At 40.4% G+C, this 144,179-nt stretch overlaps 3 protein-coding genes and 3 long non-coding RNA genes across 11 annotated transcripts in view; 2 read left to right on the top strand and 4 right to left on the bottom strand.

The window, feature by feature from the left end:
- LOC132657220 (uncharacterized) overlaps window positions 1-12,753 on the bottom strand; it is a 15,706-nt gene extending 2,953 nt beyond the window's left edge. The window contains exon 1 of the long non-coding RNA XR_009595069.1: window positions 12,574-12,753. This is a non-coding gene — a long non-coding RNA (uncharacterized LOC132657220). The remainder of the gene's footprint in view (window positions 1-12,573) is intronic.
- A 21,224-nt stretch (window positions 12,754-33,977) lies between these two features.
- On the bottom strand, window positions 33,978-47,543 carry LOC132657219 (uncharacterized). The gene is made up of 2 exons (XR_009595068.1): window positions 36,469-47,543; window positions 33,978-35,149 (listed from the first exon to the last, which is right to left on the bottom strand). It is a non-coding gene; the product is annotated as an uncharacterized LOC132657219 (long non-coding RNA).
- A 545-nt stretch (window positions 47,544-48,088) lies between these two features.
- On the bottom strand, window positions 48,089-82,881 carry LY96 (lymphocyte antigen 96). Its single transcript, XM_004011745.5, has 5 exons — window positions 82,687-82,881; window positions 64,726-64,815; window positions 59,813-59,941; window positions 49,131-49,183; window positions 48,089-48,210 (listed from the first exon to the last, which is right to left on the bottom strand). Exons 1-5 carry the CDS (start codon window positions 82,796-82,798, stop codon window positions 48,112-48,114), a joined length of 483 nt encoding a protein of 160 aa, XP_004011794.3. The 5' UTR covers window positions 82,799-82,881; the 3' UTR covers window positions 48,089-48,111.
- Window positions 51,924-64,863, top strand: LOC121820338 (uncharacterized). 2 transcript variants are annotated; one of them, XR_006060836.1, is made up of 3 exons: window positions 51,924-52,044; window positions 53,006-53,128; window positions 64,339-64,863. It is a non-coding gene; the product is annotated as an uncharacterized LOC121820338 (long non-coding RNA). The 2 variants fall into 2 exon arrangements; XR_006060835.1 differs by lacking the exon at window positions 64,339-64,863 and adding an exon at window positions 58,208-58,490.
- A 6,425-nt stretch (window positions 82,882-89,306) lies between the features above and the next one.
- On the bottom strand, window positions 89,307-97,441 carry TMEM70 (transmembrane protein 70). Its single transcript, XM_015097828.4, has 3 exons — window positions 97,112-97,441; window positions 95,441-95,546; window positions 89,307-90,172 (listed from the first exon to the last, which is right to left on the bottom strand). Exons 1-3 carry the CDS (start codon window positions 97,310-97,312, stop codon window positions 89,715-89,717), a joined length of 765 nt encoding a protein of 254 aa, XP_014953314.2. The 5' UTR covers window positions 97,313-97,441; the 3' UTR covers window positions 89,307-89,714.
- A 5,556-nt stretch (window positions 97,442-102,997) lies between these two features.
- Window positions 102,998-126,156, top strand: ELOC (elongin C). 5 transcript variants are annotated; one of them, XM_004011744.5, is made up of 4 exons: window positions 102,998-103,052; window positions 113,322-113,375; window positions 115,393-115,536; window positions 121,824-126,156. In XM_004011744.5, exons 2-4 carry the CDS (start codon window positions 113,372-113,374, stop codon window positions 122,012-122,014), a joined length of 339 nt encoding a protein of 112 aa, XP_004011793.1. In that variant the 5' UTR covers window positions 102,998-103,052; window positions 113,322-113,371; the 3' UTR covers window positions 122,015-126,156. The 5 variants fall into 5 exon arrangements, with proteins under 5 accessions (XP_004011793.1, XP_004011792.1, XP_042110277.1 ...); XM_004011743.5 differs by having other exon boundaries at window positions 103,009-103,226; XM_042254343.2 differs by having other exon boundaries at window positions 103,009-103,243.
- The last annotated feature ends 18,023 nt before the right edge of the window (window positions 126,157-144,179 follow it).

Below are 144,179 nucleotides of genomic sequence, written 5' to 3'. Positions count from 1 at the left end.
GAAATGGATGTATTTTACATAAATTATTTCTCAATAAAGTTGGTTTAAAAATGCTAACAAACTGAATTCACCATTGCCAAAAAAAGAAAAATTCATTCAAAACAAAACAAGATTCTCAAGACCAAGCTAGTTGTCATATGTGAGTAAAAATTAGCTTAATGTTAGTTGAACAATTAATGTCATTTACCATATTAACAAATTAAAGGAGAAAATGTATGATTATCTAGAGAGAGAGATCACAATAAAATTCAGCAGTCATTCACAGATTTTTTTGGCCATACCGCGTGGCTTGCAGGACCTTGGGTCCCCAGTCAGGGATCAAAATCAGGTCCTGGTGGTGAGAATGCCAAGTCCTGACCACTGGACACCAGGGAATTCCAAACAATCATTCTTAATCTTTTTTAAGTTTGGTGATCTAGGACCAAAAGGGAGCATCTTTATCCTGATAAAGCAGATCCACAAAATGCCAACAGGAAGTTTTTAGTTAGTATTAGCCATAAGATTTTATTTTGGGGGGCTCCAAAATCACTGCAGATGGTGACTGCAGCCATGAAATTAAAAGACGCTTACTCCTTGGAAGAAAAGTTATGACCAACCTAGATAGCATATTCAAAAGCAGAGACATTACTTTGCCGACTAAGGTCCGTCTAGTCAAGGCTATGGTTTTTCCTGTGGTCATGTATGGATGTGAGAGTTGGACTGTGAAGAAGGCTGAGTGCCGAAGAATTGATGCTTTTGAACTGTGGTGTTGGAGAAGATTCCTGAGGGTCCCTTGGACTGCAAGGAGATCCAACCAGTCCATTCTGAAGATCAGCCCTGGGATTTCTTTGGAAGGAATGATGCTAAAGCTGAAGCTCCAGTATTTTGGCCACCTTATGCAAAGAGTTGACTCATTGGAAAAGACTCTGATGCTGGGAGGGATTGGGGGCAGGAGAAGAAGGGGACAACCGAGGATGAGATGGCTGGATGGCATCACGGACTCGATGGACGTGAGTCTGAGTGAACTCTGGGAGTTGGTGATGGACAGGGAGGCCTGGCGTGCTGCGATTCATGGGGTCACAAAGAGTCGGACACGACTGAGCGACTGAAATGAACTGAACTGAACTGAACTGAACTGATACATGTGGGGGCTACCATTTTATAGTTAATGTAATTTACTCTATAATTCAATAAGCATTGTTGGACCTACCAAATTCCAGATCCAGAGTGCAAGGAAAAATAATTTGTAGATCCTGACTTCAGGTATAGAAAGAAATCTGGTGATGGAGTCTTAAGCAGTCATTTAAGAAACATCCTCATTTGGAGTGAGATTTAAACATATTCACTTGATTTATATTTTTAAATTAAAGTGTAACTGACTTACAATGTTATATACAATATATTATATATATTCAATTGTTCAACATAGTGATTTGATAGTTTTTACACAACAAAATGACAGCATGAGAAGTCACATTACCATGTCACCACAAAAGTTATCACATTACTGACTATGCTATACATTACATCCCTGAGACTTATTAAACATGTTCTTTTTTAAAATACATCCAGAAATTTTATTTGATCCTCCCAGAGAAACATGCACAAAAATGAATTAACACATCCACACAAAACTTATTCATTTTCAATGCAAAGCAACGTGTGATTAATATCAAATGGTGATGACCAATATTTATTTTGTGCAAGGCAGTAGAATGAATCTGAGCTACAACAATGAACCAGAGTTGGGAGGTTTCACTTAATGAAATCATGTCATGCTTCAGGGATTCAGTTTGTCATACAGGAGAGGTAAAATTGTCTCCTTAATTATATTTTATTCTCTACATTTTGTGTTTATCACTCAAGCTTTGTATTATTGAATAGGTTTTCCACAATGCACAGTCTCATGAAAAATTCAGTAGTTCATTAAAAGCAGAGACTTTTCACAGCAAAATTTCTGATTTAGGATATAAAATATATTATTTATAGAGATGCATAATTGTTTTCTCAGAAGAATATTGAGAAGAGGGAAACAGAATCAGTTGATTTTGTCACAAAATGGGGAGAGACTGGCTAAACATGCACCAGCCTCTCATTCCAGAACGTGACCTAAAATGAGTTTAAGGAAATTGTCAGCTGCGGTCAGTTGTGAACAATCACATTGTTAATCACTCAGCGTCTCTCTCCTTTGAGTCTCTGTTTAAAAAAGAATATCTCTGGGCCCCAAGCATTTTGCATTTATCTTTCCTTTTGGCTTCTGCTCTGCAACACTAGGCTGAAATTGCTCCCTATAAGATCACCAGTGGGGGCTTCCCTGGTGGCTCAGACTGTAAAGAACCTGCCTGCAATGCAGAAGACCCGAGTTCAATCCCTGGATTGGGAAGACGCGCTGGAGAAGGGAATAGCTACCCACTCCAGTATTCTTGCCTGGAGAATCCCATGGACAGAGCCTGGAGGGCTACAGTCCATGGGGTCACAAAGAGTCAGACACAACTGAGCAACTAACAGACACACACAAGCTCACCAGCAGCACCCTAGCTAGCCAGTGGTCTCTTTTCAGCCTAACCTCTGGCTGAGTTCATAGCTGGCTCCCCTTTTGTTACCCCTTTCCTCACTTAGAGATACCTTCCCAGGTCTCCCTCCGGTTCTTCAAATATTCAGCTCAGGCTCTTCTCTCCCAGAGGGAATCTCAGGGACCCTGTGGCTTCAGCGACATGGGACAATGATGGTTCCCACCCCTAATCCCCAACTTTCTCGTGCTTCTGTTCCAGGAAATGCCACCTCAGTACGCCCAAAACAGAAAGCACTCTCTCTCACCAAACACCTTCTTTCGCCTGTGCCTCCCATGGTTAACATGGCAGCTCACCCGAGTGCCAAGGCTTGGGCTCAGAATCCACGGCGACATTTCCATCTCCCTTACCTCTTTCGCCTCTGCCTCCCATGGTTAACATGGCAGCTCACCCGAGTGCCAAGGCTTGGGCTCAGAATCCACAGCGACATTTCTATCTCCCTTACCACCACCAGATCCAAGGGCTCTCAAGTTCTTCCAGGTGGGCTCCTGAGCGCCAACTAAGTCTGGGTGCTCCTCTTCTTCCACTGTTTCTTTTTCTTTTTATTCACTTACTTCTTTGGCTGTACCAGGTCTTGGTTGTGGCACACAGTATCTGTTGTGGCACACAACCCAGGCTCCAAATTGTTCGGGCTCAGTAGTTGCAGCATTGGCCTTGGTTGCACCACAGCCTGTGGGATGTTAGTTCCCTGACCAGGGATTGAACCCACATCCCCTGCAATGCAAAGCAGATTCTTAACCCCTGGACCACCAGGGAAGTCCCTCACTGTTTCCATTAAGCCTCCATCCTCTTACCCAGACTGCTTGCCTAGACTGCAGCTGCTGGTCAGCCTGCCCCCAGCTTCTTGGCTTCAACCCCTTCTGCCTCCAGAGAGACCTTTTAACACAACAATCTGACTACCTTCTTGGCACAATGGGCAGCACATCAGTCTCATAATGCAATCATCTCTTCTTGTTACTTCACTGCTTTGCTTGAATCTCTCAATGCTTCTCTACTGACAACAGGTTAAAGTACAAATTCCATAGTAAAAAATACGAGGCTTAAAAAACCTGGATTCCCCCTCTTTTTCAGCTTCTCTTCATGCTTTTGTCCTCCACTCATCACCCCCACATGAAATACAAATGTGCATCTGCCTCTGCCACCCCAGTATGCCAGGCCACACTGAACTCTGTGATACGCCCCAGAGTCAGCTTTCTCCTTCACACCTCAAGCACACTTCCCTAACATCCAGGGTCGCTAGATTTAGCAAATAAAAACCTGGGCTACCCAGATAGATTTGAATTGTCCTATATGTCTAAGTATTTCACATAAACTATGTTAACAATTTCACCTTTGTACTCACCAATAAAATTCAGGGCTGGCATTCAATGGCAAGAGAATCCCTCTATCACCAGAACACAGAATGTGGCCTCTTGCTTTCAATATCACAGAAACGCACGTCACAGAAATGCATAAGTATACACTCAGCTGTGAAGATTATTTTAGTAGCTACTGTTATTCAGTGTTTTATCAGTGGTTCCTGTGGCCTTGTTTATCATCTCAATTTTCCTATAAGATAGGTAATATTGTCTACCTCATACCAGTCAAAATGGCCATCATTAAAAAGTCTACAAATAACAAACACTAGAGAGTGTGTGAAGAAAAGGGAATCCTCCTACACCATTGGTGGGAAAGTAAGTTGGTGCAGCCACTATGGAAAACAGAATAGAAGTTCTACAGAAAACAGAATTACCATAAAAGCCAGCAATCCCATTCCCAAGCATAAACCTGGACAAAACTATAATGTAAAAATATACATGCACCCCTATATTCACAGCAGCCCTACTCACAATAGCCAACACATGGAAATGACCTAAATATCCATCGGCAGATAAATGAATAAAAAAGATGTGGTACGTATATACAATGGAATTCTACTCAGCAATAAAAAAAGAATGAAATAATGCCATTTGCAGCAACATGGATACAACTAGAGATTATCATACTAAGTGAAGTAAGTCAGAAAGAGAAAGACAAATGCCATGTGATACTGCTTATATGTGGAATCTAAAGTGTAGCACGAATGAACTTATCTACAAAGCACAAGCAGACTCACAGACATAGAGAACAGATTTGTGGTTGCCAAAGGGGAGAGAGTGAGGAAGAAGGATGGAATGAGAGTTTGGGGTTGGTAGAGGCAAACTGTTACATTTAGATGGATAAACAGCAAGGTCCTACTGTATAGCATAGGAAACTATATCCAATCTCCTGGGATAGACCACAATGGAAAAGAATATGAGAAAAGAATGTATATATGTGTATAACTGAGTCACTTTGCTGAACAGAAATTAGCACAACATTGTAAATCCGCTATACTTCAATTTAAAAATAGAGAAAAAAGATAAATAATGTTACTAAAATTCATTTTATAGACAAGGAAGCTAAGGCATAGACAAGTTACAGAACTTGGCCAAGGTTGTATAGTAAGTGAGGAGCACCAGAATTTAAACCCAAATAGTCTCCCAGCAGATTCCATGTGATTAATCTTTCTACTTTGACAGCTACTTCTGTCTGCATGGTGGAGGTGGTTTTTGTCTGTATGGTGGTGATTTAGTCATTCAGCTGTGTCCAGCTCTTCCAACTCCATGGACTGTAGCCCACCAGGTTCCTCTGTCCATGGGATTTCCCAGGCAAGAATGCTGGAATGGGTTGCCATTTCCTTCTCCATCTGTTGGTATGGTACTTTGCAATTCTCTTTTTTCTTGTCCTTGTGTGATATCTTAGGAAAAGATATAATATGACCAAGACTCATGTACCACTGTATATAAGAAACACAACACTTAAATAAAGCTGAAACTCCCCAACTGCATTCCCTTCCTCTAGTAAATATCATGTTTAGTTGGTCCTGGTCCTCACAATTTGTGTATATGTTGTTTACGAAATGTAATATTATTTTCTATTTTTAACATATGGTCATGTGGTATGTATTCATCAGCAATTTGCATTTTTCTCTCCTATTGTATTTTTGGGACTTAGCTGTGTTGACATACATAGTCTTATTCATTAATTTTCACTGCTGCATAATTTTTCATTAAATGACTACATCACACCTTATTAATTCTCTTGTTAATAGATATTGTTGCCAATTCTGGGTTGGTTTTTTTTTCTTGCTTTGGCTTTTATTTTATTTTGTTTGTATGGTTGTTTGGTTTATTCTCATTGCTTTGGGTTTTATTGACTAGCAACAGAAGCTATTATAACCTTCTTGCACATAGCTGCTCAGGAAAGAATTTCTCTTTAGTGAGTACTTAATAAAGGAATTTCTCTAAAGAGTGAGTTAAGTTCAGTTCAGTCGCTCAGTCATGTCCGACTCTTTGTGACCCCATGAATCACAGCACGCCAGGCCTCCCTGACCATCACGAACTCCTGGAGTTCACTCAAACTCATGTTCATAGGGTTGGTGATGCTATCCAGCCATCTCATCCTCTGTGTCCCCTTCTCTTCCTGCCCCCAGTCCCTCCCAGCATCAGGGTCTTTTCCAATGAGTCAACTCTTTGCATGAGGTAGCCAAATATTGGAGTTTCAGCTTCAGCATCAGTCCCTCCAATGAACACCCAGGACTGAACTCCTTTAGGATGGACTGCTGGATCTCCTTGCAGTCCAAGGAACTCTCAAGAGTCTTCTCCAACACTATAGTTCAAAAGCATCAATTCTTCGGCACTCAGCTTGCTTCACAGTCCAACTCTCACTTCCATACATGACCACTGGAAAAACCATAGCCTTGACTAGACAGAATTTGTTGGCAAAGTAATGTCTCTGCTTTTGAATATGCTATCTAGGTTGGTCATAACTTTCCTTTCAAGGAGCAAGTGTCTTTTAATTTCATCTCTGCAATCACCATCTACAGTGATTTTTGGAGCCCCCCAAAATAAAGTCTGACACTGTTTACACTGTTTCCCCATCTACTTCCCATGAAGTGATGGGACCGGATGCCATGATCTTTGTTTTCTGAATGTTGAGCTTTAGGCCAACCTTTTCACTCTCCTCTTTCACTTTCATCAAGAGGCTCCTTAGTTCCTCTTCACTTTCTGCCATAAGGGTGGTGTCATCTGCATATCTGAGGTTATTGATATTTCTCCCGGCAATCTTGATTCCAGCTTGTGCTTCTTCCAGTCCAGCGTTTCTCATGATGTGCTCTGCACAGAAGTTAAATAAGCAGGGTGACAATATACAGCCTTGATGTACTCCTTTTCCTATTTGGAACCAGTCTGTTGTTCCATGTCCAGTTCTAACTGTTGCTTCCTGATCTGCATATAGGTCTCTCAAGAGGCAGGTCAGGTGGTCTGGTATTCCCATCTCTTTCATAATTTTCCACAGTTGATTGTGATCCACACAGTCAAAGGCTTTGGCATAGTCAATAAAGCAGACATAGATGTTTTCCTGGAACTCTCTTGCTTTTTTGATGATCCAGCAGATGTTGGCAATTTAATCTCTGGTTCCTCTGCCTTTTCTAAAACCAGCTTGAACACCTGGAATTTCATGGTTCACATACTGCTAAAGCCTGACTTGCAGAATTTTGAGCATTACTTTACTAGCATGTGAGATGAGTGCAATTGTGCGGTAGTCTGAGCATTCTTTGGCATTGCCTTTCTTTGGGATTGGAATGAAAACTGACCTTTTCCAGGCCTGTGGCCACTGCTGAGTTTTCCAAATTTGCTGGCATATTGAGTGCAGCACTTTGACAGCATCATCTTTCAGGATTTGAAATAGCTCAACTGGAATTCCATCACCTCCACTAGCTTTGTTCATAGTGAGGCTTCCTAAGGTCCACTTGACTTTACATTCTAAGATGTCTGGCTCTAGGTGAGTGATCACACCATCATGATTATCTGGGTCGTGAAGATCTTTTTTGTACAGTTCTTCTGTGTATTCTTGCCACCTCTTCTTAATATCTTCTGCTTATGTTAGGCCCATACCATTTCTGTTCTTTATCGAGCTGATCTTTGCATGAAATGTTCCCTTGGTATCTCTAATTTTCTTGAAGAGATCTCTAGTCTTTCCCATTCTGTTGTTTTCCTCTATTTCTTTGCAATGATCACTGAGGAAGGCTTTCTTATCTCCTCTTGCTATTGTCTGGAACTCTGCATTCAGATGCTTATATCTTTCCCTTTCTTCTTTGCTTTTCTCTTTTCTTCTTTTCACAGCTATCTGTAAAGCCTCCTCAGACAGCCATTTTGCTTTTTTCTATTTCTTTTCCATGGGGATGGTCTTGATCTCTGTCTCCTGTACAATGTCACGAACCTCAGTCCATAGTTCATCAGGCACTCTATCTATCAGATCTAGTCCCTCAAATCTATTTCTCATTTCCACTGTATAATTATAAGGGATTTTATTTAGGTCATACCTGAATAGTCTAATGGTTTTCCCTACTTTCTTCAGTTTAAGTCTGAATTTGGCAATAAGGAGTTCATGATCTGAGCCACAGTCAGCTCCTGGTCTTCTCCATCTTTGGCTGCAAAGAATATAATCAATCTGATTTTGGTGTTGACCATGTGTTGCTAACATGGTGGTTAGCATCTTCCAAATCAGGTAACCCAAGAGGTAACAGAGAAATCATGATGCCTTTTATGACCTTTTCATAGAAATAACACCCAAGCCTCCCTTCATTCCCATCTTATTCTTTTTGTTTGAAATGCATTATCAAACTCAACTCACACTCAAGGAAATTAGCTCTACTTTTTGGAGGAAATATGGACAGAATCTGGAGGCAGATTTTAAACCACCATGTATACTGTCTATATTCCTAAGATTTTGTCTATTTACTTTGTCTTGAGTGATTCTTTTTCTTAATTAGAAAATTTCCTAGTTTTATTGAGATATAATTGACATACAGCGCTTTTTAAGGTGTACAGCATAATGATCTGACTTACGTACATCATGAAATGATTGTTATGATAAGTTAAGTAAACATCCATTATCTCACATACATACAATTTTTTTTCCCCTTGTGATGAGAACTCTTAAAATCTACTCTCTTAGCAGCTTTCTTAAACATACAGCAGTGTTAATTCTATGTCATGTTGTACATTACATCCCTGGTACCTATTTGCATTATACCTGGATGTTTGTACCGTTTGACTGCCTTCATGCATCTCCCCTTTCCCTCTGGTAACCACAAATCTTATCAATTTTTATATGACTTTGTTTATATTTAATTTTGAAGTATAATTTACCTACAACACTATGTCTATTTTGTGTGATTCTTTATATACTTCAGATATACCGTTCTTTGTTGAATAAATGCACTGCACGAATTTTCTCCCAGATCTGTGGCAAGCATGACTGGAATTGCAATGAATTTACAGATTACTTTGAGGGAAAGTAATGTTATAATATTGAGTCTTTCTATTCATGAATATTGTGTATCTATTTCATGCTCATGCTCAGTAGCTAAGTGGTGTCCAACTCTTTGCAGTCCCATGGACTATAGCCCTCCAGGCCCCTCTGTCCCTGGGATTTCCCAGGCAAGAATACTGGAGTGGGTTGCCATTTCCTTCTCCAGAGGATCTTCCAACTCAAAGATTGGACCCTCATCTCCTACATTGGCAGATGAGTTCTTTAACACTGAACCAGGGAAGCGTTGATTGTTTATTTAGCTATACAATGCATCATGTAATTTTTACGATTTTCTTCACTAAAGGCCCTATCCATCTTTTGTAAAATTTATTCCTACTTATTCTTAAAATTTATATTTCTAATTATTTTTGGCTATAGTATAATAATATAATAGATTTTAAAACATTGAGCTAATATCTAGTGATTTTTGTTGAACTCTTTTATTAAATTTTGGGCTTCCCTGGTAGCTCAGCCAGTAAAGAATCCACCTGCAATACAGGAGACCCTGGTTCGATTCCTGAGTTGGGAAGATTCCCTGGAGAAGGGATAGGCTACACACTCCAGTATTCTTGGGCTTCCCTGGTGGCTCAGTGGGTAAAGAATCTGCCTGCAATGTCGGAGACTGGGGTTCAATCCCTGGGTTGGGAAGATCCCCTGGAGAAGGGACTGGCTACCCACTCCAGTATTCTTTCCTGGACTTTCATGGACTATACAGTCCATGGGGTGGCAAAGGGCAGGATATGACCGAGCTAGCCATTTTTGTTGAACTCTCTTATTAAACTTTCTATTTTCTCTATAGTCAGCTAGATTGACTGTAAATAGTGGCATTTTAGTTCCTTCCTCTCTGTTCCCTGTGGCTTTTCTTTCTCTTGTTTCCCTCTGTTAGCTAGGACTTCCAATATAATAATGCACATACTCAGAGGTGATGGAATTCCAGCTGAGTTATTTCAAATCCTGAAAGATGATGCTGTCAAAGTGCTGCACTCAATATGCCAGCAAATTTGGAAAACTCAGCAGTGGCCACAGGCCTGGAAAAGGTCAGTTTTCATTCCAATCCCAAAGAAAGGCAATGCCAAAGAATGCTCAGACTACCGCACAATTGCACTCATCTCACATGCTAGTAAAGTAATGCTCAAAATTCTGCAAGTCAGGCTTTAGCAGTATGTGAACCATGAAATTCCAGGTGTTCAAGCTGGTTTTAGAAAAGGCAGAGGAACCAGAGATTAAATTGCCAACATCTGCTGGATCATCAAAAAAGCAAGAGAGTTCCAGGAAAACATCTATGTCTGCTTTATTGACTATGCCAAAGCCTTTGACTGTGTGGATCACAATCAACTGTGGAAAATTATGAAAGAGATGGGAATACCAGACCACCTGACCTGCCTCTTGAGAGACCTATATGCAGATCAGGAAGCAACAGTTAGAACTGGACATGGAACAACAGACTGGTTCCAAATAGGAAAAGGAGTACATCAAGGCTGTATATTGTCACCCTGCTTATTTAACTTCTGTGCAGAGCACATCATGAGAAACGCTGGACTGGAAGAAGCACAAGCTGGAATCAAGATTTCCAGGAGAAATATCAATAACCTCAGATATGCAGATGACACCACCCTTATGGCAGAAAGGTTAAAGAGCCTCTTGATGAAAGTGAAAGAGGAGAGTGAAAAAGTTGGCCTAAAGCTCAACATTCAGAAAACAAAGATCATGGCATCTGGTCCCATCACTTCACTGGAAATAGATGGGGAAACAGTGTAAACAGTGTCAGACTTTATTTTGGGGGGGCTCCAAAAATCACTGCAGATGGTGACTGCAGCGATGAAATTAAAAGACGCTTACTCCTTGGAAGAAAAGTTATGACCAACCTAGACAGCATATTCAAAAGCAGAGATATTACTTTGCCAACAAAGGTCCATCTAGTCAAGGCTATGGTTTTTCCAGTAGTCATGTATGGATGTGAGAGTTGGACTGTGAAGAAAGCTGAGCACTGAAGAATTAATGCTTTTGATCTGTGGTGTTGGAGAAGATTCTTGAGAGTCCCTTGGACTGCAAGGAGATCCAACCAGTCCATTCTTAAAGAGATCAGCCCTGGGATTTCTTTCGAAGGAATGATGCTCAAGCTGAAACGCCTGTACTTTGGCCACCTGATGCAAAGAGTTGACTCATTGGAAAAGACTCTGATGCTCGGAGGTATTGGGGGCAGGAGGAGAAAGGGACGACAGAGGATGAGATGGCTGGCTGGCATCACCAACTCAATGGACATGAGTCTGAGTGAACTCTCGGTGTTGGTGATGGACAAGGAGGCCTGGAGTGCTGCAATTCATGGGATCGCAAAGAGTTGGTCACGACTGAGTGACTGAACTGAACTGAGCTGAACCACTATGTCATGAGGACACTCAAGCAGCCCTAGGGAATGGTCCATGTGGCAAGGAAGTGAGGCATCCATCCAATAGCCATATGAGTGACCCATCTTGAAAGCAGATTCTGCAGCCCCAGTCAAATTTTCAGATGACCACACTCCCAGTTGACATCTTGACTGCAACTTTATGAGAGATCTTGACACAGAACAACATAGCTAAGCTACGCCCAGAATTCTGACACTCAGAAATTATGAGTTAATGTATTTTTGCTCTCTTAATCTGCAGTATCTACTAGTAATGAGTTGTGTAGTAATAGATAACTAGTACATGAAGTTATATAGTAACAGCATAGTGACTACCAACCCAAATACCGAGTGAAACTGTCTAGATTCGAATTCTGGCTTCACTGCTAATTATGTGACTGTGAGAAGTGACTAGCTATTTAACTACCTCAGTTTACTCATCTATCAAGTGGAAATAATGCCAGCATGCCACACAGGACCACTGTGAGGATTAAGTGAGTTGATGCAATAAAGCAACTGGAAGCATATCTGGCACACAGGAAGCATTCAAGAAGTGTTGCTGCTGCTGCATTGCTTCAGTCGTGTCCGACTCTGTGCGACCCCAGAGTTTGCAGCCCACCAGGCTCTGCCGTCCCTGGGATTCTCCAGGCAAGAACACTGGAGTGGGTTGCCATTTTCTTCTCCAATGCATGAAAGTGAAAGTGAAAGTGAAGTTGCTGAGTCGTGTCTGACTCTTAGCGACCCCATGGACTGCAGCCTACCAGGTTCCTCCATCCATGGGATTCTCCAGGCAAGAGTACTGGAGTGGGGTGCCATTGCCAAGAAGTGTTAGCTGCTGGTATCAATTTATAAAACAGTAAATCTGAATGTAAATTGGATAACCAACCTCATTAGGAAAACAAAGTAAAATCACCATGAGACTTCCTTGTTCTGCATAGAGTTAGCAAAAAGCATAAACTCAGCCTGAGTGATGGTAATTGGGCATCTTCACCATAGGATAATTTACCAAGAAGTCTTTCTCTGGTGTGAACATATTTTTTGTGAGCATGTTATACTTCAATTCAAAATTTTAAATTTATAAATAACACAATACACACACAAAGCCAATACTCTCCCTCACTCTACCCTTACCCCCAGAAATGCTCTGTTAATATTGGCGAATATTGGCAAAGACATGGAACACAAGAACTCTCGCATCTTGCTGGTGGAAGTAGAGAGCAATTTGGCAATACTAGCAAAGCTGAAAATTTACAAGTAAGGTTTTACCTCAGTGATAGGATGCAGGCTTTCACTATCCATTTTTCTGTATCTTCTTTAAACTTTCATTCCTGTCAAGATGTCAAAGTGAGGGAGAAGGAAAATATTCAACCCAGCCATAAAATTCTGTGACCTGGACCCATTTATATTCTTAAAAAGCCTAACATAACAGAGAGGAATGGCTATTCTGCTGGCAGCCTCCAGGACAGCATGTAAAACATGCCTGGCATGCTGAACACTTTGTTATGGGCCTCTGAAAAGGAGAATTCCTAGATAAAACAGTAATCAGGGATTTTTTTAAAAGCAGAAGGACTCAAAACCTGAAAACAAATTAAGAATGAGTTGTATTAGGGGCAGGAAAGAGAGTAGAAAAAGAGGTTGTCTTACAAGTAATCCAGTATATAAATTTTTTTTAACTGTGGTGAAACATATATAAAATTAACCTTTCTAACAGTTTCTTAAGTGTACAGTTCAATGCCACTAATTATGTTCATAATGTTGTGCAACCATCACTACTATTTCCAAAACTATCTGTCACCCAAACAGAAACTCTTACACATTAACCATTAAATAATAACTTTTCCTCACTTCTCTCACAGCCTCTAGAAACCTCTGTTCTACACTCTGTATCTATGAATTTAATTACTCTAGGTACCTCACATAAGTGGAATCATGAATTATTTGTCCTTTTGTGTCCAGCTTATTTCACTTAGCATATGATTTTTAAGGTTCACCCATGTGTTCAAAGGCACAGCTCAGAATTCCTCTTTATGGTTGAATAATATTTCATCTGTGAAGTGAAGTTGCTCAGTCGTGTGTGACTCTTTGCAATCCAATGGACTGTAACTTACCAGGCTCCTCCTTCCATGTGATTTTCTAGGCAAGAGTACTGGAGTTGCTTACCATTTCCTTCTTCAGGGGATCTTCCCGACCTGGGGATCAAACATGGGTCTCCCAAGTTGTAGGCAGACGCTTTACCCTCTGAGCCACCAGGGAAGCCCAGCAGGCCATATTTTGTTTATTCTAGTGAGAACCTACTGTATAACACAGGGAGCTCAGCTCAATGCTCATCTATCAATGGACACTTGGGTTGTTTACACCTTTGGGCTATCATGAATAATGGTGAGATAAACATTGGTGGACAAGTATCTGTTTGAGTCACCTGAAGTAAAATTGGTCATGAGTTCCACCTAGGGGTGGATGTTGAAAACAGAGGTGAGCCTATGAGGTGCTCAGGGGTCAAGGACAGACTCAACTTTATTCATTCAGTTGGTCAGTCTTGCAACAACTATTTATCAAACACCACAATGCAAGAAAGTGAGGTTCAAAAGTGGGGGAAATCAAACACTGTTCCCTCCTCTCAAAGACCTTGTTCTCTAGGTACTAAACAAGAAAAGATGATTTAAGAGTGAAAAGTAGAATAATTAGAGATGCTAAGCATCTTTTCATGTGACTCTTAGCCACCTGTATGCCTTCTTTGGAGAAAGGTCTATTTAGGCCTTCTGCCAATTTTTTTATTGGGTTGTTTCCTATTTTAATATTGACACAGGGAGCTCAGCTCAGTGCTCTGTGAAGACCTAGATGGGTGGGGTGGGGTGGGAGGGAGGTTCGAGTCTTTACGACCCTATGGACTGTAGCCCACCAGGCTCCTCTGTCCATGGGATTTTCCAGGCAAGAATATTGGAGTTGGTTGCCATTTCCTTCTCCCAGAGATTTTCCTGACCCAGGGATTGAACCCACATCACTGATGTCTCCTGCATTGGCAGATGGCTTCTTCACTACTAGTGCCACCTGGGAAGTGCCAAGAGGGAAGGAATATATATATACATATAGCTGATTCATTGTACAGCAGAAACTAACGCAACATTGTAAAACAATTATACTCCAATTAAAAAAAAAAAAGGAGTGAAAAGTTTGTTGTGATATAACAACCGAATTGAGGGTCAGGATGTCCGGGGGTAGTAAATTTTAAGCCAAGACCTGAAGGCTGAGAAAATTCCCAAGAGAGCAGGTGAAAGTGAAAGTTGTGTCCGACTCTTTGCAATCCCATGGACTGTGGCCATGCTCCTCTGTCCATGGAATTCTCCAGGCAAGAATACTAGAGCGAGTTGGCATGCCCTCCTCCAGGGGATCTTCCTGACCCAGGCATCTGTATGTCTCCTGCATTGGCAGGCGGGTTCTTTACCACTAGTGCCACCTGAAAATCAAAGAGAGGTAACATAATGTTTCAGACAACAGGACAATAGGAATAGGAATTATTGACATAGTACAGCAGGAATACCTTGTGTGAACCAGAAGGTAGAGAGATCATGGTTCTTCAGAAGAATGTTCAAAGGCTCACCATGACTAAACACTGAGAACAAAGAGTAGTGGTGGCAAAGATTCCAGAAAAGTAGATGCAGATCAAAATTTGGGGCTTAGGTGAATGGAAAAGCACTGAAGGACTTGAAGGTAGAAGGGTGAGAATCTGATCTGTAAAGCAGAGATGACTGTGAAGGCTGAGCTCCAGAGGAAGACGTGGCTGCATATCTGGCTTGGGCAAGCAGGTCACAATGATCTCCTTCCCCGTTGTCAGGATTGGCCTGGCTGTGGATGGGTGACCAAGTTCTGGCCAGAGAGACACAAGGCAAAGTCTCATAGGGGAGCTTCTGAGAAAGATTTCCTTCCACTGGGGGGAAACAAACACATGTTCCTGTCAAAATTCATCACCTCAAACTCATCATGAAGAACATTGGAAAAGCCCAAATCAAGAGACATGGGAACAACTGACATATATCCAGGGGTCATCTGGAAACAAGTATGAAGAGGAAAGCTAGCGTGCTAAGGAATAGAAAGATGGAAATCTTCCAGGTTCCTAACAACTGTGTTTTGCTACTGAATTAACCAATCCTAGGATCTAACTTCAATCAGAATTTATGCGATCTAATGTTTAAGCTAGTCCCAAACTTTTCTATTTCATAGTACATATTAAAAAGTGATGTTCATATGACACACTTGCATAAGCAGATGAGGATGCTCTTGGCTAGAGGTAACTGTCTCCAGTGTCTCCAGGCCACCCCAGGCTGTCACCTGGTTGCCCCAAGGACTAATTGGGTCAGTATTTCAGAGCATCTGGAACACACCTGCTGTGCACTATTGTGCTAGGCACACTGGTTGCAAATACTGTCTTAAGTCACTATTAGCTAGTCTTTTTATTCCTTGCAGCTCAAAGCATGCCTCTATCTGGCTGACAAATACTAAGCATTATCCTCTTAGCAACCCAACTGAAAAACTTGAGAGGCATCCTGCACTCATTCCTGTCCTTCACTCTCACTTCCCTTATATTTTTTGTCCGGGTGCCTCCTTGAAATCTCCACCTTCTGCTCCTCACTTCATACCTGCTGCTATGGCCTTCATCTAGGTTACCACAAGACTCAATTGTCCCCTCTCTAATCTCAATGCCCTTTCATCCATTCTAACATGGCCAATGATCGCTCTAAAATATAGATTACAACTCTCCTTTAAACCATTGCTTAGGTCCCACCAGTCTCAGTCTTATGTTCATTTGTGATGAGGACCACAGACAATTTGTTAAGAGGGAGAATACTAAAGTATGGTGATGATTTGCTATTAAACATAACTTAGAATGTATTCCAATTTGTCCCAATTATGATATTTATTTTACTTTCTAACATGCTCTCCTGAGTTACTAGAAAGAACACTGAGAATTTCTGCAGCAACTGTTTACCCTCCCAACACCCACACTGGAAGAAGGGGTGGAAGTTAGATGAAGAGAATGATTTTAACCTTGAAAAAGAGGAATACTTTCTGTGGGCTATGAGTGAGAGAGAAACAGTATGGATAAATACCCAAAGATTTGAAGAAAGAATCAAAAATATCTAAACTTAGGAAGGCTTAATCTTTTCAGAAAAAAAAAACAGGTCCTTGTTGGGTCAAGAGAAGAAATACTGGATATCTTGTTTGACCTCCAATCTTCTCTACCTGCTCTGAGCCTGGGAGGCTGAACTGTGTGGACTCAGTCAACAACACTCTTGTCTCCACATAGTGATGGGGTCAGCCAATGACAGACCTTGACAGGAGATGAAGGGATGGAGTAGATTGAAGGTGGTTATGGTTCCCCCAGCTCCCTCCCTGCCTGGTACCATGTGTTGGCTATGTGCCTGTACCCAAGACCACATATGTTGCCAGGCTGCCTCTCCATGTAATGACCCTCCCAGTGTTCCGGGAACCATTCCCCGTAGTTGTATCTTCAGGATTAAGGTGGCAATAGCTCTTACTACCTCTGAGATACTGCACTCTCCCCTATTGGTTTCCTTAAATCTTGCACACGGCTTTATGAAAATCCTCTTGTTAAACTTTCAGAGTTTGTTTGAGAGTATTATCTGTTTCTTGCTGGGTCCACCAGTGATTTTGAGTCACATAATGGGGTTTGGGTCAGGCTGGAGGGGAGTGGAAAGTTTTGAAATGGTCATAATAAAGAATCTTATAGGAATCTGCTAAGCAAGCCTGTGAATGCTTGACACACAAGCCTCCTATCTTTGGGGAAGGAAAATAGTTAAGAAACCAGTGGTTTACTGGCTGATATAATCAATTACCAATAAAAATTAAGTTTTATAATTATTAATCAGTATTATTAGTCACATAGTATTATATATGAATGACCACCAAATGAGCAATAGATTTCACTGTACGCCTACTGAAGTTAGCTGTGTTGACACACTTTTCTCTGATTTTGTTTCCTCATCCATAAGTAGATAATCTCTAAGGTTCCTTTTAGATTTCAGAATTCTGTGATGGTATGATGACAGCATTGAACCTGGGAATAGATGAAAACAAGGGAGAGAGATGAGAAAGAAGCGGAGGTGGCAGGAGGAACCAAGAGCATATTCCTTGTGTGTATCCATGAAACTGCTGACAGCCAGCCCCAACGCTGAATAGTTTCTTTTCTCTAAATGTTGATAGCACGTGACCTGTATCACAAAATCTCGTGCTCCATCATGTGACTTTATGCCAGTCTCTTATCTCTAAACAGTATAGACATCAGTTTACCCTTGCCTCTGTGCCTCCCCAGGCTTCCCTGAGATCTCATCTGGTAAAGAATATGCCTGTATCACAGGAGACCCTGGTTCGATTCCTGGGTCAGGAAGATCCACTGGAGAAGGGGTATGCTACCCACTCCAGTATTCCTGGGCTTCCTTGGTGGTTCAGATGGTAAAGAATCTGCCTGAAATGTGGGAGACCTGGGTTTGATCCCTGGATTGGGAAGATCCCCTAGAGAAGGGGACAGCTACCCACTCCAGTATTCTAGCCTGGAGAATCCCCATGGACAGAGGAGCCTGGCAGGCTACAGTCCATGGGCTCCCAAAGAGTTGGACATGACTGACCAACTTTCACTTTCACTTTTCACTATGCCTCCCCGCTCAGCCACAAGCTCATCAAAAGTAGAGACGACATAATATAATTCTGTATCCAATGCTCCCAAAACCCAATATATTTTTGCAGATATTCAATATATGTTTAATGAGCTGAAATGATGAATACACACTGACTGATTTCCATGTATTTCTGCCAAGAACCTTTCCCACACACTTCCATCTTCATTTGATTTTTGTTTTCATTGTAATGTTTTTATAGGAGAAAAAAGTAGATGGCATTTGGGGGCTTAAATGATTTTCTCCCAATTTGTAAATATTTATATTTACAAAACTAGTACATTAGCTAGGATAAGCTAAGAAGTGGTTACAGGTGTGTGTGTACATGTGCTCAGTCATGTCCAACTTTTTCTGACCCCATGAACAGTAGCCTGCTGGGCTCCTCTGTCCATGGGATTCTCCAGACAAGAATACTGGACTGGGTTGCCATTTCCTCCTCCAGGGGATCTTCCTGACCAAGGGATCGAACCCATATTTCCTGCATTTTTACCACTGCACCACCTGGAAAGCCCAGGAGGTAGTTACAAGTAAACTCAAAATTCCAGTGGCTTAACACAAAGGAGCCCATAGCTCAAGTAACACACATTTATTCCCTCACAGTTCTATAAATTAGGAGACCAGTGGGCTCAGCGACTTCCCTTCTCTGGGTCTCTCAAGGCCAAAATCAATTTGTCAACCAGCCTGAGCTCTCACCTGCAAGCTCTGGGGGAAATTCACTACCAGGTTTATTCAGAACCCCACTTCCTTACTAGCTATCAGCCAGCATCACCTTTTAGATCCTGGGGGCCTCTCTCCAGTTCTTAAGCATGGATCCCTTCCTCTCAGGGTCAGCAATAGTGCAGAAATCCTGCTCAGGTTTGGGGTCCCAGTGATTCCCTGTTGTGCTGCTACTATTCTACCTCCTATTCTGCCTCTAGCCAGAGGAAGTCCTCTGCTTTAGGGGCTTCTGTGATTAGATTGGACCACACTGGACAAACCAGGATAATTTTTCCTATTTTAAGATCTGTCACCATCACTTCATGAGAAATAGATGAGGAAACAGTGTCAGATTTTATTTGGGGGGGCTCCAAAATCACTGCAGATGGTGATTGTAGCCATGAAATTAAAAGATGCTTACTCCTTGGAAGGAAATTTATGACCAACCTAGATAGCATATTCAAAAGCAGAGACATTACTTTGCCAACAAAGGTCCATCTAGTCAAGGCTATGGTTTTTCTAGTGGTCATGTGGGGAAGTGAGAGATAGACTGTGAAGAAAGCTGAGTGCCGAAGAACTGATGCTTTTGAACTGTGGTGTTGGAGAAGACTCTTGAGAGTCCCTTGGACTGCAAGGAGATCCAACCAGTCCATTCTGAAGGAGATGAGCCCTGGGATTTCTTTGGAAGGAATGATGCTAAAGCTGAATCTCCAGTACTTTGGCCACCTCATGCGAAGAGGTGACTCACCGGAAAAGACTTTGATGCTGGGAGGGATTGGGGGCAGGAGGAGAAGGGGACGACCGAGGATGAGATGCCTGGATGGCATCACTGACTCGATGGACACGACTCTGAGTGAACTCCGGGAGTTGGTGATGGACAGGGAGGCCTGGCGTGCTGCGATTCATGGGGTCGCAAATAGTTGGACACGACTGAGCGACTGAACTGAACTGAACTGAACTGAATTGAAATGAAATATGGCAAGCACTCTTTTGTGAAGTGCCTGTTCATAGAATGTGGATTTTACCCAAAGTTTCCTAAAGAAATAAAGGTGTGAGCTATGTTTTACAACATAAAGGTAATTGACAAGGAGATGAAAAAACAAATGTATGTTAAACCAATATTTGCTGGGCCAGGCAGGGATAGTGGGACTCAGAGAGGAATTTTAACAGACCTTGCTAGGTTCCTCCCTGTAGATACACCTAGTTCATATATATATTAATAGTTATCTACAGTGATGGCTCCCCTTTTTGGAACAAGTCCTCTATCCACATTCTCTAGGCAGTTGGAAGGTCAAAGTTTCTTCTTGAGTCCATTGAGTCTTGATTTTTCTCAGCTTGAAATAATCTACATATCAATACAACTTTTGGGGGCAGCAAATTTTGCTCCCCTACAGTAAATTGATAGCATATTAAAAAACAGAGACATGACATCACTTTGCTGACAAAGGTTTGTATAGCTAAAGCTATGGTTTTTCCAGTAGTCATGTATGGATGTGAGAGTTGGATCATATAGAAGGCTGAGCGCCAAAGAATTGATACTTCCAAATTGTGGTGCTGGAGAAGACTCTTGAGAGTCCCTTGGACAGCAAGGAGATCAAATCAATCAATTCTAAAGGAAATCAACCCTGAACATTCATTGGAAGGACTGAGGACTGATGCTGAAGCTCCAATATTTTGGCCACCTGATGTGAAGAGCCAACTCACTGGAAAAGACCTTGATGCTGGGAAAGATTGAGGGCAGGAGAAGCGAGTTACAGAGGACTCGATGGTTAGATAACATCACTGACACAATGGACATGAATTTGCGCAAACTCTGGGCGATAGTGGAGGACAGAGGAACCTGGTGCACTGCAGGGGTCTCAAAAAGTCAGACATGACTTAGGACTGAACAAAAACAACAGTAAATTGTAATTGTCCTTGTGTGCTTTTATTGACAATAATCATACCACTAGCTGTTATTTTACATGCTACAGGCCCTCTTCAGGATCTGAATTTGCAACGCTTCATGCTGATGCAATTGATGCCAGAGAAGGAAGTCTCACATGAATCACCCATCACTCCCAGGTGCCTCACTTTCTAGGTGCGTTCCTAGAACCACGTGGAGCTCTTGCTACCACTCTTTCCAATCGTGGTTGAACTTAATGCTTCAAGTCTGTCCCAGAAAGAATGCCTGGTTTCCAGGTCCCACTGCCTAGAAACAGCATTTTCCACTTCTTGTCTTTTTAGCTCTTCTTCCTTCCAATACCTGAGGAGTAGTTTTCCATCAGACTAGGAAATGAAGGGTCAGAAATAGATCAGCCTAGTCAGGGCAAGCTGGGCTAAACTGGAAGAAGCTAGTTACAGCTTTCCAGGTACATCTCTCTGCTTATGAGGGGCTGCAGCCAGTGCTTTAGCAATGTTGTGATGGAGGCAGATATGTCACAAGTCTCTTTTCTTAGCCCCTTTTATCTGCTACCTCCACTACCCCCTGCCCTGGTGTACCCCACACACACATTCAGACGCACATGTTCCTGTGATAATCCTCTTATTGGCCAAAATTGCCCATCTACCAAAATTTCCTCCCCGTCTCTGAAATGATCTTCTCTCCCCAACCATATTACCAAGTATTTTTATTTTCTTTTCCCTTTTCTGCATATTCAGCCTCTCTAAACATCCACATGAGTAAACTTTACTCAGTCAGTAGTTGAACTTCAAAACTCAGTTATTTGAATGGAGAAGTGAGCAAAATTGAACCCTGCTAAAGATTTTGACATTATGAAAGAGAAGCTTCCTAAACTACATGACTAGTGGGAAATACAGGCTCACTGGGTCATCTACAGTCAGGCACGTTTCTGAAAAGCCACTGAAGTTTATTAAGAGGTCACTCTCTGTGGTGCCCAACTTACAGCGGGAGCAAACTGCTGAGTTCCTGCGTGCTGATGTTGTACTAGGTATCTGCACATAGAAGCCTGGCTCCTACTTTTTGTCTGAAAGCATGCTGTTCTCATCAGCAGTAATGTCAATATCAGACCTGCTCCTGAACACTAAGCAAAGAGAAGCCTGTCACTTCCCTTGCATGAAATTATTGCTTCCTCTCTTGGCCTTCAGAATTATAATTAAATCTTATACAGGAAAATGTGTCTTCCGCACATCAGCCACATTTGTACTCATGTTTAGAACAATCTCTCTTCTTCTCTCTGTTACCCATAATATCTTATAAGTCTTGTATGTGTGTGTGATTTTTGTGGCCGTGCCACATGGCTTGTGGGATCTTAGTTCCCCGGCCACAGATTGAACTCTGACCATGGCTTGAACTCAGGCCCTGACAGTGAAAGTGCCGAGTCCTAACTGCTGGACCTCAGGGGATTTCCCAGGTCTTGTGTATTTTTAAAAGGACATTGCTAATAGAATTAATGGTGGTGGTGATGTTTTGGTGATGGTAATGGTGCTGATTTCATTAGTAATTAATTAATTAGTAATGAAATTCATATTTCATTAGTAATAAAATGGCAACAATATTTTTTAAATGTTAAAATAAGGACTTCCCTGGCAGTCCAGTGGTGAAGACTCCATGCTTCCAATGCAGGGAGCGCCAGTTGGAACCCTTATCAGGAAACTAAGATCCCACATGCTGAGCAGCCCAGCCAAAAAAAAAGTTAAAATAATAGTAATAAAATCTAAATCCCACCACTCTTGATTATTTCCATTTTTTTCATATGGCTTCATTCACTGTGTCCATATTAAATATAGCATTTTATATTGTTAATACTTTTATTATTTCTTAATAGATGAAAAGTAAAACATCTGTATCTATTATTGGGTGGTGTGGGGATAGGTGATTATGGATGAGTTGGCTGTCATTCACACCATGTCTCAGACTTATTCAGTGATCAGTACAACATTTATTTTTACTGACTGCTGAAACACATGGATATTCCTTCAAATAGCAATTTAAAATACCATCCCCAATGTGTGTGTTTCTTCCACACAATCAGAAACTAATTTAATTCTCAGAGGACACAGACAAAGTAGCCCACAAATTTAATTCAGTTCTAACACTATCTGCCTGGAGACAGCATCAGATTCCACAGGTTAGTAGCCAAGTCCAACCAGACTGCACCCACTTCATAGGCCACTTGTAAATCTAGCTTGTTACCTGTGCTTCTGATCAATGGCTGTAAATCAGAAGTTCCCACAACCTCCTCCTCAGTTTGGATTAACTTGCTAGAGTACCCCACAAAGCTCAGGAAGCCAGTCTATCTACTAGATTACAAAGGATATTAATGTATATGAATGAACAGCCAGATGAAGAGATTACATAGGGTGAGGTCACCAATCCAGGAGCTTCTGCCCCTACAGAGTTTGGAACCTGAAATGTAGGTGAGTTCTGGTTCAAAAACCTAAAAGCTCTCTGGAGCCCTTCCTTTGGCATTTTTATATGGTTTCATTACTTCAGTTCACTTCAGTTCAGTTCAGTTGCTCAGTCGTGTCCAACTCTTTGCGACCCCATGAATCGTAGCACACCAGGCCTCCCTGTCCATCACCAACCCCCAGAGTTCACTCAAACTCACATCCATCGAGTTGGTGATGCCATCCAGCCATCTCATCCTCGGTCGTCCCCTTCTCCTCCTGCCCCCAATACCTCCCAGCATCAGAGTCTTTTCCAATGAGTCAACTCTTCGCATGAGGTGGCCAAAGTATTGGAGTTTCAGCTTTAGCATCAGTCCTTCCAATGAACACCCAGGACTGATCTCCTTTAGAACATGATTAAGTCACTGGCCACTGGACCTTGGCCAACCTCCAGCCCCCTTCTCCCCTACTTTCCAAAAGGCACTTCATTAACATAAGCTCAGGTGTGGTTGAAAGGGGCTTTTTATGAGTATCAAGACACCTTAATTGCTCTTGTGTTGTTCATGTCTGACTGCAACCTCATGAACTGTGGCACACCAGGCTTCTCTCTCCTTCACTATCTCCCAGAATTTGCTCACATTCAAGTCCATTGAGTCAGTGATGCTATCTAACCATCTGATCCTCTGTCACCCTCTCCTCTTGCCTTCAATTTTTCCCAGCATCATGGTCTTTCCCAGTGAGTTGGCTGTTTGCATGAGGTGAGCAAAGTATTGGAGCTTCAGTTTCGGCATCAGTCCTTTTAATGAATATTCAAGGTTGATTTCCTTTAGGATTGATTGGTTTGATCTCCTTGCAGTCCAAGGGACTCTCAAGAGTCTTTTCCAACACCACAGTTCAAAGGCATCAATTCTTCAGTGCTCAGCCTTCTTTATGGTTCAGCTCTCACATCCCTACATGACTAGTGGGAAAAAAACCATAGCTTTGACTAGATGGACCTTTGTCAGAAAAGTGATGTCTCTGATTTTTTAGTGCACTGTCTAGGTTTGTCATAGCTTTCCTTCCAAGGAGCAAGTGTCTTTTAATTTCATGGCTGAAGTCACCATCTGCAGTGATTTATTTCTTTTAATTGCTCTTTATACTTGGAAATGCCAAGGGTTTTAGGAGCTCTGTGCCAGAAATGAGAAGAAGACCAAATATATTCATAGATTTCTTATTATAAATCATAACATCACACCAACTTTCCAGATTCTAAATGGGAAATGTAACCTTTAACTCTTTGCTACTCAACTCTTGTGGAAAGCTCAGATTTGAGAAATAGCATTCAGATAGAATTGCATGAAAGCATTACATTTTACTCCTCATCAAGCGAGTGCCTGAATCTGCTGCCTAACTTTGACTAAAATCTACTGTGTTAAACTTATAGTGCACTTCAAAGGATATTGTTAGAATTTGTCATTTCAAATCTCAAAACAGGAAGTGTAAATGGAAATACATAAAAATGCATGTAATCTCAAAAATCAGAGAAATTTCAACAGTGAGATGAATACTTTTACTTACTAGATTAGCAAAAAAAAAAATTTTTTTTAAGTAGAGAATGAATTAAGGAAATTACAAGTGTTTTGGTCTGGCTGGAGTGTCAGATATGACACTGGAAATAGCAAGAGGGAGTCAGAAACCCAATTTCTTCATTCATGCAGGCATTCAACAAATATTTATTAAGACCTTACTATATATCGAACACAGGGATAGAAGAACAATAGTGAACAAAAATAGATATGGTCCATGCTCTTCTAGAGATTATGATCTGGTGGGATAGACGTCAATCAAATTAAACGTAACATTGAAGTCAGGGTTGGCTGTTATGCCATGGGGACCACTAGGTGTCCCCATATCCATTCACTCCATCTGTAGGAACAGATCTCCAGGTTCATCACCAAAGCATATGGCAGCCAAAATAAAGGCTACTTTCCCCAGCCATCCTTACACCTAGGTGTGGCCACATGACCAATTCTGATCAGTGAGAGATAAGGAAAAGTACCAAGGGCAACTCCTGAGTCATGCGCTTAAAAAGAGTGATTGTACCCTCCCGGCTTTCACCTCCCTTCCAGTAGCTGGAATGTGAGATGGTGGTGCATCATCTTAGAGCAGGCTGGTAGCTAACATTCTAGAGACATCGGCACAAGGACCTAGAAAGACCCTGGGATCCCAAGAACATGGAGCATCTAGGCAAGTCCTGGGCCACATAGGCACATGCTGTATTGTAAGCAAAAATAAACTTCTATCATGTTAAAGTCTTCAGAATCTCTGTTTCAGCAGCAGATCTTGATCCGAACAAATATGTGTTCTAGAAAGAAGAGACTTCCCTGGTGGTCCAGTGGTTAGGACTCTGTGCCTCCACTGCAGCGTGCATGAGTTTAATCCCTGTTTGGGGAACAAAGATCCCATGTGCCAGTACAGTTCGGCCAATAAAAAAGAAACTAAAAAATAAATAAAAGAGAGTTCTCTGAGGAGACATAGCCAGGACCTCTGCAGGGTCTGAGAAGATGAGTTTATCTGAAGAGTTGAACTGAGAGCTTAGGTTGATGGATGGGTGGATTTAACCAGCTGGGGTGGGGTGGTAAGAGTGACCTGGGCAAGGCTTGTTTAAGACACTGAAAGAAGACCACTGTAGCTGCAGAGCCTTGAGAAAAAAAAATGGGTAAGAATGATGGCAATAGCTGATACTGGGTTTTATAGGGCTTGAAAGCTATATCAGAGATATTGATCTTTAGCCTAAGAACAGCTGGAAGTCATTAAAATGTTCTAAGCAGGAGAATAAGATGATCAGATTTGGGTTTCAAGCACATTACTCTAGTTGGGATTTGTTAGTCTTGGTGTTTGGGTAATATGTTAACGGTTGAGGGAATTCCCTGGTGGTCCAATGGTTAGGACTCAGTACTTTTGCTGCCGTTGCCCAAGTTCAGTCTCTGGTTGGGGAACTAAGATCCTTACAAGTAGTTTGGCACAGCCAAAAATGGGGAAAAAAAAATTGCAATAGTTGAGAGGGAAATTATGGTGCCTTTGCCTAGTGCCCTGTGAGCCCAGGGCACACATATAAGACTGTTTATGGCAATGTTGTCTGTAGTATCCAACATGAACAAGTTACAGTTGCTGGCAGCAACGAAGTGAAGGGGTCTCAGAAGCATCCTGCTGATCCAAGAACAGACAGAGGTAAAAGAACACATACAAGGGAGCTCGTGGTGTGTTCTGTGATGGCCTAGAGGGGTGGAATGGGAGGGTGGGAGGGAGGCTTTAGAGGGAGGGCTTATACGTATATATATGTGACTGATTCACAATGTTGTACAGTAGAAACTAACACAACATTGTAAAGCAACTATATTATTCCAATAAAAAATAATAAAAATGAAAAAGAACACACACTGTATAATTTCAATCATATGGTTCAAAAATAAGCAAAATTAGTCTACATCAAATCTAAGGTGCCACTGATGGTAGTACACACCATTACTTTATACTTTTGTATTTATATTTTATATTTCTTCTCCTAGGAAAGAAAAAAAAAAGTGCTGCCAATTAAACCTTGCCAGGGCATCATTATAAGCACATCTCCACTTCAGATATTCTCAAATACTGGATTCAATAGTGTGAGGTATATGGTCTAGTGATTCATACATAGGTGGCAAAGCTAAAAAGAAAAGCAAAAACATTATCACAGAAATCAGGATAGTGGTTCCTTCTTGGAGAGAGGGTGGGGTTTGTAACCAGGGAAGGGCACATGGAAGTGTGGAGGGTGCTAGAGAGCAACAGCACTGAATTTCTTAACCTAGAGAGTAATTTATGAGCATTCCTTAAACTGTGTACAAATTTTATACGTTTTCCTGCATGTGTGCTGTATTTCACAAGCAAGAAGGAGGGAAGGGAGGGAGAAAGAAAAAAGAGCTAGAAAAGTGGGTAAGACAGATGGAGAATTAGAACTACATTGAAAGATGCAGTAAGTAGGAAGGGCATAAGAACAAAAAACCTGAGGCTGCAGAGCAACGGGCAGGTACGAGGGGTCAAGTCTAGAGGCAGAAGGACCAGTTAAGCAGAGAGAGAGATTTAAGCTTGGTCTAAGTAGCAGCATGAGAATAGAAGAAAGGGAGCAAATGGGACAGATGCCTGAGATTTAAAATGGACTTGACTCTGACTCAATCAATATATTGGTTGACTGAATCATCTTGATTATCAGAGCCATCCTCACAGCCATCATTTGTGGGAGATTACTGCATCTCAAACAAGGGCCCTTTACATGCACTGCTTTGTTAGTCGTCACCACCACCTAAGCTGGTCAATATTATTATCAGCTGTATTTCAGAGTTGAAAATGGAGGCATTTGTCACACAGTTAGTGGCTGAGTCAGGATGCACAGCCAGGCCTGACCAGTACTCCCAAAGTTTATTTACCAGTTCTCTGTCATTGGACTCAGGTAGCAGAAAGCTTTCCTCTTATGTCTTGTGCACAAAGATTGTGTTACCCAGCACGATGCTTTACTCGGCTTTCAAAACGAGGCCAGCAATTTGATCCACTGAGATCGTCCATCCTTCAGTCACAGCACTGAGTCTCTCTACTATTTCTAGCGGAGAAAGGCTCCTGGTCAGCTCTGTGCTCACGCATAAGCTATGGGGCCAGAAGCACTTGTGAGGGCAGACTGTTTGACTTGCCTCTTCGGCTGTGTGGAGAAGTCAAATGGTAAAATACAACTAACACATCTAGACTTATTTAAGTCATGATATATAAGCAATAGTGAGTATTTTTAAATGCATGGTCAAAGTCAAAACTTCAATGAGATACCACCTCACACCAGTCAGAATGGCCATCATTAAAATGTCTACAAATAACAAATGCTGGAGGCAGGGAGGAGAAAAAAGGCCTCCTACACTGTTGGTGAGAATGTAAGTTGGTACAGCCACAGTAGAAATCAGTATAGAGGTTCCTCGGAAAACTAAAAACAGAGCTACCATATGATCCAGCAGTCCCACTCCTGAGCATATATCCAGGCAAAACTATAATTCAAAAACATACATGTACCCCTCTCTATGTTCAGAGCAGCACTATTCACAACGGCCAAGACATGGGAACAACCTAAATGTTTATTGGCAGGTAAATGGATAAAGAAGCTGTGTTACATATATACAATGGAATACTACTCAGCTATAGAAAGAACAAAAAATGCCATTTGCATCAACATGGACGGACTAGAGATTATCATACTAAGCAAAGTAAGTCAGAAAGAGAAAGACAAATACCATATGATATGACTTACAGGTGGAATCTAAAATACAACACAAATCAACGTATCTACAAAACAAACATAGATTTATATAGAGAGAGAACAAACTTGCCAGAGGGGTGGGGAGATGGGAGGGAAGCATTGGCAGTTTGGGATTAGCAGCAGCAAACTATTATATACAGGATGGATAAACAGTAAGATCCTACTATATAGCACAGGGAACTATATTCAATATCCCGTGATGAACCATAATGGAAAAGAATATGAAAAAATATATACATATGTATAACTGAATCACTTTGCTATATAGAAGAAACTGGCACAACATAGTAAATCAACTATACTTCAATATAAAAACTTAAAACATAAAAAATAAAAATAGAATGCATGGTCATAGTCAGTGGATACTCATTAAAATTAAAAAAAAAATAGTGCTTATCTCAAAAAAAAGAAGCCAAATGATGTTGTTTGAACCCTCCGATTCTGTGCTGTCATTCCAGGGGGCTCCTTAAGGACGGAAACTGGGGGAGGAAACTGGTTCTTCCATTAAATTAGAACAAAAATCTTTTCACATAGAAAATCCCCAGAGGATGAATGGGTCAGGAAACATGCTTACCAACCCCAAAAGTCCATGAATTTCTAATACACAACAAACACACAAACAGCCATGTAGGAAAGGAGACAGAGGATTGCTGAAAGAAAAAGTTAAGGGTTCTGAAGGCAAATTTGTAACTTGCTCTTCACGATTTAGCAAAGCCTTCTTTAATAACAGGCTTCCCTGATGGTTCAGGTGATAAAAGAATCTGCTAGCAATGCAGGAGACCTGGGTTCCATATCTGGGCTGGGAAGATCCCCTGGAGAAGGGAATGGCTACCCACTCCAATATTCTTGCCTGGAGAATGCCATGAACAGGGGAAAGAGTCTGACACAGCCTGACTTTCTTAGTAAGGGTTTCCTGGTCTTGTACCAAAAATACATTCAGGAGAGCTTCCTGTCTACTGTTGGTATGGAAGTGGTTTTTCTCACATGTTCATGGAAGATACAAATAGAAAACACTTCCTTGGCTGCCACATCTTCACAGGCTTGTTGGTTCAGAAATTAGGATAAAAAAGTGATGCAGGTTGATGTGGTTAATTCATGACTGTTAAATGGAGTCTGTGCATCCTTTTTCTTTAAATCACACTGCCTTACTGACTAGGGAATTGTGCCCCTAATACATGGCAGAAGTTCCGGTAGATGTTCTGGCAAGGTGTGTCATCCAAATTCAGTAACCATGAAATGACCCATTCTATTAATAGGATTTTGTCAGACGTTGGCTGGGAAGGTGATCCCTGTCTTTGTCAACACTGACATTCAAGTTCCTATCATGGGGTTGTTTTGGACATCTTCCGCTCACCTCTCCCTTCTCCACCCTCCTCTGTGTCCTGGGAGCTGACCTGTAAGGAGCTTGCTTCCTCGCCTTTTGGTTCCTCTGTGTTCAGCCATCAGGGAGTCCCACTGGGATCTGAGGGAGGTAGCAGGGTGCAGCCTCTCCGTGTGGGGTTACTTCTGGCTAGTCTCGCTGCAGAAAGGATGTAGGGGAATCTCAGCTTCCATCAGACAGAACTCTCCCCCTCATTTCCTGTCCCTGGTCCCCTACCCTTGACCTAGAGCTGTAACAGAGCCCATCTTCTTCTAGCCCTTGAGTCCTGCACTAATCTCCATGGTCTCCCCACACCTGGGCCTCTGTAAACTGTTTCTTTACTAAATTACTCTAATTCAAATGTGTCAAGTTTTTCACTAGGACCCTAGCATATGAGCTAAAGGCTTTTAAAGCTTCTCATTAATTTATTCACACTTGGATAACATGTTCTGAATAATAGACCTAGAAATGCAAGTGTCTGTTTAATTTCGAGTCACTGTGCTACAAATAGAAAGGAACATTCTCTTTATCCTTGTCATCGGCATTTTTTGTAGCCTTTGTGTTTTTATTTGTTTTCATTTTCACCTGTTGTTCCCCGAGGGATTTTTATTTTTAGGTAGTGTTAGTGCATCAAGCCACTCTTTCCCATTTGATCTTCGCTTGATTCACTTTTTATCCTCTCTAATTTCTGAACTGACAAGACCTGTGAAGGCATGGCAGCCAGGGAAGTGTTTTCTATTTTTATTCTCCATGCACAGCACCTGGCACTGAATGGAACTCAGGACAGATATTTTGAATGAATGGAGAATCATGTCTATTCCTGATAGCAGTTATTAGGGAACAAAGATCACCAGACAGTACTCTTTTTAAAAAGATGAAGAGGTGTGTCTGGGTAGAGGGCAACAAGCATATAAGAGCTTGTTCAGGGACAATCCAAAGCTGAGACACTCATAGACTTATGCAACTCTGCCTTGGCAGGCAGATTCTTTACTGCTGAGCTACCAGGGAAACCCCATTGCCTTGTAATTCCCCTTTAAAAATGCAAAGATGACCACTTTTTCCCCCTCTTTGCAAATTACGCCATTTAAGCAGTCATGAATTAACCACATTAACTTACTTTTAACAAAAAAGAAGAAATGGCTTCTGTCTCCTGTATTTCAGCTGTCTTGCACTCAGTGGATTGTCAGCTTGAAAAATTTCTCTTACATTCTTAACATTCTGCTATTCTCTATGAATAAAACTTTACTTTAAAACAGAAAGTGAGGGTTTGGGTTCATCTCTAATTTTGATCCATATTCCATAAACTCTCTATGCATAAGAACATTTAATACTCAAGTTAAAATTAGAAACGATACAGTTCTTCAAGAGGGTAAATCATGTTTTAGGTTTTCCTGTGCATCAAGCATACTCTACATATGCTTAGGAACTTGCTTCTTTTTAAACTTTCGGTTGCCCTGGGTCTTCCTTGCTGCACCTGGATTTCCTCTAGCTGTGGTGAGTGGGGGCTACTCTTTGTTACAGGCTTCTCATTGCAGTAGCTTCTCTTGTTGTGGAGCACTGGCCCTAGGGGCCTGGGCTTTAGCAATTGCAGCACACAAGCTCAGTAGTTGTGGCATACGAGCTCAGTTGCAACTTGCTTTTTACACTTAATATATCCTGCGAATCCCTTCCTTTCAGTTCATAGAAATCCCTCTCATAGAATTCCATCATGTGTATATACCAACGTTTATTCAACCAGTCTTCTATGTTTGGTTACTGAGATTGTTTCCAATATTTTCCAATTACAAAAAATGCTGCAACGAATCATCTTGTGCATTTATTCTTGTATTATTGGAGACATGTTTATATTGAATTTCCAGAAGTAGATGGCTGGGTGTGTTTCTCCTGTGCTCCGTTGCTAAGTCATAGCTGACTCTTTTCAACCCCATGGACTGTAGCCTGCCAGGTTCCTCTGTCTTTGGGATTTCCCAGGTAAGAATACTAGAGTGGGTTGCCATTTTCTCCTCCAGAGGATCTTCCTGACCCAGGGATCGAACCTACATCTCTTGCATCGGCAGGTTGATTCTTTACCACTGAGCCACGAGGGAAGCCCATGCTGGGTTTGTTAGTTATTGACAAATTTCCTTTTGTAAGCCTGGTATCATTTGCCTTCCCAGCAGCAATGTTTCCTCCTAGCCTCACTAACAGAATATATCATCAAGCTTTTGAATCTTTGCCAACCTAAAAAAGGGAGAAATAGTATCTCAATACAGTTTTATTGTAGGAACGGAGACCCCTCCCAGGCCCGAAACTGGGCTCTTGTCTAAGACTAGGAAATGAACTGTCCGAGAAGACACATGTGCTGACAAAGCAAGGGATTTTATTGGGAAAGGGCACCGGGGCAGAGAGCAGTAGGGTAAGGGAAACCAGAACTGCTCTGCCACATGGCTCGCAGTCTTGGGTTTTATGGTGATGGATTAGTTTCCAGGTTGTCTTTAGCCATTCATTCAGACTCAGAGGTCTTCCTGGTGGTGCATGCCTTGATCAGCCAAGATGGATGTCAGCAAGAAGGATTCTGGGAGGTGGTTGGACATGTGCTGTCTCCTTTTGACCCTTCCTGAACTCTCCCGGTTGGTAGTGGCTTATTAGTTCTGTGTTCCTTACCAGGATCTCCTGCCTTAAAACAACTCATGCAAGTGGTTACTATAGTGCCTGGACAGGGTGGGTGGTTTCAATCAGTGTGCCTACCCTAACAACAGTTCTCCTGGGTTCCCTTAACCTACTGCTCTCTGCCCTGGCGCCCTTTCCCAATAAAATCTCTTGCTTTGTCAGCACATGTGTCTCTGTGGACAATTCATTTCTGAATGTTGGATAAGAGCCCAGTTTCGGGCCCTGGAAGGAGTCCCCCTTTCTGCAACAGTTTTAACTTCAGTTTTCCTTACAAGTGAGCATGAACATTGTTATATATCTTTATAGGCTTTTTAACATATGTAATTCATGAATTGATTCAAAAAACTTGAAGCACCCTTTTATGTGGATCACAACAAACTGTGAAACATTCTTAAAGAGATGGAAATGCCAGACCACCTTACCTGCCTCCTGAGAAATCTGTATTTAGGTCAAGAAACAACAGTTAGGACTGGACATGGAACAATGGACTGGTTCTAAATTGGGAAAGGAGTACATCAAGGTTGTATATTGTCACCCTGCTTATTTAACTTATATGCAGAGCACATCATGTGAAATCCTGGACTGCATGAAGCACAAGCTGGAATCTAGATTGCCGGGAGAAATATCAATAACCTCAGATATGCAGATGACACCACCCTTACGGCAGAAAGCAAAGAGGAACTAAAGAGCCTCTTGATGAAGGTGAAAGAGGAGAGTGAAAAAGCTGGCTTAAAACTCAACATTCAAAAAACGAAGATCATGGTATCTGGTCCCATCACCTCATAGCAAATAGATGGGGAAACAGTGACAGACTTTCTTTTCTTAGGCTCCAAAATCACTTCAGATGGTGACTGCAGCCATGAAAGTAAAAGACACTCGTTCCTTGGAAGAAAAGTTATGACCAACCTAGACAACATATTCAAAAGCAGAGACATTACTTTGCCAACAAAGGTCTATTTAGTCAAAGCTATGGTTTTTCCAGTAGTCAAGTATGGATGTGAGAGTTGAACCATAAAGAAAGCTGAGCACCAAAGAATTATGTTTTTGAACTGTGGTTTTGGAGAAGACCCTTGAGAGTCCCTTGGACTGCAAGGAGATCCAACCAGTCAATCCTAAAGGAAATCAGTCCTGAATATTCATTGAAAGGACTGATGCTAAAGCTGAAGCTCCACCTGATGCAAAGGACTGACTCATTGGAAAAGACCCTGATGTTGGGAAAGGTTTTGAGGCAGGAGGAGAAGGGGATGACAGAGGATGAGAAGGTTGGATGGAATCACCAACTCAATGGACATGAGTTTGAACAAGCTCCAGGAGTTGGTGATGGACAGGGAAGTCTGGTGTGCTGCAGTCCATGGGGTCGCAAAGAGTTGGACACAGCTGAGCAACTGAACTGAACCATCACCCACAATCTGGACCCATTTTCTTTTGCCCAACAATGATTACTGTGATCAATTTGATGTATATCCTTCCTGTTTATCTAATGTCTCTCTATATAAATATACATCCCTGGGACTTTCCTGGTGGTCCAGTGAATAAGATTTCACCTTCCAATGCAGGGGATGTGGGTTCAGTCCCTGGTTGGAGAAATAATATTCCATATGCCTTGCAACCAAAAAACCAAAACATAAAACAGAAGTGATATTGCAACAAATTTAATAAAAACTTAAACAAATAAATATATGTCCCTGTAAAAAGCATACTGTATACTTGGTAGGTTTTTTCTTTTACTTTTTTTAATGTATCATACTGTATATGTCTGTCTGCAGCTTAAACATCTTTTACAAAGAAGTAGAATACTAACACTGTTTCCAATGTTTTAAATTACAGTGTACTAAATAAATACTAGTTTTACTATTTTTGCATTTGCATATATATTTATAAGCCACAAAATTTTTAATGTTTTGGTTAAAAATTTTTATTGTGGTATAAGACACAAAACATAAAACTTATCATCTTAAACACTTTTAAGTGTACAGTTGGGTATATTCACATTGTTGCGAAACAGTTCTTCAGAACTTTTTCATCTTACACAACTGAAAATATACACATTAAACAATTCTCTTTTTCCCTTTGCCAAATTACTGGTAACCACCAATTCCCTGGATTTTACTTTAGATACATCATATAAATGGAATCATATAGCATTTGTCTTTTTGTGATGGGTTTATTTCACATAGCATGTCTCAAGGTTCATTCACGTTATAGCACCTGGCAGGATTTCCTTCCTTTTTAAAGTTGAATCACATTTCTTTGTATGTACATACCACATTTTGCTTCTCCATTCATCCATTGAACATTTGCGTTGCTTTCACCTCTTGACTATTATGAATAATGTTGCTCTGAATATAGGTGTGCAAATATTCTCTTTGAGACTCTGCTTTCATTTCTTTTGGATACATACCCAGAAGCAGGATTGCTGGATTATATGATAGTTCTATATTTAATTTTTTAGGAACGTCTTTACTTTTTTCCATAGTAGTTGTTACCATTTTATAATTCCACGAAAAATGCAATAGGATTCCAGTTTCTTCACACTCACAAATAATTTCACAAATAACACATTTTTTTTGGTAGTAGCCATCCTAGTGGGTGTGAGGTGTTATCTCATTGTGGTTTTGACTTACATTCTCTGATGTAATGATGTTGACCATCTTTTCATATGCTTGTGGCTATTTGTATGTCATCTTTAGGGAAATATTCAAATCCGCTGCCCATTTTTAAATCAGATTGATGGAGTTTTCGTTGCTGAATTGTAGGAGGGAGTACTTTATATGGGTTTCCCAGGTAGCTCAGTGGTAAAGAATCCACCTGCAATGCAGGAGATGCATTTTCAGTGCATGGGTCGGGAAGATTCCCTGGAGAAGGAAATGGCAATCCACTCTAGTATTCTTCCTGGAGAATTCCATGGACTGAGGAGCCTAGTGGGCTACAGTCCATGGGGTTGCAGAGTCAGATACAACTGAGTGACTAACAACAACAGCAACAACAGTACTTTACATATTCTGAATATTAACCCCTTGTCAGAAATATTATTTGCAAATAGTCCCTCCCATTCATAGGATACCTTTTCAGCCTATTGACTGTGTCTTTTGGTGCACAAAGGTTTTTAAGATTATCCCATTTTTCTGTTATTTCTTTTGTTGCTTATGTGTTTGGCATCTTATCCAAAAAATCATTGCCAAGTCCAAAGTAATGAAGTTTTGCTTCTATGTTTTCTTCTGGGAGTTTATAGTTCTAGATTTTGCATATAGTTCTTTAATCCATTTTTAATTTTTGTCTATGGTATAAGGTATGGATCTAGTTTCATTCTTTCACATGTGGACATCCTGTCCTTTCCTCTTTAAGTAGTTTTGGCATCCTCATTGAAGGTCATTTGACTGTATAGACAAAGATTTATTTCTGGGCTTTTTATTCTGTTCTACTGGTTGATTTATCCATCTTTATGCCAGTACCACACTGTTTTTATTACTCTAGCTTTTAAATCATTTAGAAATAAGGAAGTGTGGAGTCCTCCAGTTTTGTTCTATTTCAAAATTATTTTGGCTACTCAGGAACTGTTAATATACCATATAATTTCAGGATAAATTTTGCAGCTTAACTTAATTCATTAATATTTCTTGGAGATTTATCCATATTAGTACATCTATATCTACATCAATCTCATTCTTTTAAAATGCTGTATAATCTATATAAACAGTGCCATGATTTACTGCAAGCATTATCCATAATGATTGTAATATTGTTTCTAATTTTCACTGCTTTTGACTGGGAGTGCCTAAGTGTTCCTTAAATTTAAAATAAGTCAGTGGGCTTAGGTGCTTCTTAATGGAACAGTCTTTTTAATGTCATTTTTATCTGAATGTAAGCATCAATACATACTTTTAAATTTTTATTTAATTGGAGGATAATTGCTTTATAATATTGTGTTGGTTTCTGCCATATATCGACATGAATCGGCCATAGGTGTATGTATGTCCCCTTCTTCTTTAGCCTCTCTTCTACCTCCCACCCCATCCCACCCCTCTAAATTATCACAGAGCTCCCTGTGATGTAGTAGATACATACAACTGGCCTCCTGTTTACATTTCATGGGGCACAAAGAAATGGGCTTCACCCTGGATACTTACAACTGTTATCGTTTCTTGAGACAAGAGATAGGTGGGCTCTAGTTAAGGCATTTACAATCAGCCTCCTGTTTGCCCTCTGAAATGGAAGTAACAACAAAAACCAGGTAAATAGCCAGTGTTTGTCTCTTGTAAACACCTTAATGTAATAGTCATGGCAAGGACAAAGAGAGGCAAAATGCTGTTTGAGTAAAGGATTAAGAGATCTCCTCCCCTTTTGGGACAAGGGAGACACTACACATGCGCAGAAAGGCTCCTTGTGGGTCAAAAAGTCAAGGGATAACACCAGGACATAATGAGCCTTGCTCTTCCCAGAAGCCTTTACTTTGAGATCCATCCTGGCTGAAAGGTGCATGTACAACCAGGGGAGGGTCCCAGGGTAGGTCAGATGTGGAAAAAGAAACCAGATAATTGGCCTGAAGGAAGCCAAAGACCCAGAAGAACTGACCTCGCATGAATGACTTAGCCGCTTCTTCACTATACTCCTCCTCACTCGGGGAGATGCCCACACTCTTTCTCTCTGGGTGTGCATCTCTGCCTTGCTTTTATCTTAGCTAAACAAACCATTTCTTTGTATGCTTTTCCACTTGTTGTTGTGCTACATCTCTAATAATAAACTTTGCACCTGCATTTACAGTTTCTACTTCTGTGATAAATGCACTCTTCACTGGGGGCAGAGATCCAGGGAAAAATAACTTCTAGCCTCTAGCCCTTGCTGGTCTGGTGGTTAGGATATCTGGTTCTCATCCAGGCTGCCCAGGTCCAATTTCTGAGCTGAGAATTAAGAACTTGTTTTATTCTGTTACTCACTGCTGCCTCGCTGACATCACCTGCATCATACAGTAAATTTCCACTGGCTATCTAAATTTACATATGGTAACAATACATACTTATTATAGAAAACTATGTGCAGAAAAATACAAAACAAAAAAATCTAAAATATTCATAAACCTACCAAAATGATAGGCAACACAACACAGATTTGCGAGATTTACAATACAGAGATTAAGTCCTGGATCTTCCATTTACTGTGCAACCCTAGGCAAGTTACTTAACTTCACTAAACACAGTTTACTCACCTATAAAATGAAGACAATCTACCTCTTGGGATTCTATGAGAATTAAATGAGATTATAATTTGTATAGGGTTTACCACTATGGTCTGCTGCTCCTGCTATATACATCTATGCTATGTCCTATACTATTGAATCTCTAGGGAAATGGGTAACTAGATTATGATACATCCAAACAATAGAAACTTATGCAACCATTAAAAATAATGAGGTAGCTCTCTATATACACTGACTTGGAAATATTACCAGATTCAAATTGAAAAACATATGTAAGTAATCTCATATTTTAAAATGTGCATGTTTATATAGTGAAAGTTGCTCAGTCATGTCCGACTCTTTGTGACCCCATGGACTGATTACACAGTCCATGGAATTCTATAAGTCAGAATACTGGAGTGCGTAGCCTTTCCCTTCTCTAGGGGATCTGGGGATCCCAACCCAAAGATTGAACCCAGATATCCTGCATTGCAGGCGGATTCTTTACCAGCTGAGCCACAAGGGAAGCCTGAATGTTTGTATACATATATATATATATATATATATATATATATATATATGTATATAAGCCTGAATATTCATTGGAAGTACTGATGCTGAAGTTGAAGCTCCAAAATTTTGGCCACCTGAGGCAAAGAGCTGACTCACTGGAAAAGACCCTGATGCTGAGAAAGATTGAGGGCAGGAGGAGACAAGGATGACAGAGGATGAGATGGTTAGATAGCATCACTGATGCAATGGACATGAATTTGAGCAAACTCCATGAGAAAACTGAAGGACAGGGAATCCCGGCATGCTGCAGTCCATAGGGTCACAAAGAGTAGGACATGACTTAGCAACTGAACAACAATATAAAAATAGTTTGCATACAGTAATATACATATAAAACTAAAGTCTAAAATGTTACCCACTAAACTGTAAAAATAGTTTTGGGGAAGCGGTGAAGAGAAAGAAACAAAAAGAGAAATTTCACTTGCTTTTTGCATTTATGAACTGTGAAACTATTACAATGATACACAATATTTTGCAATAAAGAGGCTTACATTTTTTTTTGTTTTTTTTTACTCTAAAGAGAAATTCTAACTGTAAAAAGAATTACTATCTTTCAATTATAGAATCATTTCACAGAACATTCCACCTGTTGTTTTTTGAAATTTGACAATTCCTTATGAAGAACAATTTAAATTAAATATAGCAAATAGGTCATCTAAAACCTTCTAACTAGGCTCATCTTAAAGTAATATCAGGAGAGGTTTATATTAATGCAGCTCTGCAGGAGGACTTGTGAGACTGACCTGAATCTTCTGACCTACCTCAAGAGATCAACCTTGCGTAAGGTAACCACCATCTAAGCCTCTCCTGGCTTTTGTTAACCTGGGCCTTCTGGCTTATTTGAAATGAGGCAAAGTAATCCATGTAAATCTCCTAACCTCAGGTGCTCAGGGCCATACAAATTAACCATTATGATCATGGTCTTTTCTTAATCCTAAAGGAAATCAACAGTGAGGGAAAGGTTACTTCCACAAACTGTGAGACTTTCCATTGAGAAATGAAATATTTCCTGCCATATCAGTAAATAAGAATGTCAGAGTCATCAGCGATTTCAGCCCTCCAATATGAGCCCAAGAGCACTCAGGAAGGAGAAAAATATCTGCAGTCTAACAGCCATCAGATTGCAGCCACCCCCAACAGTGAACCCAAGGGAGTTCCAAAGGGAGCACAGGATACTAGCCCCAGGATAGCTGAAATGTGTATGAAAGAAATGATTTTGGTAAGCCCAGAAGCTTGCCTCTTGCCATACTTAGAAAAGCACTATATTTTTTAAACTGGGATATATGAAATGAAATGAAAGCGAAGTCGCTCAATCGTGTCCAACTCTTTGCGACCTCATGGACTGTGGCTTAGCAGGCTTGCCTGTCCATGGGATTTTCCAGGCAAGAATACTGGAGTGGGTTGCCATTTCCTTCTTCAGGGGATCTTCCCGACCCAGGGATCGAACCCTGATCTCCCGCATTGCAGGCAGATTCTTTACCATCTGAGCCACCAGGGAATCCCTGGAATATACGGTTTTCTTTAATTAACAATAATCTTTCAATGTTCAGACTACTTGCCCTTTGTTGCAAAACTTCCATATAACCTGGCTCCTCCCCTCACTTCCTCTGAGCATTTCACTCAGGGTTACTTGAGATGCTTTTAGGATTTTAATTCCCCCACACTTAAAGTCCTAAAAATTCCCACCAAATAAAACATATCTCTCAAATTTTAGGTTGTGATTATTTTTTAAGACAACACCATAAAAGTTACAATGCTGTCATAAATTAATCAAAATAAAAGAATTGTCATCTTCAGTATTTCCTTGAATTATGTTTGTAGATCAAGAAGTTTCTAAAAACAATTACATTTATGCACTGGAGAAGAGATGAAAATTAAGAAGAACCAAGAGCATCTTTTAAAATAACATCAGAAAGCTAGCACAATGTAATAGCTTCAGGTTACTTTATAACTTTACAAATGAAATTTACTCTTTCACAGGCAACGTGGAAATCCCCAGGAACAATTCTTATAAAACTCAATTGAGGAATTCATTGGAAAATGAAACCAATCAGTTGAAGGGGGCAAGGGAGAAGATTAGTAGGAGAAATACGAGCTCATAAAACAGTTCAAGGGCAGGGAAAAGTTCAGCCTCATAAACTTTTATTAATCATGGGACATATGGGACAAATTGAAATCTGAGACCAACTAAGCCAGCTTGTTGTTGTTTAGCAGCTAAGTTATGTCCGACTCTTTTGTGACCCCGTGGACTGTAGCCTACGAGGCTCCTCTGTCCATGAGATTTCCCAGGCAAGAATATTTGAGTAGGTTGCCATTTCATTATCACATGGATCTTCCCAACCCAGGGATCAAACCTGCCTCTCCTGCATTGGCAGGTGGATTCCTTACCACTAAGCCACCTGGGAAGCCCAGCTAAGCCAATTAGGATAGTATAAAACACAATGAAGAAATTCAAAGAACAATTATACTGAAAATCCTAAATGACTCCAAGAGAAAGAATAAAAAGTCAATATCTAAGCAATGTTCTTACAAGTCATTTACTTTTTATGAGCAATGAAATAGCAAAAAAAGTGATGTCTGATGACCTTACAAAATTGTCTTTTAAATGACATTGCTACTGGAAAGGTGCTATCTGGTTCACAGATATAGTGAATAGCTGTTTAGACCATTCAGACCATCCAGTGCCAGCTGGATGGTTCCTGGGTCATCAGGGTGCTACATCGGTCCTAGATGAGAGAGAAATAAGCTTCTATCTGACTAAAGTCACTGTTACATAGGGTCTTTGCCCCAGGAGCCAAACTTGGATCCCAACTAATATTGATGAAGTCTGATTTACTGAAGAAATTGAAGGGTTATTTCACCTGTAAAACAAAGAATTGTGCTCCCAGAACATGGTGTTCTTACCAAGACATTACAATCCAATTAGCTGGACATTTCTCTCCAAAGTTATCATCCATGCTGCAAGAGAGGTTTGTAAATGAGCTGTAAAATCAAGGTGACTCCCCAGCATCCATAACTTAAACTGAAAGACAGCTAATGATTTTATATATATATATATATATATATATATATATATATATATATGTTTAAAATAAATATGCAATGGACTAGTAAGGGATTTTATATATATTATCCCTTATCAGTCCATTAAAATTAGCTCCTCTCTTAGACTGTCCTATTTATGTTTGGGGCACTGTGATTCTCCCTCATCACACAAGCTTGACAACTCAGTGGTCTTTGAATTCTTCTCCTTATGCCCTTATAATAAGCAGTTTCTGCATATGTTAAGACTGTGTTTGGGTTTGGCTACATGTAAGTGAAAGTGAAAGTCATTCAGTTGTGTCCGCTTTGTGACCCCATGGACTATTCCATGGCCATGGAATTCTCCAGGCCAGAATACTGGAGTGAAGTAGCCATTCCCTTCTCCAGGGGATCTTCCCAACCCAGGTTTCCTGCATTGCAGGCAGATTCTTCACCAGCTGAGCCACCAGGGAAGCCTGGCTACATTTAAGAGGAACCCAACTAAGGTCTTCAAAACCAGAAGACAGGAGTGGGCAGTCTAGAGCTGCTATGACATCCAACTCCATAACAGTATCAGAAACTCAGGCTCCTAGTTGTCAGCTGCACAGTTATTAGCATGTGACTTTCATAGAGCTTGAAAGATGCTGCTTCCTATCTGACACCTTCTGTGTCTGTCTTAGCCTAGGAGAGAATGAAGCAAGATAGAATTGCTCCTGCGTTATTAGGTTCTATAAGCCCAGAGCATAGAACAATAACCAAAACAAAATTCCTGCCCTCAGTGAGTATATTTTAGTGGCAGAATCAGATAAACTAGTAAATAAACTAGTAAATACATTAGATAAACTAGTGAATAAATATTATATGCTGTGTAATCTAGAGAAGGTAGCAGAAAGTGAGTTCAATATTATATAGACTGATCAGGGAAAGCATCTCTGAAGAAGTTAAATTTGAGCAGAAAATTGAATGAAAAAATGAATAAATTATGTGACTATTTGGTAGACATTCCATGCTCAAGGGAGGATGATTGAAAAGATCTGAGATTTAAATGTGTTAAACATTTTGGAGGAAAAGAAAAGAAATCATGTGGCCAGAATTAAATGAAAGATGCCGAAAGAAGTAGGCCATGAAGTTGGAAGGGTGGACTTGGAGACAAGATGATGTCAGGTCTTATGGGCCATATGGAAGGGTTTCATTCGAAGGATGACTAGATGGTCCATTGGAGGGTTTGGGGAATGAGAGACAAGAGTAGAATAGTAGATGTCAATTAAGAGGGTGATTGCAATGGCCCAGGAGAGAAGATGTGATGGATGTGGTGAGACAAACATGGAGGTCATGAAGGAGCAGGGCTCCTGCTCAGGGATGGGGGTCAGGAGTATGACAGCCCAGCAGTGCAGTGCTTTCTCCTGCCTCACCTCCAACAATTCTCTTTTTTACCTTTTACCTCCCAGCTGCACCTGAAAAGAAGATGAGAAGCCTAAACCTGGAGCCAGACTGTCAGGACCCAACCCCAGTTCTGCCACTTACTAGGTATACAACCTTGCATAAGTTACACTAATTTCTGTGCTGCTTCTCTATCTTTCCGATTTGTAAAATGGGGATAATACTAATAACTATCTCTTAGATTGCTGTGAGGATTAATGCTTTTTTACTTGCAAAATGTCTATGAAAGTGGCCACCATCTGGCATGATAAGCATCAGGAACTATTAGCTGGTCATATCATTAAACATTCTCAACATCTTGAATATGCTGAATCTTCCTCACTTCTAAACCCTGTCACTTCTCTTTCCTATGCCTGGAATATAGCACTTTAATTTCAAACAACTTCCAACTCTCAGCCTCCAAGTCACTGCCTCCAGGAGACCTTTTCCTATCCCCTCGACTAGATTCAGTTCTCCTCTTGTTTCTTGCCCTATCACCCTATACTTCCCCTCCAGCAATGACCCCCGCATCATATTTTACAATAGTCACTTGTTCTGTTGTAAGATTTTCCTACTAGATCAAAAACTGTGACGAGAAGAACCATTCTTATTTGTTTTGTTTCCATGTGTATCTTTAAAGCCAAGCACAGTGCCTGGAAAATAGGAGGCATTAACTAAATACTGAAGAAGTCGATTCACCTAGCAACCTTCTAATATTAGCAAAAGTCCCCAAAGCAGAGAATGTAGTAACCACACACCGGAGCCACATTGTGACTTTCTTGGATCCTAGTGCTTTTGTTTTCACGGGCCCCCATTCTGCATAAAAAATACATGTATTAAAAAGTATATTTTAAAACTGCCTTGGCATAAAGATGAATATAACCGGGACTAGATTCATTATTATATATTCATTGTTATTATACCCATTTTTAAAATTCTTATTTTAAGGGAAATTAAAATTTTAAAACATTTTTGAAGGCCTAGGCATTGTGCCCGCTATGCATAATAGGTAAGTTGCCACACAGTGTCACCAATGGAAGGATTAAAGCCATGAGAAAAACGAAAACAAACTGTAGATACAGAGAACAGAGTAGTGGTTACCAGAAGGGGAGAGGAGGGGAGGGTGAAATGGTAAAGGGGGTTATCCATATTCACACAGATGGAAACTAAATCTTTGGTTAAGAGCAGACTGTAGGGTATACAGAAGCAGACATATAATGTTGAACACATGAAATATATAATGTTATAAGTCAATGACCACCTCAGTTTTTAAAAATTAATTCTAAAAATAAAATTTAAAAAATAAAACAATGGAGAAAGCCAGAAGGGAACAAAGGGAGGGATAAAATCTGAAATTAGGCTGACTTCCAGGATGAGTCAGACCCTGTAGCTGTAAATCAACTAGAATGGTTTCAGCTGCAAGTAATAGAGTTCTGATTCCAACTCACTAAACCAACAGCAGGACTATTCAAAGGTAGGCTGGGTCTGGCTTAGTTAATCCAACGACTCAAGTGTCTGCAGAGTTTCAGGTCCTTTCTAATTCTCTATTCTTCTGTCCAAAGTATTGGCTTCATCCAAAGTCAGGTTCCCCTTATGGTCATCAGATGATTGTCAGCACAAATGGAGGCAACATCCCCCTGGTTTATATCCACTGAGACAGATGAGGAATTTTAGTTCTTCCCTGTAGTCTGACTGAGCCAACTTTAGTCAAGTGCCCAAATGGACCAATAATTCCCTGGAGATCACCCCACACTAGCTGATCTAGCAAATCAGGATCCATGGAGCCAGGACTACAGCATACACCAGGCAGCATCGGGGAGTGGGGAATATCTGATAACCCATTTCGCAGCTCTGGAATCCTCTCAAGAGTTGAAGAGTCACAGAAAGAGCTATCACACATGAAGTACATAAAAAATATTTACATCAAGGATGCAAAGAATTTACCTCAAGTATTAAAAAGGTCAAGGAATCTTTCTGGCAAGGAAGGATCTTAAAGGGGAAGATTTGTGGAAGTGGTTTTAGAGGAAGCTGTGCTCTGACCCTCATCCCCAAGCCCCTCCCCTTAAGGGATGAAATAGAGGTAGGTAAAGACCTGCCCTCCTACCTCAAACCTTGGTGACTGGGGATTACACAGGGCACCAGAGAGCATAATCAGTTCAGTTCAGTCCCTCAGTCATGTCCAACTCTTTGCGACCCCATGGACTGCAGCACACCAGGCTTCCCTGTCCATCACCAACTCCCAGAGCTTACTCAAACTCATGTCCAACAAGTCGGATATGAGTCCGATCAACCAATGCCATCCAACTATCTCATCCTCTGTCATCCCCTTCTCCTCCTGCCTTCAATCTTTCCCAGCATCAGGGTCTTTTCCAATGAGTCACTTCTTTGCATCAGGCAGCCCAAGTATTGCAGCTTCAGCTTCAGCTCAGCATCAGTCCTTCCAGTGAATATTCAGGACTGATTTCCTTTAGGATGGACTCATTGGATTTCCTTGCAGTCCAAGGGAGTCTCAAGAGTCTTCTCCAACACCACAGTTCAAAAGCATCAATTCTTCAGGGCTCAGCTTTCTTCATAGTCCAACTCTCACATCCATACATGACCACTGGAAAAACCATAACTTTGACTAGATGGACCTTTGTCAGCAAAGTAATGTCTCTGCTTTTTAATATGCTGTCTAGGTTGGTCATAGCTTTTCTTCCAAGGAGCAAGCGTCTTTTAGCTTCATGGCTGCAGTTACCATCTGCAGTGATTTTGGAGCCTAAACAATGTCTGTCACTGTTTCCATTGTTTTCCCATCTATTTGCCATGAGGTGATAGGACCAGATGCCATGATCTTAGTTTTTTGAATGTTGAGTTTTAACAGTATGAAAAGGCAAAAAAAAAAAAAAGAAGAAGAAGAAGAAGGAGAGAAAGAGCTTGATAATGACCCCCAGATTTAAATGGCACAAGATTGGAATCAATGTTTGGGGACTCTCTATTGGTGACATTATCAAATCACAGACCCCCACTCTGCAAAATCCAAAAGTCAGCACTCAGTCTTCATCTTATTTAACAGATGAGCAGATCAAAATCATTGAATGAGCTTCTTCACTTGACTTCCAACAGGCTAGCATTCCAGGTTTTCTCTTACTTCCATGACCACTCCCTCTCTTCTGCTGACTTCTGCTACACCTCACCCCCAACCCCGATGAGGGAGAACCCCAAGGCTCGATCCTTGGACCTCTTATTTTCTCTGTCAACCCTTCTCTCTACATGTTGGCAACTTCCAAATGTCCATCTCCATCTCCAACTCTCTCCTGAACTTCAAATTCATTTATCCACTGCCTTCCCAAAGTCTCCACTTGGATTAATAGACATCTCAACATGTCCAAAACAAAGTTCTTGATTTTTCTCCCCTAAAACATGCTCCTCCCTGGCTTCCCCATCTCAAGTAATGGCAACTCTATCCTATTTGGAATCATCCCTGACTCCTCTCTTTGTTTCATACTCTACCATCCAACTCATCAGCAGAAGTATTTTTGGAGTTGACTCAACTTTCAGAATATATCCAGCTTAGATCATTTATCATCACTTCCTCCATCACCTTTCACACAGATTACTCAAAATCCTCTCAACTTCCTCCTCCTTCCTACTTAGATGGTCACAAAAAGCTTCCTGTTTTTTCCCACATCTAAGTAGACAGCTGCCTTTTCAAAATGTGAACCAATGTCATTCTCTCTCAAAGAAACCTCCAGGAACTTTCCATCTCATTCAGAGCAACAGTCAAAGTCCTAAAAATGGCCCATCAAACTCCACAGCACATGCCTACCACCCCCAACACACACACCTCTCTGACGGTATCTCCCCACACGCCCTTCATTTGTTCCTCAAGGAAGAACACACTCCAACCCTGGGCCCTTGAAATCAGCTGTTCTCTCAACTACAAAGACTTTACTTCTAGAAAGCCACATGGGCTGCTCCCTCATCTCCTTCAAATATCATCTTCTTGGTGGGGCCTTTCCTGACCACCCTATCTGAAAGTAAAACCATATCACCTCCCCACGTCCATCTCTACCCTCTTCCCTGCTTTATTGTTGTTCACGGTGCTTAGCACACCATGTTTGCTTCTAAAGTAACTTAGTTGCCAGTCTCTTCCCACAAAAATATAAACTCAATAAGAACTGGAATATTTCTTACCTGGGTTGTTAAATGCTGTACCCCCAGCATCCAGCCTGACATATAGCAGGTGCTCAATAAATTTTTGTTAAATGACTGCATGAATACTGTTCTGTAGATAATGTATTATTTGAATATTTTATAAGAAGAAAATGTTTGTTTAACCATTCAACAAACATGGATTCAGAGCAAATTCAAGCTTAAGTACTATGCTAGGTGCTAGTCAAGAGTGGTAAGCAAAACTGAGCTGACTGCCCTGCCTGTGATAACAAAAGGAGTGTTAAGAACTGGAAGGAAGTAACCTAGGTCAACAAAAGCGTATCACAAAGTAAGCCGGCCCCTGCCTGGATGAGATAAAGGTGGGTGGAGGAAAGGGATCTGGGGGACCAAGACAGCCACAGGAGACTGAAAGCCTGGCTCCATGTGACACAGTTTCTGTGCAGTTTTACTCAGGACTGCCCCTGCCCAGTATCAAAAGTGTAATAGGTGTGCTGCACGCTACCTGATGAGAATTCCCTGAGAAAGTAGCATTTGAGCCAATGAAGATCCACCTCTATTACTGATAAGGGGTAAGGGTCAGGTAGAGTAGATGCATGTAACTGAAGCAGAGGGAACTGTGTGGGTGAAGGCTCTGGAGCAGGAGGGAGTATGGCACACTCTGGAACACAGAGAGCAAGGGAAGGGTGGTGGGAAAAGGGGCTGAGGAGGGAAAAGGTGGGTAGGGACTAGCAGACCCTCCAAAAGATTCCAACTTTATCCCAAATGGGATCAAAAACCTTAGGAGGAGCTTGTTTTTGTTTTCTTCCAGGTGCATGATGAGCTGTATTTTGAAAGTATTATTGAAAGTGCCTCTGTGAAGGATAACTTACCTGAGATACCTGACCAGGTGTAGGGTGGTTAGTCAGGAGGCAGCAGAGGAGTCCAGGCAACCAATGCTGGCAACTTGTTCCAAAGCAGATGCAGAAAATTGAGAGAAGAGGAGCAACTGGAGAGATTACTTTTATTACCTGTGTGCTACAGGCTGAAGTGTGAATTCTCATAATTCACATGCTGAAGCCCTAACCCCAGTACCTCTGAAGGTGACTAGATTTGGAGACAGTTAAGGTAAAATGATGTCACTCGGATAGGCCTTAAGCCAGTGGCTGGTGTCCTTATAAGAGATTAGGGTTACATGCCCAGAGGGAAGATGACGTGAGGACATAGGGAGACAAAGGCCATCTACAAGCCAAGGAGAGAGGCCTCAAAAGGAACCCAATCGGCTGACAATTGGATCTCAGATTTCTAGCCTCCAGAACAAAATAAATCTTGTTTAGGCCACCTGGTCTGTGGTATTTGCTATGGCAGACCTAGCAAACAAATACACAGTGCGAAAAATATTTTAAGTGAAGAATAAAACTTTTGAAAAATAAAAGCAAATACTTGATTTATTCTAATTGAAATCAGGGTAATGTATGATAGTAAAGTTCAAGCAAAAGAGCTTTTCTTCAGTGTTCCCCTCGATGGCTTCTGTAATACAGTTGTATTGTCCCTAAAATGAAATACAAGTAATATAAAATGTTAGATGCTTCTATCTTGTAAGACTTTTATAAGAATTTTGTCTTACTAGCAGAAAGCTACTTAATACTTCCTCAGTTTTCTAGACTAGCCTACAAAATTTTCAAACATTAGAAATATTGATAATTTGAAACAAAATATGTATTATTAATGTTTATTTTAAAATAGTTAACCAAAAGTGAAATGTACAAAGTTTCATTGCACTTGTAATGCAAATATCTAAAATTGCCCATCATTATTACTCATGGAGGCAGTTACTGAGCTACACACAATGGTCACAATAATGCTTGCACCCAAAGATTTTCATCATATTAACAATGAGCATTTGCATTACTTTTAGCAACATATGTCGGAATTTAAAAAGACTTTTCTTGGACTTCCCTTGTGGCACAGTGGTAAAGAATCCACCTGCCAGTGCCAGAGACATGGGTTTGATCCTTGGTCCAGGAAGATCCCACATGCCATGGAACAATTAAACCCGTGTGCCACAGCTCCCAAGCCCACAGGTGTCAACTACTGAAACCTGCTTTAGGGCCCATATTCCACAACAAGAGAAGCCACCAAAATGAGAAGCCTACACACTATGACTAGACAGTAGCCCCCGCTCATTGCAACTAGAGAAAAGCCTGCACAGCAACAAAGACCCAGCATAGCCAAAATTAAATAAAATTAATTTTTTTAAAAAGGGTTTCCTTTGGTGTAAGTTTTCTATTTTTCCATATTCTACAGAAAGAATAAATAGCAAAATATACAAAATCAAAAAAAGTTAAAAAAAATCTTGAACATCTTAATCTTGAATCAATATTTTTAGAAGTTGTGGATTGCTTTTTTCAAATTCTTAACACATCTGTTACAACAAAAGATTAAAGAAGTACAAAACAACTTGAACAATACCTTAGAAAATCGTATTCCCTTGAAGGAGAATTGTATTGTTGTGTTCACAGTCTCTGCAACCAAAATGCAAAAAGTTATTGGCCAATATTAGGTAATTTTGTTTTTTTGTAGTATGACATGCATGCAGGAGATGTAAGAGACACAGGTTCAATCCTTGGGTCAGGAAGATCCCCTGGAGGAGAGCATGGCAACCCACTCCAATATTCTTGCCTGGAGAATCCCATGGACAGAACAGCCTGGTGGGCTGCAGTCCATAAGGTTGCAAAGAGTCGGACATGACTGAAGCTACTTAGCACACACACACAGTATGATATATACCTTTTATAATTTTACTACTGGCAAAAGTAATCCAAGCAAAATTGTAGAGAAGTAACGAATCTTATCCCCTGTCTATGATTCCCCTGTGGCTTCCTCTGCCACCCTGAGCCCCTCTCAGTATCAGCCTGTATCTCATTCCCTAGTGGACACAAACTTGTAAGGCCCACTGGTCTCAATAATGAATGAATGAATGATGAACAAGCTAGCGCTAATATGCTTCATCCCACGTTACATGTGTGCATGTTTATTGTTGCTGCTTCTCAGCAGGAAATGATAAAGAAAAATCTTCCTAAAGGTGGAGGAGAGTTTTGGGAGACAGCCAGGATATCAAAGCTCCTTTCAACCCCACCGCTGAGAAGCCTAGGAGAGCAGTCACTGTTGAAATGCATAGCCATGGGCCTGGCCCCACAGAAGCTGTAGGAAACAGAAATTCGGGGAAAACCACTGATCCAGTCAGAAACAACAAAGGAGTGAACTTAAAGAGCAGGGATAGAGAGAAAAATGCTTTGAATCTCTAACAAAAGCAATAGTGACCAAAAATCTTTAAAAATTTTTTTATTTATTTGTTTTTATCTTTGGCTGTGCTGGGTCTTCATTCCTGCACAGGCTTTTCTCAAGTTGCAGTAAAGCGGGGGCTACTCTCCAGCTGTGGTGCATGGGCTTCTCATTTCAGTGGTTTCTCTTATTGTAGAGCATGGGCCCTAGAGCATGCAGGCTTCGGTAATTCACACACAGGCTTAGCAGCTGTGGCACATGGGTTCTAGAACATAGGCTCAATAGTTGTGGGGCACAGGTTTAGTTGCGCTGAAGCATGTGGGATCTTCTGGGACCAACAACTGAACCTGTGTCTCCTGCATTGGCAGGCAGATTCTTTACCACTGAGCCATCAGGAAAGCCCCAAAAATCCTTTTTAAAGTAATAAAAATAGCCAAATGCAAACTATAATGATTACTGTTCTCTGAGTTGGCTAAAGACAATCCTTAATAGCAAATGATTGAATAATGTCTGCATCTATATCTTCTTTTTCCCAAATAAGGATTTATTTATTTGCTTCTGGGAGTATTCTTATTAGGGGTGCTCATACATTGAGAAAATTGGCTCTTGAATTCAGTAAAGTGACCATATCTTAATGATCTCAGGATCTTTCATTTAAGATTAATCAAATTCAAATTTAATCGTTCAACAAATATTTATTGAAAGCCTACTCTGCACCAGGGACTGGGGAGACAAGGTTAGTACAATACCATCCTTCCCCTCAAAGAGTTAAAGTCTCCTGGAACACAGACATGCAAATAAACCAGTACAAATTCACTGTGCAATGAGAAGATGCAGTAAGGATGAAGGCAGGATAGTTTTTGACTAAGAGTGATACTTCTGGGGCCTGACCTGCTTGAATTTTAATCCCAGCTCCTCTACTTATTCGGTATATGACCTTGGGCAAGTCACTTAACTTGTCTGTGCCTCAGCGAAATGACAATGGATAATAATGTCTATTTCATAAGATTACTGAGGGTGTCGAGTGAAAAAAATGCACAACCTATAGTTGAGAACTATATTTTATACGGTAGACATACTGAGGACTTAAGCCCAGAACACAGCCTCTCAGATAGCTCAGAGGGACTGCTCCAAAGAGATAAGGGAGGAGCCAGAATACATAGGGATTCTTGCAAAAAAAAAAAAAGCTGAGGTAGTTGGAACATCAAAAGATTCCTATTAAAGAAAATCTACATGTTCCTATTAAAGAACATCTCAGGTTCATGAATTTAGCACTTTTCTATGTATGGGAAGATGCTCATCGAATCTTTCCTCTGATATGTACCTCAGATATGCCCTAGATCTGAGGGCCAGTATCATGGGCCAGTATCTTGTTCTCTCCATCCTCAATCCCCTCACAGTCTACTTTAGAGGGAAGGGGTGGGAGCAGCTGCAGTGGCTGATGGCTTAATGGCCACAATATCCTCTGTTTACTGATATGGCAGGTGACATTCTTTGTAGACGAAGAGCTATAGAAGTTAATACATGTAAGTGCTCAGAACAATGTCTCATTAAATATTATTAACATTCAAATGTTATTATAATATTAAATGTTACTCCTTTCTACAACCCCCATCTTGTGAATAATAATGATGATGTTATTAATATTATCAATGATGTTATTAATATTCTCATTAGTGTTAATGTTATTATGACAACTGAACTGACATAAAAGATGGGAAGGTAAGTAGGGGGTATATTCCAGGTGGTTGGAAATAGAGGAGCAAAGGCAGGAAGGTGAAAATCAATATTCTGATAGTTTACAAGTATGCCTGAAAGGGGCTCAGTGTCATTAAAGCAAAGAAGCAGCAAGAGTGCGAAGAAGTAAAATTGAAGAAGTTAGCACGAATTGACTCAGACTCCACGGGAAGAGAATGGTGGTGATGGGGAAGCAACCAAGGGTGTGAATTAGTCAGATTTTGTTCAGAGAGTTGAGCCACATGACTGTGCAGTAGCTGGATTTAAGGGGACGCTGAAAGTCAGCGAGACCAGTCAGAGCCCAGGAGGCAGTGATAATGGTGAAGAGACAGGAGGTAAAGACCCCTCATGACCTCCACCCCAGGTAACCTCCTTCATCACGCTCTACCTAGTTATCCTGCTGCTTTCCTTGAGAGCACGTACTATAAAATGAACCTTATTTCATTTTCATCTTTATCTTCTTTCATGACTTAGTGACCATCTTATTTCCTCCACTGCTCTACAAACTCCATGAGGACAGGGGCTGTGCTTTGGTCACTTCTGAATTTCCAGCTCTTGGTACTACCTGGTCCCTGCATACCTGGCTCCAAGACCAGTTACATAATTTGCAAGGCTAAGCACAATCTGAAAATAGGGACCCAGGGACTTCCCTGATGGTCTAGGGGCTAAGACTCCACTCCCAGTGTAAAGGGCCCAGGTTTGATTTGATCCCTGGTCAGGCAACTAGATTCTACAGGCTACAACAGACCCAGCACAGCCAAATAACCAACTAAACATATTTTAAAAAAAGAAGGAAAATGGGAGGGGGCACTTATTTAGAAAGCTGAGGAAACATCCATTAAAGATACTAAAATATGAAGTTTTTCCCCTTTCACAGTCTGTCTTTCTCCCTCTAAATTTGCCACAATAGTTTTTTAATCTTTTTTTCTTTCAGTTTTACTGAGATGTAATTGACACAGCACAGAAGTTTATGGTGTAGAGCGTAACAACTTAACTTACACACGGCGCTAAATAATTACCACAGTAATTCATCACCTCGTAAAACCAAAAATAGTCTTTTTTCCCTTGTGATAAGAGCTTTCAGGATCTACTCTCTTAGCAACTTACAAAGAAACCACACAGCAGTGCTAACTACAGTTACTGCCATAGTTTTAATTTGCTATTTAATCTACTCAAAATAAAACAAAATTTTAAATTATTAGCATGAATTTTACCATTCCTCATTATATTGTATAATGTCAGTTGTAAACACAAATATCAGAGCATTTAACTCCAAGGCAGAATCACTGAAGTTTCACAATTTGTATTTCATGGGTCATCCCCAGGAAGTGCCTGAAGCTGTTCAGAAGAAACTGTTACAAGCCAGACTCAGCAAATTCAGAAGGAGGTTGAGAAGGTCCCCCAGGCATAGAAGAATCTGAGGCAATGTTCTCTGCACCAGTCACAAGGTAAGTGTAGAAGTTCGCAGGCACCCAGGGGCTGCTCCATAATGATGGGAGATGGCGTGAGAATAGGGGAAACCTGTGCAAACTGTGGGCCTGACAACTAGTTGACAGGATCCCCCTGCTGCTGCCAGATGCCTCATTCTCCAGGGGAGGGCTGCTGCTGCTGCTAAGTCGGTTCAGTCGTGTCCGACCCTGTGTGACCCCATAGACGGCAACCCACCAGGCTCCCCCGTCCCTGGGATTCTCCAGGCAAGAACACTGGAGTGGATTGCCATTTCCTTCTCCAGTGCATGAAAGTGAAAAGTGAAAGTGAAGTCTCTCAGTCGTATCTGACTCTTTGCGACCCCATGGACTGCAGCCTACCAGGCTCCTCTGTCCATGGGATTTTCCAGGCAAGAGTACTGGAGTGGGATGCCATTGCCTTCTCCTCCAGAGGAGGGCAGGGAAGCCAAATCAGGCATCTTTCTCTACCACAAGCCTGCAGACCCACACATGACCCTCAAAGGCTTTGCAACCTCCATAAAATACCTCCATAAGTTACCTGCTGTAGGGGAGACTGTCTGGTCCTCATCTAGTCACCCACTAAACAGTGCCATGGTGCGGCCAGTCCAGGTGGGATGGTCACTGCATACCTCACCCCAGACACTGCAGGACACCGTGCCTGACCCTGACCCTCCCAGCTCCAGGCCTCCACCAGGGGTAGAGGGTAACAGGTGCCACCAGATGGGACAAGATGGGGGATGCCAAGAAGGGACCAGGGTGCTAACAGGGCAGTGAACAGCAGGAAACCAAGAACCTGTCCGGGGTAGGTGGGCACATATACCACTGTCCCATCACACTTTGTATACAAAACACACACTCAAAGATAAAATGGCTAAGAATCTCAAGACTGCGATCCCAGAATAGTAAAGCCTTAATGTGAAGGCCTCCTGAGTATACGGCCCTGCTTGTGAAGTGAACACTGCCAACTTTGTAAGAGAGAGTGATGGATGGGACTACAGTTTGAGGAAGAAATCAAGAGTAGCTCCCAAGGGACTTTTCTGATGGTTAAGACCCCGTGCTTCCACTGCAGGGGGCATGGGTTTGATCCCTGGTCAGGGAACTAAGAATCTGCATGCTGTATGGTGCAGCCAAAAAAAAAGTAACTCCCAAATTTCTACTTGGGAAATTTGCCTGAATGTCTACCAGGTCAGGTGAGAAGAAGGAGCTCTAACCTCTTCTGTGGGGCAGCCCTCTTTTTCAACTGTTTTTCTTTCCAAGAAAGACATATCTCCCATTCTCCTCTTATAGGGAGGTAATGTGAAGCCTCTTGAAGAAGCCAAGACAGAAACAAGGCAGAGTCAGAGAAAAGGAAGACAGAACCTCAGCTTAGACTCTTCTCTGCTCTTGCCAAAAGGTATCCACCTAGCTCACTGGTGGTCCAGTCCCGGTTTCCCTGCAACTATGCAGCACATAGGACCCAAGCCTCAGATGGTGTTATGGGTTGCAAAGTGTCCCCTCAACAGATATTCAAATCTAAACCCCCAGTACCTTGAACACAGGCTTATTTGGAAATAGGATTTTTGCAGATGGTCAAGTTAAGATGAGGTAATTAAGGTGGGTCCTAATTGAATATGACTGTGTCCTTATACGGAGAAGGCAATGGCAGCCCACTCCATTACTCTTGCCTGGAAAATCCCATGGACAGAGGAGCCTGGTAGGCTGCAGTCCATGGGGTCGCAAAGAGTCAGATACAACTGAGAGACTTCACTTTCACTTTTCACTTTCATGCATTGGAGAAGGAAATGGCCACCCACTCCAGTGTCCTTGCCTGGAGAATCCCAGGAACAGGGGAGCCTGGTGGGCTGCCATCTCTGGGGTCGCACAGAGTTGGACACGACTGAAGTGACTTAGCAGCAGCAGCAGCAGTGTCCTTATAAAAAGGGGTAATTTGGACATGCAGACCAACATGTATAGAGGGAAGACCACACAAGGAGATACAGGGGAAAGATGGTCATCTACAAGGCAAGAATCTCCTCAGGCCCTCTGAGCTAGGAGGGAGGCCTGGAGCAGATACTTCCTAACCAAGAGGCTTCAGGGGAAGCACAATCCTGCCAACACCTCGGTCTCTGACTTCTAGCTTCCAGAGCTGTTAGACCATAATCTGTTGTTCTAAGCCATCCAATTCTTGGTACTTTGTTACAGAAACCCTAGTGAAATCCTGAAAACAGGGCTAACAGACATTAAATTTAAAATGCCTTTGAAATATCCATTTATTTATTCAAAAATGTGTTTTTTAAAGAAATGAAGGCGTGTGTGTGTATTTATGTGTAAGAAGTGGAAAGATTATGTGTAATTTTTATCTCCAGTTCAGTTCAGATCAGTTGTTCAATCGTGTCCGACTCTTTGCAACCCCGTGAACCGCAGCACACCAAGCCTCCCTGGCCATCACCAACTCGTGGAGTCCACACAAACCCACGTCCATTGAGTCAGTGATGCCATCCAACCATCTCATCCTCTGTCATCCCCTTCTCTCCTGCCCTCAATCTTTCCCAGCATCAGGGTCTTTTCAAATGAGTCAGCTCTTTGCATCAGGTGGCCAAAGTATTGGAGTTTCAGCTTTAACATCAGTCCTTCCAGTGAACACCCAGGACTGATCTCCTTTAGGATGGACTGGTTGGAACTCCTCTCATCCAAGGGACTAGCAAGAGCCTTCTCCAGCACCACAGTTCAAAACCATCAATTCTTCGGCTCTCAGCTTTCTTCACAGTCCAGCTCTCACATCCATACGTGACCACTGGAAAAATCATAGCCTTGACTAGACGGACCTTTGTTGGCAAAGTAATGTCTCTGCTTTTTAATATGCTGTCTAGGCTGGTCATAACTTTCCTTCCAAGGAGTAAGCATCTTTTAATTTCATGGCTGCAATCACTGTCTGCAGTGATTTTGGAGCCCAGAAAAATAAAGTCAGCCACTGTTTCCACTGTTTCCCCATCTATTTCCCATGAAGTGATGGGACTGGATGCCATGATCTTAGTTTTCTGAATGTTGAGCTTTAAGCCAACCTTTTCACTCTCCTCTTTCACTTTCATCAAGAGGCTTTTTAGTTCCTCTTCACTTTCTGCCGTAAGGGTGGTATCATCTGCATATCTGAGGTTATTGATATTTCTCCCGGCAATCTTGATTCCAGCCTGTGCTTCCTCCAGCCCAGTGTTTTCTTGATGTACTCTGCATATAAGTTAAATAAGCAGGGTGACAATATACAGCCTTGACGTACTCCTTTTCCTATTTGGAACCAGTCTGTCATTCCATGTCCAGTTCTGACTGTTGCTTCCTGACCTGCATACAGATTTCTCAAGAAGCAGATCAGGTGGCCTGGTATTCCCATCTCTTTAAGAATTTTCCACAGTTTATTCACTTGCCCATATTCTCTAAGTATCACATCCTAAAAATGTATGACCTTTGTAACAACAACAAGTCATTGAGTATGTTCCTTACTCATTTGATTTGTGAAATTTCGAAGGTCTGTTGATAGCATCAATGCTTCTTAAATCAGAATGTCCTGATCTCTAGGCTCATGTACTTAGCTGCCAAGTGAGTTTCTTTATCTGAATGTTCCCAAATTACCTTGAGCCCAACATGCCAAACCAGAACCCACTATCTCTCTCTTTAAAAATCTGTCCCTTCCTTTTAACACACATCATTTCCAATCATGGCATGTCTATCCATCCAATCAACACCCTGGAGCCATTCTTGGTTTATTTGATGTTTACCTGCCACATCAAATCAGTCAGCAGTCCCACCATTCCTGTCTCCCAAAATACTCTCTTTTGTCTCCTTCTCTTTACTCCCAGGGCCTCCCTCATGGTCCCTGACACAGCCTCCCAGCTGCATTTCCTTCCATCCAAGTTTCTTACCTCAACCAAAACCCACCTCCTTCTGAGACAGGCTGGGACCTGGGAACCTTTGCTATAGTATCTACACCTGGACAAATGTCTCCTCTAGCAACAAAACAGAAAGAAACTATAAGGGACTAAAAATAATTGCAAGCATGCGCAGTTGGGGCAAATTATGCACAATAGGATACAAAAAGGCCAAAAAACCCAACTGCCATTTCTGAAGAGCCAGGAGCAAAAACAGGATGTTGGGAGCAAAAACAGGGTATTGCACTTTTGTCCCCTGCACTCAACACCACCAAAGGAGTAGGCAAACTACCTAAGTAACTCCTCTGTCCTATCCCGGTGTGTTAGGTGCTCAGTCATGTCTATCTCTTTGCTACCCAATGGACTGTAGCGCCCCCCGCCCCCCAGGCTCCTCTTGTCCAGGAATTCTCCAAGCAAGAATACTGGAGTGGGTAACCGTTTCTTTCTCCAGGGTATCTTCCTACTCTCAGTTCATATAAGGAACCAGCTGGCCCCTCCTCAGAGAGTGAGCAAAGGAATTTGTTACTTATTTTCACTTCCCCTGGCTGCAGCAAGGGCCCCAGTGAAGATTTGCTGAATTTCCTGCCTAGCCTCTTATCGTGGGTAACAGTTCCACAGGGACACTAGTTATCTGCAAAAATGGAAATCTTGTTGGGTCACCCCTACCCACTAACAACAAGATTCAGACTGGTATTTAACCCATGAGTTACACTACCCTGGCCCCTTTTCTAGGCTCATCTCCAATTTCCCACAAATACATTCTGCTCGAGCTACAAAAAAGCTACTCTCCAGGGACTTCCCTGGTGGTCCAATGGCTAAGACTCCAATTCAGGGGCCCTGGGTTTGATCCCTGGTCAGGGAAGTTGATTCCACATGCCACAACTAAGACCCAGTGCAGCCAAATAATTAAATAAAAAACTTTTTTGAAAAAGCTACTCTCCAAATAAACTATATTCTTTCCTGGCTAGACAAGTTTGCGTATGCTATTTCTTCTCAGGGAATGTCCTTTTTCCTTACTCTCTAGGGTTCTTAGATTTAAGACTCTAATAAAATAGTCTCTGAAGCCTCATGAGTTCTCCTGTCACAGTAAGTTGATAACTATGCAATTAAAAGAGCATCTAATCTATTAGCATTTATGACATTTCATTGTAACATTTGTTACCATGACTATCTTTCCCAGAACAAGGTAACCCGAAGAAAGAGAACCTACGGATGGACTTTGAATCACCACAACTGAAATCATGATTTGCTCAGACTAAGTTCAGCAGATGTTTGTGGAAGGAAGGGAGGGCAAGTGGGAAGAAGCAGGCAGTCTGGGTTGAGTCTGATACATCTTCAATCATAAAAAAGTGAGACTTTGAAAATTCATATAAATGTTAACATAATCCCACAGAGATTAAGTAATTGTAAAACTGTTGTATGAGAGAAAAGGACACTTTTTAAACAGTAATCTGCCAAGAGAATATCTTTCGCTTTTTTGTTGTCATTGTTGCTTTTTTGGTGTTTTTTGCGGGGTGGGTAGGGGGTGGGTTTTGGCCATGTCATGCAGCTTGTGGAACCTTGGTTCCTTGACCAGGGATCAAATGCATGCTACCTGCAGTAGAAGTGCAGAGCGCTGACCACACAACCACCAGAGAATTCCCAGGGATTTCTTTCAGAGAGAAAGAAAGTATGGTCCAGTGGAAGAGCAGTTCTTAGAGGCTACTCCATTACCAGATCTCCAAAAGACCAAGGACACATTGCTGAACCACTGCAGACATTGGTTTCCTCCCTTATAAAAATGACAGGACTATAAAGTCAGGAACAAAAATACACACTTAATCACCATAATTCTTGAATTCTCACACTGAGCACGCTACTAAAATTTTTTTAAAACACAGATTCCTAATTTTATCCTTAAAGCCACATAAAATTGGTTTCCTTGTCCCCATTTCTCAGAGGAGGGAAGTGAGGTTGAGAGAAGTCAAATAACACCCAAGGCCACATTGCTGGTCAGCGGAAAAGCTGGGACACTGGCTCAGGTCTTTATACTCTGAACCCAGACTCATAACAATGCCAGTTTCACAATCTGTATGTGGGGTGGGGGTGGCAGACAAGTTAGAGATGAGGAGAGATGGTTAAGCTATCTTAAAGCTTCATTTGTGTAGCAAGAGATTGATTCACTTAAAAACATTTTGTTTGCGGAAGGGGGCATGCTGCTGTGTTGTGGGATCTTAGTTCCCTAACCTGGGGTAGACTTTTCTAATTGTTTATGCTTTCCAACTTTTAGTAATGTGAAAATATAATATATAGAATTTTTTAACTATTTAAAATACTACCTTAAAAATTATTATGGAAAAATTCATAGGTTTGCAATAAGTGATCTTTAAGGTCCTAAACTCTGAAATTTTATGATCCTGTGAATAACTCCAGGTGAAAAAGAGGGAGAAAAGACATTGAAGGAATCAATGTAACTGCATAGAAAAAGCTACCGTGTTTTTATGAAAAATAATGAATGCAATGTTTAGAAAACAAGAGCCATAACAAAGGGTAAACATACAATGTTAGGCCAAACAAGGTAAAAATTTCAATATCTCTTCAAACATACCCAAATAAGTGTCATCTTAATAATAATCCAATAACATAATTGTAAAATGTTGTTTAAGCTGTTAAAAGAAAAACATCGGGTGGAAATGAAGAATTATTATTAGAAAAGGAACTTCACTTTTTTAAAGTTTTTAATTTTCACAGCACTCTCATAAGGCATTATATTCTATTCTGACAGTAATGTGAATTGAATGCTTACCTCCCTTCAGAGCTCTGCAAAAGGAAAAATCATCATCATATCCTCGGCAAATAACTTCTTTGCGCAATGGGAAATTCATGTGCTTAGTAGATAGATAGATATTGAAGTATAAGCTCCTTATATCTCTTCCTTAAAGAGAAAAAAATTCATTAGCCCTTCAAATAAGGTATTTTTTAATAAATGTTTAATAACCAACATTGACTGTATACTTAAAATATGCCTTGTGCATTTCCTACATTATTTCACTTAATCATCATAACTACTTGTAATATAGATATCATTATCCTGTTTTGTAGATGAGAAAACTGTAGTTCTGAGAGGCCCACTAGTCGATTGTAATCAAATAGAATGTTCCACAGTGAGAATTATCTGTGCTATGCCAAACAATAGAAGAATCTATACTTTTGAGAAAACGATCAAACTGAAAATACAAAATTTCCAATTGTTGTCACAGTTCCACTAGGAGATTCAAAAGAAAGGGAAGGGAGAGGAAATAACAATAATCATAATCAATTCATGCCCACATTTTAGTAGTTTTGATGAACGATTTCTTGGAGGATAAAATTGAACCCTTTGATTACAACTTAAATAGATCAACTTTTTATTATTTCCTTAAGAATCTCCTTATTAACAATGAACATGGAAAATTCCAGGAAGAAATGCATTTGGCTCATCTCTTCTAAGTTATTCAGTTGGCCCAACTGGACAAGATGTACAATCTCTTTTATAATGAAAACAAGTATCGTAACCACTCCTTTGCGGAAAATATTTTCCTAATAAGGTCACCATGACTCATTGCAGTCGTAGTTAAAAAAAAAAAAAAATTCTATCTTTACCTTGAACTTGACTATGCTTAACACAACTGTCACCTCCTTTCTCAAAACACTGTTCTTCCTTTGGTGTTGGTGCTGCCATTGACTCATTTTTCTTAGGGTTCTAACTTCAGTGCTTCTGAATTTCACACTGCACACTCTCCCCAGCTTCAAATACCACAAAGGGTAATAACTTCTAAATCATTGTGTTTGGTTTCAACTTTTCTTTTGAGCACCTGTCCTCTGTCTTCATTCAGTATCTCTACTCAAATGTCACTTATTACCACCCCCAATAGATCTCAAATTGATTTCCTCATCTTCATTACCAAATCAGCACTAGAATTCTTAATCCTGGTAAATTCTCCTGGCCTCCCTGGCAAATTCTACTGGCCTCCTTTCATCCCCATTAATTAATTAATTATTGCTCAGTCGTGTCCGACTCTTTGCGACCCCATGGACTGTAGCCTATCAGGCTCCTCCGTCCACGGGATTTTCCAGGCAAGAGTGCTGGAGTGGATTGCCATTTCCTTCTCCAGGGGATCTTCCCAACCCAGGACCACTATCTTAATGCAGGTCCTCATTACTCTGAGCCTACAGTACCAGCAAACTTCCTTGTTTGTCTCCATTTCTCTACTTTCAGGGTTAAATGTAGAGAAGGAGAACATCATACAGTCTGTTTCAAATAGTGGCCCTCATGGTCCACTCAATGCACTTGGACCTGAACCTCTCTCAAAGCAGGAATGTGTATAGAAGTTGAATGTGTATGGAAGTTTTCATGGGGGATGTCTTGAGAAAGAGGCACATGGTAGCATGGCATCCAATGATGATGCAGAACAAAGAACCTTCTTCCATTTCTGTGTGGAACACACTGATTCTAGGCTTCAGTCGTTCCAAAAAAGAAAGTGTTACTTTGACATCTCAATACTTTACATCTTGAGAAGCGTCTTGCCCTTAGACATCACTGTGGTCATGTTAGAGTTCACTGTGGTCACTGTGAACAATGGTTGAAGTGAAGTATCACTTGCGTGCCTCAGCAGGTCAGGGATATCAATATGGATATTGGAGTGGGAGACTGGGACATGGTGGCTCTTGGGGTTTCGGTAAAGAGGACTGTTTTTGAGCTCACCTATGACAACTTTGGGAACTTCTGGAAATAACTTTGAGGAAGGTGTATGATCCAGCTGTATTTGTCAATTAGTTAATAGTGGCACACAATTCTATTAGCAAGGCTATAAAGTCTTAAAATAAATGATTTCCATTCCTAACCTATTTTTGGTTCAAGATTACGGTTATAGCTCTTACTGAATTTAAGCAGAGATAGGGCCACAAAAATATGGTTGATTTCTATTAATATGGCCCACAATTTCACACAGATGTTCTAGTATATTCTAGGGAAACCCGGGTCATAAAAGGAAAGCATTATAAAAAATATGACCAAATAATACTTTAATTACTGAATTAATATAATGTCACATAAATGTCATATCTACTAAATGATTAAAGTATTTGTGGTGGCCTTGGAGGTGTACTGCTCAAAACTCCCTTCCAAAGAATCTATGAGGAGGAGGGCAGCAGGCAGAGAGCCTCCAGCTACCGCACTTTCATTCAGAGACCAGATGCTCACAGTCTGCTCCTGTAACGACGGTAACACTAGAACCAGTCCACTCCTGCCTGTCATGGGACACGTGTGACACACAGAAGGCTCCCCACTTACCTTGCTGAGGGTGTCTCAGGGATTCATTTTAACCTGATGATCATCTTACCAAATTCTCCTTTCTTCTCTCTCATTTCAAAACTATGAGGCCAATCCAATACCTCAATCTGAATCTTCTCCTTGCCTGCTCTGGCTTCCTCTTTCCTTTACTGTTCATAAGAATTTCCCTCCCCAACCCCGACACCCTGCAAAAAATCCCTTGTATGTCTAATTCTTTCTTGGTATCTGAGTTTCAGAGAACCCTAAGTAAAACTGTGTTGTATTATTATTACTTGGATCTGGAAGGTCTGTTTCCTGTGTCTAAGGGCAATGGGCTTACTTGAAAATGAGGTCATTCATTATGTAAATAATCACTTCTGCAAACACACACAAATACCACAAAGGCCAGAAAACAAAACCTGAGAAAAAGAGGAAGAAATTGTAGGGCTTTCATTGGGCAAAAATGTAGATTATGTTAGGGGATTAAGGCATACATGCTACTATGTGTAAAATAAGCAACAAGGATATACCATACAGCACAGGGAAATATAGCTATTACTTTGTAATAACTTTAAATGAATTATAATCTATAAAAGTACTGAAACACTATGTTGTACACCTGAAATTACTATAATATTGTAAATCAACTACACTTCAGTAAAAAAATAAGTTTAGATTATTGCTTTCACCCTTGGCTAAGAAAGTAGAGCAAACGGTTCATTATTCTTTCCTCTGTGCTACCACTAAGCCTTACTGCTATCATTTCATTTATGGTAATATATTATCTACAGCTCTGTCTCTCCTATTGCACTGAGAGATTCTTGAAGGTCAAGAGAATGTCTTATTTATCAATGAATTTACAGTACATACCATAATATTTGAAATAAACAACACAATTACTCAGTATTTTTAAATGAATAATGCAGAAACAAAGTGTCAGGATACAGGTTAAATGATTAGATGCAGGAAAATTAAAACATAAGTTTATTGTCTATCATTTCTGGATTCTCAACTACCCTTTTTCCTATAAGCTGGAGAACTAAACTCAGGAATAAATGTTTCTTAAGCTTATTTACATAAAAGCACTTTTTTAAAGTATAAACTCCAAATATAAGCTAGGATGTAAATGATAATGGTGATGATGAAAAACAATAATGACAATGACGATGATTACAACTGAAGTTTCCTGGGATCTTTACAGGCCACAACTGACTGGTAGGAAAGGATGGAAGTTAGTTTGGGGGGATTTTTTGGCTATGCTGTGTCTTCACTGCTGCACGTGGTCTTCCTCTAGTTGTGGCAAGCAGGGGCTTCTCATTGCAGTGGCTTCTCTTGTGGCAGAGTATGGGCCCTAGAGGCATACGGGTTCACAAGCTCTAGAGCACAGAGTCAGTAGTTGTGGTGCACAGACTTAGTTTCACAGTGGCTTGTGGGATCTTGCCTGACCAACCAGAGATCGCACCCGTATCTCCTGCATTGGCAGGCAGATTCTTAACCTCTGGACCACCAAAGAAGTCCCAGGAAGAAAGTTTTGTGTATTTTCATGGAGCCTTAGATCCAGCCCAATGCTATCACCATCATCCAATTAACTTTTACTAAGATGATAGCAAATAAAATCATAAAGAGGAAAAAGAAGAAATACCACAAAACGAAGCAAAAAGCATTGCTCCTTTTCATATCATCATCACCATATTTTTTTTTTTTAAGTTCACGTTTAGGGAAAAAAGTCCTGGATTGCTCATATACAAATCTTTGACTCATGAAAACCCAACTTTACTTATCAGCTGAATAGCTAATAACTGACAAAGGATATAGGTAGTAGATGGTTAGAAGTTTCAAATTGTTTCCATTTTTACCATGCCATTATATATAATCCCTCCGCATGAGTGTGAGCAAGCCTAGTGACTTGATTCTAAAAAATAGAAAATAGCAAAGATAATGGGGTGGCACTTTCATCATTGGGCTGTATAAGACTGTGACTTCTATCTTGTTAGCTAACTGTCCCCCTTGTTAATTTCAAGGACACAAGAAGCTATGTTGCAAAGGCCCAGAGAGCAAGGAACTGAAAGCTGGCCAACAGCCAGACAGAAACTGAACACTGTCAACAGCCACCTGAGCTTAGAAGTGGGTTCTTTCCTAGTTGAGCCTTCAGAAGAAACCCTGGCCAACATCGTGACTGCAGCCTTGGGGGAGACCTTCTAAAGCTGACACAGCTAAGCCATGGCCAGACTACCGACACACAAAGACTGTGAGATAAAGAATATGTATTGTTTTAAGCCATTACGATTATGATAATTTGTTACATAGCAATAGAAAACTAATACACATACATTTAGAACTTCATCATTTATCACTGATATTTATGGAGCCCTTTTAATTGATCTACAAGAACAAAATTTTGGACTTACTTGGAATGTAGTAGAGATAGAGTATTCCACGGCTTCCCTTCAATGTTATACAGGGCTCAGAACGTATTGAAATAGGAAATTTCAAGTTATCTAAATGAAATAAAGAAAATGTCAATAAAATTAAAATAATTTAAGTTATTTATAATAAGTATTCTGAATATCAGTGTCCCCCCAAAAAACTACCTTTTCCATTAAAATTTCATAATGAGCAAAATTGAGAGTAGTTAAAAATATCATCCTCCCCAGAAGAGTGAAGTCAGCCAGGTGGCAGATAAAGTCTTCCTTCCCCCTACAAACACACCAATACAGCAACAATTTATAGACAATTTCCCTTTGTGAGAAATCGGAAACCAACCAACAGTTTCCTACATCCCAGAGAATATAAAACCAGACTCACCAAGTCAGTAGTGAGGTTCAAGACATCTCTCACCAGAGACACTGCTCCTGGCTTAGCATAATGAGGAAGAGATACCCTACCCCTCAACTTCACTCAGAAGGGAATAGATGGTTTATGCATTTAGAGCCCCAAATTTTCCAAGGAGATCCCCAGAGGGCTAAATAAAGAAAGTCTGAATAGTCTTAGAACTAGGAAGGAGACTGAATCAGCAACTGCAAATTTCCCAAAGAAAAGTCCAGGGCCAGATGTCTCCACAGGAGAATTCTACCAAACATTTAGGTCAGAATTAACACCAATTCTCAAACTGTCCCCCTAAAAATGAAGGAGAGGGCACACTTCCAAACTCATTTTATAAGGCTAGCATTGTAAAGCCAGACAAAGACACCACAAGAAAAGAAAATTATAAACCAATATCCCTGATGAATTTACATGCAAAAATCCTCACAAAATACTAGCAAATTGAATTCAATAGCGCATTAAGAGGATCACACACCATGACTAAAAGGCATTTTTACCTGGGATGCAAAGGATAGTCCAACATACAAAAATCAATTAAACGATATGCCACATTAATAGATTGAAGAATAAAAACCACATGACCATCTCAACAGACAACAAAATTCAACACCTTTTCATGATAAAAACTCCCAACAAACTTTAATTAGAGGAAATGGCCTCAACATAATGAAGGCTATATATGGAAAGTTCATAGCTAATATCATACCCAACAATGAAAAATCGAAAGTTTTTCCTCTAAGATCAGGAACAAGACAGGGATACTCACTCTCAACAGTACTGCAAATCCTAGCCAGATGAATTACATAAGAAAAATAAAAGGCATCCACACCAGAAAGGAAAAAGTAAAATTTTCTGTTTACAGATGGCAAATTTTATATATAGAAAACCCTAAAGACTCCATTAAAAATTGTCAGAACTAATAAAAAAATTCAGTAAAGTTACAGGATACAATATCAAAATACAAAATATCAGTTGCATTTCTATACACTAATAATGAACTATACAAAAAGGAAATTAGGAAAACAATCCCATTTACACTATCACCAAGATTATAAAATATCCAGGATTAAACTTACTTAAGGTAAAAGACTTGTGTGTTGAAAACTACAAAACATTGATGAAAGAAATTAAACAAGGCACAAACAAATTTAAAAAAATCTTATGTTCATTGAGCTTCCCTTGTGGCTCACCTGGTAAAGAATCTGCCTGCAATGCAGGAGACCTGGGTTCAATCCCTGGGTTGGGAAGATCCTCTGGAGAAGGGAATGACTACCCACTCCAGGATTTTGACCTGGAGAATTCCATGGCAGAGGAGCTGACAGGCTACAGTCCATGGGGTGGCAAAGAGTCAGGCATGACTGAGCAACTTTCACTTCACTTCCTTGTTTAGAAGAAGTAATGCTATTAGAATGTCCATTTTATGCAAAGCAATCTACAGAATCAATACATTTCTATCAAAATCTCAATGACATTTTTTTACAGAAATAGAAAAAACAACTCTAAAATTCATATGTATGGCACCATAAGGATGTTAAATTTGAGGAACAAATCTGGAAGCATCACATTTTCTGATTTCAAACTATATAGCAAAGCTATAGTAATCAAAATAGTACGATAGTGTAAAAAATATGGCCATATAGACCAGTGGAACTTATCAGAGAACCCAGAAATAAATCCACATGTATTCTGCAAACAAATCTTTGACAAGGATGCTAAAAATGCACAATATTTAAAGGAAAGTCTCTTCAACAAATGGTGCTGGGAAAACATGCAAAAGAATGAAACTGGACCTTTACCTTATACCACAAACAAGAGCCAGTTCAAAGGAGATTAAAGACTTAAACATAAGATTCAAAACTATAAAAACCCTAGAAGAAAACGGGAAAAACTTCATGACATTGGATTTTACAATGATTTAATGGATATGACACCAAAACAAAGGCTGCAAAAATATAAATAAACAAGTGGGACTATATCAAACCAAAAATCTTCTGTACAGAAAAGGAAACAATCAACAGAGTAAAAAGGCACCCTATGTAGTGGGAGAAAATACTTGCAAACCATATATCTGATAAAGTGTGGATCTCCAAAATATACAAGGAATTCCAAAAATTCAATTGTATTGAAACTAACATCTGATTTTAAAATGAGCTAAGGACTTGAATATACATTTCTTCAAAGAAAATATGCAAATGACCAATATGTATATGAAAAAATGCTTGTCACTAAGCATCAGGAAAATGCAAAACATGAAACCAGAAAGAGATGTCACCTCGCACCTCTTTTCTTGTTTTGGTAGTAGTCAGATTGGCTACTATCAATAAAAGAAAAGAAAGATGACAAGAGTTGAAAAGGATGTGGAGAAACTGGAATGTCTGCACATTGCTTGTAGGAATGCAAAATGATACAACTGCTATAAAAAATAGTATGGAGATTCCTCAGAAAAAATTAAAAATATTACTACCATGTGATCCAGGAAACCTACTTCTGAGTCAGTTCAGCTCTGTTCAGTCACTCAGTCGTGTCTGACTCTTTGCGACCCCATGAATCGCAGCACGCCATACCTCCCTGTCCATCACCAACTCCCGGAGTTTACCCAAACTCATGTCCATCGAGTCGGTGATGCCATCCAGCCATCTCATCCTCTGTTGTCCCCATCTCCTCCTGCTCCCAATTCCTCCCAGCATCAGAGTCTTTTCCAATGAGTACTTAACCAAAATAACTGAAATCAGGATCTTGAAGAGACATTAGCATTTCTACATTCATTGTAGCACTATTCACAATATCCAAGGTATGGTAACAACCTAAATGTCCATTGACAGATGTATGCATAAAGAAAATGTGGTATATACATACAATGGGATACTATTTAATCTTTTTATTTTTTATTTATTTATTTGGTTTTTTTTATTTTTTTATTTTTTAAATTTTAAAATCTTTAATTCTTACATGCGTTCCCAAACATGAACCCCCCTCCCACCTCCCTCCCCACAATATCTCTCTGGGTCATCCCCATGCACCAGCCCCAAGCATGCTGCACCCTGTGTCAGACATAGACTGGTGATTCAATTCTTACATGATAGTATACATGTTAGAATGCCATTCTCCCAAATCATCCCACCCTCTCCCTCTCCCTCTGAGTCCAAAAGTCCATTATATACATCTGTGTCTTTTTTCCTGTCTTGCATACAGGGTCGTCATTGCCATCTTCCTAAATTCCATATATATGTGTTAGTATACTGTATTGGTGTTTTTCTTTCTGGCTTACTTCACTCTGTATAATTGGCTCCAGTTTCATCCATCTCATCAGAACTGATTCAAATGAATTCTTTTTAATGGCTGAGTAATACTCCATTGTGTATACGTACCACAGCTTTCTTATCCATTCATCTGCTGATGGACATCTAGGTTGTTTCCATGTCCTGGCTATTATAAACAGTGCTGCGATGAACATTGGGGTACATGTGTCTCTTTCAATTCTGGTTTCCTCGGTGTGTATGCCCAGCAGTGGGATTGCTGGGTCATAAGGTAGTTCTATTTGCAATTTTTTAAGGAATCTCCACACTGTTCTCCATAGTGGCTGTACTAGTTTGCATTCCCACCAACAGTGTAGGAGGGTTCCCTTTTCTCCACACCCTCTCCAGCATTTATTGCTTGCAGATTTTTGGATCGCAGCCATTCTGACTGGTGTGAAGTGGTACCTCATTGTGGTTTTGATTTGCATTTCTCTGATAATGAGTGATGTTGAGCATCTTTTCATGTGTTTGTTAGCCATCCGTATGTCTTCTTTGGAGAAATGTCTATTTAGTTATTTGGCCCATTTTTTGATTGGGTCGTTTATTTTTCTGGAATTGAGCTGCATATGTTGCTTGTATATTTTTGAGATTAGTTGTTTGTCAGTTGCTTCATTTGCTATTATTTTCTCCCATTCAGAAGGCTGTCTTTTCACGTTGCTTATATTTTCCTTTGTTGTGCAGAAGCTTTTAATTTTAGTTAGATCCCATTTGTTTATTTTTGCTTTTATTTCCAGAATTCTGGGAGGTGGATCATAGAGGATCCTGCTGTGATTTATGTCAGAGAGTGCTTTGCCTATGTTCTCCTCTAGGAGTTTTATAGTTTCTGATCTTACATTTAGATCTTTAATCCATTTTGAGTTTATTTTTGTGTGGGGTGTTAGAAAGTGATCTAGTTTCATTCTTTTACAAGTGGTTGACCAGTTTTCCCAGCACCACTTGTTAAAGAGATTGTCTTTACTCCATTGTATATTCTTGCCTCCTTTGTCAAAGATAAGGTGTCCATATGTGTGTGGATTTATCTCTGGGCTTTCTATTTTGTTCCATTGATCTATATGTCTGTCTTTGTGCCAGTACCATACTGTCTTGATGACTGTGGCTTTGTAGTAGAGCCTGAAGTCAGGCAAGTTGATTCCTCCAGTTCCATTCTTCTTTCTCAAGATTGCTTTGGCTATTTGAGGTTTTTTGTATTTCCATACAAATTGTGAAATTATTTGTTCTAGTTCTGTGAAGAATGTGGCTGGTAGCTTGATAGGGATTGCGTTGAATTTGTAAATTGCTTTGGGTAGTATACTCATTTTCACTATATTGATTCTTCTGATCCATGAACATGGTATATTTCTCCATCTATTAGTGTCCTCTTTGATTTCTTTCATCAGTGTTTTATAGTTTTCTATATATAGGTCTTTAGTTTCTTTAGGTAGATATATTCCTAAGTATTTTATTCTTTTCGTTGCAATGGTGAATGGAATTGTTTCCTTAATTTCTTTTTCTACTTTCTCATTATTCGTGTATAGGAATGCAAGGGATTTCTGTGTGTTGATTTATATCCTGCAACTTTACTATAGTCATTGATGATCTCTAGTAATTTTCTGGTGGAGTCTTTAGGGTTTTCCATGTAGAGGATCATGTCATCTGCAAACAGTGAGAGTTTTACTTCTTCTTTTCCAATTTGGATTCCTTTTATTTCTTTTTCTGCTCTGATTGCTGTGGCCAAAACTTCCAGAACTATGTTGAATAGTAGCGGTGAAAGTGGACACCCTTGTCTTGTTCCTGACTTTAGGGGAAATGCTTTCAATTTTTCACCATTGAGGATAATGTTTGCTGTGGGTTTGTCATATATAGCTTTTATTATGTTGAGGTATGTTCCTTAAAAAAAGGAAATTTTGCAATATGCTACAATATGAATGAACCTCAAGGACATTATGCAAAAGGAAATAAGCCAGTCACATAAGGACAAATACTGCATAATTCCACGTATCTAAAACAGTAAAATTCATAGAATCAGAGAGTGGCTAGTAGTTGCCAGCGTCTGAGGGGAAGGAGAAATGGGGAGTAACTAATCACAGGCATAGAGTTTCAGTCAAGCAAGTGACTAAGCTCTAGAGATCTGCTATACAACTTCATGCCCACAGTCAACAATAATGTACACTCAAAAATTTAAGAGGGTAGATCCCAGGTAAAGTGTTCTTACCACAGTAAAATAAAATTTAAAATTCTGTACAAATACAAAAAAAAAATTCCCTATAATGTAAATAGATTAGTGTTTTAGTGCCCTTATAGTGAAAGTGAAATCACTCAGTCGTGTCCGACTCTTTGGGACCCCATGGACTGTAGCCTACCAGGCTCCTCCCTCCACGGGATTCTCCAGGCAAGAGTACTGGAGTGGGTTGCCATTTCCTTCTCCAGGGGATCTTCCTGACCCAGGGTCAACGCTTTAACCTCTGAGCCACCTGGGAAGCCCTTATATTGTTAAGATGTAGTTTGAAGGTAGTGAACTACATTAAATTGTGTGGAAATGGGTGAACTCCTCAAAATATATTTTCATAAAATTACTTGTTCCATTTTCACACTTTTTAACCTGTTCTTTTCTACATTGCTCTTCTTTTCTCTACTCTCCTTTTTGTATGTTCCACTGGTTAAAAATAGAAAATACACATCAAGTAGAGTTCTAGTAAATGTTAAGTGATTGAATACATGAATGAGTGAATGAGTTAATAAACAAATCTTCCTAAATAAGAAATTTCAAGAAGAGCTTATAAAAGCACCGAGGAGGAGGAGAAAGAGACTAAACCAGTTTTATTTAATTTGCCCCTAAATGCAACCCTTAAAAATTAATGTTAACATCTCTCATTCAATGAATTGACTTTCCCTGCAATAAAATTCTCACAGAATGAGCTATATTAACAGTCATTTCACCAAATCATGGATGTTGACAAATACTTGATGAAAGATGCTCATTCCTGGGACAATTATGACCAAAGAAAAACACCCCAAATCTGCAACAACATAGATGAAATTTGAGGGCATTATGCTAAATTAGACAAAGAAAGACAAACACTATATGACTTCACTTTTATGTGGAATCTGAAAAACAAACAAACACAGAAAACACACTAAAACAAACTCAGAAAACAGACTGGTGGTTGCCAGAAGCAGGGGGTGGAAGGTGGGAGAAATGAGTGGAAGGGGTCAAAAGGTACAAACTTCAGTAATAAAATAAGTAAGTAATGGGGATATAATGTACAGCATGGTGGCTATAGTTAATAATACTATTTTGCATATTTAAAGGTTACTAAGAAAATAGATCTTTTGGGAGTTTGTGGGAGGAACATGCTTGTGGCTTTCAGATTCTTGGTGCCCCAACCAGGGGATGAACCTGGGTCACCACAATGAAAGTGCTGAGTCCTGAACACTGGACTGCCATGGAATTTCAAAAAAAAGGTAGATCTTAAAAGTTTTCAGCATAAGAAAAAAGATTTGGTAACCTATGTGAGGTGTGCGTGCTAAGTCACTTCGGTCATGCCCAACTCTTTGCGATCCTATGAACTGTAGCCCACTGGCTCCTCTGTCCAGGGGATTCTCCAGACAAGAATACTGGAGTGGGTTGCCATGCCCTCCTCCAGGGGATCTTCCCAACCCATGTGTCTCTTATGTCTCCTGAATTGGCAGATGGGTTCTTTACCACTAGCACCAACTGGGAAGGCCAACTATGTGAAGTGACGGATGCTAACTAAATTTATCATGGTGCTCATGTCACAGTATATACAGATATCAAATCACATTGTATACGTGAAACTGTTATAATGTTATATATCAATTATATCTCAAGTTTTTAAAAAATGCTCAGAGGTGAGTGAATAAATATTAATTCTCAGTCACTAAGTCATGTCCGATTCTTTTGTGACCCCATGGACTGTAGTCTACCAGGCTCTTCTGTCCATGGGATTTCCCAGGCAAGAATACTGGATGGATTACCATTTCCTTCTCCAGGGGATCTTGCCAATCCAGGGATCAAACCCACATCTCCTGCTTTGGCAGCCGGGTTCTTTACTGTTGAGCTACCAGAGAAACCCAACTGAATAAATACTGTCCATATATTTATTGAATTAATGTAAAGTCATTAAACCTCTGGTGACTCAAATGGTAAAAAATCCACCTGCAATACAGAAGACCCGGGTTTGATCCCTGGGTTGGGAAGATCCCCTGGAGAAGGAAATGGCCACCCCCTCCAGTATTCTTGACTGGAGAATTCCATGGACAGAAGAGCCTGGTGGACTACAGTCCATGGGGTCACAAAGAGTCAGACAAGACTAAGTGACTAACACTTTCACTTTTCACTTTCAAAGTCATTTAAATAAATTTTTAGGATATTTAATGATATAGATGTTTGTGGCATACTATCAGGTTTTAAAGCTGCTGGTTACCCAACAATATACCCAATATGATTCCATTTTTACTGTTTTTAACATGTTATTATACACCTAAAAGAATATTTACCAAAATAATAAATTGTTCATAGTGGTTAACTCTTAACTGATTGACTTATGTGCCTTATTGTCTTCTTTTCCACCTAGATTTTTGAAGGTTTGCATAATTAGTATACTTATTCACTTTCTTACCATTGAAAAGGTTGACATGGTATTGAAACATGGGCACTTTCACATGCATTGCCAAGCACAGTGCAATGTGTCTCTTCTTTCTCAGTGATAAGCTTGTAGAAAACCATCAGAGCAAGTCAATCAAGACCCTGGAGTAAAGCTGGGAACAAGTTAAAAGCAGTGAATCACCAGGACCAATTGTCATAAGGGCAATTCTCCACTTTCAGTTAAGGTTCCTAATGTCTGAAGCTGGTCTGATCATGATGAAACCATCAAGTCAATCCAATCAGACAAATGGTCAGAATACCTCTATAGGTGCTCAATATTGAGCCAGCACCACAACAAGGCAGGGTGGAGTATAGAAGTGTAAGCTTAATCTTTACATCAGGAAGCCTAAGATTTTTCTAGAACGACAAGACCACCATACATTTTTAAAAAATTAGATGTAAGACTCAAAAAAAAAAAAAATCACATAACAGTATATAATAAGTGATTCATTTATTTGCAAAGGTTTGGGAACTAATGTAAAATAGTTTCATTACTTTAAAGTCACCATGTTTATGGTAGAATTCTACATTTGGTTTAATAAATATAGAAAGTAATGACCAGGTCCAGCATAGAATAAGAGCCTCCAGGTTCCCCTGCAAATGTATCAGCATTGCTATTCCATTGTAGCACTTTTCCCCTGAGCTCTGCCTTAGAACCCTTCTTAACATTCCAGGCAACTGCAGTTAGCACAGGAAATAAAATCAGTGCCACGCTGAGTGTCGGCAGTAAGTACTACTGGAGATCACGAGAGAAAGCATTGGTTGGAGTTGAACTATCACAGCACTTCATTTTACTCCTTTAGCAGGATTTCCATTACATAAATATGCAGTTCCTTCTGACAGGCATGACCTTGTCCTCATCAGTCTGTAAACTCCTTCACATACCTTCAGTATATACTCAAATATCAACAATTCTGTTAAACCTTCCTTGACTCCTCCACATCTTCCCAGCCCAACAGCCACAAACACATTGTCATTCACAGTACTTGATCATCCTTGAATGGTCATTCAAAATGTTTACTACAGTTATTTGCTCACACATCATTCTTCTTTGTAAAAAGAGTGCAAGCCTTGAGGGAAGGCTCTATTCATTTTGCCTCTGGCACATAGCTTACTGTAAATAATAAATGTGTGCTTATTCACTTCTTAGCACCAAATATTGCTCTAGGCACTACAGAAACAATGAACAATTGATAAATGCACATTCTAGTAAAGAAATCTAACAGGGCCCTGAGAGAGACTGAGCAGGGACAGAGAAGTCGGGGGAGTGGCAGTGGGGAGAGATACCTCAACTACAGTATCCTTTAAGTGAGTGACAGGAAGCAACCAACTCTGTGGACGTTGTGATCAGGAATGCAGATTCAGTGGTGGCAATGACTTTGATATGTTCAAACCACAAAAATAAACATATATGCATATATATACAAATAATGTTTCATGAGATACATATAATAGGCAAATTCACAGAGACAGAAAGTAGAGTAGAGGTTATCAGGGACTAAGCGGAGGAAGAAACGGGGAGTTACTTTTTAATGGGTACAGAGTTTCTGTTTAGAATGATGAAAATTCTGAAAATTGGTGATAGTTGCAAAGCAATGTGAATGTATTTAATTGTAAGTTTTATGCTTATGTTGGTAATACAAATAGTGATCATAATAATAATATAGGTCAATGTAAATGGAAAATAATAGGGGGTGGGAATCATAGGAATCAGACAGGTAGGCAGGGCCATCTTGAAGGGTCTTAGAGGCCTTAGTATAAAGTTGGGATTTCATTCTAACTGTAGTGAAAAGCCACTGGGGGTTTTAAGCGATCAAAATAGTCTTACGTAACTTATTTACATTTTCAAAAGATCTCTCTGGTCTCCATGGTGAGAACTGATTGTATGGGTGAAGGAATTAAAATGGAGAGAGGCCGGTTTAAGAGGATGTTGCAGAGGCCAGAGAAAAGAGATGAGGATGGCATAAGTGGTGAGAAGTGGACAGTGAAAAACGGTCGGCTTTAATCATTTACAGTAGCCACAACATGGAAGCAACCTAAATGACCACTGACAGAGGAATGGATGAAGAAGATGTGGTACATAAATACAATGGACTATGACTCAGCCATAAGAAAGAAGGAGACGATGCCATTTGCAGCAACATGGATGGATTTAAGAGATTTATTATACTAAGTGAAGTAAGTCAGACAGAGAAAGGCAAATATCATACCATATCCCTTATATATGGAATATTTTAAAAAACGATACAAATGAACTTACTTAAAAAGTAGAAACAGACTCACACACTGCAGAAACAAATTTATGATTACCAAACGGGAAAGGTAGGAAGGAAAGATAAATTAGGAGTTTGGGATTAACATATACACACTCTATAAATAAAACAGATAATCAACAGGGCCTGCTGTATACAGGGGATTCTACTTAATATTCTGTGATAACCTATATGGGAAAAGAAATTGAAAAGGAATCAATATTTGTATATGTATAACCAAACTACTTTGCTGTACCTAGCAAAGCATTGTACATCAATTATATCCCAATATAAAGTAAAAATTAAATTTATAAAAAAGGTAGTTGGGGAATTCCCTGACAGGCCAGCGGCTGAACACATACATGTACCAGTGGTTAGAACTCAGTATTTTTACTACTGTGGCCAGGATTCAATCCCTGGTTGAGGAACTAAGATTCCACAAGCCAAGCAGCACAGCAGAAAAAAACAGTAGTTGGCTTTAAAATATGTTCTGGGAAAAATGAAAATGGAATCATTGATAAATGTGAAAGTTAAGGGAAAGAGATAATTAGGGATACCCCTGCTTTGGGGGCTAAGGAATTAGGTGGATAATGTCATGAGGAAGATTTTGGAAGAAACAAATGTGGAAAGGAGTATAAATGAAAAGTCCTAGCTCCAAATGGCTATTAGACTTCCCAGTGGAATGCTGAGTCTGTAGAATAATAGATGAATCCTGGTGATATGTATAGTTAACCTTCCTACTGTTACTGAAATGCAAGTCCATGCACCCAAAGCACAATGAGGCCAAATAATACAAAAACAGTCCTGAGTGTTCATTGGAAGGACTGATGTTGAAGCTGAAACTCCAATACTTTGGCCACCTGATGCAAAGAGCTGACTTATTTGAAAAGACCCTGATGCTGGGAAAGATTGAAGGCAGGAGGAGAAGGGGACAACAGAGGATGAGATGTTTGGATGGCATCACTGACTCAATGGACACGAGTTAGAGTAAACTCTGGGAGTTGATGATGGACAGGGAGGCCTTGTATGCTGCAGTCCATGGGGTCGCAAATAGGCGGACACGACTGAGCGACTGGACTGAACTGAACTAAATACAAAAACAGAGTCTGGGGCAGAAAAAAGTTTACTGCAGGACTATGCAAGGAGACAGGTGGCTCATGCCTTTAAAAACCCCAATTCCCTGAAAGCTCTCAGGAAAGCCCTTTTCTAAGAAAAGAGAAGGAAGGTTGTGGGTAGTTGTTGCAAAGGTCTTGGTGTCAGAGCCTTTGCTCTTCAGGTCAGGTAACCATGTTCCTACAAACCTCCATCAAATGAATGTGATCCTCTGTCCTGACAAGAGAGGCCAGATCCCCAGACAACTTCTACCCCGCTGAAGTCCAGTCCTGGCTGAGAGGAGGCAAATCTCAGCTGCAGGCTCCCTCAGGGCCAGGTCCCCGGATGCTGCCCAGCCATCATCACTGAGGAAGGCAAACGCCCAAAATCCAATCTGCCCTCAGGCCGCCCAAACATAGGGGGCAAGTTCCCCAGACTGCATCCCAGGCAGACGGCTGCTGCCACAAGGTCACAGAGATGGGGATGCAGGAGAGGTTCACTGCTGCTTCAAGGCCTAGACCTGGCCAGTGCGTGGCCTTGGTGAGGACTCCAGAGCCTGGCAGGACACAGCCACCAGCCTGTTCCTGGGTCCCACCTCTCACTCTGGCCCAAGGCTGCGTAGGCTAGAGGGCCTCCGAGGGAGAGGGGAAAAGGCTGGGATCAGTCTCTTACCTCAGACTCAGCCAGACAACCTCCATTCTGCCGCCCGTTGGATGCTGCTACTGCTGCTACTGCTGCTAAGTCACTTCAGTCGTGTCCGACTCTGTGCGACCCCATAGACGGCAGCCCACCAGGCTCCCCCTTCCCTGGGATTCTCCAGGCAAGAACACTGGAGTGGGTTGCCATTTCCTTCTCCAAGGCATGAAAGGGAAAAGTGAAAGTGAAGTCGCTCAGCCGTGTCCGACTCCTAGTGACCCCATGGACTGCAGCCTACCAGGCTCCTCCGCCCATGGGATTTTCCAGGCAAGAGTTCTAGAGTGGGGTGCCATTGCCTTCTCCGCCCGTTGGCTGAATGGACCACTAATGGTCACTGGTTGATAGTTGGTCACTTGGAGGCGGGGCCACTGCGGCACCAACTAATGGCTGAGCAGGACCACTAACAGTCCGCTCAGAGGCAGGTGAGGCAAGTAACCACCAAGGCCAACCGGCCACATACTAAGGGATGCACACAACAGTGCTCTATTATACTGTGTGTGTGTGTGTGTGTGTGTGTGTGTGTGTGTGTGTGTGTGTGTGTGTGTGAATTCAGTCGTGTCCAACTCTTTGTGACCCCATGGACTGTAGCCCACTAGGCTCCACTGTCCATGGGATTCCCCAAGCAAGAATACTGGAGTAGGTTGCCATGCCCTCCTCCAGGGGATCTTCCCAACCCAGGGACCAAACCCACAACTTCTATGACTACTCCAATGCAGGTGGATTCTTTACCGATGAGCCAACAGGGGAAGCCCTCTATTACACTAACACCAGTAAGTAAGACAAAAGTCAGGAGTTCTTTGAGGATGCCAGCTATATTTTTTTTTAATATTTATTTGCCTGCACCAAGTCTTAGTAGCAGCATATGGGATCTTTAGTTGTGGCATGTGGGATCTATTTCCCTGACCAGCAATGAAACCCAGACCCCCTGAGTCTTAGTCAGCGGATCACCAGAGAAGTCCCATAGCAGCTATAACTTAACATGCACTCTCAGCATTCCTCAGCATAATAACTAAAATAACTAAACATAATGCCTATTAAAGACATTAATAAACAATTAAATTCAACTTACTTGACTAGTCTCTGTAAGGTAGGTAGGACTTTTAATGGACCTCAAAGTTTTCCAAAGAACAGAAAGATAGAGAAGAATATTTCAGGTTAGAGAATAGTAGAAATATAAATAAAGGTCAGTCAAGAGGCCGGCCTGCTTGGGGTCGGGAGCTGGGGGGAAGACGGGGAAGACCAGATGCCAAGATACACACACTTAGCTGGGAGGACCATGCAGCAACCACACATCCAATCAGTCAGCAAGTCCAGTGGCTCCATCTTCAGAACACAGTAATCCCCTACATATGAACAAGTTCTGTTCCAAGAGTGCATTCATAAGTCCAATTTGCTCTTAGGTCCAACAAAGTTAGCCTAGGTACCCAATTAACATGATTGGTGATATAGTACTGTACTGTAGTAGGTTTGTAATACTTTTCACACAAATAATACATAAAAAGCAAACAAAAAAGGAAACATTTTTAATCTTATAGTATAGTACCTTGAAAAGTACAGTAGTACAGTACAACAGCTGGCATATAGGAGCTGGCACTGAGTGAACAGGCAAGAAGAGTTACTGAGGAGGGAGAGGAGGTGGGAGACACTAGAGCTGAAGGAATGTCAGCAACAGGAGATGGAGGGCAAGCTGCAATTTCACTCATGCCTGATGTTGATGGAACACATGTTCGCATCTCTGAAAGTTTGCAATTTGAAGGTTCGAATGTAGGGGACTTCCAGCACCAACCCCACCTCATCACCTCCACTGCTCCCGCTCTGGCCTGAGTCACCAATCTCTCATTCACTTGGACTATTTCAAGTGTCCCCACAGGTTGTCTGCTTCTACCTTTCCCATTTTGCAGATTACCAATCCGTGAGACAGACCAAGCTTTACTCACAGTAAAAGGTAAAGTCATCTCCTGACTTACAAAGCTATCATTCCTTTCCCATTTCCTTCTATGATATCACCTCCTGCTACTTCCCCAGCACTCACTCCATGGCAGCCACGCTGGACTCCTTGCTATTCCTTCTTCGCCACCTCTAAGCCACTGGGCTTGCTCTTTCCCCCACCCCTTCCCCTGGATATGGTTGTGGCTCGCTCCCTTTACTATTCCTGTCCTGGCTACATGTCACCTTCTCAGGCCCTCTTTGGCCATCCTAATTTAAAATGCAACCCCTACTCCCATCTTTGCACTCTCTATCCCCTCCCTCACCTTACTCTTTTCTCATAGCAGTCACCACCATCTGACATGCTGAATATTTCACTGATCAAACCTCCAGGAGGTCTGGGACTTTTGTTGTTCACTTCTACGTTATCCTCAATGTCTAGAACAAGCACATGCCAGATGCTCAGGGAGTACTGGCTAAATTAAATAATCCATGAGTTCCTTAAATTTCAGGATGACCTACAACCAAAAACACGTTACAACTGAGTCTGACAACTCTAGGCTACAAGGACAGTGCATGTCCAGGACTGTGTGGACTGACTCGCACAGCCATGTTTTCTGCCTTTTCCAGAGTTGGGGAATAAAAGAGCCAATTATTGCCATTTCTGTATGTTACGGGCTGAACTGCGCTCTCCCTAAATTCATATGTTGACATTTTAATCCTTAGAACCTCAGAATGTGACTGTCTTTGGTTGTTGTTTAATCGCTAAGTTGAATCTGACTCTTTTGCAACTCCATGGACTGTAGCCCACCAGGCTTCTCTGTCCATGAAATTTCCCAGGCAAGATTACTGGAGTGGGTTGCCATTTCCTTCTTCAACTGTCTTTGGAGACAGTGCCTTTAAGAGGTGATTAAATTAAAATGAAGCCATTAGAGTAGGCTCTAATCCAATATCATCAGTAACCTTAGAAGAAGAGATTTAGACATACAAGGAGTCCCCAGGAATGAGTGCACACAGACCAAAGGTCATATGAACACATGGTAAGAAGACAGTCATTTATAAGCCAAGGAGAGAGTCCTCAGAATGAAACTAAACCTTGAACTTGGATTTCCCGCCTCGAGAACTGTGAGAAATAGATTTCTGCTGTTTAAGCCACACAGTCTGTGCTATTTAGTTACAGCAGCCCTGGCAAACAGGTATAACATGTATGCCCAGTAGTTCGGACAAATGGGAATCACTCTCACAGAAAGGACTGAGTTATTGTCACCAACACCCTGACAATAACACTGGAGGGATCAATGCTCCCAACACATGATGTGCTTCCATCTTGGCCAGGATGGATTTTCGAACGCAAGGAAAAGTTGATGTCGGGGGAGGGGGGTCAGAGAGGCCCGGCAGCCAGGAGTCTTGCTGTAGCTCTGTACCCCAACCTGCTCCCCGTGATCCCTACATCCGTGGGGCAGCAGCAAAAGACCACGAAATTTCTCAGCGCTGTAGAGAAGCAGGTAAGATCCCTCCTCAAGGGACTTCCCTGGTGGTTCAGTGGCTAAGACACCAAGCTGCCAATGCAGGGGACCTGGGTTTGATCCCTGATCAGGAAACTAGATTCCACATGCTGCAGCTGAAAAGAACCTACGTGCTGCGACAAAGATCAAAGACCCTGAGTGCCACAACTGAGCCCCGCCTCAGCCAAATAAATAAAATAATTTTTTTTAAGAAAAGAAGATCCTTTCTCAAAAAAATCAAATTAAAAGACAAATTGAGTTGGTGTTACTGGAAGATTAAAAGTTAAGTAAATTGGGACTTCCCTGGCTATCCAGTGGTTAAGACTTCACCTTCCAATGCAGGGAGTGCGGGTTCAATCCCTGGTCAGGAAGCTAAGATCCCATGTGCCTTGAGGCCAAAAAACCCAAACATAACAAACAGAAGCAATATTGTAATAAATTCAATAAAGGCTTTAAAAAACGGTCTACATCAAAAAATATTTTTTAAAAAAGCTACATAGATAATATAAAGTGTTACATAAATAAAGGCTGTATGAAACACAGCACAGAAAAGGTGGTATAATGAGTGTGTGTGGAGCAGAGAGAACGTTCTCTCTTTGGTTCTCTCAGCACCAAAACAGAGAGAAGAGGACTGAGTGCACTGAGGAGGTCCTGGGACACAGGAGTGTGAACTGACCTTCCGGGATGGGGAATTTTCAGGGATAAGTTGAGCAGGAATTCAGTACAATCACAAACAGGAAAAAAGCCATCAGTCTGAGACTGGTCACACACTTGGGCTTTGTTCCCACATCTGGGGTTACTTCTCATTCCCCAGGAGTAACTTTATATTAATATTTGCCAGAGTGTATTTGGCACACTCAAAAAATTAGAGAAAATAAAACTGAACATTGGGAGATTAAATAGGTTTCTTTATTGCAGAACTTCTCAGAACTCAAAGTACATTTGTAAATCTCCCCCAAATGATTAGACCATAAATCCTTTTTTCCCATGAGAATTTCAACTAACCAGTATTTTCAGGAGCATCCCTTTAAAACTTCCTGATATTGCTAGTTGATAGAAAAGGCCAACCAACCCATGGTGCTTTGGTGCAAAGCACCAAACCAAAACAGCAGTCAAGCTCCAAAGCTGTGCTTTCAGACCAGCAGATATTTGTAGAGAAAGGGGGGGAAGCAAAATAAGATAGAACAAAACCAACAACAGTGATCCAACCAGTAAATAGCATTCGACTGTGGCTGATTTCTTTTTTTTAAGTAATTAATATTATTGTTTCTATGTGGCTCTGGGCTAAAAATTCTACCCCAAAATAATCCTTGCAAAATGGGTTTGAAAATCACTTTCACTTTACAGATTGAAAAACTGGAGCACAGAGAGGCTGAGACTTTGCTGAAGATCACACAGATAGTAACTGACAGAATCAGCCTTACACCCAGTTAGGGAGCTTATACCAAGAGCCTTTAACACAGCAGCCTGAAACATTTGAACAGAGCAGCTGTTATACACCCGACACAGTGCTGGAGGAAAAAAAAATCACAGCCTGGAGACAGAACCAATTTGAAGAAGCAGCTAGGACGTTCTACCTTCTCAAGACGAACCAGTCAATCTTATGTTAGTCACTCAATCGTGTCTGACTCTTTACAATTTTATGGACTATGGCCTGCCAGACTCCTCCGTCCATGGAATTCTCCAGGCAAGAATACTGGAGTGGGTAGCCACTCCCTTCTCCAGGGGATCTTCCCAACCCGGGGATGGAACCCAAGTATCCTGCATTGCAGGCAGATTCTTTACCATCTGAGCCACCAGGGAAGCCCCCAGTCAGTCTTGGGCTGAGACAAAAATCTCAGAAGCAGATGTTCTGCCAGAACAGGGAAGAATCTGAAACTGGGTTCAAGGTAAAGATAGCTGACCACAGGAAAGGACAAAAGTGCTTGGAAGTCAAGAGAAACAGTTCAGAGACTCATGAGGTCTATGATGGATGGAGAAAATCCACAGAGGGCAGGAACCAGATATCCCTTTTGCTGCCAACCTCCCCAAGAGCTGGAACACACGGTCGTTTCCTGTGTCCTGCTGACAGCAGAGGAAGGTTCCTGTGAAAACACCCTTGGAATGGTTGACCTGTTTTTGCCTTTGTACTTACCACAGTAGTCGTACCAAACGGTGGCGTCAGAGGAGTTGCAGACCCAGCGTTTCTCCCTAGGTTCAGTAAATATGGAAGAAAACAAGGCGGAAAAAAGCACAAATGGAAACATGATTCAGTCTCTCCAAAACTTTAAAAATGTAAGGAGAATCTGTAACTAATCTTCAGACTCTTCCCCTTTATTTTTAGTAAAGGGAAAAAAATGTAACTTAGTCATCAGTCACATGATTTCTGAGTTCCTATCCAACTGTTTCCTCTTTTGAATGTGTGTGTGCACGTGTGTGTGTGTAATATTTGAGTACTTCCTGCAAGAGGAGAGGAAAATTATTTAGAATGTACTCTTTGACCGTGTGATACAAATGAGAGCACAGAGCTTTAAAAACAAAACGAGGTATTTCCTGGTCAATAGTAACAAAACCCGTCTTCTTAAGAAACTCAAAAGCCCAGCACTCTTTATCCCTCTGTATTGCTATTCTCTCCCACAAGTTCTTTTTCTTTTTTCCTTTAAACCCTAAGCACACCCTCCTATTCTTTCTTTCTTTATGACTGTGCTGCTTGGCTTGGAAGCATGAAGTCCTAGACAGCCAGGGAATTTCCTCTCGCAAGATCTTTATACATCAATTCTTACAGCCCAGAGAGCAAGACCTTCAGCTCTGAACTGAACAGTGTTCATGCACAGTGTTTTTGCTCAGCAGCAGGTTGAGCCAAAGGGTAGAGACTGGCTGGATGAGACTTCAGACACAGGACACTAGCCAGAGTCCTGCATTATGGGCATGGGTCCCACCATGCTTGAGAATGCCCTCACTTTAGCCAACTACAGGTACAGGGAATACCTTGAAATAGTCATCATTTTGGGTGTGGAATGTATTTCATTCCAAAACTCTCACTCTGCTCTAGAAAAACAGCTAACCCTTTAGATGCTTTGCTACCTGAAATCCTTTAAGTGGCTTAGTAGCCAAAAATAACATAAAGTCAGAGCCTTTAAATTTACAAGTTTAGAGGAAAATAATCATATTTGTAAAAGGTTTTTTTTTACTGAAGAATGGTCCTACTTTACCGTTTGTTTTTTTAAAGGCAAAAATTCATGGGGTAGGGGTTGGGCTAGTGAAATGGGGAGTTGCTCAGTTGGTATTCTTTCAGGTTGGCAAGATGAAAAGTTCTAGAGCTTTATTGCACAACAAGGCAAATACAGTTAACACTAGAGTCTTTGTTCCTTTTAGTGTGTTTTGAGACGACTAGACGCCTGCATGGGTGTGTCCTCTTTCTTCCCCCCACTTTTAAAATACATTTTTATATTATGGAAAAAGCACATAAAAATTACCATCTTAACCAATTTTTTTTTGGACACAACCAGGTATGATCTTAGTTCCACTAAAAGGAATAAAGAACCTAGAGAAAGCACTGTTTCAGGTCTGAGGCAGAAAAGGTATAAGAAGATCATATACCTAGAATATCTTACTGTATTAGATAACCAATCTGATGACAGTCCCATTGACCAAAGAATGGTTTCCTATTGCTGTTGTAACAAATAGCCACAAATTTAATGCCTTAAAAACAATACAAACGGGGGCTTTCGTGGTGGATTACTGGTAAAGGATCTGCCTGCTGCTGCAGAAGACGTGGGTTTGATCCCTGATCTGGAAAGATCCCATATACCAGAGTGACTAAGCCGGTGTGCCACAACTGCTGAGCCTGTGCTCCAGATCCGGAGAGCCGCAGCTATCAGCCCATGTGCTCCAGAGCCGGTGTTCTGCAACAAGAGCAACCCCATGTCCCTGCAACTAGAGGAAACCCTCGCAGCAACAGAAACCCAGCACAAAACCCTCCAAAAAAAATACAAATAGGAGATTCCATGGTGGTTCAGTGGTTAGGATTCTGTACTTTCACTGCTGAGGGCCCAGGTTTGAACCCCAGTTGGAGAACTAAGATCCTAAAGCTGCCTGGAACAGCCAGGAAAAAAAAAAAAATCTCTTACAACTCTGAAGGTTGGAGTCCAAATAAGTTTTTAATTAATTTATTTTAATTGGAGGCTAATTACAATATTGTAGTGGGTTTTGCCATACATCAACATGAATCAGCCATGGGCACACATGTGTTCCCCATCCAGAACCCCCCTCCCACGTCTGTCCCCATCCCATCCCCCAGGGTCATCCCAGTGCACCATCCCTGAGTACCCTGTCTCATTTGGAAGGGTTGATGCTGAAGCTGAAGCTCCAATACTTTGCCCACCTGATGCAAAGAGCTGACTCACTGGAAAAGACCCTAATGCTAGGAAAGACTGAGGGTAGGAGGAGAAGGGGCGACAGACCAGCGTTCTGTTTCACATATGATAATATACACGTTTCAACGCTACCCTCCCAAATCAGTTTCAATGGACTAAAAGCAAGGAGTCAACATACCTAGTTCTTCCGGACTCTCCAGGGGAACAATTCATTAACTTGCCTTTTTCAGCTTGTGAGCTGCAATCCTTTCGTTCCTCCATCTTCAAAATTCAGCACTGCATCATCTCTGCTTCCATCATCACATCACCTTCTCCTCTGATCTCCTGTCTCCCTCTTATAAGGACCGTGTGATTTTACTGCAACCATTTGGACAATACAGGATAATCTTCCCAACACAAGATCCACCTAACACAATCCCTTTTGGCATTTAATGTAACATTCATAGCTTCCAGACTTAAACATTCAGACTGCCTGTAGACTGTATGATCATTAATAAGACAGTAACTTCAGTGTATTGAAATACATCAAATATATTCAAATTCATGAGCTCATAATACTTGTTTAAAGTCTAATCAGCCAGTGATACTAGGAAACTAATTGTACTTTGAAAACTGATAGAGGGAAAGAATCAAGCATTTATCCTGACCTTTCTATGGAGACTGAACTACTGGTAACCAAATAGTACAGAGAGGTGCATTTCCCTTGCCTTCTCATGCTCTTTTCTCTTTTAGAAGTATTAGAGCTAGTACATGAAAAAGGAATGATAGAATAGAACCATTTTACAATATCTAATGAATTAGCGAACTTAGAAAACACAACATCAGAGGTTGCTAATATCACAAAGATAGATAAGAAGACATCGTATACCTCTCAATGGATAAACAGGGTGGTAGCCAATCTCTAAGACAGCCCCCAATTATCCTTACTTCTTGGTATGCAAATTCTTGTGTAGTCCCCTCCAACAATGAATAAGGGTGACTGAGTAACTAAGAAAATATTGCACAATGATAAAGTGCAGCTTCCAAAACAAATCACAAAAGCCTCTACCTTGTTCTCCTGGATCAATTGCTCTGGGGCAAACAGTAGCTCTAAAGAGAGATCCATGCAGTAGGAAACAAAGACTTCCTCCCAAAAGGCCAGCACCACGTATAGATGTGAGAGTTGAACCATAAAGAAGGCTGAGTGCCAAAGAATTGGTGCTTTCGAATTGTAGTGCTGGAGACAGCAAGGAAATCCAACTAGTCAATCCTAAAGGAAATCAACCCTGAAAATTCACTGGAAGGGCTGATGCTGAAGCTGAATCTCCAATACTTTGCCCACCTGATGCAAAGAGCTGACTCATTGGAAAAGACCCTAATGCTAGGAAAGACTGAGGGTAGGAGGAGAAGGGGCAACAGACGATGAGATTGTTGGATGGCATTATTGACTCAGTGGACATGAGTTTGAGCAAACTCCAGGAGATAGTGAAGGACAGGGAAACCTGGTGTGCTGCCCTTCATGGGGTTGAAAAGAGTCGGACAAGACTGAGCAACTAAACAACAAAAAAATGCGTCAGTCACATATGTAAGCCACCTTGGAAGCAGTTCCTTCAGATGACAGGATCAGCTCATATCTTCACTGCAACCCCATGAGAGAACCTGAGCCATACCCACTCAGCTGAGTCATTCCCAAATACCCAACCAACAGACACTGTGCAGTTATAAAGGTTTGTTTTAAACTGCTACATTTTAGGGGCAATTTGTTATACAACAATAGATAATTAATACAAACATCAGCTATGAATCAGTCTTGTCCAAACTAATCAAACCTCAGTCTGATGAAGCCTCAAGTCTAACTACCAATTTACAGTAAACAGAGAAATATTAACTACACCTTGGGAATATAATCAAAAAATCTAGACTGTGAAAACATGTATAGGACAAAAAACTCAGTTTCTTCAATAGATGATGTGCAAGGGGAAGGAAAAAAGAGGATATTCCCTGCTGGTCCAGTGGTCAGGATTCCTCACTTCCGCTGCTGACAGTCAGGTTTGACTCCTTTTTGAGGAACTAACATCCCACAAGCCACATGGCACAGCTTAAAAACAAAGTGAAAGAAATAGGAGGGCCCACGGATTAGGAGTCATAAGACATTTCAAAAGTAGGTGTACATAAGGTGAGAACTTTACTTAGATCTTAATCCAGAGGGGGGAAATTATGAAACAACTGGAAATTGGTAGACTGGATATTTGATAACTTTGGGATCAGGGACAGATTAGGTACAATGGCATTGCTATTTAAGTCCTTATCTTGTGGATAAGGGGCTTCCCTGGTGGCTCAGACAGTAAAGAATCTACCTACAATGCAGGAGACCTGGGTTCAATCCCTGGTCAGGAAGATCCCCTGGAAAATTAAATGGCAACTCACTCCAGTATTCTGCCTGGGCAATCCCATGGACAGAGGAGCCTGGTGGGCTATAGCCCACGGGGTCACAAAGAGTCAGACACGACTGAGTGATCAACACTTTCACTTGCAGAATTACAAAATTAAATATTTTAAGAAAGAAACGCTATGATGTCTGCAACTCGTTCCCAAATAAACACAGAGGGCAGGAGGTCTAGAGGAAACAATACTGACCACAAATTGGTAATTGCTGAATCTAGATAACCATTCTTTTTCTGAAAAAATCCTAATACAGTTTTAACAAATGAGTCATCCATACCTAATGACCATTTTGTTACTTTTGCTATTATCTTTCAGTGTGATGTAATTATTAATAAACTGAGGGGAAGGATTACATTTTACTGCCAAGGGTATGCTATCTGATGTAACCTAGATGTCCAAAGGAATCACCCTGTCTTCTGGGACTCAAATAAACCTTACTCAATATCCTTCCCATAGATTGTGGGAGATCCATCAGGGTCTCAGTCTTTCCAGGATTACTCTGCCGGGGAGAGTAGTGAAGTGGCATGGAGGGATGTGCATGTATTTTCCCCTTATCTTGGACTGAGTTGCTTCTGCAGACTTATTTCACTGATGAATCATCATGGTATCCTACGCATGCTGATCCTTTTCTAATCTTGGTCTCACTCCAGATCGTGCCCTTGAGAAGACATCTTTCTCATGCAGTCTTTTAAGCAACCACGCTGTCCTCTGTGGAGTTATTCTAACAAAAATAGGTTTTTTCACTTCACTACACAGGAGACAAAATGACTGCACGTATACAGGACATTTAAAGAAACAGGTATGATATACTCAAAACAAATTATGGAAAAAGTGACCCTCAAGAGAAAACTTTAAAATGTTAACAGTGCTGTTTTCTTCTATGTATCTAACGTTTGATAATGAGTATTTGATTATGGAATACCTTTTTATAGAAAGATATAAACCACATTGTTAAGACAGCAACACGTGTATACCTAGGTGACAGAGGACAGAAGAGCAGGCAGGCAGAGAAGTCCAAGCAGAGGACAGAGGTGGCGGTAGCCTGTTCATCTCTGAGAATACAGCCTGCCCTCTACTACAACCACAGGCTGGCTGATCCTAGCAGAGGGCAGGCTCTAATCTCAGAAAGAACACTTTTCTACCGTAAGCTATCTCCTGTAACCTTCTAGCAACTTGACACTTCATCTTTCCAAGAACTAGTGATGCTCCTATTGCTTCTCCATGCACTTCCCTCACACAGAAGGAAATCATAAAAATTAGATTTACTATTGTAGCAGGTGATAGGAGGCCTTGGGTAACTCTGTAGACTCGGTGTTCACCTCCCTCTCATACACAGGCAAGCCATAAAGATTAGATTAACCATCGTGGCACGTGATGGCTATTACACAGCTTTATACAGACTGGGTGTTTTGTTCTTCACTGTGACTCTGGCAACTTGCCCAGTACCCAGTGCATTCTAGGCATATAATCAGCATCTACCAATCTAAGTAATGATGTGAGGCCATTTGTTCCTGGCTGAAAATCCTTCACAAGAACCAACTTTCTACAATTAGAGGTAAAAATCTTAAAATGCCAATACGTGATAAGTTAGCATGAAGACTGCTATTTTATAAAAGGTACTATCCATCTGTATGGGTAGGATCATACCAAAGTAGATAGGATTTTCCCTATGTGTGATAGAGTATACCAAAGGAGAGTGCACGTGGAGAGACAAGCAGAGCCACTGAAAACAAACTCCTCAGGTTACCATTTGCCTTCAAGCTAACCACACTCTACTGTACACAATCTTTAACATGGGCAGCCACATCAGAGAGGATAGGCAAAAACCTGTATTCAGAGCCAAAGGAAGCAGATTAACACTTGCTTTCTATAATGTGTGAATTCTTAGAGTTTCTACTGTGGGAAAAGGTAGTATCCATATCCTTAGAAAAGTTAATACACAAAGGAAAAATAACTCTCCTATATGCTTCTGAAATCCAATCCCCAGATGAGAATCATTTATTATATAAAATTAACCATGCATACATCAACATATACATGTATTTTCACACCCTTTTAAACAAAATGGTAGAATGTTACATGTTTTGTTTTTTAAACATAACTTTTTTTTATTATAAAGGAACACAAGTCTCTGAATTAAAAGTTCTGTCTGATACAATTTAAATTATTTAACAATCAGTCACTAACAAAATCAAACATAAAGGCAATTATCATACATTGGAACACAAATCACATTTAAGCACAAACATAAAAATAACAAACTCAGGACTTTTCCAGCAGTCCAGCGGTTAAGACTTCACCCTTCCAATGCAGGGGGCATCAGTTCGATCCGTGGTAGCAGAACTAAAATCTCACATGCCAGGTAGCATGACAAAAAGCAGACTCATTTCTCTTCTTTAAGCTGTTTCTTTTCACTGGCTTCTTCCAGATCAAAAGTGAATGGTTTATCATAACCCATTAAATGGTTATAGTCTTCAGGGTTTGGAAAGAGTGCTGGATTAACTAACAATGATTTTGTTTTAGCATAAAATGTAGTAAACACATGCGTGCTGTTTGGAATCTTCACATCATTCTGGTGAAATACTGTACTTGTTTCGGAAAGTACAACACTGTAAGTAACGGCTTTGTAAGTGTCTGTTCTGGCCTCATGGTACAAGCGAATGACGTAGCCTTTTGTAAGAAAGTGAAGCAGTGCTGGAGTGATCACTGTAAAGCTTCCTATGGTGCCATAAAATAAGATTTGCAAAGGCAGACTTCCAAATATAACATTATTTTGTGCAAAAATGTATGGTAGAAACGCAAGGCTGATCAGACTTGTAGAGTAAGAAAAACACTTCACACCTAAAAAAAGAAAACAGGAGAGGATTAATACCATCCAATTAATTCTTCTTTCTTCCTACCATATTATTACCAAAACAACAAAACCAAAACACCTATATAGTGCTTATTATATTCCAGGCTTTATTTTAAGCACTCTGCATATTTTATTCATGAAATCTATAAAAAAGTCCTATAAGATAGACGTATAATTATCATCATCATCACTCCCATTTAAAAAATGAGAAAATATCAGGCACTTGCGCAATGTCACATAGGTACCAAATAGCTGTGTGAAAATGTAAAGTCACTTCAGTCATGTCCAACTCTTTGAGACCCCATGGACTGACTATAGCCCACCAGGCTCCTCTGTCTATGGAATTCTCCAGGGAAAAACACTGGAGTAGGTAGCCATTCCCTTATCCAGGGGATCTTCCTGACCCAGCATTGCAGGCAGACTCTTTATCGTCTGAGCCACTAGGGAAGCCTCACCAAATAGTGGTGTTGGGATTCAAACTCAGGCAATCTGACTCTAGGGTCGAGTCTGTTGGCTATTACAATACACCACCCAATAAAAGATTTAATATTACTTAAAAATCCTTATGAATACTATAAAACTTAATCCAGTCGGCAGATAATCAAATAAAATCCTCTGTTAACAAGTACTTCCACAGATCTAAAACAAAATGTTCAAATATAGGCATAACTTTATCAGGCTAAGCGCCCAACATTAAAACAGCGATTTTAAAAACAAAAATTCCCCACTGATGGTTAAGAAACGTGTGGGAGAGGTAAAATTTCCTTATCAAGGAAAAACACTCAAGTTAAAATAGTGACATATTTTTACTTAGAAAGATTTTTTTTTAATCACTGACTTCTGAACTATACATTTAAAAATGGTCAAAATGGTAAGTTTTACATTATGTCCACTTTACCACAGTAAATAAATAACTTAAAATGTAAATTTTCTTAGTTTGACTGTATAATTTTAACATGATTGAACACCATCTGTTTGGAAAATGGATAAGCTGAAATCCTAGATGGTCTGATTATAAAGTTAATTTGGAAAAACAAAGGAAGCAAAAAAGAGAGGGAGAGTTAGATACTAAAACATTAAAACAGTGTTGTATAGGCTCAGTACATGAACAGATCAATGGAACAAAAGCAGAAAGTCTAGAAACCTCACTGCATAGAGAAATTTAGTGTAAAGATATAATTTAAAACTAGTGGTGCTGGGGCAACTGGATAGCCACACAGAAAAAGATAAAATTCAAAACAATCCCTCATATCATATACCTGGAAAATTCCAAATAATCCAGAGATCTAGGTGTGTAAAATAAGAAAGCTATAAGAAGCCCTGTGAAGGCCTTATATACCTGTGAAGGCCTTATCATCTGAAAACAAAAACTTTTCTAATTACGAGTTAAAATACAGAGGCAATCAAGGGGCAAGTTGCTAAGTCTGATCACATTTTTTAAATGTGCATAGACATAAATACCATAAATAAAATAAATAAATGAATTAGAAAAATACTACAAACTTATATCACAAAGGATTAACATACCCAAGATATAAAAGGTTGCCAGTATATGAGAAGAAAAAGATCAACAATCCAATAAACAAATGAGTAAGAAATATAAGCCGACAGTTCAATGAAACAAAAAATGCACATGAATGCACATGGCCTTTAAACAGATTGTGTATGTGTGTGTGTGTGTGTGTGTGTGTGTGTGTGTGTGTGTGCGTGTTTTAGTTGACGCTTAGTCATGTCTGACTCTTTGCGACCCCATGGACTGTAGCCCACCAGGATCCTCTGTCCATGGAATTCTCCAGGCAAGAATACTGGAGTGGGTTGCCATGCCCTTCTCCAGGGGATCTTCCCAACCAAGGGAGAGAACCTAGGTCTCCTGCATTGAAGGCAGATTCTTTCCCATCTGAGCCACCAGGGAAGATTACAATAGATGAAATGATGCTAAACTTCAAACATAACAAACATGTGATTAAAACCACAGTGAGATATTATTTTTCTGCAAAACTGGCAAAAACCAAAAAATCTGATACCATACATGTTGATGAGGCTGTAACACAGCAGTCACTCTCACACATCACTGCTGGTTGAAGGCTTCTTGTTTGTACCAGTAATTTAAAAATAATTTCTCCTTCTCACAGGTAGTTGTCATGACATTGGTACACATGGGATTTAATGGGGACCAAGCTGTCTGCTGAAGAAAACTCCCCTCTTGTTTCCCCATTATTCTTTTCACACTATAGTAGTATGAATGGTGTCCCCTCAAAATTCACATCCACCCAGAACCTCAGAATGTGACCTTATTTGGAGACAGGGTCTTTGCAGACAATTAAAAGTAGAGATGAGATCATCCTGGATTAGAGTGGACCCTACATCCAATGAGAGTGTCCTTAAAAGGACAGAACAGGACAAGCAGAGACACACAGAAGGCCTTGGGAAGTAGCAGCCAGAGACTGAAGTTATGCATCTGTAAGCCAAGGAATACAAAGGATGGCTGTGAGCCATCAGAAGCTGCAAGAGACAAAGAAGAATTCTTCCCTAGCGCCTTCAGAGCATGCACATGCCAACACTGTGATTTCAGACTTCCAGCCTTCAAAACTGTGAGAACGAATTTTTGCCGTTTTAAGCCACCAAGTGTGTGAAAATGAATTGTAAAAGCCCTAGGAAACTACTACATACATATACTTTATTATGCCTGGTGGTGGTTGTGGTTTAGTAGCTAAGTCGTGTCTAACTCTTCCGACCTCATGGACTGTAGTCCACCAGGCTTCTCTGTCTGTGGGATTCTCCAGGCAAGAATACCAGAGTGGGTTGCTATTTCCTTCTCCAAGGGATCTTCCTGATCCAGGGATCAAACCCACGTCTCCTGCATTGCAGGCAAATTCTTTACCTACTGAGCCAACAGGGAAGCCAAGCACCAGTTGCTCAGGTTGAAGTAACTGCTATTTTCTAAACATATTCTGGGTTTTCCCATCCTGATGCCTTTGCTCATACGACTTCCATGCCTGGGATGTCCCTCTTTCACACCTGTTTATGTTCAAATTCTACTCGTCCTAAAATGAGAATACAATGACATCAGTAATTTCTGTTGCTGAATTAACAAAAACTGCCAACCAAGTCTCCTCAAATGTCTTTACACTAGGATCCAACGTGGTAGTTTAAAGAATCTCCAGGAATGGTACCTCTGCGTTAATGCCTCTCACTCAGTTTTACACAGAAAAATTATTAATTCCTGATAAGCATATAGAATGACTTTCTATTATAATATTGAAGGAACTCAAACATCAAATTCTGCTACAATTCTAGAACTTTGAATACCATGCAAAATTTTGCTGTTCCACAAATATTATATCGTAACCATAAAGATCCTGCCTGACAATGTAGGAGACATAAGAGATGTGGGTTCGATCCCTGGATCGGGAAGATACCCTGGAGGGCATGGCAGCCCCCTCTAGTATTCTTGCCTGGAGAATTCCATGGACAGAGAAGCCTGGCAGGCTACAGTCCAGAGGGTCGCAAAGAGTCAGACACGACTGAATCGACTTAGCATGCACACTAAAATTAATTCCTAGTTATATTCTCTTCAGTTCAGAATTGAGTCAAGTGGGGACACGAAATAAATGGATAACCTTCCCTTCATTTGAAGGAATGGTGTCTGTGTTCATAAAGAAAGGTATCATGAGGGGTCACAGCTGACACATCTTAAGGGCATCAATTCAAGTATGCGAGGCTCAATCCAGAGACGTGACACAGGCTCAAAGACCTACTCATGTTGTGACTTCTGAAGAAAGTACTACCATCCAAAACTGATTATTCCAAGAACTTCAGAACTCCTCTCAACACTGACTATAATCAATCCTTATTCCCAAAACGTTTTAAATTAGCTGAAGTTGTATTTTAAATATACTCAATTTTAATGTCACACATACTTGAGAACTTATAGATTTCCAGATTAAATTTCAGACAACCAAGTAACATCAACACGATCAAAAACGCACATGCCAATGGGGCACTGAAGTCTTGTGGCCAGCTGGGCTATAAGGTAATCCTCCAGATATTTCAGGTGTAAATGGCAACCCACTCCAGTACTCTTGCCTAGAAAATTCCACGGATGGAGGAGCCTGGCAAGCTACAGTCCATGAGGTCACAAAGAGTTGGACACGACCGAGTGACTTCATGATACTTTTTTATATAAGGATTATTGAAATGAAATACAACCTCAGAAACTTGAACAAACCACTACCTACATTCTTCTTTTCTAAATTATTCCATATCACATACTGAATTATGACCTAAGGAGACAAAATAACTTTAAATTTGTAGTTATTTAATACACTGTCTTTTCCTACTCCATAACTCCCTACCTACCACGTGCAAAAATCACTAAGTAAATACATTTGCTGAAAATTCTAAGACCTAAAAAATGTAGACTTAATGTATCTTTGAATCATAATTACTCTATAGTATAAATGTCTACTCACCCAAAATAACTACTCTTAAGTATTCTTCCATATTTGCTTCTCTGAATATTCAAACATTTTATATATATATACGTTTTGTTGCTAAACATCCTGAGAGGTGACCAAAGGATGAATCTTTAGTGCTCAGTCACAAGACCACAAAGTCATGAGTCTTCAAAAACCTTTAAAAAATCTCCTAAAGGGACTTTCCTGGTGGTCCAGTGGTTAAGAATCTGCCCTGCAATGTAGGAGATTCAGGTTCAATCCTCAGTGGGGAACTACAATCCCACATGCAGGAGGGGGAAACTAAAGGGATTGTAGATGCAATTGTAGGGGGCCTGCTGCAATTACTGAGACCAAATGCAAGAAAAGATCCCACATGACACAACAAAGATCCTGAGGCAGCCAAATAAATAAATAAATAAATTTTAAATTTCCTAAAAATGCAAAGGTCTCAACCTCCAAATCCTTTATTAAATCTTATAATCTTTCCTTCTGTCTTGCAATTATGAAGTGGTGGCTCAGGGGTAAAGAATCCACCTGCCAATGCAGGAGATACAAGAGACATGGGTTTGATCCCTGAGTCAAGATCCCCTGAACCACTGGCAACCCACTCCAGTATTCTTGCCTGTGAAATCCCATGGACAGGGGAGCCAGGCGGGCAACAGTCCATGGGGTCTTAAGAGAGTCAGACAGGACTTAGCAACTAAACAACAATAAAAATAGTTAAGTATCATATGCTAAGAACCTTTTTTATAATCAAAAGGGGGAAAAAAGGAAGTACCCTCATTTATGATTACCCACCAAATACTGTTCGGGCCAAATTCCCAGTATAAATCAGCCTTCCATCTTCTGATTTGTCAAGCCGTGTATGTGAACATCGAACACCTCTTTCCCAACAAACAGGGATCTATTGAAAGAGAGACCATGATGTGAGTGCATAATAAATTGCATTTTAGACCAAGTTTTAAATTTTTTAAAGTTTATTTTGAAAAATATAATAAAAGAATGTCTCATATAGGGTGATTTAAGAAATTCTTCCAAATAATCTACAGAGCTAAAGAACTCAAACTGAGTACAGAAAGGCTTTCCTTAATCCCACTCACAAGTAGACACTGAATTGGGAGTTTGAAGACCTAGGTTTGGATGCCAGCTAGAAGCTTGTTAAAGTGTGACCTTAAACAAGTAAAAAGTTAGTGGAGTAGTTTCTTCTATTGCATGTCACTATCACTCAACTGCAAAGATTTAAATGCATTAGTTTTTGTTAAAAAAAAAAAACAAACAACTCACTTTATTTAAGCAAAACACAGTAGATTCAGTGTTTATAAAGCCCAGGTACTTTTTAATACTTCTAAAATATTTATACTGCTGCTGCTGCTGCTGCTAAGTCGTTTCAGTCGTGTCCGACTCTGTGCAACCCCATAGACGGCAGCCCATCAGGCTCCCCCGTCCCTGGGATTCTCCAGGCAAGAACACTGGAGTGGGTTGCCATTTCCTTCTCCAATGCATGAAAGTGAAAAACGAAAGTGAAGTCACTGAGTCGTGTCCAACTCTCAGCGACCCCATGGACTGCAGCCCACCAGGCTCCTCCGCCCATGGGATTTTCCAGGCAAGCGTACTAGAGTGGGGTGCCATTACCTTCTCCGATTTATACCACAGCTATTTTATATATATATATATATATATATATATATATATATATATATATTCTTTCCCCAAACTCTGTATCTATTCCTTGTTCCCTATAATGAAAAATTTCCACTTGAACTCCTACATCAAATTTCACAGGAACAGAGTTCCCAGAACCTCTGAAAATGACTTTCACTACACATCCTCTCAAAGACGTAAAAGGCATGCCTAATTCCTTTAGGCTGAAGTTTAATTAGATTTCAATTCCCGCGTTGGCTTTCCAAGTTTCAGCATGTTTGCTAATCCTAATATTTTACAGGGCAGGATTAGGAGACAATTTATTCAGATTAAAATAAGAAGGATTAACGTCTTTATCCCGTCCCCTCCCCCCCACCAAGGGAGCAAAGTAACTCCTAAAAATAGGGTCACCCAATAAAAAATACAACAAACTCAAAGATGTTCTCCTAGTTTTTTCACTTCCATACACGTGGCGCATCTAACTTCCTTGAAGATTAGCTCTTACAAGCTTGGGCTCAAGGACAGAAAAGGCAATAAACTGAGTCCTCGCTAGATTTGCAACCATCTGTAAAGTGACTGGAACCGCCCAGAAAATAATCACTTTCCAAGGGACACTTAGATCCGCGGGTCCTGTGAAGCCCGGGATGCACCAGCCTGGTCCCGAGGTCCAAACATACTACTCCCGCCAGCCTCGCACTGGGCTCCTTCCGTACAGGAGCCGCCGGGCAATAAGGGAGAAGCTGCGGGGAAGCCGGGCTCCCCAAGCCCGTTGCTACTTCCACCCCCTCCCCCGCCCTCACACGGGTCCGAAGCCCTCTAACCGCCGACCTGGGCTCGCACCCGACGCAGAACAGGCGCGGCAGCCGACAGCCCCGTGCCCCCGACGCGCCCTGAGGAGCCTCTGCAGGAGGCCGCCCTCGAGACGGCCGCTCTGGGGCCTCGGAGCGCGGTGGAAGCCCACGGCGCTGTCCTCTTCCCGCCGAGCCGCAGTCCGGCCGCCCACGGGCCGCCCACCGCCAGAAGCAGCATCCCGCACCCAGCTAGGAAATGCGACCGCACTCCGGCGGCACCGCGGCACTCTAAACCCCTGCTTCTCACCAGTCCCGGGCCGGAACGAGCCACGCAGGCGCATCCCCCAGAAGGCCCGCTGGCAGGCTTGGCCGCCGGCGCGTGCGCAGAACATACGGCACGCCTGCGACGTGCCCAGCCTCGCGCGTTCCCTGCGCGTAGAGCTCTGCACCCGACCAGACCCTTGCTGCGGGGACCAGCAGACGCCCAGCTTGCACGCTGCTTCCCCTTGTCGGAGCGTGGTGCTCTTTATAACAGTGTGGAAGAACTGATGGGAGTGTGTGTGTGTTGTCTGTTGGTCGCTTAGTCGTGTCCTACTCTTTGCAACCCCATGGACTGTAACCTGCCAAGTTTCTCTGTCCTTGGGATTCTCCAGGCGTGGACGGAAATGCCAGACAGGCTAGATAGTCTTGGCCTCTTTGTAACAGTGTGGAAGGATAGAGGGGAGAGCCATGCTCAAAGGACAAATCCTGGAAGCCCGAGTTAAATGTTTCATTCTCCTGGGTGTCATTTTCTAGGCTCCCTTAAACATTTTCTTTATGGAAAATGTTTCTAATCTATTGGCACAGAGGAATAATACATTACACGTTTGAACAAAAATGAATGGTAATTTGATCCAACCAATGAGTTGGTAGAAAATAAGTGGAATTCGTTCACTGACTGTTGATAGTTGTCAAATTGTTTTCTGAAATCATTCTCATCCGTGTACCGGATAGTTCCTTATTTGTTAAAGAGGTATTGAGTGCCTTGCCTATTGCCAGGACTAGCTCAGAAGCTGAGGCTATAAAGATACTGAATAAAACTGGGAATCCACAGTGCTTTATGTTGCACGAAGTGGAATCCCTTCCAAGTTCAGAGAGAGGGCTCTTGTCTAACACTCAAATGAATTGCTCAAGGACATGCATGAACTGAGAAAGCAAAAGATGATTGGGTAGGGGCATCTGGGTGGAGAGCAGAAGGGTAAGGAAACCCAGAACTGCTCTGCCATGTGGCTCACAGTCTTGGGTTTTATGGCGATAGGATAAATTTGCAGGTTGTCTTTGGCCAATCATTCTGACTCAAGGTCCTTCCTGGTGGCTCAGGCATTGTTCAAGGAAGATGTATGCCAGGAAGAAGGACTCTGGGAAGTGGTCAGACACGTTGTGTCCCCTTCTGACTTTTCCCCAACTCTTCTGGTTGGTGGTGGCTTGTTAGTTCCACGTTCCTTACCAGGACCTCATGTCATAAAACAGCTCACACAAATGGTTACTATAGTGCCTGGCCAGGGTGGGCGGTTTCAGCCAGTGTGCTTCCCCTAACACATAGTGAAGGCAACCCCAAAAAATAAGTTAAAATATAATATTTTATTATAATTGAAATATACCAATTTATGAAATGTTACAGAAGCCCAAGACGCAGAATGATTAATTTAGCCTGAGAATAGCCAGAGGTTCAGGTTCAGCTGAGTATTGAGTATCCAATACTGACTAGTATCCAACTAGTCAATACGCTCTTTATTTCAGAACCATGTGTTTTACTCAAAATGTTATTTGCATAAGAGAGGAACAAACTAATAGTCTAAAACAGCGCCACCTTCACAACTCCAAATCCTGTCTACCTTTTTCTGGGTATCTAAAAGGATAAAATAATACTATCTCTTTATGGACAATTTCACTTTCTTTTTTGTTTCGTTTATTGAAGTATAGCCAATTTACAGTGTTGTGCTAATTTACTGTACAGCAAAGTGACTCTGTTATACACATATATACATTGTTTTTTCATATTCTTTTCCATTCTGATTTATCCCAGGAGACTGGATATAGTTCCCTGTGCTATACAGTACAACTTTGTTATTTATTAATTCTAAATGTAGCAGTTTTGTATGTTTCATGGATACGTTCATTGGTGCCATATTTTAGATTGCACATAAAAGTGATACCGTATGGTATTTGTCTTTCTCTTTCTGACTCACTTCACTAAGTGGATACTCTCTAGTTGTATCCATGATGCTGCAAATGGCATTATTTTGTTCTTTTTTTATGAATGAGTAATATTCCTTTGTGGACTTCCCAGGTGGCTCAGTGGTAAAAAAAAAAATCCGCCTGCAGTGCAAGAGATGCATTTTCCATCCCAGGGTTGGGAAGATCCCCTGGAGAAGGAAATGGCAACCCACTCCAGTATTCTTGACAGGTTGTTTCCAGGGCGTGGCTATTGTAACTTCACTTTATTTATCTTCTGCTTACCTTTTAACGTCCCTTGACTCTCCTGGGGGTCCAGTGGTTAACACTCTGTGCTTCCAATACAAGGACTGCCAGTTCCATCCCCAGTTGAGGAACTAAGATTCCAGATCACCTGAGACCAAAAAAAAACAAAAAAAAAACCCAAAATACTTCTACTTTAGTGTACTGCATATTACAAACAACATCAACTAGCCATTCATATACGGATACATATTTAAACTTGCTGTTCACATAATGTTTTTTAATAGCTTTAATAGCTTCAAAAAGATAAACTAAGGCACACTAAAATTTCTGAGAGTTTATTTGAGCAAAACTTTATTCCAGTCTTACAACACCAAACTTGAAACAGTCATGAGCACTCCACTGACAGGAGCTAGGGGCAAGATTTTCATAGAGAAGATGCACATGCAAAGCAAGGAAATTATTTAATTGTTATAGCTTATGCTGTTGCATTATTTGAGAAAAATCTCATTGGATGTTTGTGATTGATTGTTCCTACCCTTGAGGTATTCACAGGATTTTATCTGGGGGTGCTCATTAACCTACCAAGATATCAGAGCCATCTCAGTCTAATGCCTCTTTATATGATTACTCCAACAATATATTGAGAGAACCTGAATTTTTATCTTCTGTTAAGCTTAGTTTCTTCCTACAGAAACTGTGGGCAGATGGAAATACTATTTGGTCTACTCAGAGTTTCTAAATAGCTGAAATGAGATCATATTCTGAAAATTTTGTGCCGTAGAATTATATGAAACTATTATTCATGGTTAAAGATTTCCCAATTCTAGTAGTTTAGAGATGTTTTTTAAATATATACTACTTGAGTGGGATTTTAGAATGATACTAAGGCTGTTTACAAAATAATCCTTGATTTCCCCATTCATACCATCTGAGAGGGTTTTAAGATGGAGGCTCATGGAAAAATTGAAAATGGGTATCCCTTGTAGAATGTATGGCCACCATTATTATATGCAATTTTTGTTTGTTTTTTAGCTGTCTTTCCTTCCCATGCACCACGCCCTTTCCCCTCCTTTAACTTAAGCTTAAAGACAGAATTGTGTGATGGAAAAAAGAAAAGAAAATTTTTGGTAAAGCCAGTATTTGATAAGAACCCTAAATACTTCTTTATAGTGCATTGGAAGTTAAACCAGGAGAGTCTTTTAGGAAAAGAATTTGTCAATAGATAATCAAGAACTTTTAAAATGTTCATATTCTAAAGAAACAGAAACATGGTCAAAGATTTCTGCAGATCCTGAATACACTATTACATAAAGTGACTTAAAAATGAAAATAAGGTCAATGTCCAACATTTAAGGAAATACTTAAGTGACTCACAGTACATTTAGTGTAATTCTATAGACATTAAAAATGATGTTGTGGAGATTTTGGTTACAAAAGTGTGGGTTATTGAGGTTTGTTAAATAGGAAAATAAATAGTATAAAGAACCATATAAATACAGTATAATCTATGTAAAAGCATATTAAAACACCAAATGTATCTTCAATTTCTACATTTTTATAACCATGTATTATCTGTTTACTATATGTAAATAATAAATTATTATTTACATAATAAATAATATCCTAAGTAAATTTTGCATTTTTAAAAAACAATCCTTGACTAGATGTTAGCCCTAAATCTGGCATTAGTTAGCCTCAGCATCCTCACCTGAAAAATTCTATCATTTTCTAGGCAACTAACATAGTGATCCTTTTAGAAGGTGATAAGGCAATGAGGAAAGGGAAGTTTTAAGAGGGGAAAACAACACTCCTGAACTAAGGGAGGAAAAGATCAGTCGAAAATGAGCCCGCAGCCTCCTCTTCTCACCCCATTGCCTCTCCTCCTTACCAAACTCTATTCTGAGCTAGTATAACCAAAAAACCTTAATCATTTTTGCAAAGGCTTGGAAAAATTAACCCCCAACAGTCTGTCTGGTTTTGCTGTTGAAACACTTTTTAATCTGCCAAATGAACTAAACGTGTCTTTCAGGCAAAAGTCACTAATTAGGTCAACAAACTCTGGGTCACCTGTGTTTTCCTTTTGTGGACATCATTACACAACAGTTCTATTTGAGCAACTTGCAATGGTGAGAGTCTCGGCCCTACATTCTTTTCATGCCTCAGTCCGGTAAACAGAGGGTGAACTTTATTTAGCTGTTTCACTTTTCCTGGAAGGGTGCCTAAATTTCACCACAGGAAAGCACGTAAAGGCAGCTCTGACTTATGATAGTTCAATTTATAATTTCTTGACTTTATGATGGTGCAAAAGCTGTTAAGATTCAGAAGAAAACATACACAATTTGGAATCTTAATCTTTTCCTGGGCTAAATACAGTATGAAAGATGGAGTATAATACTCTCTCCTCGGCTTTGAAGCTTCTAATCACTTACCCAATCAGGAGGGTAAACCACCTATACACTTACAATCATTGTTTTTCACTTTCAGTACAGTAATCAATAAACTACCTGAGATAATCAACACTCCATTGTAAAATAAGTTTTGTATTTGATGATCTCTGCCCAACTGCAGGCTGATGTAAGTATTCTGAGCACACTCTAAGGTAAGCTAGGCTAAATTGTGTTGAACAGGTTACGTCTATCCAGTGCATTTTCAACTGATATTTTCAACTTCCCATGAGTTCTCAGGATAGAACCCCATCTTAAGTGGAGGTAAGATCTATAAAAAGGATAGGCAGATGGGAGGAGTGGGGAGATAGTGCGCCGAGGAGACAGCGGGAGAGACAGCAGAGGAAGGAGGGGAAGAGGGGGCGTGCAGTGACAAAGATGGTGTCAGAATTGAGTACCGGTGGCCGCAGTTTCCGTGAATGATTGGCTGGGAGGGAGACAGGAGATGGGGTGAAGGCCTCCGAGTGGGGGTGGGGGGCGTGGTTGCTTTCAGTAAACACTACAAAGTACCGGGAAGAGAGGAAATGAGACCAGCGATTTCGCGAGCTGCCGAGATGCTCTTCAATAGGCTCTGCAACTTTTCACAAAAGACAGAAACTGCTTCATAAAGAGCACGATCTTGTTAGCATAGAAACCGCACCCCTACTTTCCGCCCCTTCTTCTGCGGACGCCTGCTACCTCTAGGCTACCTACCGCAAAGAAGCGGTAGGGACAACCTCCAAAATTACCAGACTCGGCGTGAGTCTTACAAGTTCCTACAAGTTCCAGGTTGCAGCGCTGACTCCGCCTAACACGTCAGTACCCGCCAGAGAAACTACAAATCCCAGGATGCAATGCTGCCTCGGACCCCCGACCTCCTCCACTCCCAGCACCGCTTCAAGGATGAGGTCCCTTCGGAAATCAGATTAGGGTCGGCGCTGCATGCTGGGAATAAAAGAGCCAAGATAGGATTGGCTGAGATTTTTCCCGGCTCCGCCGTCCTCGTAGGCTGGCCCGTGGAAGAAGGGAGGGGACACTGCGCACTTCCTGTAGACGCCTGCAAGCAACGGCCTCGGCGCGTCTCCGCCTCACCAGGTACTAATCTCCCGCGCGTAGAAGGCATTTGTGACCCAGCGGAAGTGATTCCTCTTGCTGCCCCGGAACCCACGGCGGCAGGCAGCTGGGGGTGGGGGGGGTGGCCGTGGTGTAGGGGCTGTAGCTGTGCGCGGGGACCGGGTGCGGTGCCTGCGGTTGCTGCGGAGCTGACGAGTGAGTCTCGGGCTGGGGTGGGAACGGAGCTCTGGGCCCGCGTAGGGGACGAGGGAGGCTCGTACTGGGTTCTCTCGCCATCCCACTTCCCACCCCTTCCCATTTGGGCGGGGAAGGAACGGAAGCTTAACCTTCCCCTGCCGCTTCGGCTCCTGGTTTGGGGGAGGGGAGAGGAGGGTGGCGGGACGTTCCCTGGCGCCGCTCGGTGGGCTTGGAAAAGGGAGGAAGGAGGGGCGGTGGCTGGCGAGACTGGGCCTCTTCGGGGTTGAACGCGAGGAGGGTGGAGTTAGGAGCATGGCAGCCCTGTCGCTTTTCCTTTTTTGCTTTCTTCGGGTGCACTCAGGTTCGTCCTTTCCTTGGAGTCGGTCCCCAGTCACAGAGGAGGGCCCTCGCTCTTTCTTGTAGCGGGACCCCGAGAACTTTACTTTCGGGCCAACTTGTTGGGTTATCTTTGCCCGACTTGGTGGTTTGGGTCTGTCGAGCATCTGCCGCCCAGTCTCATCTGATGGAGGCGTCTAGTGTCAAGTACGGTGGCCATTAAGTTTCTCCTGTGGACCTCTTTAGTATAGTTTATGGAGTTCGAGTTATTAATCCGAGCATTTCTATTCTGCGTCGCCTTCAGTATAGAAAAAACCGAAATCCTTTAGAGTTTTAAAACCTTATTTTCAAACTGCCAAATTTGCTTTTTGATCGCCAGGTAGTTTTCCTGTTTTGTTTAGTGGACTAAAATGAGACCTCTCCGATCTCGTTTACATTGTAGTTGTGGTATAATTCATGATGTTGAAACATCACTGTTCACACGTTGATTCATTCATTTCGGAGATAAAATGGCAAAGAGACAACTATGGCCCCTGTCATCGTGGATATTAAGTGCTTATTGCCAGTGATGATTTTGGCCTCATAATTTTTAAATGACTGTCCTTTTTTCCTTAAGTATGAAATCGACCTAATAACCAATAGCTACCATTCCAAGGTTTCAGTTCAGTTCAGTTCAGTCGCTCAGTCGTGTCCGACTCTTTGCGACCCCATGAATCGCAGCACGCCAGGCCTCCCTGTCCATCACCAAATGCCGGAGTTCACTCAGACTCTAGCGTAAATTTATTTCAAATGGAAGATGCTAGTTTCATTTCAGTATAGTAATTCTGTAATATGATTAGGCAATAGTTTGTAGTCAGAAGTTAGAGTCAGTTCTGTATATCAAGTTCTAACGTAGTATTTGTATCCTATAAATTGTGGGTTTTTGGATTTTTTTTTTTTTTTTTGTAGATTTTTCAGTATTAGAAAATAACCTGAAAAGTCTTTGTATTTACACTGGTGTGTGTTAATGCATTTTAGCTAACCCGTCCTAAATGTTTACTGTTCCATTATTAAATAAGATCAGAAAAATCTCTTCAGTGATTTCAAGCTTTAGTGGTTAAGAAAACTATACTGCCATTCACTCAAATATTTATTGAGCATCTTCATCTTCTGTATGTTAGGCACTATATATGAAGCCTGCCCTCTTGGAGCTTGAGGGAAAAGACTGTACATTAAGTAAGCAAATATAGTTTCAGATGGCGATAAGTGTAAAGAGAATATAACTAGATTTAGAGTTAGATTAAGTTAGGGTGACTAGGGTGGGAGTGTGTAATTTTGAAAGAGAAGTGCTCGAGGAAGGCCCACTTCTCTGAAGACTTAATGTTTTGCCTGGAGACCAAAATAACGAAGATCTGAAGGAAGAGTTTTTGAGAGAGCAGTAACTGCAAATGCATAGACCTTAAGAGAAATGAACTTGACCCATTACAATACTTAGAAGGTCAGTGTGGCTGGAGCATAAGGAAGAGTGATGGGAGATGAGAACAGAATGGTTAGCAAGCAGTAAATGAAATGGAACTTTATTGTCTTTGTTCTGTTTGTAATGAGAAGCCATTAGAGGATTTTGTGTAGGGGAATGCTTTTGATGACTAACTGCTGAGTAGCAAACTGAGTTGGAGGAAGGTGGAGAAACCAGCTCCTAAGGCAACTTGTAGTAGTTCAGTTGAGCTGTGGTAGCTTGAACTAGAGATGTAGAGTTGGAAGTGAGAAGCGGTCTGATTCGGAGTATAATTTGGAGCTGGAGCCAAATGGGTCTTACTAACCCCAGGACAAAAAATCTGGAAGAATCACCTTGTTTTGCCCAAACATCTGTGTGAACAGTAGCACCATCTCCTGGAATGAGGAAGACTGGGGAGGGTGCACTGGCTTCTAAGGAACAAAGTAGGAGTTCTGTACACAGTGTACTAAATTTGATAATTTTATACAGTTCAGAATATGTGCCGTAGTGGGCAGTAGGATACTCCTCCTGTTGCTCAGAGCAGGAGTCAGGCTCGAGAGATAATCCTGGAGTCGTGTTTCATAGGTGGTACTTAAAACTATAGACCAGAGGACATCAAGAGTTTTGATGCAGAAGAGGACAGATGGCTGGGAAGGGAGCACTCTAGTCAGAGGAGCAGTGATGGGAACTGAAAGGCCAGGATGGTGTGGCATCTGTAATGCTAATGGAAGAAAAGAGGTTGGAGTCAACTATAAAAGAGTAAGATGAGGATTAAAAATTGACCTAGTGACTGAGTAGTTGAAATTTGACAAGAGCACTTTGATTGGACTAGTAGTCTAAAAAGACTGATTTTTGTGGGTTATGGGTGATGGGTGGTCCTGATGACGTTACAGCATTTGATGTGTTGATGGAAATAGGGGTGGAGCAAAGTTCTTGGATCACTGTGGTAGGAAGGATGATTTTTAATGCAGCTTTTGAAACAGGAAAATGGACAGCGTATATGGTATGCAGGCAGGATGAAGGTGGAAAAGACAAGGCATTTGGAGTGATTTGTTCTGTTTTCTTGGTGAAATAAGTGAAGTTGTTAGGGTAGGGAGGAGGGGAGTCTGGGAGGTTTAAGAGAAGCTGTAAATTTTCTGAGTAGGAAAGCCAGTTAACTAGTTAGTTAAGGGGATCACTGTGATACCAAGTCCCTGTTCAAAGTGTGTCGCCATAGATTTAAAATAGAGACCAGTCAAAATGGTTGTGACTTTTCTTTAACCAGTTCAGCTTTTTATTTGAGGCCTGAGCTGGGTGGAGAGTTGGGTTTGCCCAGGATTGGGATTGAGGTGGGTTAGCTGCATCAGAGGAGGGGCAGGGAGTTAAGGAGCATAAAGACTGGGAGGTGTCTATGGTGCCAGTTATTATAGTGCATAGAATGTATAATTGTTGTTGTTTAGTCATTATGTTGTGTCCCACTCTTTGGGACCCTATGGACTGTACCCTGCCAGGCTCCTCTGTCCTTGGGATTTCCCAGGCAAAAATACTGGAGTGGGTTGCCATTCCCTTCTCCAGGGGATCTTCCCAACCCAAGGATCGAACCCGTGTCTCCAGTATTGGCAGGCTGATTCTTTACCACTAAGCCACCAGGGAAGCCCTTTTCTCTTGCGTTTTAGACTAAGACAAAGGAGTTTGGACATCATTGCCTGAGAGGGAGGTTAAGTTGGTTACAGGGTGTGGCAGACAGGACAGCCTCAGTGGAACACACAGCACTCTGGAGCTCTTGAGTTCTGTGCTGTGTGGGAGCCACTCTGTTTAACAAAAATGAGAAATTGGGAATTATGGGCACTTGTAGAGGGAGGGTGAATTTCAGATGGATTCAGTCATAAAATAGTAGAGCTGAAAGGGACTTTAGACACAGTTTAGTCCAGTTTCCTCATTTGGGAGATGAAGAAACAGAAGTCTTATTACTTAAACCTATCTGAGTCTCAAGATAGAAAAAAAAATTTTTTTTAATGTTTCAGCTGTGTTGGGTGGCCTGTGGGATCTTAGTTCCTTGACCAGGGCTTGAACCCATGTCTTCTGCATTGGAAGCTCAGAGTCTTAACCACTGGACCACCAGGGAAGTCCCAGAATGAGAATTTTATATCATCCTGAGACATAAATTCAGCAACACTATAAGCACATTCTAGGCACAATATTCTAATGTCTTTTTACAAACTAGAATTGTGTTACTTCTGTCAATTTGTATTAATGGCCAGAGCCTCTATAATAACAGTAGATAATTTTTGGTTAATGTAATTTACTTCATTTTTCAAATTAATCATATTATTACATATTATTGTTAAGAACAAATAATCAGGCTGACTGACCATTGTTTGCTTCAAAAGCAGCTTAGTTCCACATATTTGTTTCTTTCTAAAAAACCAATTTTAAATTCTAGTTTTCTAAATAGAAATAACTAGTACTTTCAGACATGTATTTCAGTGCTCTTTTAAAAAAAAAAATTGAAGTGTCATTGACCTACAGTAATACATTAGTTTCAGATGTACAGCATGTGCTGTGCTTAGTCGCTTAGTTGTGTCCAACTGATTGTGACCCCATGGACTGTAGCCCACCAGGCTCCTCCAGGCAAGAATCCTGGAGTGGGTTACCATGCCCTCCTCCAGGAGATCTTCCCTACCCAGGGATCAAACCCAGGTCTCCCACGTTGCAGGCGGATTCTTTACTGTCTGAGCCACCAGGGGTGATTCAGTATTTCTGTACACTACGAAATGATCACCCCGATAAGTCTAGCGCCATCTGTTACTATACAAAGACGTTACAATATTTGACTGTATTCCCCATGCTTTACGTTTTATCCACGTTTCATGACTCCTAACTGGAAGTTTGTTACCTCTTTTTTTTTTTTTTTTTTTTTTTTGAAGGATAATTGCTTTACAGGATTTTGTTGGTTTCTGCCAAATATCGACATGAATCAGCCATAGGTATACGTATGTCCCTGCCAAGTTTTGTACCTCTTAATCTCTCTTGTCTGTTTGCCTCATTCCTCCACCCAGTTCCTGTGTGGCAACCACTGGTTTGTTCTGTGAGTCTGGTTCTGTTTTGTTACGTTTGTTCACTCATTTTGGTGTTTAGACTCCACATGTAAGTGAGATCATGCAGTTTTTGTCTTTCACTCTCTGACTTATTTTACTTAGCGTGATATCCGTGTTGTCGCAGATGGCAAGATCTCATTCTTCTCATGACTGAGTAATACTCTTTTGTACGAGTGATCTTGTATTGTGTATGGCCCATCTTTATCCTCTGTTGATGGGCACTTAGATTGCTTCCATATCTTGACTATTGTAAATAATGCTAAAATGAATGCAGGGGTGCATGCATTTTTTTTGAATTAGCATTTTTGTTGACTTTAGAAAAAATCTGCGGAAGTGGAATTCTGGATCTATGGTAGTGCTATTTTTAATTTTTTGAGGAACTTCCATGCTATTTTCCGTAGTGGCTCAACAATTGACAGTCCTACCAACACTGTGTAAGGGTTCCCTTTTCTCCACATCCTTGCCAGTGCCTGTTATTTATTCATTGTCAAATATGATGATAGCCATTCTGCTGCTGCTGCTGCTGCTAAGTCACTTCAGTTGTGTCCGACTCTGTGCGACCCCAGAGACGGTAGCCCACCAGGCTCCGCCATCCCTGGGATTCTCCAGGCAAGAACACTGGAGTGGGTTCCATTTCCTTCTCCATGCATGAAAGTGAAAAGTGAAAGTGAAATCACTGAGTGGTGTCCAACTCTCAGCAACCCCATGGACTACAGCACACCAGGCTCCTCCATCCATGGGATTTTCCAGGCAAGAGTACTGGAGTGGGGTGCCATTGCCTTCTGATAGCCATTCTGACAGGTCTCAAATGGTATCTTATTATGGTTTCAATTTGCATTTCCCTGGTGATTTTTGATGTTGAGCATCTTTTCATGTATTTTTTGGTTATCTGTGTGTCTTCATTGGGAAAATGTCTATTCTGGTTCTCTTCCATTTTTCAGTTTGGTTGGTTGGGGGGTTTTGATTTTGAGTTGTATGAATTCTTTAAATATTGGGTTGGCCAAAAAGTTCATTCTGGTTTTTCCATACGATGTTAACGAACTTTTTTGTTGTTGTTCAGTCCTCCTCTTTTCGACCTCAAGGACTGCAGCACATCAGGCTTCCCTGTCCTTCACTATCTCCCAGAATTTGCTCAAACTCATGTCCATTGAGTTGATGATGCCATCCAATCATCTCATCCTCTGTCACCCTCTTCTCCTGCTCCAGCCTTTCCCAGCATCCGGGTCTTTTCCAGGGAGTTGACTCTGCGTCAGGTGGCCCAAGTATTGGAGCTTCAGCTTTGGCCAACCCTGTATTTGGGGTATTAACCCCTTAACAGACATACTGTTTGCAAACTTCTCCCATTCAGTAGGTGGCCTTTTAATTATGTTGACAGTTTCATTTGTTTTGCACAAGCTTTTTCTTTAATGAGATGTAGTCCCATTTGTTTACTTTTGCTTTGTTTTCCTTGCCTGAGGAGACATATCCCCCAAAATACTGCTAAGACCAGTGTCAAGGAATGTACTGCCTATGTTTTTTTCTAGGAGTTTTATGATTCAGGTCTTTTAATACACTTTGGAGTTTATTTTTGTATATGGTATCAGAAAGTTCAGTTTTGTTTCTTTTGAATATAAGCTGCCCAGTTTTCCCAACATCATTTATTGAAGAGGCTGTCTTTTTCTCATTGAATATTTTTGCTGCTTTTAACATAGATGAATTGATCATGTGACTATGGTCTCATTTCTGGGCTCTGTTTTCTGCCATTAGTCTATGAGACTGTTTTTATATACTGTTGGGATTACTGTATGTAGTATAGAGAAGGAAATGGCAGCCCACTCCAGTATTCTTGCCTGAGGAAGCCCATGGACAGAAGAGCCTGATGGGCTCCAGTCCATGGGGTCACAGAGTCAGACACAAGTGAGCAACTAGGCATAGCGTAGCATGCCTTCTGCATCATACAGGTAAGACTCCATTTATCACTGAGTGATTAAACAGCAGCACAGCAGCTTGCAGTGTAGTTTAAAATTAGGGAGCATGTTACCTCTGACTCTGTTTTCTTTCTCAGAATTGTTCTGGCTATTCAGGGCCATTTTTATATATTTTCCTGCAGAAAACATGAGTTTAATAGGTGAGAAATCATTTATTTTGCATAAATGACATAAAACTCTACCTGTCATTCTTATCTGCTTTTAAAAAAATTAAGTTTTATCTTAGTGGTATTTCCATGTTATTACATACATGTATTTAACTTAATCCTTTTCACCACCCCAGAATATTTCATAAGTTTATACTATTTTTGTTTATATTACCCATTTCCCCTCCCATTCAAATCATGGTTCTTAGCAAGTTTTAATGTTTTAGTTTTCATGTTGCCTTTGGAACCAAACATTTTTATAGGGGTCTGTGAGCTATTTGTATTTTTTCCTTCTGATATGTTTCTAGAGTTCAGTGGGTGTTTAACATTTGGTTCTTTAATCGCTATTGTATTCTTATGAGTAATGGCTTAGACATCTACAGAGCTGTAGATTTGCAGCTGTTGCTCTCATCTAGTTAGCTGATCCAAGCAAGTCAGCTGAAAAACTGTTAGAACTAGTAAGAGAGTTCGGTGAAGATGATGGAATACAAGATCAACTTACCGAATTTAAAAGGTTTTCTTTAAAACACCAGCAATAGCCTTTCAGAAGTATAGTATAAAACAGATCTCATTCATAATGGGAAAGTACTAAAAGGAGACCTAGCAAGAAGGTAGACAAAAGTAGACCTAACACATTCTGAGTGTGTAATCACAAATGGGGACTTGCCCAGCTCTTTAGCAAAAGCATGTTTATCACACTGTTGTAATTAAAACAGTGGGGATATTGGTCAGGTATAAACAAGATTGATGGAACAGAATACAATCTAGAAATCTGTGTAATATAGTATATGATAGTAATATAGTAGTAATATAGTGTATGTAGTAATTCAGTGTATGATAAAGGTAACATTTCAAATAAGGGATGGGCTGTTAAAAGATCTTTTTGGTGTTCAGTGGCGCTAGGCTGAAAACTGACTTCAGTATAGGCCTTAGGCTCACCAGAATTTCTGTTTTTTACCAAAACATTAAAAAAAAATGCAAAGAGTAATTTTAAATATGACACTCTAAAAGCACAGTGGCATCAAGCCTTTGTTCATGTCTTCTGCCTAGAACTATTCTCAACCCGCTGTTCAACCACTTCCTTTTACCTACCTAATTCCTATTTTGAAAACTTGCTCAGTTACAGAGTAAATGTTCACACTGAGCTTTTGTAACCCCAAACTTACATTTATATTGATTATCTGTGGGTTAAGTCCAAATTTAATCATTTCAATTATTTTAACTTCTTAGGTATCAGAGTCTACTCTTGTTGATGTTGATTTACTCTTTGTTAGTCATGGGGAGCTCCCTTTCCCACTCAACCTTTAACCCTTGTATAAATTATGGAATTTATTTACTATATTAAGAAGTCCGTAGAAAAACTGTTGCTACCCAGAAGGCTTCCAGGGTGTGACTTTTCATGGTTGCTTAGCTACTGCTAGTTAAATAAACATCCTGAAGGTTTTACTCTGGAGATTTTTTAAAGAAAAGTTAGCACTTGAAATTCTACCTTTTCTAGCATTTTTTCCTATTTTGTGTGTGTGTGTGTGTGTGTGTTTGTTTTTTAGGACGAGTACAAACCAGTATGAACAAAAGAAACTAATAGTGACTGAAAAATTCTTTAAATTGCTTACTATTATTACCATAAAATGACATAGTACTGGTTTAAAATTTTTAATAACTATCTAAGGATTTATATCGGCACCTCTCAGCAGTAGTCGAAAAGAAGTTTTAACAGAAGCCAGACTTTATTACCATGGCTTTATGGAGTAATGGAAGGGAATATGGGCTCTAAAGCAAACCTATCTAGGTTCAAATTCTCATGTTGCCACTTAAGCTGTGGAAGCCTTTTAGTGTTTCCTAGTCTCTACAATGGCAATGACAGTTTTCCTGTGGAAGTATTATTTTAAAATAATGTATGTAAAATATGTAAAATAAAATAAAATAAGATAATGTATGCAAGGCATTTAATACAGTATTTATACTCATTAGACCCTCAACTTGGTAATAATGTTATATTGCCTGCTTTAGACATGGCCCTTTAAATATCTCCCTCCATTCTTGGAGAGGGTTCTAGACTAACATTTAATTTTTACTCCTACTCTGTCACTACCTGGAACGAATCATTAAACCTCGCTATACATCAATGGTATCATTTTTTAAGGTGAGGGATTACATAGGTTTAGGGCTTCCCTGGTGGCTCAGATGATAAAGAATCTGCTTGCAATGCAGGAGCCCCAGGTTTGATCCCTGGATTGGGAAGATACCCTGGAGAAGGGAATGGCTATCCACTCCAATATTCTTGCCAGGAGAATTCCATGGACAGAGTAGCCTGGAAGGCTACAGTCCATGGGGTTGCTAAGAATCAGACACAACTGAACAGCTAACACTTTAACTTGACATAGGTTTATTGGTCAGGAATTTCTTAGAGAACAGGATAATTAGGATATGTTGTTTTCCTGGCAATGGCATAAAAATAATATTGGGACAAATAAAATCCTCCTTTGAAGAAATGCTGTTAAAATACAAATTGCTGAAAATATGAGCTCTTTTCCTTTAGCAGTCATTTCTTTTGTAAAATTTAAGATTCTCAAAAATTAATTTTTTTCCTTCATTGTTAAATCTCCAAACTTTAGTATCCTCTGTGCAGAATGGATGGAACATGTATTATAGCTGTGCACACTTACCTAAGAAGAGGGCATGCCTTATCTTTTTTATTCTCATGAAAGTCACATCCTTGGGTTGATCATGTTGTCATTCATTTAGCAAATACTTGCTTTAGTGTCTACCAGTGTCTAGCAGATATAATATACAAAGATGATTAAAGCCAAGAGTCTCTTTCAAGTTCAGTTCAGCTCCTAATGAACAACATCTGTATTTTTAAACTGTTGTCAGAATAGTTACCTTAAAAGGGTAGGAGACAAATCTGTATTTAGAATTCCCTGTCCTGCAGGTGATCTTCTCTCAGATGTTCAGAAACTTGATACTCTTCCCTCTTGTGGTGACTGGGAAACTTACCTAGCTGAGAGAAACTGAGTCCTTGCACTTGTAACACTAAAGGATGTAGTAAATAATAATGGGCGAAAACATGTTATTCTGGTATTGATCTCAATATAGCATTGTTATATTTTCAGGAAACTACTAAAGTTCCTGTGGACGCAAAGTAGAATTTCATAAGAGCATAATGGGTAAGTTATATAAAAGTAATTTTGTCACTCAATTAGTTGAAGCTTTCTTCTCAAAGATAGACCTTCAGAGTCGGTGAATGCAAATAAGAAAATAGAGTGGATTGAAAATTAGTTGTTTATATCAACAGCTATGTTTACTATATATTTCTGAAAGGCAGACCAGTAACATTATTGTGCCAGATTTAATTTGTGATTGCTAGTGAGTAATTGTTACTTAAGAAATTAGAAACTCTCCTAACAGACATTGAAAATGGTTTGTTTTCAACAAAACCACTAAACATATAAATTTAAATACTTGATAATTATTTTTATCCTCAGAGGTTGGCAAAAACTGCTAAAAATCTGTATGCTTGAAGAGTCGAAGATTTAGAAGTTACTTACATTTTTGAGTCCCCCAGCTTTTTACTATGAAAAATTGTAGAAATAATACACTGTGTCCTTTACCAAGTAATGTTTTCCCATATTTGCTTTTCCTGTGTGTGTGTTTATATGCCCACATATACATGCAAAAACACACATAAGCCTTTTTACCTGTATTATTTATTTAGTTGTACATGTAATACTAAAGGAGCCTCCCAGGTAGTTTAGTGGTAAAGAATCTGCCTGCCAGTGCAGGAGCTACAGGAGACTCTGGTTCGATTCCTGGGTTGGGAAGATCCTCTGAAGTAGGAAATGACAACCCTCTGTAGTATCCTTGCCTGGAGAATTTCATGGACAGAGGAGCCTAGTGGGCTGCAGTCAGTGGGGTCACAGAGTTGGCCACAACTGAGCATGTAGCACGTAAAACTCTATACTAAATACTTAAGCATGCATCTCCTGATTCAGTCCATACTCAAAATTTCAGTTTCTTCAGTAGTGTTCTTCACAGTGGGTTTATTCTTTTTAAATCGAGGGTCCAGTCAAGGATTACTTCCTGTATTTATTTTATCTCTTTGTCTCCTTTAAATAACTTCCCTATTTTAGAGATTGGGTGAGGAGTGAAGTCTTTCCTGGCACATTTAAATTTAGATTTGTCTGAATGGTTCCTCCCAGTTAGATTCAGATTAAACAATTTTGGCAATGGTAGAACATAAGTAATTTTGATATTTATTAATCTCAGTTTTAGGAATTTGTATTAACAGATGAATGAGTGAATGTATGTTTGTAATTAAACAGTGCTTCAGCTTCTGTACTTCTCACTAAGGCTTCCTGAGTTTTTAGAATAAGCCTTAAGATGTTTTCTTTCAAATATTGGTAATCATAAAAATTAAAATTCTGTGAATACAAACTTGTAAAGTTATGTATGTGAGAAAAAATTATAAATAGAAGTATAAAAGTACATAACATTGCACAAACTCCTCTGACTAAAGACAGCATGGCAGCAGTGGAGGTAGCTGCTAGCTACCTCACCTGTGCTTTGAAGTTTTAAAGATGATACTTGTCTATATTCATTACTTAAGTATTCATGCAATAATTTATACTGAGCAGTAAAACGTCTTGATCATTTTTTTATGCATCAAGAGTAAAATGCTAAGTAAAGAAAGCCCTAATTTTGAGAATATGGGCTTGTCAGAAGTTGCACTCACACGGCATACAAACATCTATTCCAAAACACAGTTTGCATTTTATTTTTAAAATGAGTATTTCAAGTGACAGGTTTAAAGTTTTACTATTTGAATGTTTTCTTTTAGTCTTAAATTTGAATGTGCTGCTATGTTCACAAATGGTTACTATTCCCTTGAAATAACAGGCACATTTTCATCTGAAGTAAACATTCCTGGGAGTTCCTTGGTGGCCCAGTGGTTAGGGCTCAGCACTTTTGGCTGCCGTGGCCCAGGTTCAGTCCCTGGTTGGGGGACTGAGATCCCACAAACTGTGCAGCCAGAATATTGAGAGACTAGTTATACAAGAAGTTAAAAGCTTTAAAATCTTGGGAAATGGTCAAGGTCTGAGTTATTCAAATACTCACTTTGGTAAACCTGTTTGTTTTTAATCCATTCTGTGAGTCAGAAATCATTTTACTACTTACTTACTTTAGATGGAGAAGAGAAAACCTATGGTGGCTGTGAGGGCCCTGATGCCATGTATGTCAAATTGATATCTTCAGATGGTCATGAGTTTATTGTAAAGAGAGAACATGCGCTAACATCAGGAACAATAAAAGCCATGTTGAGTGGCCCAGGTAGGTACATTTCTTTATTTCCTCTTAATATATTGTATCTTCATTTTCAGTGTTTGATGAATGTGATTTAAGTTGAATTAAATAGCCCATAACATTAAAAGAGAGAACAGTTCTAACATTAAAAGTTAGAACAGTAACTGTTGTAACATTAATTATTGCATGGTTATATTGCATCCCCTGGTGGCTCAGATGGTAAAGCATCTGCCTGCATTGCAGAAGACCCAGGTTCGATCCTTGGGTGGGGAGGATCCCCTGGAGAAGGGAATGGCAACCCACTCCAGTATTCTTGCCTAGAGAATTCCATGGACAGAGGAGTCTGGCAGGCTACAGTCCATGGGGTCGCAAAGAGTCGAGCATGATTGAGCAGCTAACACTTCCATTGTGTTGCATTGGGGGACAAAATGGCATCTGCTGTTTCCTGCTTTCAGTTATTGACTGCAGTTTTAATAAGTCCAGATTGATTATTTTGTAACAGGAAGGATCATTTCCCTATGTTAGTTTTCTGTGGTGAGTTCACCGCAGAAAGACTATGGTGATTTGTGCTCCTGGTTACATGTGAAGTTTATATAAGTTACTGCCTCCCAAATATCTATTCTTAACATGTTACCTCAAGAAAGTTTTTCTTGAAGATTGGAATTTCTGCAGCATACAATAATTCTATGCTTAACTCTTAGAGGAAATGCTGAACTGTTTGCACTGTGGCTAAACCATTTTACATTCCTGCCAGCAGTGTATGAGGGTTCTACTTTCTCCACATCCTCTCTGACATTGATTATTTTCTATTTTTCTGATTCTAGCCATCTTAGTGAGTGTGAAGTGGTATCGCTTTAGATTGTCATTTGGATTAGCAATGCCCTAATGACTAACGATGTCAAACATACCGTTATGTGCTTTTTGGTCATTTGTATATCTTCTTTTGAGAAACATCTGTTCAATTCTGTTGCCCATTTTTTAATTGACTTGTATTTGTGAGTTGTTAAGGGTTCTCTATAAATTCGGGGGACTTCCCTGGTAGCTTAGCTAATAAAGGATCAGCCTGCAATGCAGGAGACCTCAGTTCGATTCCTGAGTCAGGAAGATCCCCTGGAAAAGGGATAGGCTACCCACTCCAGTATTCTTGGGCTTCCCTGGTGGCTTAATTGGTAAAGAATCCAGCTGCAGTGCGGGAGACCTGGGTTCGATCCCTGGGTTGGGAAGATCCCCTGGAGGAGGGCATGGCAACCTACTCCAGTATTCCTGCCTGGAGAAGCCCCACGGACAGAGGAGCCTGGTGGGCTACAGTCCGCGGGATCCCAAAGAGTTGGACACGACTGAGCAACTAAACGGAGAAGGCAATGGCACCCCACTCCAGTACTCTTGCCTGGAAAATCCCATGGGCGGAGGAGCCTGGTAAGCTGCAGTCCATGGGGTTTCGAAGAGTGGGACACAACTGAGCGACTTCACTTTCACTTTTCACTTTCATGCATTGAAGAAGGAAATGGCAGCCCACTCCAGCGTTCTTGCCTGGAGAATCCCAGGGACGGGGGAGCCTTGTGGGCTGTCATCTATGGGGTCGCACAGAGTTGGACACGACTGAAGCAACTTAGCAGCAGCAGCAGCAGAGCAACTAAACACAGCACATAAATTCTGGACACTAGACCCTTACCAGATACATAATTTGCAAATATTTTCTGTATTCTGTAGGCTGTGTTTTTTCTTGATAGTATCTTTTTTTGAGAGGATTGCGGCATTGGATCTTTTTGCAGCACCTGGAATCTTCATTGCGTCATGTGAGATCTTTTGTGGTAGCACAGACTCTCTAGTTGTGGCATGTGGACTTAGTAGACTCGGTCTTTGTGGCGCTTGGGCTGTGAGATCTTAGTTCCCCAATCAGGAAATGAACCCTCATCCCCTGCATTGCAAGGCAGATTCTTTTTTTTTTTTTTTTCTCTTTCTTTTAAACTTAAAATTTGTATTGGTGTATAGCCAATTAACAAACAATGTTGTGATCGTTTCAGGTGAACAGCAAACGAACTCAGTCATACATTTGCATGTATACATTCTCCCCCAAACTTCCTTTTCATCCAAGTTGGCAAGGCAGAGTCTTACCCACTGGACCACCAGGACAGTCCTTTGATAGTGTCTTTTGATGTACTAAACCTTTTTTATTTTGATGAAGTCCAATTTATTTTCTCTCTTGTTGTTTGTGATTTATGAGTCCTGTCTAAAAATCCATTGCCAAATTCAGTGTCATGAAGATTTACCCTTATGTTTTCTTATGAGTTCTATAGTTTAAGCTCTAACATTTAGGTCCTTGATATTGTTAATATTTTATATAGTGTGAATCAGCTTCATTCTTTTGCTTGTGGACATCCCAGTGCTATTTGTTGACAAGACCATACTTTACTCCGCTGAATGGTCTTGGCGTCCTTGTTGATACCAGTTGACTGCAAGCGTGTAGGTTTATTTCTGGACTCTCAATTCTTTCCTGTTGGTATATGTATCTATCATTATACTGGTATAGCGCTGTTTTGATTTCTGCAGCTTTGTAGTAAGTTTTGAAATTAGGAAGTGTTAGGCCCCTAACTTTTTTTTTTTTTTCAAAATTGTTTTGGCTATTTGGGATCCTTTGCGATCCCTTTTTTATATTTTTTACTATGGAAATTTTAAAACATAACCCAGATGTAGAGAAAATAGCATAACATACCTTCCTGTACCCATCAACCAGCTTCGGTAGTTATCAGTATTTTGCCAATCTCGTTTCATCTATTCTTTTTTCTAAGAGTATTTCAAGCAAACTCCTGACATAATGCCATTTCACTTGCAGAAATCTATGATTGTTCTCCTGCAAACTTTTTTTTTTCTTTCCTTGTCTTACTAAAGACAAGGTTGTTTGTATAATGTCAACATCCAGATTAGACTTAAGTCATGTTTCATCTTGAAAACTCACAATTAGAACTCTGGAGCCTTGATTAAAATCCAGTTCATCTCTCTAACAAGAGTACTTTATAGGTAGAACTCTTGTATTCCTGTTGTATTGTGTCTTTTAGCAATGCCAAGACTGGTTAGTGGGTTCCAGAGTTATCAAGCTGATTGGTCCATGAGCAGTTCCCCAGTCAGTCTTTCATATAATAGTTTCAGCATTCACTGGGGTTATTGCTGAAATTTACTTCATTCAGAATTATAACACAGGGATTTTCTAATTCTGTCGTTGCTTCTGCATTTATTACTTAGAATTCTCCAATAAAGAACTCTTTGGTTACCCTGAAATACAATCTGTCCAGGGGGTGGGAGGGGCGGCAGAGGATAAACACTTGATTTTTTTTTCCCTTGTAATTTTTCAGAGTAGCGAATTGGTTCTCCAGCATCTTCCAATAGTAAAGAATGTTTGTTTTGTTTGCATGTATACATATATATTGGATATTTTTCAGTCCTGTGCAGTCATTTTCGCTGATGTTCAGATTGCTCCATTTGCTCCATTTTTACGCCAGAGGGGGCACATCAAGTTGGCTTCTGCATCCTTACGGCATGGCTTTATTAGTCTTGGATATCTACTGCTTTCTGTAATAACAAAAGTTCTCAGGTTCATTTTGTATGTTATTTCTCAATCCTGAAAACAACTTTTTCTAAAGAGCCCGGATTTTTTTGTTTTTGGTTGGTTCGGGTTTTTTTGGTTTTTTTTTTTGTTTAAGTGAAAAATGGTACTTAGAGACCCCTCTCTGGGTGCTAGCAGCACTCGTTGCTCCTGAGTTGAATTGCTTTAGACTTTTCTACTAGACAGAACTAGGATGTACTTGAAGGGGGAGATTCATGAATGCCAACAAAATCTTAGTTAAAACTTAAGATTAGAGAATGTTGGCTTCTTTTATAGGCCTGATCTCCTTTAACTCAAAACCAACTTTCATGTAAACATTAGTTTATGTGAAAAGGAATGTAATACTGATACATGCACCTTCAAAACATTATACTAAGTGAAAGAAGCCAGACATGAAAGATCAAAAGTTGTATAATTCCACTTGTATGAAATATCCAGTATAGATGATTTCATAGAGACAGAAAGTGAATCGGTGTTTTCCAGAGACTGGGGGTTGGGGGGGGTGGGAAATAATTGCTTAAAGGGTGTATGCATGTGTGCTCACTTGCTCAGTCGTGTCCTACTCTTTGTACCCCATAGATCATAGCCCAGCAGGCTTCTCTGTCCATGGGGTTTTTCAGGCAAGAATACTGGAATGGGTTGCCATTCCTACACCAGGGGATCTTCCCAACCCAGGGCTTGAACCTGGGACTCACACACTGGCTGGAGAATTTACTGCCACCTGGGAAGCCCTGCTTAAAGGGAGGGTACAAGGTTTTCTCTGGGGCGACAAAAATGTTTTGGAACCAGATAGGAGTGGATGGCTGCTCAGCACTGTGAATGTACACTGAATTACACATCTTAGATGGGGACTTTTATGTTATGTGCATTTCACCTCAAAAAAAGCACTAATGTTGATCTAGTGTCAAAGGCTTAACAACTGCCTGTTGGTAATATTTCATGCATATGTTCAAGCAGGAGAGTTGTAGTTATTGGGAAACAAAAGCTAACTTCATTGCTATGAATTATTTGTTGACTCCTCTCCTTTTTCCTCATCCCAGCCTACCGCTAACCAATAGACATTAATAGAAAACTTTAAAATACTCTTTTCTCAGAAAGTACATTTTTCTGTCTTTTTTTATTCAGTGCACAGTGCTAATGCTAGACGGTCAAGAAAATATTTTATCCCAATAGTAAAAGCTAAATTATCTTAAGTTTGTATAGCTAAAGAAATTTTTAGAGATCACCAAAAAGAGTTTATGAGCTGTTATTAAAGAGAAATATAATGGCTTATGAGATCTCATTAACATGATCATGTTTTTAAAAACTAAAGAGGAAAACAGTGGATTTACTTCCTTGAAAAGATTTTTCTTAATTAGTGTTTCACTTACTGTTTATATTTACATGGCAACATAGCACAGAGCTCCTGATTATCCATAAATACTCAATTCCCTAGACTAGTGGTCCCCAACCTCTTTGTCACCAGGGACCAGTTTTGTGAAAGACAATTTTTCCACAAACTTGGGGTCTGGGGTGGGGGAGTGGTTTGGGTATGATTTGTGCATTACATTTAATATGCTCTTTATTTCTATTATTATTGCATCAGTTCCCCCTCAGATCATCAGGAATCAGCTCCTGGAGGTTGGGGACTCTTGACCTAGACTAAATCCTCTTAATAAAGTTTTTTTTATGTTTCTGCTCAGAAATCAGAGCTAGCTACTTCATTTGATGCAAGTTGGGTTTATCCTTTTCTGCACTGTATTAGTCTGCCATAGCAAAATATCAGTGATTGGACGATTTAAACAGAAATTTAGTTTCCCCCAGTTCCAAAGGATGGGAATAAAGATTTGGCAGGGTTGGTTTCTTCTGGGGCCTCCCTCCTTGCCTTATAGACAGCTGTCTTCTCCCTGTCTTCACGTTGTTGTCTAACCTCTATGTGTCTGCAACCTAACCTCCTGTTCTGATAAGTGAAAGTTGCTCAGTCGTGTCTGACTCTTTGCGACCCCATGGACTGTAGCTTGCCAGGCTCCTCTGTCCATGGAATTCTCCAGGCAAGAATACTGGAGTGGGTAGCCATTCCCTTCTCCAGGGGATCATCCCAACCCAGGGGTTGAACCCAGGTCTCCCGCATTGCAGGTGGATTCTTTGGACTATAAGTATATATTTTACTTTATAAGATAGTGTCGTACTGGTTTCCGAAGAGGTTGTACTGTTTTAGATTCTATCTGGCAATGTCTGCAGAGTTTAAGTTTCTTGCCATATTTTATTTTGGGGAATTTTAATTTACTTTATCTCTTTCTCCGTATGTGTACATGTGCATGCTCAGTCATCTCTGACTCTTTGCAACCCTACGGACTGTAGCCTGCCAGGCTGCCCTGTCCATAGTGTTTTCCAGGCAAGAATACTAGAGTGGGTTGCTGTTTCTTACTCCATTCTCCAAATGACTGGAGGTTTCTTGGTTTGTTTTATTGGATTAGCACTTTGATGATAAAGTTATGAATTTTCAAAGAGGCAAAATTCTCTTTGCGGATGAACAAGGTGGAAGTCTCAAGTCAAAACATGACATGAAAAGTTCTGATAAGGATACCAGTGAAGTTGGTCCAGGGCCTTAAATGCTTGTCTCCAGATATAGTCCCATTTGGAAGTATTGGGAGTTAGGAATTTTGGAGGAACATAAGAATTTGGAGGAAAACACAGTTCACCTCATATATCACAAATTCCTTTTTTTTTCCAGGTCAGTTTGCTGAGAATGAAACTAATGAAGTCAATTTTAGAGAGATCCCTTCACATGTGCTATCGAAAGTATGCATGTATTTTACCTACAAGGTTCGCTACACTAACAGCTCCACGGAGATTCCCGAATTCCCAATTGCACCTGAAATTGCACTGGAACTGCTGATGGCTGCAAACTTCCTAGATTGTTAAATAAAATAAATTATAATAAACTGTTAACTCTTTTCAGTATTTAATACCTGTAGTTCAGTTAGTAATTTTTTCATATATAGCATGTTGCCTGTGTGCAGTTGAACTTTAAAGTTCATTGCAAAGCAGATTATCTTCTGTTCTTTTGCATAGTGATCGGAGTTGAAGTTTGTTTGCTATATCAACAAATTAAGGACATTTTCACAAATTGAGAAATAAAGAAATATACCAATTCGTAGGTGGTTTTGCCTTATCCTTTGGATGTGATTTTTTTTAATTAGAGAAGTGATGATACAGTAAATGCTGAAATTTAGGCATAAATTGAACACGTTCTACAGGTAAATAACGGGGCTTCATATTTTTATGTTTTTAGTGTTTTTTTAAAAAAAAACCTGTTCTGATCTTATAGCTGTCATTAGCATTACTAGAGTTATGCAATTGCATATAATTGCATTATAAACATGTTTATAACTTAGCCAAAATATTGATTTTTATAACTATCAAAGACATGAGAGTTGAAATTTCTTATGTGTCTTTTGATAAACTGCAGTATTGTTTTAAGTGTATCTTGTCTTTTTGTTTATTGCTACAATTTAAGAACTTTATTTAAAATCAGTTTTGAAAGAATACTAGGTACAGCTTTTGGAGCAGGGACGTTAGCCACATGGTCAACAAGTAAATTACACGTGCATTTGGTTTCATGTACATTGTGCATTTCGGCCAATCCAAAGTACTGTACTTCCATTGACTATAAAGTTTCCTTTGCAATATTCGTTCTTACAGAGTCCCTTGTAGGTACACTTCTCATTATTTAAATAAGAACAAGACTTCTCTGAACTATTTTAGTCTTCCTCCACTCAGCTGAAATGCTTTAAAATACTAAAACCTGAAGAGATGCAGTGCAGATCTTATAATGCACTTTGATACAGTTTATCATCTTCTGTTAACGCATTTCCCAGTAGACAGGATGTCATAGTCTGGGTCTCCTGCTGAAGTCAAACTTTAAAAAGAGGCCTTTCAGCTTCTATACTAAGACAACAAAAATTTTTTTTAAGAACTATAAGAGTGTCTCTGCTTAGTCATGGGGAAAGAAGCACTAGAGTTGGATTTACTATACTCTTTATCTTAGTAGCAAAACAAAGCTGTTACTACAGGGTCTATAAATTAAAATCTCAGCTTCTTTGAGACTGGTTTAATATGGACCAGTTTTTCTAGAACCTGCAAAGACCATAAACAACCAAGATCTAGAAAAGTAATTTTTCCACTTAGAAGACCTAACGTACTTTCCAGCTTATTGAAAGCAATTAAATATAAATGTTAATTGCATATATTTTAGTAACTTTTGAAGACATACTGGTACATATTTTAGTATAGAAGATTATCAAGTACAAGAATTATATTCTGCTGCTTGGTGACGAATAATGCCAATTATAAACCTAAGTGATGATCTTAAAGGTCAAGGTAATAGCTAGAATAAAGTTTAACTTTGACCCACTTTAGTAGGTTATTTTGTATGTTAGATCCAGAAGTAACCTCAAGTTTAAAATATTGAAAAAACTGAAAGATTAGGAAAACTGTATCTTGTGGCAAATGATACTTGCATGTTAATAAAGATTATTGACAAAGGTTTAATGAACACTTGGTGTTTGATCTTTTTAGCCTTAATTTTCTGTTTTTCTGAGGATGTATGAAACTGCTTCAGTACATCTGTCACATGACTGAGTAGTAGGAATTTTTATTTGGTTAAATTTAACATGATTTTTTTATAGTATTGAAACCTTAATGGTTTTCTGACCTTGGTAATTAGTTTACTCTTCAAATTATGTGCAAATCTCCCCGATATTTTTTTCTGCACAGAGAATAGCACCACAAAATCCTTCTGTTTTATTCAGTTAGTATTTCATTTTGTATTGTCTAGATTATTTATGCTTTTTAGATTGCTTATCTTTCTTACAGTTATTATTGGCAGATAACAGTCTCCTCTTGAAGACCTGTTAATATTGAGAGATACAGTTTAAGCAGTAAATTTAGCTCATGTTAAAATAGAAATACATTTAGAGATATCTTGCTATGCATGGAGCTGTCATCTTAGCTCTGAATCATTTTGCTGAATTTATTTCAAAATAGTACAGATATTCTGAGAAATACTGTAAAATTGCTGTTAAAGATTGAAGAGTGTTTAACCCTCATAATTCCTACCTATGTAGAGGAAAATTCGTACAAATTAACAAAGCTGGGATATATTTAGACTTAGCAGTGCTAAGTTGAGCCTCTATTTAGTTTTAGCGAATTTTGGTAAAATATAAGATCTGGAAATCAATAGATACCATCAATTTTATATATGGTGTTTTATTTGCAATTTTTAATCTGGTTTAATTCCAGGCTAGTCATTTGTGCTAAGATTTTGTATTCCTATTAGATTAAACTCTTTAAGTATTATACCCAGTGGTTTGTTGATTTAAACAAATTATTGGTCTAAATGATTCTGGTAGATCATAGCACCAAACTAAGTTAAAAAGTCTAACGCCTTGTGCTAATAAGCCATGTGATCTTGAGCAAGTGACTGAGTCTTAATTTCACATCTAGGAATTTAGGAGACCGCACATTGATAGGGTGACATTGGCCACATTTTTTAGTGAACAGACAAGGTTGTGTGTGTTGATGTTGCTTAAATCTAAAATTGCAACGTTGCGGATGATCAGAAGAATTGTAAATGAGAAAAAAACTTGCTGCATTTTCTAAGTTGCAGTCTATAAATTTCCATTTTTGTTGCTTTTGATTAGGCATTAAATATTACACATCAGTACTAAATAAGTTAACTAGATTAATTTAGAATCCTTGTTTTCTATTGCCTGCTATATAAAGAAAATTCCATTTTAGGTATGGTCATCATTAACTTTGTGATACAAAGGGAAATTTATATGCTATTTCCCTACCAGTAATATGCAATGCCAGGTCAATCCAAAATTCAATTTTCATTTATGCTCATTTATTAATTTATCCTGAATTAGATACATACATAATTTTTTTTACTTGCAACATGTTTCTTTAGCTGAAAACAAGACTGTTTCAAAATGCCTTGTAGAATACGCCATTTCCTTTCTCCACATTTCCTCCCCCTGCACACACACATTTTTTTTAATTTGGAAAATTTTTAAATTTCTTTGAGGTAGAACTGGTCTTAATCTAGGACACAACTGTATCAGTATTTGGAGTTTTCCCCTCTTTCTAGATGCTTACATTTTTAATAAAAAAGTTACATTTATCTAGATATATATATGCTAAGACCTTTATTTGTGACAGCATCTGTTGTTTTATTATTTACAGAAGTATGCATAAGATGATAGCTTGTGATAAGAAAAATTCAAATTTCATGACTTTTTAACTCAACCAGAATTGTCTAAAATTTTTCCATTTGAACCCTTTATATGAAGTAAAGCTTATGATTAAATCTACCTATGCATACCAACTGGCCCAGGTCCAGTGTTATGATTGTTTTTTTAATACATCAGAATTTTAACTAGGCATATGAAATCTTGATGCAAATTTACAAATGTATTTTTCTTTTGAATTAGTGTATACTGTATCATTTCTGCCCTTGAAAACTTCAAGAGTCTGTGCATCCATCTCAAGTATAATTTTGAATTGTAAAATACATTTTCTTCAGACCATTAAAGACCTTTTTTTTTTTCATAATTTCATCAGCTGTTTTTGAAAATGCATGTTTCTTTCTTTTCCAATAGCCACTATTTGAATCAGCCAATATATTCCTTTTTGATTTTTGTTTTAATGAGGATTAGTTAGGTTAGTCCAAGGTTACAGGCTAATTTACAGTGAGATTCTAGACCCAGGTTATAGTTCAAATTAGAACAAACATGGTGCTTAGATTCCAGAAACATCCTATGAATGCTACTTTCAGAGAAAGAAGTCATGTTAAGAGTATTGAAATAATATACGGAATATTGAAATGGTGGAATTAGGGTAGGGAGTTAATGCATGAGATGTGCTTATAAAATAAATGCTTTTTAAAGTTTATGACATTTCTATCCAAATGAACATCATCCTTCACTTAGTAGGGCTATTGTTGCTCAAAAATGTTTCTGGAACTGACTTCAGAACTTATAATAAATGTTCTTTTGAATAGCCTCAGTGGTGGGAGATGCTTTTCTTTCCTTTTTAGATTCTTTTCTTAAATGTTTAGCAACAGTCAGTGTTTTTTGATCTAAACCTACTGAATAAAGATGAGTGGCCAGGCAGAAGATACATAATTAAAGGAATTAGAGTAGCTTTCTCATGCAACCAGTTACCATGCCAGCAGCATGGCATGTCACAAAGCCAAGTTTAAGAAAGTGGCTGCATCAAAGTTGTGATTAAAATGTGTTTTTATAATTGTTATCTCACAGTGTAAGACATCATCTATGTTATTTTGTTCAATGCAGCAAAGTTTCCTACAACATCATACTAACAGTTTCTCTGTTATGGGCAAGAGTATGATCTATCTGATAAGTACTATTTCATCCTTAAATACTGAATGAAAACCTGCATACCTAAAGAGTGGAGTCCATGAAGTTCCATTGACTGGTGGAGTGACAATACAAAAGTCATAAAAAGCCAAGAGCTCCTTAAAACTGATGAAATCACAACTTATGTGATTATCCTTATGTGTAACTATATTTTTGTGCTTTTCCTAGTGGCAATTTTTGCTTTATGTGTATCAGCTAAAAACTAGGATATAAAGCAACAAGGAGGGCATTTTGTATTTTGTGGGGATGTTATCACTTCCAGTGCTTAGCAGGCTGATTTAAACATGGTAGATGTTCAATGTGTGAGTGCTAAGTCACTTCAGCCATTTCCTTCTCCAGGGGATCTTCCTAACCTAGGGATCAAACCCGAAGCTTAAGTCTTCTGCATTGGCAAGCAGGTTCTTTACCACTAGTGCCATATGCAGTTATTTATACCAAATTTTAAAGTTGTGATTGCATGATTTTGTAAGGAATATATAAATTGTGAAAATTAAACCAAGACAAAATCTGAATAACCATGAAAGGAAAATGAAGTAGTTGTCAAGATATTTCTCCCAAAAAACATAACATTCCATTATCTTACAGTTAAGTATTTTTAAAAAATCTTCAAGGAGCATGATTCACACAGTCAACTGTTCTAACATACAATAAAAAACAGCAAATTTACAAGCCTCTGTTTAAAAGCTAGTTTAATCCTGATAGCAAATTCTGAGATAACATAGACCCCCACCTTAAAAAAATCCTATAGCCTATATCACAGGTATATAGAGACAACAATCCTGAATAAAATCAAATCAAATCCAGACTGTCATCAGAGAATACTCCACTGTAATTGTTTAAGAAAGCAAAGATGGCTTAAGGTAAGATCATTTATACACATTTACTGAAGGAAAGATGTAGGAGCATTTCAAAAGAGGTTTAAAAGTAATTTGGCAAAGCATCATGTCCACGCCTGATTTTAAACTAATTAGGAATAGACTATTACATTTTTTATTTTATTTTTCAGCTGCATTGCATAGCAAGCAGGATCTTGGTTCCCTTACCAGGGATCGAACCCATGCCCCCTGCTTTGGGAGCACAGGGCCTTAACCACTGGACCACTGGGTGAGTCCCTCATTTATTATTTTAAAACAACCTCAAGCTAAAGTTATCACAAAAAACATTCATCAGAGACACTCATTAGAAATGAGGACCGATGAACAAGTATGGCTGAGGATGTGGAGAAAAGAGACTCCTCATGCACTCTTGGTGGGAATATAAAATTGAATAGTCACTAAGGAAGATGTGGAGGTTCCTCAAAAAAACTAAAAATACAACTAGTGTATGACCTGGCATTTCCACTCCTGAGTATTTATCCAAAAAACTAACTCAAAAAGATACATGCACCCCCATGTTCTTTGAGGCATTTATAATAGCCAAGATAGGAAAACCTGTGTCCACTAAAGGAATGGATAAAGAAACTGGTATATAAATACAATGGAATATTATTCAGCTTTTAAAAAAAGAAAATCTTGCCATTTGCAACATTATGGATAGATCTAGCACGTTATGCTAAATGACATAAGGCAAAGACAAATAAATGATCTCACTTATATGTAAAAACAAAACCCAAGCTTGCAGAGAGCAGATTGGTAGTTGGTAGAGGTAAGGGGTGGGGAGTGAGCAAAATGGGTGAAGGGAGTCAAGAGATAAAAACTTCCCATTATAAAATGTCATGGGAATGTAATGTACAGCATGTATGGAGTTAGTAATATTATATTGTTAAGAGAGTTCACCTTAAAAATCCTCAAGTGAAAAAAAATTTTCTGTGTATGGTGAGAGATAGTAACTAGATTTAATGTAGATATGATATTACAACATATACAAATACTGAATCATTGTGTTTTACACCTGAAAGTAATGTTACATGTCAATTGTACATCAAAATAAAACACAGGAATACTTGCTATCAGTACACTCTAGCATTTCTTGGAAATATTCAGACAATGTATTTTTTTTTTTTTAAGTTAGGCATAAATCAGTTCAGTTCAATCACTCGGTCGTGTCCGACTCTTGTGACCCCATGGACCGCAGCATACCAGGCTTCCCTGTCCAACACTAACTCCTAGAGCTTACTCAAACTCATGTCCATTGAGTTGGTGATGCCATCCAACCATCTCATCCTCTGTCGTCCCCTTCTCCTCCCACCTTCAATCTTTCCTAGCATCAGGGTCTTTTCCAATGAGTCAGTTCTTCGCATCAGGCGGCCAAAGTATTGCAACTTCAGCTTCAGCATCAATCCTTCCAATGAACACCCAGGACTGATTTCTTTTAAGATTGACTGGTTTGATCTACTTGCAGTCCAAGGAATTCTCAAGAGTCTTCTCCAACACCACAATTCAAAAGCATCAATTCTTCAGTGCTCAGCTTTCTTTATGGTCCAACTCACATCCATACATGACTACTGGAAAAAGCATATCTTTGACTAGATGGACCTTTGTTGTCAAAGTAATGTCTCTGCTTTTTAATATGCTGTCTAAGTTGGTTGTAGCTTTTCTTCCAAGGAGCAAGTGTCTTTTAATTTCAAGGCCACAGTCACCACCATCTGCAGTGATTTTGGAGCCCCCAGAAATAAAGTCTCTTACTGTTTCCATTGTTTCCCCATCTATTTGCCATGAAGTGATGGGACTGGATGCCATGATCTTCATTTTCTGAATGTTGAGCTTTGGACAACTTTTTCACTCTCCTCTTTCACTTTCATCAAGTGGTTCTTTAGTTCCTCTTCGCTTTCTGCCATAAGGGTAGTGTCATCTGCATATCTGAGGTTATTGATATTTCTCCCAGCAGTCTTGATTCCAGCTTGTGCTTCTTCCAGCCCAGCATTTCTCATGATGTACTCTGCATGTAAGTTAAATAAGCAGGGTGACAATATATAGCCTTGACATACTCCTTTCCCAATTTGAAACCAGTCTGTTGTTCCATGTCCAGTTCTAACTTGCTTCTTTATCTACATATAGATTTCTGAAGAGGCAGGTCAGTTGGTCTGGTATTCCCATCTCTTGAAGAATTTTCCACAGTTTGCTGTGATCCACACAGTCAAAGGCTTTGGTGTAGTCAAGAAAGCAGAAGTAAATGTTTTTCTGGAACTCTTACTTTTTCTATGATCCAGCAGATGTTGGCAATTTGATCTCTGGTTCATCTGCCTTTTTTAAATCCAGCTTGAATATTTGGAAGTTCACGGGTCCTTTTCATTATAGGGGACTGGAATGCAAAAGTAGGAAGTCAAGAGATACCTGGCAAATTTGGCCTTGGAGTAAAGAATGAAGCAGGGCAAAGGCTAATAGAGTTTTGCCAAGAGAACGACTGGTCATAGCAAACACCCTTTTCCAACAACACAAGAGAAGACTCTACACATGGACGTCACCAGATGGTCAATACCAAAATCAGATTGATTATATTGTTTGCAGCCAAAGATGGAGAAGCTCTATACAGTCAGCAAAAACAAGACTGGGAGCTGACTATGGCCCAGATCCTGAACTCCTTATTGCCAAATTCAGACTTAAATTGAAGAAAATAGGCATAAATACTGGAAAAGAGTAGGAAAAAATATCTGCAGGCAATATAGAATCTCATAGAAACATTCCAGAAATGTGAACTGAAAAATTCTGAAATCTAAAAGAGAGAAGTAGAAAATGTAGTGGGCATTGTGGAATGTTTTGTTTTGTTTTGGCTGTACAGCATAGAAATCCCCACCCTGGGTTTAGGAAACACCCATTATCTACATCCAGGTGAAAATGGCACCCCCACATACTGCTACAGAAATCGAAAAAGTGACTTCTTCCCTGCCTCCTGCCTGCCAGGGCATAGGAACATAACCAAGGAACCCTCCACATCCTTCCAATAATTGCCTTTTCTACTTAGGCTTTCAGCTAAGAACTACAACTCTTACAGAAATTGATACTGACGGTAGATTGCAGGCAACAAATCCTCCAGAAAATGGGGGATCTAATTTTGATTATCTTGCTCAGGTAGAGCCAAAGATGGGAACAATTCCACGATATTCACAAATGAGAATCTGAAAGCCAAGAGCTCGGACGGGTTAAATAGCTATTTGAGTTACTTCTTTTCTATTGAGAAGAGGGATTTGCGAGCATTCAATGCACCTATCAAAGAACAGAATAGAAGACAACAGGTTTTTATTTTTATTTCTTGGCCAAGTGGCATGCGGGATCTCAGTTCCCTGACCAGAGATCAAACCCATGCTCCGTGCAGTGGAAACTCAAAGCCCTAACTGCTGGACCCCCAGGGAATTACCCCAACATAGAAAATCAATGGTGTGAATTTATATAGCCTGAGAAGTGGAATGGCTGCTTTTAATGATACCAGATAGCTTAAAGAAAGAGTATAACCTCAAATGCCTCAGATTTCATTTCAGGGCACAGCAGGATCCTAGGAAATATCTAGTATTCTGTTCTTTAACCCCAGATAGCTTTTCGATCATTGTAAAACCAAATTTAAGATTGACCCAATAAGTTGCTAAGTTAAATGTAGTTTAGTTAGTACTTTGGCCACCTGATACAAAGAGCCAACTCACTGGAAAGTGTCCTGATGCTGGGAAAGATTGAAGGCAAAAGGAGAAGAAGGTGGCAGAGAATGAGATGGTTAGAGAGCATCACTGACTCAATGAACATGAGTTTGATCAATCTTTGTGAGATAGTGAAGGACAGGGAAGCCTGGTATGCTGCACTCCATGGGGTCACAAAGAGTTAGACATGACTTAGTGGAACTGAACTGAACTCAGTACCATGTAAAATTTAGGGTACTGATTGAGATAAGGTGCTACCCTAAGAAACTGAGCAGGGGGTCATTTTGAAACCCTCATGATCCTCCTGGACAGTTAAATCAATATGCCACCATCTTTTGGAAAGAAGCAGGGTCTCCGTTATACCAGAAGATACCCTCTGGGGACAGGTAGTTCTCATCTCACCTGTCATTGTTTCAGACTAAGACTACAAATGGATCCCTGGGGACTCCTAGAATTCAGCATCGAAGTTATCAGAAGATTACTGCCAGCTCCTTGAAAACAAGACCACTTGGAGCTCAGATCCCTCAGAAATAAAAGTTCAAGTCACCCCTCTGGGTAAAACTCCGCCCAGAAGGTTTGCTGCCTGAAGGCAAAGGGAACATGGTAATGGAAGAGGGAGATCACCAAGCTCTGCTTCAGCCTTACTGTGAAAGTTGTTCGGTCGTGTCCAACTCTTTGCAACCCCATCTGCTATACAGTGCATGGAATTCTCCAGGCCAGAATACTGGTGTGGGTAGCTTTTCTCTTCTCCAGATCTTCCCAACCCAGGGATCGGATCCAGGTCTCCTGCATTGCAGGCAGATTCTTTACCAGTTGAGCCACGAGGGAAGCCCTCAGCCTTACTACTCATTCTACTACTACAGCCTGCTACTCATTTACTCTGCTCATGTACAAATGACAATTACAAGCTCTCTTTTATATTCTTCTCTGCTATGTCCTGTGTATGTTTATATGTGAAACCATTTGGGTCTCGTTCAGGGGTTTCCAAAGATCTCCAGCACCAGAGTCCTTTATATCTCAGAGCAAAAAAGAATTCAGCCAAAGGCAAAGTGAGAGAGAAGTGATTAATTAGAATAGGACACTTGTGAGGTTTACAAGCAGGCAGGCAAGGGGGTTGCTGCACCCTAGGAACCACAGTTCTGGGCTACAGTTTTATAATCAAAGGAAAAGTGAGGAAGGAGAGAAGAACTTCTCTGTCTTTCTTGAGCAGGTTGGGCAGGAAAGTTTTCTTGTCCCTACATCATTAAGCTAGGTCCACAAATTATAATTTTTTTAATGTGTGCAGAGAGTGTGTCCTAGGGACCATTAGCTTACTGAGCTCACTGGGCAGGACGTGGGGCTCATGCCATCATTGTTTTATTGTTTGGGAGCATGTCTCCTGCTTCCGTTGCCTGGTTTTGTTAACTTAAGCAAACCTGTTTTCTTGAGTAATCATTAGCTTACAGGGGTCTCCCATCTTTTTTTCTACTCACAGTCTCCTAGTGGGATTCACTATTTAATCACCTACTTTGTCCCTTTACTCTGTCTCTATCATGTGTGTTAACTAATTCCTTTCTTTTTTTCCCCCTGCTGCTGCTGCTAAGTCGCTTCAGTCGTGTCCGACTCTGTGCGACCCCATAGGCGGCAGCCCACCAGGCTCCCCTGTCCCTGGGATTCTCCAGGCAAGAACACTGGAGTGGGTTGCCATTTCCTTCTCCAATGCATGAAAGTGAAAAGTGAAAGTGAAAGTGAAGTCGTGTCTGTCTCTTAGCGACCCCATGGACTGCAGCCTACCAGGGTCCTCTGTCCATGGGAGTTTCCAAGCAAGAGTACTGGAGTGGGTTGCCATTTCCTTCTCCAAGGGATCTTCCCAACCAGAAAGATCAAACCTACATCTCCTGCATTGCCAGGGGGATTCTTTACTGTCTGACTCACCAGGGAAGCCCACAATTAAGGCCTTACAGAAGTTTAACTTTATAATTAGTCCTTGATGGGATCACAAGAGTACTAGACAAGAAACTGAGATCATTTAGAGATCTCAGATTTTTTTTAACTCAATACTTGGCAAGGTAGTTGCTCCTCTTCAGGAAAGGAAGGGTTATTGCTTATTTTTCCCAGTTTTGTTGAGATATAATTGACATACAGCACAGTATAAGTTTATTTATTCATTCCACTGTTGATGGACATTTAAGTTGTCTCCAATTTGGGGCTGTTACAAACAATACTGCTATGAAATTTTTTGTACATGGCTTTTAGGGCTCATATATACACATTTTGTATAAAACCCAGAAGTAAAGTTGCAGATTCATAGAGAATGCAGATGTTTGACTTTGCATGCTTTTGGCTAACGGTTTCCTAAGTTGTCCCAATTTATGCTTTCACCCTGCAGTGTATGAAAATTCTGGTTACTCTACATTCTTACCAACCAACACTCAGTATTGACATTTTTATTTTAGCCACCCTCCTAGAGGTGTAGTTGTATTGCATTTATTTGGTTATTCTCACCCATGCACCTGTTAAGTTGCTTCAGTCGTGTCTGACTCTTTTGCAATCCCATGGATGGTAGCCCACCAGGCTTCTCTGCCTATGAGATTCTCCAGGCAAGAATACTGGAGTGGGTTGCCATGCCCTCCTCCAGGGAATCTTCCCAACCCAGGGATCAAACCTGAGTCTCTTTAAGTTTCCTGCATTGTCAGGTGGGTTCTTTACCACTAGCGCCACCTGGGACGCCACACCCATGCATCTGTGGTTAATTAATCAATGACAAAGGAGGCAAGACTAAGCAATGGAGAAAAGACAATCTCTTCAATAAATGGTACTGGGGAAATGAGACAGCTGCAGATAAAAAAAAAAAGAACATAGAACATTTTTTAACACCATACACAAAAATAAACTCAAAATGGATTAAAGAGCTAAATGTAAGACCGGATATTATAAAACTCTTAGAGGAAAAGATAGGCACAACACTGACATAAATCACAGCAATATCTCTTTTGATATGTCTCCTAGAGTAATGGAAACAAAACCAAAAATTATTATTATTATTTTTTGCCACACTGCTGGCCTGTGAGATCTTACTTCCCTGACCATGGACCAAACCTGGGAACCCTGGAATGGGAGCACACAGTCCTAACCGCTGGCAGCCAGAGCATTCCCTGACTGGAGGTCAAACTGCTCACCACAGAGATACAGAGAAAAAGGGCCTCAACTCAGTTGAGTCTCTGTTCTCAGGATTTCCTAGTGATTTCGATTGAGGTAGATTTTACAACTTTCATTTTTAAAAGGCATGACAGATGACCTGTGGGAAACTAAATCCTCAACTATATGCAAAATGCATATATATATGCAAAATGGAACGATTCTTTCTTTCCCTTCTATTTTCATTTCTTCTGTCTCTACCAACTCCCCTGTTTTCAAATCAGAAACCTGGGATTCAACTCCTTCCTTGTCCCACACCTGCCACAAATCTCAGTCCTGTCTGTTCCCCTTCCTAAATATATTAAGGAATTAATATCCTTTCCCTACATGCCCTAGTCCAAGCTCTCATCTTCCACCTGTCAGGCCCTTACAAATAGCCTTCTTTTCTGATCTTACCTGACCAAATCTGTTCAGCCACCAGAGCAGCCATTTCAAAATACAAATCTGGCCTCACCATATCCACTTGAAGGTAACTCGTATTTGCCAAGCGGTTTCTCAGATAACGCCCAGGCTTGCCAGCCAACAAAGCCTTCCATAACCAGATCTTGCCTGCCTCTTGTCTCCCACCTCCTTTCATCAATTTCTACTGGGTGACACCAAAGTGTTTGTCATCCACTGTAGACACCATTTATGGTTCATGTTCCCTCTGCCCGGCACACCTTTCTTCTGTTCAGCTCTGGTCAGGCCTTAACTCTTGCAGGCAGTCATCTTCAGCTCCTAGGCAAGCTCAGGTGCCCCTCAGTTATAGTCCCAACATAGCCAGGAAGTAGCCTTTTCCATATTCTTTCAAAATCCCCCCTTTCATCTGTTTCCCTGTTTGCAAGTGATGTAAATAAGGTGACTATCTTTATCATCTTGTATCCCCAATGCCTGGTATTCAATATATGCTTTGGGGACAAAATTGCCACATTTTTTAAAAGTTTGTTAAATGTCTGAAAATTCACCAGGTAGATCTATTTAGGGGCATCAGATATTCTTAGCACAATGTAAAGTCTACCCTCCCTATTAGGTTTCATAGTTTAAAATGAATCAACTTGATTAGAGTTATTTTCATTTTAAAACCTCACTGGTATGGGTCATTAAGAGAATGGATTTGGAAGGACAATAGGTGTACTAGTTAAAGAACTCAGTCTGTAATGTAATAGAGTTAGTTTTCAAGGTAAAGTTCTGACTCTTCTTTTCAGAAGCTGCGTGACTCTGGCAAATTACCTAGCCTCACTAAGCCTGTTTCCTCTCCTATAAAATGGGAATTGTTTTGTGTCCCTCACAGTGTTGTGTTAAAGATTAAATCACACGGGAAATATAAGTGCCTCTCATGTGCCTGTGTGGCACATATAAATATTCAATCCCAGGCAGCTGTCCTTGTTATTCTCATTAATCAGGGCAGGTCTGGGAGGATGCCATGTGGAGAATCACACTGAGTAAGGCAGAGAGAGACAAGATTTCAACCTTGAATGTTTCTCTATGGCAAGTTCAGTTCAGAGCACTTTGTCTAGCCTCTTCCATGTTCACAAAGTGGTATGAAATTTGGGAGTCTTGGTATGGGTATTTCTCAGTCACTGTCATATACCCCATTTTTCATCTCTACCCGACATCTCATCTGTTCACTGCACAAAGAACAGAGTAATTCAGAAGAAAAGCTAGGCATTGGATTTCCCTGCTGGTGCAATGGATAGGAATCTGCCTGCCAAGGCAGGGTTTGCTCCCTGGTCAGGGAAGATTTCACATGCCATGGAGCAATGAAGTCCACGCGGCAAACTTCTGAGTCCACGCTCTAGAGCCTTCGAGCCGCAACTACTGAGTCTGTGTGCTGCAACTACTGAAGCACTCGTGCCTAGTGCCTGTGCTGTGCAACAAGAGAAGACACCACAATGAGAAGCTCATGCACCACGACAAAGAGTAACCTTCATTCGCTGCAACTAGAGAAAGCCTGTGCGCAGCAAGGAAGACCCAGTTCAACCTTCCCACCACTGAGGAAAAAAAAACAGGCTGATGCTGAAGCTGAAGCTCCAATACTTGGCCACCTGATGCAAAGAGCTAACTCACTGGAAAAGACCCTGATATTGGGAAAGATTGAGGGCAGGCAGAGAAGGGGATGACAGAGGATGTGATGGTTGGAAGGCACCATTGACTCAACAGACATGAGTTTGAGCAAACTCTGGGAGATATTGAAGGATGGGGAAGCCTAGCATGCTACAGTCCATGGGGTCACAAAGAGTCGGACACGGCTTAGCAACTGAACAATGAACAACAGGCTTTGCCTCTTATCGGTGGGTACTGTATAGTTCACCAAGCTCCTTCACATCCATGATCATATCTGGACTTCAACACATGTTGGCATTTTTATCCCCATTTTGCAGATGATGAAACTAAGGTTCAGAGAAATTTAAGTGACCACCTGCAAGTCACAGAACTAAGAGGGAGATGAGTTAGGATTCACAATCTAGCTCTTCGGAGGTCAAGTCTAGTGCCTTTTTGAACAGGTGTTAAATGGTGATCAGGCAAAAAGGGGCAGAGAAAAAGGGGGGTGAAATAATGAGGAAAGGAGGCAGGAGGTAGAGTCATAAGATAAGAAAGAACTACCAGGCAGGGACAGAATCACCAAGGCTACTGTCCCTCCTAAGCAGCCACATGTGTCTGTGCTAAGTCACTGAGTTGCATTCGATTCTTTGTGACCCCATGAACTGTAGCCCACCAGGCTCCTCTGTCCATGGGATTCTCCAGGCAAGAATACTGGAGTGGGTTGCATGCCCTCCTCCTGGGGATCTTCCTGATCCGGGAATTGAACTCGAGCCCCTTACCTCTCCTGCATTGGCAAGTGAGATCTTTACCACCAGTACCACCTGGGAAGCCCCCTAAAGCAGTAGAGGAAGGATATATATGTGTTTGGGCCATGACAGCTTAATAAGCAAGTGAAAAAGGACAATATGAAATATGATGAGTCTTGAGAACAAGATGGCAGAGGAGTAGGTGGACATGGAGTACATCTCTCTCCATGGATACATCAAGAATACACCTTCAGACACAGAAGTACATGCAGAACACCAGCTGAGAGCGGACAGGAGTACCTGACCAGCAGAAAAGAATATACAGAACCATGCAAAACTTGGTAGGACAAAGGAACTAGGGGGAAAACTAAGAATGTTAGTAGGACTGGACCTACCCTCAGTGGGTGGGGGAACTGAAGCAGGGGTCCGATCCCCACATCAGGGCAACTGTCTGAGTCAGAGGAGAAACGTTTAAAGCTGAGAGTGAAACAGCTGTGGCAGCCTAAATGGAATGAGAATCAGACAGTCCTTGTTGCAGGCATGCATACCATGAACAGGGAGGCTGGTCCCCTGGAAGGCACAGCGGCTGGGAGCTGGAATTTAGGGACTGTGGAGCCATCCCAAGGTGAGGGCTGATGTTGACTGTGGAGAGATGGATCAAGGGGATGTGAGGGAGGAGATAGCGGTGGGAAATGCCTGTGGAGGAAAGCTGGGCAGCCATGGAAGCAAGGCGATACTACTGAGTCACGCATGGAGGGCGGAGCCATCACCATAGCATCTGGCATCTGGCATCTGAACAATAGTGAGGCTGGCTCATCAAACGTGCCTGATGCACTGAACTACAGAGTAGGACCCCAGCCAGTGGGGCCCCTCTATGTACCCAACACGCCAAACAACAGAGAAGGACCCCAGGCAAGGGAGCCCTCTAAGTGCCTGAACAGGCGGAGCTGCAGAGAAAGACTGGCCGAAGAAGCCTTTTGATCGCCAGCTACAAGAGGCTCGAAAAAAGACTAAGATAGGGCTGTAACTCCTGGGGCAGAGGCAGTCCATGTGCCTGCACACTTTGTGCCACCAGGGTACCCACAAGGCAAGCAGCCATGCCACTTTCATGCTCAACTCTCACGGGGGCAGAGCTGCCCTAGGCAAAAAGAAATCTTGTGTCTATGTGCACAAGGTCACTTCAGTCGTGTCCAACTCTTTGCGACCGTGTGGACTGTGGCCGGCCGGGCTTCTGTTAGGGGTTTCTCCAGGCAAGAATACTGGAGCATATTGGCCAATACTGGTTGCCATACCCTTCTAGAGCATTGTCTTTCCTGCTTCCCTAGCTGCCAGGTCCCCTGAGTACCGCTGACTCCCCTGGTGCTACCAGAACCCCTGCAACCCAGGCAGGTGCACCACCTCCACACCTGGCCCTCACAGGGGCAAACCCAAGCCCTCCAGGGCACCCTCAGGAGCAATCCCCAGTGGACGACCCACATGCAGAGGTGGAAATAAAACCACAGTTGATCCCACTGCTGGGCATACACACCGAGGAAACCAGAATTGAAAGAGACATGTACCCCAATGTTCATCGCAGCACTGTTTATAATAGCCAGGACATGGAAACAACCCAGATGTCCATCAGCAGATGAATGGATAAGAAAGCTGTGGTACATATACACAATGGAGTATTACTCAGCCGTTCTGATGAGATGGATGAAACTGGAGCCAATTATACAGAGTGAAGTAAGCCAGAAAGAAAAACACCAATACAGTATACTAACACATATATATGGAATTTAGGAAGATGGCAATGACGACCCTGTATGCAAGACAGATGTATAACGGACTTTTGGACCCAGAGGGAGAGGGTGGGATGATTTGGGAGAATGGGAATGCTAACATGTAAACTATCATGTAAGAATTGAATCGCCAGTCCAAGTCTGACATAGGGTGCAGCATGCTTGGGGCTGGTGCATGGGGATGACCCAGAGAGTTGTTGTGGGGAGGGAGGTGGGGGGGGGGTCATGTTTGGGAATGCATGTAAGAATTAAAGATTTTAAAATTAAAAAAAAAATAATAATAATAAAAAAAGAAAAAAAAAACAAACACCACAGTCGAAACCCAGGGGCAGTGTGTGGCTAAGGAAGATGACTCAAAACCTTCCCACCAGCTGTACAAACTGCAGATTAAATCCACACGATCAACTAAACAGACTCTGTGTCTATGGAATATATAAAAGGACATTGAGAGCTCCCACAAAAGAAAGTGCACAAATTCTGATAGCTGTGGACATTGGAGGCAAGGACACACAGGAGTAGGACCAGATTAGAATCTGAGCTACCCCCACAACAGGTCCAAAGATCAGCACAGTACTGGAGGGCATCCTAGGGAGGTGAGGTGGACTGTGATACCCAGTGAGGGAAAGGACTCTTGACAACAGAAAGAAAACTCAAGAAAAACATTTATTTTTCTTATGTTTTGACTTGCTCTGTAGATTCTTTTGGGTATTTTTTTTCTTTTTTCCTTTTTTCCCCCCAGCTGTTGTAGTTGTTGGTTTTATTGGCACTACGAAATCTAATTAAGCTTTTGAGCCTTTTTCTTTCTTTCTTTCTTTTTTTCTGTCATATTTTTTATTGTTATAAACCTCAGTCTCTACATTGGGCTTTTGCAGTTCTGTGGAGTTTTCCTTTTTTTATTTTTTCTTTTCTCTTTTTTTAATCTTAGTTTAAATTTTTTAAACCTATTATTATTTTTCTACATTTATTCCTTTGTTTGCTTTTCCTACTGTTCTTTTCCCCTTGCAGTTAGTCTTTAATGTATATAAATCTTCTTTATCTAACTCTATTTAACTTTGCATATCTTTCTTTCTTTCCTTTCCTCTTAACATATTTGTTAGTTTTATTTTCATTGCTTTATTCCCCAATTGGCACCTTGATTTAGTTTTATCTTCCAGTTTCTGCTTTAGTTAGTTAGCTTTGTTCTTAACTGGTATATATAATTTTGGTTTCCTTTGTTCTCTGGGTCAATGTATTATACTTAATTTTTGTTGGACTGTTTTTTGATTTTGCTATGGGTGTATATGTATATGTGTATATCCAGTTAAACTTTTTATTATTGTTATAAACCTCTGCCTCTGGGTTGGGTTTTTGCAGTTCTGTGGAGTTTTCCTTTTTTTTTTTCCTCTTCTTTACTCTTTCTTTAATTTTAATTTTAAACCTATTATTATTTTTTCTACATTTATTCCTTTGTTTGCCTTTCCTACTGTTCTTTCCCCTTGCAGTAACCTTTAATGTATATAAATCTTCTTTATCTTCCTTTATTTAACTTTGCGTACCTATTCTTTCTTTCTTTCTTTCTTTCCTCTCAGCATATTTGTTAGTTTTATTTTCGTTGCTTTATTCCCCAATTGGCACCTTGTTTTAGTTTTGTTTTCTAGTTTGTGCTCTAGTTAGTTTTTTTCTTAACTGCTAGATATAATTTTTGGTTTCCTTTGTTTGCTGGGTCAGTCTATTGTACTTTATTTTTGTTGGACTGTTTTGATTTCCCTAATGGCTGTATATGTGTATATGTGTATATTCACTTTTTATTGTTGTTGTAAACCTCTGCCTCTACGTTGAGCTTTTGCAGTTCTGTGGAGTTCACCTTTTTTTCTTTCTTCTTCCTTTTTTCTTCTTTTCTCTTTTTTATAATTTTAATTTTTTAAAACATATTTTTTCTACATCTATTCCTTTGTTTGCCTTTCCTACTGTTTTTCCCCCTTTCAGTTAATCTTTAATGCACATAAATCTTCTTCATCTACCTCTATTTAACGTTGCATATCTATTCTTTCTTTCTTTCCTTTCCTTTCAACATATTTGTTAGTTTTGTTTTTGTTGCTTTATCCTCCACTTGGAACCTTGCTTTAGTTGTTTCACAGTTTGTGCTTCAGTTAGTTTTGTTCTTAGCTGATAAATATAATTCTTGATTTCTTTTGTTTGCCAGTTCAATCTACTGTACTTTATTTTAGTCAGACTGTTTTGACTTTGCTTATGGGTGTATATGTATATGTGTATATTCCATTATTTTAATTACTATTTGCCTGATTTTGTAACTGCTATTTGTCTGGGGTTCATCTTTGGTTTCTTGTTACTTAATGCCATAACAAACAACTTGTGAAATCTTTGTTCTTGACCAGAGATCAAGCCCTGAGCCTTTGGAGTGGAAGCACTGACTCCAAGACTCTAGACGACCAAAGAACTATCCCTCAGTTCAGTTCAGTCACTCAGTTGTGTCCGACTCTTTGCAACCCCATGAACCGCAGCACACCAGGCCTCCCTGTCCATCACCAACTCCCGGAGTTCACACAAACCCATGTCTGTTGAGTCGGTCATGCCATCCAACCATCTCATCCTCTGTTATCCCCTTCTCCTCCTGCCATCAGTCTTTCCCAGCATCAGGGTCTTTTCAAATGAGTTAGCTCTTCGCATCAAGTGGCCAAAGTATTAGAGTTTCAGTTTCAACATCAGTCCTTCCAATGAACACCCAGGACTAATTTCCTTTAGGATGGACTGGTTGGATCTCCTTGCAGTCCAAGGGACTCTCAAGAGTCTTCTCCAACACCACGGTTCAAAAGCATCAATTCTTCGGCACTCAGCTTTCTTTATAGAAAGAAAGCTCACATCCATACATGACCACTGGAAAAACCATAGCCTTGACTAGATAGGGAGTATCAAATAGAATTCACATTAAGAAAACAACTTGAATACAAGACCCAGCATAACCTGACCACCAGTAGCACCCTGTACAGGATGCCTCATCTAAACAACAACAAAACCAAAATACAAACCCAACCATCAGCAGACAGAATTATCACCTCACTCAGTCTTGCCCATCAGAGGAAAAACAAGCAAACAAACAAAAACTCAGCACAAATCTCACCTTATAAGAAGTTTACACAAACTACTGGACCAATCTTAGCGGGGCAGAAACCAAAAGGAAGAAAGAATTTAACCTTGAAACTTGGGAAAAGGAGACTTCAAACATAAGAATTTTTTTTTAAAGGTATAATGAAAAGGCAGAGAAATACTACACAAATGAAGGAACAAATTAGAAACATCGAAGTCCAAATAAATGAAGAGGAAATAGTCAAACTACCTGAAAAAGAATTCAGAATAATGATAATAAAGATGATCAAAAACCTTGAAAACAAAATGGAGAAAATGCAAGAATCAATTACCAAAACCTAGAAGAATTAAAGAATAAACATACAGAGACAACACAATTACTGAAATCAAAACTACTCTGGAAGGAATCAATAGCAGAATATCTAAAGCAGAAGAACAAATCAGTGAGCTGGAAGATAAAATGGTGCAAATAACTTCTGAAGAGCAGAATAAAGTAAGAATGAAAAGAGCTGAGGACAGCCCCAGAGACCTCTGGGACCATATCAAATACACCAACATTCAAATTATAGGGGTCCCAGAAGAAGAAGAGAAAAAGAAAGGGTATGAGAAATTTTTTGAAGAGATAATAGTTGAAAATTTCCCCAACATGGAAAAGGAAATAGCCAATCAAGTCCAAGAGGCACAAAGAGTCCCATACGAAATAAACCCAAGGAGAAACATGCCAAGACACATACGAATCAAACTAACAAAGACTAAACACAAAGAAAATATTAAAATCAGCAAGGGAGAAGCAATAAGTAACATACACGGGAAACCCCATATGCTTAACAGCTGATCTTTCAGTAGAAACTCTGCAGGCCAGAAGGGAATGGCAGGATACATTTAAAGTACAGAACAGGAAAAATCTACAACAAAGACTACTGTAACCAGCAAGTATCTTATTCAGAATTGATGGAGAAATAAAGAGCTTTTCAGACAAGCAAAAGTTAAGAGAATTCAGTACCACCAAACCAGCTTTGCAATAAATGTTAACGGGACTTATATAGTCAAGAAATACAAGAGAAGGAAAAAGATCTACAAAATCAATCCCAAACAATTAAGAAAATGGCAATAGGGATATATATATCAATAATTACTTTAAATATAAACGGATTAAATGCTCCAACCAAAAGACACAGACTGGCTGAATGGATACAAAAACAAGACCCATATATAAGCTGTCTACAAGAAACCCACTTCAGACCTAAAGACACGTATAAACTGAAAGTGAGAGAGTGGAGAAATGTATTCCATGTAAATGGGAAGCAAAAGAAAGCTGGAGTAGCAATCCTCATATCAGAAAAAATAGACCTTAAAATAAAGATGATTACAAGAGATAAGGAAGGACACTACATAATGATCAAGGGGTCAATCCAAGAGGAAGATGTAACACTTGTAAATATCTATGCACCCAACGTAGAAGCACCTCTATACATAAGACAAACACTAACAGACATAAAAGGAGAAATTGACAGTAACACAATAGTAGGAGACTTTAACAACCCACTCATACCAATGGACAGATCATCAAAACAGAAAATTATTAAGGAAACACAAGTGTTAAATGATACATTAGATGAGATGGACCTCTTTGATATCTTCAGGACATTTCCTCCAAATGCAGAATACACCTTCTTCTTAAGTGCACATGGAACATTCTCCAGGATAGACCACATCTTGGGGCACAAATCAAATCTCTGTAAATTTAAGAAAATTGAAATCATATAAACTTCTTCTTCGACCACAACGCTATAAGACTAGATATCTATACAAGAAAAAAGAAAAAAAAATGTAAGAAACACAAACACACGAAGATAAAACAATATGTTTCTAAATAGCCAACAGGTTACTGAAGAGATCAGAAAATTTCTAGAAACAAATGACAATGAAAACACCACAGCTCAAAACCTATGGGATGCAGCAAAAGCAGTTCTAAGAGGGATGTTTATAGCAATACAATCTTACCTCAAGAAAGAAGAAAAACATCGAACAGACAACCTAACTTTACACTGAAAACAACTGGAAAAAGAAAACAAAAATAAATAAATAAATAAATAAATAAAACCCACCAAAATTAGTAGAAGGAAAGAAATCATAAAGATCTGAGCAGAAATAAATGAAAAAGAAAGAAACAACAGTAAAGGTCAATAAAATTAAAGCTTGTTTTTTGAGAAGATAAACAAAATTAACAAAGCTTTAGCCAGACTCATCAAGGAAAAAGAGAGAAGAATC

Source organism: Ovis aries, chromosome 9 (genome assembly GCF_016772045.2).
Source record: "Ovis aries strain OAR_USU_Benz2616 breed Rambouillet chromosome 9, ARS-UI_Ramb_v3.0, whole genome shotgun sequence".
Lineage (NCBI taxonomy): Eukaryota > Metazoa > Chordata > Mammalia > Artiodactyla > Bovidae > Ovis > Ovis aries.
This window is presented reverse-complemented; position numbering and strand designations above follow the sequence as displayed.

Excerpts from the sequence above, each read along its gene's own strand:
- TMEM70 (XM_015097828.4), bottom strand. The coding sequence starts at position 97,312 with ATGCTGCTTCTGGCGGTGGGCGGCCCGTGGGCGGCCGGACTGCGGCTC. Across the intron at positions 95,547-97,111 it reads TGCGTCGGGTGCGAGCCCAG|ATCCCTGTTTGTTGGGAAAG; the intron begins GTCGGCGGTTAG and ends CTCTTTCAATAG. Across the intron at positions 90,173-95,440 it reads TTTGGCCCGAACAGTATTTG|GTGTGAAGTGTTTTTCTTAC; the intron begins GTGGGTAATCAT and ends TTCTTTTTTTAG.
- ELOC (XM_004011744.5), top strand. Across the intron at positions 115,537-121,823 it reads AGCCATGTTGAGTGGCCCAG|GTCAGTTTGCTGAGAATGAA; the intron begins GTAGGTACATTT and ends TTTTTTTTCCAG.
- LY96 (XM_004011745.5), bottom strand. The coding sequence starts at position 82,798 with ATGTTTCCATTTGTGCTTTTTTCCGCCTTGTTTTCTTCCATATTTACT. Across the intron at positions 59,942-64,725 it reads CTATCTCTACTACATTCCAA|GAAGAGATATAAGGAGCTTA; the intron begins GTAAGTCCAAAA and ends TTTCTCTTTAAG. Across the intron at positions 49,184-59,812 it reads TTGCAGAGCTCTGAAGGGAG|AGACTGTGAACACAACAATA; the intron begins GTAAGCATTCAA and ends TTTTGGTTGCAG.